This window comes from Nelumbo nucifera, chromosome 6, assembly GCF_055504915.1.
Source record: "Nelumbo nucifera cultivar China Antique chromosome 6, China Antique-T2T, whole genome shotgun sequence".
NCBI classification, from domain to species: Eukaryota; Viridiplantae; Streptophyta; class Magnoliopsida; order Proteales; family Nelumbonaceae; genus Nelumbo; species Nelumbo nucifera.
Window position 1 is genome coordinate 23,152,733 of NC_142654.1, and position 141,412 is coordinate 23,294,144.

General features: G+C 37.6%; 5 protein-coding genes across 14 annotated transcripts; 1 reads left to right on the forward strand and 4 right to left on the reverse strand.

Annotated features, from left to right (window-relative positions):
* Positions 1-2,082: 2,082 nt before the first annotated feature.
* NPQ6 (YCF20-like protein (DUF565)) lies at positions 2,083-5,186 on the reverse strand. The gene is made up of 2 exons (XM_010280204.3): positions 4,878-5,186; positions 2,083-2,715 (listed from the first exon to the last, which is right to left on the reverse strand). The coding sequence occupies exon 2, from the start codon at positions 2,683-2,685 to the stop codon at positions 2,221-2,223; it is 465 nt and encodes a 154-aa protein (XP_010278506.1). The 5' UTR covers positions 2,686-2,715; positions 4,878-5,186; the 3' UTR covers positions 2,083-2,220.
* Positions 5,187-9,256: 4,070 nt separating this feature from the next.
* On the reverse strand, positions 9,257-25,362 carry LOC104612684 (uncharacterized). Of its 3 annotated transcripts, none has more exons than XM_019200325.2 (14): positions 24,926-25,356; positions 24,698-24,796; positions 24,455-24,585; positions 23,784-23,822; positions 23,286-23,378; positions 23,064-23,180; positions 19,198-19,293; positions 15,465-15,578; positions 11,644-11,697; positions 11,332-11,379; positions 10,905-11,055; positions 10,411-10,576; positions 9,834-9,903; positions 9,257-9,748 (listed from the first exon to the last, which is right to left on the reverse strand). In XM_019200325.2, exons 1-14 carry the CDS (start codon positions 25,062-25,064, stop codon positions 9,563-9,565), a joined length of 1,503 nt encoding a protein of 500 aa, XP_019055870.1. In that variant the 5' UTR covers positions 25,065-25,356; the 3' UTR covers positions 9,257-9,562. The 3 variants fall into 3 exon arrangements, 2 of the variants coding, with proteins under 2 accessions (XP_019055870.1, XP_088745386.1); XR_016077111.1 differs by having other exon boundaries at positions 9,680-9,748; positions 10,411-10,506; positions 24,926-25,362; XM_088889260.1 differs by lacking the exon at positions 23,784-23,822.
* A 12,428-nt stretch (positions 25,363-37,790) lies between these two features.
* On the reverse strand, positions 37,791-107,990 carry NRPD1A (nuclear RNA polymerase D1A). 6 transcript variants are annotated; one of them, XM_019200346.2, is made up of 20 exons: positions 107,934-107,990; positions 107,679-107,770; positions 98,148-98,274; positions 95,677-95,797; positions 95,454-95,578; positions 85,994-86,059; positions 85,678-85,914; positions 82,008-82,163; positions 81,774-81,869; positions 79,773-81,683; positions 68,846-69,015; positions 68,593-68,659; positions 68,333-68,511; positions 63,516-63,658; positions 59,318-59,577; positions 59,031-59,204; positions 58,773-58,910; positions 55,944-56,206; positions 39,532-39,661; positions 37,791-38,515 (listed from the first exon to the last, which is right to left on the reverse strand). In XM_019200346.2, exons 3-20 carry the CDS (start codon positions 98,232-98,234, stop codon positions 38,354-38,356), a joined length of 4,485 nt encoding a protein of 1,494 aa, XP_019055891.1. In that variant the 5' UTR covers positions 98,235-98,274; positions 107,679-107,770; positions 107,934-107,990; the 3' UTR covers positions 37,791-38,353. The 6 variants fall into 6 exon arrangements, with proteins under 6 accessions (XP_019055891.1, XP_088746230.1, XP_019055892.1 ...); XM_088890104.1 differs by having other exon boundaries at positions 98,148-98,287; positions 107,934-107,968; XM_019200347.2 differs by lacking the exon at positions 107,934-107,990 and having other exon boundaries at positions 85,678-85,911; positions 107,679-107,927.
* LOC148790662 (uncharacterized) lies at positions 102,619-103,197 on the reverse strand. The gene has a single exon (XM_088890327.1). The coding sequence runs from the start codon at positions 103,195-103,197 to the stop codon at positions 102,619-102,621; it is 579 nt and encodes a 192-aa protein (XP_088746453.1).
* A 23,410-nt stretch (positions 107,991-131,400) lies between the features above and the next one.
* LOC104612686 (calcium-dependent protein kinase 26) lies at positions 131,401-135,653 on the forward strand. 3 transcript variants are annotated; one of them, XM_010280207.3, is made up of 6 exons: positions 131,420-131,539; positions 131,636-131,673; positions 132,125-133,010; positions 133,113-133,409; positions 134,288-134,704; positions 135,086-135,653. In XM_010280207.3, exons 3-6 carry the CDS (start codon positions 132,422-132,424, stop codon positions 135,355-135,357), a joined length of 1,575 nt encoding a protein of 524 aa, XP_010278509.1. In that variant the 5' UTR covers positions 131,420-131,539; positions 131,636-131,673; positions 132,125-132,421; the 3' UTR covers positions 135,358-135,653. The 3 variants fall into 3 exon arrangements, with proteins under 3 accessions (XP_010278510.1, XP_010278509.1, XP_088746666.1); XM_010280208.3 differs by lacking the exon at positions 131,636-131,673 and having other exon boundaries at positions 131,401-131,539; XM_088890540.1 differs by lacking the exon at positions 131,420-131,539 and having other exon boundaries at positions 131,631-133,010.
* Positions 135,654-141,412: the final 5,759 nt, after the last annotated feature.

A 141,412-nucleotide genomic window follows, 5' to 3' on the forward strand; every position in this document is an offset into this window, starting at 1 on the left:
TGATGGCTATTTAGGGGTGGATTCGAGCCGAGCTGAGCTGAAATACTTGGCTATTTGAGCTCGGCTTGTTGAAACTGTGTTAGGCTCGAACTTGACTACAAGCCAAGTTTTTTTTAATAAAAAATATACATATAAAAATATATATATTTTATTTTACATACAAAAAATTAAGAATTATAAAAATTATTCACCATCATACATAAAAAATACAAATATTATTTATATAATAAAAATTATTTATTATATATATTTATATGTATATGTATGTATATAACAAAAAATTATTTATTTATTATACTAAACTAGCCGAGCTCGAATAGCTCGGGAGAAGCTTGACTGGTGGCCATCCCTATGACTGTTCAGTGAACTGTGTTACCAATGGGTTTCACGCCAATAATAAAATACATAGGGCCCACACCTTTCACTGTTCAACTAAACCGAATTTGTCTAATTAAGGAAAATCTTGACATTTAAAAAAGTTGACAGAATGACATCAACATTTTCTCCTATCATTTTGTAGATGCCACTAATACAGTATGTAGCGGAGTTGACTGCTATTAGCAAAGTTTAAGGTATTTCAACAACTGTCATATAAACTTTAAGGGAGGTTTCAGCAATATACCCTTACATGAATAATACAATCAATGCTCACATATCATGGTGAACCATCAACGAACAGCCTTTTGCATTGTAGGGTTAAAAAAAAATGTCAATTTTATTGTGATGGCAGCTATATGGTGTTTCTCACACACCAATATGGCTCCAACCATAATGTCTCAATTTGATAATGACTGTATGATGAAAAGTAAATAGTGAAAGTATGCACAAAAATCATGGTTCAGAGCAAAACCTCTTTTGCATTGTATGGTTAAAAAATGTCAAAGAGAGATTGATATGGTTCTGGAACCATATAAGAACCACGAATCAAACACCACCTAAGATTACATGCATTCAAATTCAAATTAAAAAATAAATCCAGTCGTTCTGATTCCACCAAAACAAGCCCTAATAAAAGGAAGGAAGAGAAAAGAAAAAAAAGGAACACACACATAGAAGAATTCTTTTTTTTTTTTTTTGGGAAAATGTTTATATTAGAACGAGAAAGAGATGTACATGAGGGGATATACGCATACATGAAAGAGTTTTTGATATACACATACATGCAACGGATAGATGAGGAGAATCCCTTCTTGCCTTATGATATTGGGGAAGGTGAGTTGCACTACTGTCAATATCTTCTGCCATAGCTGCATTAGCCTGTCAACTTTTGGCCTTGTAGGCCAGGCCAATTCGATCTGTTATCAGATCCCTCCTTTGCTCTTCCTTGGATCTTGTTTATAATTTAAGCAAGAAGAAGAAAAGTAACCTAAATTTTATTTGTTTGGTGGATTATTCAATCCACTCATCTCAGAACTTAGAGGAAAAACTCCACATCTTACCTAAGTTGTCGTTCCTTGGCTAGAAGTGTGCAGAAAAGAAAAAAAAATGAAACAAAAGAATATAACTTGCATTAAATTTCCTTATGCAGGACTTTTAAATATAATCACCATGAAGAAGGAGCTGTGGGAGACTGCAACAGTATCTGGGATTACATAGTAACTACTGTATCGCTTTTGCACTGAAAATAATCGACTGCAACAGGAAATGTTTCCTACTATTATTCCATTTTCAGATGGTCAATGGTCCAGTCCTAAGCCCCTGGATAGAAAACCAACAAAGAAGATTCTTGGCTTGAAAACAAGATGACCAGAACAATTTAAGATTGATGCTCCAATATCATATTTTGTGAGACCCACCTTAGTTCTTATGTCAACATGAAAAGTACATGTATCAGGCAAAACAGGGAACATGTTACTTATGAAGGGAAGAAAATTCTTTGTACCAACAGATGAGAGAGAACTTGAAATCTCTCATTTGGATTCAATTACACTGACAAATTTGTCAAAATCCCTCAATTAACGTCTTGAGAAACCATGTGCTAGATGTTTTGGACCATGTACACAACAAGACACAGTTCAGGTTAAAGTACCAATTAGACAGAGATTGTATAAAGGGCAGAAGATTGAATGGACATAAATCAAAAACCGAAAATAGACCAAAGTGAAATGACATTGCATAGAACGTACCAGAAACAGATATATAAGGTTGAAAAACGTCTAACTGATGATGTTGATATATAAGAAAAGCCACTAGAACAATTTGTTAAGCACATTTTCTAGTTCAGCTGGCTAGCTTAAAAGCATCTATGAACAGGCCATAAGTGAAACCCATTTTAAAATTGTTTAGGAGTGCAAGGGGGAAGGTTACCTTGGGCCTGCTGTAATAGAACCTAGTTACATACTCTGTGAGAAGAACACAAAGCACAGATGCAATTACATCATTCACACCAAGGGCCCCAAATGAGAGAGAGATAGTCTGTGCTACATAAAACCCACTCAGTAAGGATATGCCACCAAATAATGCCCTTCGAGAAGGGCTTCTAAAGTAGTTCCTAGAGAGCTCTGGCACAAACCGGATGATGTCAACAAGCCTCCGAGGCCCCTCATTTTCTTGTACAGCTTGGATACTAGGATACATAAATGAAGATTTTGAAGTGAATACTCTGCATCTCCGAGGTGAGACCTTTGTTCCATAGGCTACGCAATTAATGATGCTTGGAGAGGTTAAAGTGGTGATGCATGCCATCAAGGATTCTTAGCTGGTGGGAGATCTTGTCTGGCAACAAAACATGGACGACGTAATGTAACCCTCCTAATGTATCCAGATAAATGCACAGATACACAAACACACAACAAAGAGAAAGACAACTAAAACAAAATATATTTTTAGCCAATGGCAGGAACCAGGAATGATACAAGATATTGATTCCACAGCTATTAGGAATTATTAATTAAGCTGTCTGTAAAAATTAACAGTTGGACTACAAACAGGTCGGAATTACTACTTGGAAGTGCATAGCTGGAGTAAAAATAAATTCAGAATTTTTATTTGTTTTCTGTTTTTCCTGGTGCTTCCTAAAAGTTTCCACATGACATCTCTTGCCCCTAAGAAGAAAATGAAAATTTGATAGGGTGGGGGGGGGGGGGAGCAGAATCAAGATCACAACTCAAGAACAAAGAGATGTTGGTAAAGAATTACTAGTAATCCAATTAATGAGCATTGTATCTAACATTCTTAATTATTAGGGAATTATGCAGAGAATCCAAATAATTAGATCTCTAAAATTGGATTTGAGAAATATCCAATCAACTGTCTGTGCCAAATTTTTGTAGGCCAGCACTAGTCATTCAAGGATTGACAAGCTGTTTGACAAGAAAATAATTAGGTGGAATAACTGAGGATTTTGAACCTCCAAATCATATACCCATCATATATGCTTAAGTGTTATTGTAGCTCTTTACCCTTAAAGTGCAGAAAACAATTCAATAGGACAAAAAAACATTATATAAATAGATTGCCTAAATCACGTGTCCTTGCAAAGAAGGCTAAACTTTCACTTTTCACCATAGGAAAGAGCGTCTAGCCTTGCATGTATAAGTAAACAATGTTCGGAGGGTCAAGGGTGTCAGAAAAATCAACTTTGAACAAACTACAATGACCCCAATTTATTCTTCTGAGCACTTATCAAAAAAAAAAAAAAAACTTCTGAGCCAACATTAGTAGACTTCTCAGCTATTTTGATTTTTGACACAACAGCATGTTCAAAATGAAATGAAATCTTTCCATTCTAGTTTGACATAATGGCAAGATAAGCATATAAACAACATAGGAAAGAGTTATAAAGTGACTTTGGGAGCTTAATTCCTGTTTTTCTTTTATGTTTAGGCTGTTTTTGGATTGGGGTACAAACAGAGACGGGTGGATGGAAAATGATTATATGATTCATGAACACTTTTTCTTAGTTTAGATTCATTTAGGCTATGTTTGGTTTGAAGGAAAAGGTAGGGAAAGGAAGGTAAAGACAGGAAAACCAATACAAGGTTTGTATAGGTTTCCCTACCTTTCCCTACATTTTCCTTCAAACCAAACATAGCCTTAGAAAAGGATGGAAGAGGAAATTTGTGTTTCTGTTCCAATTTTTAAGCGAGGAAGCCTGAAGAAAACATGAAAGACCTGAACAAAGAAGCTCTCTCCCTCTTTATCTCTACCCCCCCCCCCCCCCCCCCCCATGGCAGGAACATCTCTAGTTTATCTGTCCATGAGAATGGAAATGACGCAGTCATCTACAAGTCCAGGGAAACAGAGAAATGAGAACATCTGTGAGTCTGCCTCCTCTAACATTCGTGAGATTCTCTAGGCTTTTCATTTTAGATTTCTTTTCATAAAATTTACCAAAGCCCTTTCTACATAGATGCTCTTTTCTTAAAGGATTGAAGAAATCTTTTTCTCTGTAGTTTTACAAGTGAATGGCATATTTTGAGTTTGGAATTCTAGAGAAATTTTGATTGTTGAACATTACCATGGTCCATGGCTGACTGGTTTTTGACACAAAATGTATTTGAAACTTACAATTTCTTTAATGACACTGGCTATTTAGTCTCTACATAATGTAACAAGCAATGCCAAAATGGGACTATCGCCAGCACATATCAATTGAAGAAGCATTCAAGCAGAGGGTTTTTAGGCACTTTAGCTCTTTACGAGAACTGATCAGGAGTTTATCCCACATTTATGTTCATCCATGCATCTATATTTCTGTATCCTTTTGCTCAAAAATGGAGCTTAATTTATGCAAAAAACTTGAATTCCGATAACCGGTACTTCATCATATAACCTTTGATTCCTGATAATTTAACTTTTTCGGTTACGCTAGAGAAAATGCATAGCGAAAAAGAGAGGTTCATTATTGATAAAAAAAAAGAGAGGTTCAGTCTTACCTTCAGTTTAGAAACTAGATTGCATCTTCAAGAGAGGAAAATATCAATCTTAGTAGCAGAACACAAAGCATAAGAACTAAATCACGTTTAGAATAAGCGGCTCCACCATGAAATCATCAAAATCTTAGCTCATAAAACCTCACCGAGCATCAGCTCAACAGGAAGACATTTTTAAATCAACTGAGACACCAATTAGCATTCCGCCCAACCATTTCTTGACGATCAAAAAATGCAGATAGAACTCAACTCTGGACTCCTGATAGGATGCGATCGATTGCTAAACGGGCAAATCTATCTATCTACGGTTTCACGCAATCACGCTCTCCTCGATCAAATTTTTTGTTTCCAATAATTACCCAATTACCCCTGTCAATTCATTAATACCTTACGCTGCGTTTGGTTGCAATGCAAATAAAGTTGCACTGATGCAAAACCATGACAGTGCAAATGATTTGAGTGTAAATTCTGACTTATTTTTGTTTCAAATTTTAATTTATTTTGTTTGATTGCAGTACAAATGAAGTAAATTAAGACATGAAATGAGGATAAAGTAAAATCTAAAACAAAATTAAACAAGAATTTGCATTTTTTACATTTGTACTTCCATGCATTTGTACCAGTGCAAATAAATTTGCACTATAACCAAACACAGCCTTATTTGCAAAATTTTGAATAGGGGGGCAAGCCGTGCAATCGAGTCGACTTGGTTCGACTAAAATTGGTTTACGAGAATAGGGGTCTTGAATCGGAATTGGAATGCGATTCCAACTGTTTGGTTAAGTGGAATCAGAATCTTATTCCCGTTCCTACTGGAATGGCATTCCCCCATTTGAGGGAATGGCTATTCCCCACCCCTCCCTTGGGAACGAATCTCATTCCTGCTGATTCTAATTTCTATTCTTATTCCTATTTGAACCAAGCAGACCATGGGAATAGATCATTCTGATTCCAACTCTGGCTATGAACCAAATGGACCCTTAATGAATTTAGTTCCATTTCAAATTATATATATATATATATGTATGTATGTATGTATGTATGTATGTATGTATGTATGTATGTTAATCGGGCTTAGCTCACAATCTTTTGAATCAAACTTGTTACTGATCAAGCTCAAATTTGAATAATTAATTGAACTTGCCTTGAGATTTGAATTCAATTCGAACTCGAGTTTTAACTATTCGATTATAGCACGATTCTATTGCAACGCTATTTGAAAGTGTGGTGCTCCTATGTTTTTCCCACTTCCTTTCCTTCATTCCCATATGCTGTGCTCTTCACTCAAACCCTTAATCGGGAGATGTTCCCAATGTGTGGTTGCAATGTGCTACATAATTGGTTTGGGGAGAACACTATAGGGAATAGATCCAGACTCTCACTCTATGAGCACTATTACACATGGATTATTTGCATCCACACATCATAGAGTCCGGATTGGCTCTCCACAGAAGCATCCCTAGCACATCCCATAGAATGCATCTCGTATGTGCCCCCACAACATGTGCCCTATACCTACAACATTCTTTGTAAGCAAAAACTTTGTACACACTATGAAAATATGAGAATCCTACCATACATTGGGAACAACTCCCCATGAATTAAACATAAATGTACAAAGATATTCTCAATGAGCCTAGATCTTTAGTAAACAAAACTCTGTGGACCTATCATCCAACTGCACATTGTGCACCTATACTTGTAGAATGTGTTCCCAATGTTTGGCATGATGAGATTTTGCTTGCAAAGAATCCCATTGTGTCTCCAAATTAGTTGAGGCTTGTAAAACCCTATCACTTTGGAACCAATGTTTTAAAAATAAACCTTGAATCGAAACCGTTTTGGCCATCGATTTTTGGGCCAATACTTTGATCATTCAATCCAAATAAATGATCCATTGCAATTTAAAAAATAAATAAAAAATAGCCAAAAACCATTATTCAAGTCAATAATTCAACTAATGATTTTTTACAAAGGAATGGTTCAGGAGTGAAATAACCAGCTGGATAGCCTCTGAGCCGAATAGTCCAACGGTCCAATTTACATTTGAAAACAATGTCTAGAATTGTAAACGAATTGAGAATATTCCATATACAGGGATTCACCGGTCTATTGGTTTAAATCCAACAAAAACCCACATCGATTCTTCACAAATAACCATACTCATTTGTGAATCACCATAAAAAATATAAAAATAAATATTAATTAATGGGGGCTGATACATTTATTAGGCATGCGAATACAAGTTTGTTCCGAAAACTAGTGGGCTTGGCAGCTTCAAACGAGGCCGGGTCTTGATGGCAATTTTCAGTTTAAACTAAGAGCTATTTGAGGCTTCAAATGGATGACAATTTACCCTACTCTGGGTATCCACCCTATCCAACCCGATAGGGCAGTTTTTTTTTTTTTTCGCTTAAAGGACAGGTTTTAGGGTGGGGATGAATTTTGGGATTCTACAATCCGTACAAGTATGATCCTTCTTGACCGGGTTGACCCACATATTGTTAGACAACATATAAACTTTATTATTATGTGTTGAATTTAATAATCTTTTGATTTTTATGTGAAGAATAATTGATAGTATATGCTTTTTATATGTCTTAATCAAATAATTTAAAATTTTGTTATTTGTGTTATTTTACTTATTTGTTGCTTATATATAGCAGAAAACAATACAGAATTAGATGCCAGTTCTAAACCCAACCCACCCCTATCTTTGAATGCGGGGATGATAGGGTCAGGGAGCATTTTCATGTCCAGGGAGGGTTTGGATTTTCAAAATCTAACCCACTACAGGTTTTGGGACGGGTATGAGTTGAGACATTCAAGAGGTGGATAGGGTTTAGAATTTACAAAACCCTCCCTGAACCCGCCCGTTATCATCCCTATTCAAACAAGGCCAGAACATATAACCCCTCCAAAAGACCTAGATAAAGAGAACTTGTAATGGCCTTTTTGATTGATAACTACCAATGGAATCAATCTTTACAATATAATGCCGATACTTGCCTATTATAGCATCTTTCTCTACAATCTACATCAAGGTTTTAAATTGGGTTTCTAGCATATAAGGGTAACTTTTGGGGTTTAATATCAATAAAAGTAATATATTTAAAAAAATTTCAAAAATAGGTTAACTTTTTAAAAATAATATCAATAAAGGGCAAAAACACTGTTCATTTTCTTCTTCCCATTTGTTCACCAGAGCCTCCGCCCACCTCCGCCTCTACCTTCAGCAACGTTGCCGGAGATGGGCGGAGGCAGAGGTGGCGGTGGCAATGGGCAAAGGAATGACCACCAATGCCGCCACCGCCACCTCTGCCTCCGGCCACCTTTGGCAACGTTGCCGAAGGCAGAGGCGGAGGTGGGCGGAGACGGCAACGGGCGGTAGCGGATGGCGGCTCTAGTGAACAAATGGGAAGAAGAAGAAGATGAACAGTGTTTTTGCCCTTTATTGATATTATTTTTAAAAAGTTAACCTATTTTTGAAATTTTTTTAAATATATTATTTTTATTGATATTAAACCCCAAAAGTTGCCCTTATATGCTATTACCCCTTTTAAATTTCATAACGTATCGTTTCGGAAGAGTTCTGATACACAAAACATGTATAATTACATGGTTCCGTATCCAATACGAATCCATATCGGCCTTGTATCAGACCGTTTTGGGTGTGTATCGACCGATACAACCCGAAACGCGTTTACATACCCAAAACGGGCCGATACACATCACTAAATGCTAATATAATTTAATTAAATGTTTATTTAAGTTACCTTTGATTAGAGCATTTAATATGTCATTAAATGTTATTTAAGTGAAATAATTTGTTAAAAATCACAAACCAAAGGTAACAAGTTTAGAACCCAAGTCACTTGCTTATAACAATAATTAATTAACCACTATGCCAACCTTAATTACTTATTAGAATGACGTGTTTTTTATACTTAAAGTAATCTTTCTTGCCTTCGCGGATGTTTCCCAACAAATGCTATAAATTTGATTATTAATATTTATATAATAATAAGATGAATACAAGTTATATTTATTTATTAAAAATTAAGATATATATTAATGTGTATACATAATAAATATTATCTAAATCTATATATAATAAATATTAACTAATAAATGATTTCAAATAAATATTAGTATATATACACACATTTTAGTTCTTCTATTATTTTTCAATGGTTACTAATTATATACCAATACTTTATATAAATCATTAAAGGATGGTTTTTATGTTTAAATAAATTAGTTATACACATAAAACTCATTTTTGTTATTGTTCATATTTTTAAGATTTTTTTTTTTGGATTTTCTAATGTATCCATGCGTATCTTGATTTTTCGTCCCTATCTATACATTTCCAAAGCATATCTTGATAATATCTCTTAAAATTACCTTTTTGATACATCTTACGTTTCTAAGAAACACTTTGAACCTTGATCTACATCTCTCTCACCCTGTTCCTATACAAAGAAAGTTTCTGATGGACAGCCAAAATCAAGGGTGAATAAGTGATATACTTTCAAGGCTAAATCACGGAAAGCAAATTGAAAACACGAAGCAGAACAAGAAAAAAAAAATTGAAATTTATACACAACGAACCCTGTAGTTTATACATTGTGGTTCGTGGAACCTAGTAATTTATCTTCCTGCCTTGGTGTGCCACTCATGGAGAACTACATGCCCAACTTCATCTTATTCCACTCATTCTCTACACGGAAAAAAACCCACTGAAAGCGTCGAAGAATCTCCAAGGCCGTGATTGTGAAAACTGTCAGATAATTGTGGCGAAGATGGGAAGATAGTTTATACGTCCAAGTACAACGAAGGATAAGGTTGCTTCCAATTGCCCAAAAATAAACCTGCCATTATATAATTTTGTTCATAGATATAATTTTGCTCCTGCAGAAACATGACAATGACATAGATAGAAGTCTAGAACCTTACCCACTTCCGTCCATATAGCATGTTTGAGCATATGCGTGGCCTGTTGAACCTGAAAATCGGAGAGAAGATACTGCCCCCACCCCCCCAAACAGAAAAAAAGTTAGTTTGCAGACCATGGAAAAATTGTATCATATTAATCTGTAGTTACTTTACACTAATTTATGACTTGGACATTAATACATGCAAACGGCGTCTATCATTTGTCCAACACATAATATCTTTGGAACCAGCGACAAGCAATGCTGCCTTGATACATAGCATGGCTACTATGTATCCAGGTGCTTATGAGTGTTGGGCCCGTCAACCTAAGAAATTATTACAAGTAGATAAAAATTTTAAGAAACTTTAAAAATAAATTAAAGAAAAAATTGGAAACTTTTCTTTTCTGGATGTCTCCTTTCTACCATGTCCAAGAATATTGAGATTCTACCTTCTAACTTTAGCTTGGATCATCATCAATCTGTGATATTAAATATTTATATACCAAACCAAGTGTCAAGTGTTGGGTCTGGTTTTAAGCTGGCTGGGTAACAATCTAACATTTTCCATATGCTAACACGTAAGAAAGATTGCATACCTTAAGTCCCAGTCTTGGATCACATCCCAGTAAAATGAATAAAGTGAGTTTATAACACTTGAGAGAAGCCAAAGGGGGCGATAAATTTTTGTCCACCTATCAGGGAAGACATGATACTTCAGGGCTGACAGAAAAATCACTGGGACTGCCGTAAAATATTTTAAAGCTGAAAACCACATGCAAATAATGTCAAAACAGAAACATTGAGATGGAAAATCTATGTAATACAATTATAGGAAACACCAAGAGCTATCACAACACAACCAATTAACAAATAGTTGGGAATGTATGAGCAAATTCTACCTATTATGCAAAAGGAATTAATAATCTCCAAGTGTTGAAAAGAAAAATATTCCCTTATTAAAAATAAATTTTGAATTTAAATTTCCTAAATGAAAGGTGGTATATTTACCCTTTTTTTTCTGTTAGGAAGTGGGAATGGGGGATAATTATAAATAAAGCGGAATAAGAAAAAAGTCCACAAATGTTCTTACCATTCAATAGGGTGGTCTCTTCTTTAGTATCTTTGTATTGTCGTAGACATTGGAATAAACGACATATATATGGCAAAACTAGCACCAAGGGGATGGCAATTGAGTGACTACCACATACAGAATCAGCTTCAAACCACGCAATTGTAGCAACCTGCATATAAAATGGCTGTCTTAGCGGAAAATAAATTATAAATCATTACAAACAAGAAATCACCCATATAGAGGTCAAACAGAAGTGAATTGGAGGATCCACTTGTAAGGAGCATATAAATTAATCAAAGCTTCAAAGAGAAAAAGTTATGACAAATTAAAGGGGAAAAGGGTGGGCTAGGCCATACAACATAGGAATAAACAGAGGATCACAAAAAACTTTATTTTATTTAGATTTATCTTTAAGCATACAGACAGACTTGATAAAAATGCTAACCTGTTGATGTACCATGTGGCAAACAGAACGCTCCAAATCCGAAAGAACCTGCATACGATTAACAATTGCATGATCCCCCTAAAAAAGAATAGAAACCACTAATAATTTGGAACCAGAATTTTAGTGCCACAACTAATTCTTTACAACGTTCTGATTGACAACTAGGACAAATCCCAGCAAGCAAACATTTAACAAGGGAGTGATATTAGCAATCTTTGTGCCAAAAGAGCTAAGATCTATATCAGAGTTTGAGAATATATAAAAGTAATTAAGCTATGTACTATAATACAAGATATGGTGCAAGATGTATACCTTTGCCATGGAAGTCAGGATATCCGCCACAAAAAAGTCAGAAAATGTTATTGCCTGTGTTCACCAGACATCCATTAAATTAAGTTATAAACACATGGCCCAAATAATCCTGAAGAGTTTCCTTTTCTTCCCCTTAGTTCTTATGGTACAAAAGTACTGTATTATGCCGGATTTACTTCTCAGAAAGGGTGATTCGACAGATCATATCTATCTATCTATCTATCTATCAAGAGAATTTATTAAAATCAGAAATAAACAAAGTATAAATACAGATTATTTGCATATTCACAGGAGTTTAGGACTTTTTAAAATTCCCTACATGTTTCCAACACAAGGTTTTAAAAGGCTAAAGGTGGAGGCGAGGCAGTTGGGTGCTAAAGAGGCGAGGCGTAAGCCTCGAGGCGGTTTGAGGTGTAAGCCTCAAACCAAAAACTTAAAAATTATAGAAACATAGAAAGAAATAAATAAGTAAAGCTTTATATAATTATTTGTGATTTATTTAATGTATCAATGGTCCAATAATCATTGATTGTGTGTTCAAATCTTTTCAAGATTACGTTAAGTCTAAAAAACACTAAAAATTCAGTTGTGATACAAGAGTCTATAATTAATTAATCATTAATCAAAATATAATTTGATTAGAAGTCTCAGGCTGGCCATTGAATTATCTAGGGTTGCCATTAGGAGATAACCCCAAGAGAGAGAGTTTCTGGAACCCAATGGTGGAAAGATTTGAAAAGAGACTTGTCTCTTGGAAAAAGAATTACCTTTCTCTTGGTGGAAGGACTACACTGATTAAGGCCACTCTAGCAAACTTACCCATTTATTTCCTGTCAGTGTTCAAAATCCCAGTAAAGGTTTCTAATAGATAGGAGAAGATGATGAGAGATTTCCTTTGGGAGCCGGGAGAGGAGAAGAGGGATCATAGAGTAAGCTGGGAGGTGGTGACCAGGAGTAAAAACTGTGGTGGTTTGGGCCTTGGGAACATTAGAAAAAGGAATATAGCCCTTCTGGGGAAGTGGTTGTGGAGGTTCCCACTGGAGTAGGAGAAACTATGGGCTAAAATAGTGGCAAGCATACATGGGCTGGAGCAAACTGGATGGGATGTTGAAATTCGAGCTAGGACTACAAGCGCTTCACCTTGGAAAGCCATTCATGATTTGTTGCCAGTCTTCTCCCCTCTTATCAGGTACAATTTGAATCCAGGTAACTCCATAAAATTTTATGCCCCCCTAAATGACCAGTTTCCTTCTTTGTATGCCCTATCTAATTTTAAAAATGAGCCAGTTTCTTCTTTCATTACCCCTTCCTCTTCCATTTCTGGGTTTGAGTGCAACTTGGGTTTAAGAAGGGCTATGAAAGACTCAGACCTTGACAGTATTTCGAGTCTCCTTGAACTTCTTGATAATATTTTCTTAGACCCTACTAAGGTGGACTCTAGAATCTGGATCCCCACCCCCACTAGCTCATTCTCCTATGCCTCTTTCTTCAGAGTTTTAAGCCAGTCCACCAGTCCTGTAGCCCTCCCTTTCCCTGTTAATGAGGTTTGGTGCAGAACAATTCCTCCTAGGGTTGGTAGTTTTTGCTAGGAAGCCTATTTGGAAAGATTCAACACTAGTGATCTGCTCCAAAAGAAGAGACCCAATACTTGTTTGTCACCTCACTGGTGTGTTCTCTGCAAAGCTGATGGGGAGACTGGTTTTCATCTACTAGTGTCTTGCCAATTTGCAAAGTCAATTTGGGAGTGGGCTTTCTCCCTCTTTGAGTGTAGTTGGAACCCTCCATCAAACGTGCAAAGTCTCTTCTCCCCTTCTTTTTTCAGGTGGCGTATGAAAAGGGGAAGGACTATGTGGAGAGGACCGAGGGCTGTGATATGCTGGTCTTTATAGGAAGAAAGAAACTCTAGGATTTTCTCAGAAGTAGAGAGAGGTGCTGAAGAACTAAGGGCTCTAATCCCTAGAGCTATTCACAAATTACACTGTGGATGACATGTCGAGGAAGTGGGGTGAGATTGCTAACTGTACCCAGACCAAAACAGTAATGAGTGTGTCTTGGACCCCCCCCCCCCACCTGCTGGATTCCTAAAACTAAACTTTGATGGGAGTAGTAGAGGGAATTCCGGACACTCAGGGATTGGTGGTGTTTTTAGGGATGAGAATGGGGTTGTTTCTACCTTGTTATCAGGCCCAATTGGAGTGAGTGACCACCTCAGAGCTGAGATCTATGCAGTTATGGAAGGAGTCCAGAAAGCTAGGGAGATGAATATCAGAAAACTCATAATTGAAGGGGACTCGGAGGTGGTGGTAAGGTGGTTGAATAAAGACAACAGTGGCTTATGGAATTACAACAATGTGAGGAGGAAATTCAAGTGGCTGGTTCGAGAGATGGAAGTTAAGATTAGTTGGATTAAAAGATCAGCTAATTCTTTTGCTGATGGGTTAGCTAAACAAGGGGTGGAGAGGGAATCAATGTTTTGGGCTCAGATGTAATTTATTTTTTCTCTTTTTTTCTTTTCTTTTCTTGGGGGCTCAAGTTGTAATTGGAAGATAAGAAAGTTTGTCTTCCTCTTTGTAATTATTCTTATGATTAATTAATGAATTTGTTATTGATCAAAAAAATTAATCAAAATATAATTTTCCTAAGGAAGATCACAATAAAAATTGCATCAAGCTGACATTGAGCCACTAACATGGAGGCAATTATGTGGATTTCATAGCCAAGCACCCAAGAGCTCAGGTGATGACTCAAGCTTGCTCAATAAACAGAAAATAACATTACAAATTCTTGCTTTTTATTTGCTTTCTAATCTAGTAAGTAATAACTAAGTTTCAGTCTAGTGTAACTCATAAGCACACAAAAATTTAATGACATTCTAATTTAACCAACTGGGATAGTTGGTGTCAAATGTCAACAAACTGGAGATTGGATAATGGCCATAATATCTAAAGCACAATTTGGAATCCTTTTCCTTGGTATGAGGTTAGGGAACCAAGTATACTATGCATCAGAAATTGGCATCTAACAAAATGCCATGTGTCCCATCTCCAGTCTCCAGCTTATAAACCAGCTCAATGATTGAAGGGGGAAGGACGACTGACCTGTACGGATCTGATTTTGTTCCTTCCTCTTGATTCTTGAATCTTCAATGTTTTGCTCGAAGAAGCTAAACCACCACAGTGTTGAGAACTGAGAACACCCCTGAGTTCGGTCTTTCGATAATGGAGATTTGAGTTCGAAGAAGCCCTAAACTTTGGGACTTTTTGTGTTTTTTCACTTTTCTTTAATCGTTTTCCAATTTTACCCTCTATCAACTAAATTTTTCCCCACCCAAAAGTTTGTCAACTTGTGGCCCCCGCCTCACAAAAAATGAGGCGAAAGGATAAAGGCGTATGCCTCAGTCAAATTGAGGCCTACACCCTCTGTTTTGCAACAAAGGCTACTGTGGCCAGGCAAAATCTATTTGCCATGCCTTGAGGCATACACCTCTCACCTCGCCTTTTAAAACCATGTTCCAGAAGATGCCTTATGACAAAAGTAAACAATGCCAAATAAGGAATCATAGTATCTGTAACACTAGAACAGAAAAAAATAGAACCAAAATCATGGCAGGAAAAAATGAATATTTCCCAATCAATCTTTAAGTAAAGATTCAAAAAGAACCTAGCACAACTTGGCTATCTGGTAATACTCACATAAAGCAACCAGCGTATATATTTGTCTCTTATTTTTTGTTTTTTTGTCAAACATTGAAAACCAATGTCTATAAGGTAATTGAAGGTAACAAGGAAAATTTAACAAATCTCTACCAAAGTATGACTTACCTGTAATGGAAGTAGTATCCGACCAAGTGTCCTTAATAAGTAGTAGCGAGATGATAAATAAAATTTATCAAAAGGAAATATAAGAACCATTGTAACAGCAGCATACAAAAGTACCTGAAATAATTAGCATTAAAAGCTTTAATATGATTCATGCAACAAAACCAATGGAAGGACCACAAATTAGAATGCTCATGTAGCTTATTGCACAGTTTCTTAAAGCACAAGAATAAGAGTGGCAAAGTCATGGAAAATCTGGTTGCAGCATATAATGTACCTAAAGATTTTTTTTAGACTTGAGTTAAAATACATATCATGCTAATACATTTATATCGAACTTCTATGCTAAGTACATGGAATGGAGCCATAAGCAATCAAGTGAAATACAATCCACAAAATGATTTGATCTACAGATAGTATCATTGTAGTGAAAGTCATAATGCCGGAGAAACCATTAGCACAGAACCTAGGGGGAGGCCATAAGCATCTATACCGTAACATCAATTTATCAATATCTCTTGTTCAATGCCTTTTAACCACATATTAGCATCTAACATGTATGCTTACAAGAGTACTCAAAAAAAAAGGAAAAAAAATCAAAGAAAAAGTAACGCAGGTTTACCTTTGATAAAGGTTTGTTTGAAATAATGGCCTTTATATGCTTTAGTTCAATGATGTCAGAAATGCGGATGACAAGGAAGGAAAAGAATGGAAAAGTAATGCCAAGTGGCCCACAGGCTTAACTACATATTTCTGCAGAACAAGACCAAGAAGTGTTCAGGTGAAACTTAAGGCCTATTAGCTTAGGCCAATCCAGCTGAAAAATGCTATGGCCTAGCTGTGCAATTCATATGGCCCCCAAATAATATTTTGAAAAGATGTTCCAATGATATCCTTACAAGATACTTGCATAATCAAAATTTGTTTATGCCAGATTTACAGGGTTTGTTGCTTCATAATTTTGAACTTTGTGTTAATTTAGTTTCAAAATTAATTTAGGAATGAAAATATTTGATAGATCCCAAAAGATAATGTATCTTCAATCAAACCTTCACATAATATTCTTTTACTATAAATCGCACTGAACCGAACTGTGAACAGCCCCCACTCTTGGCTAAGAAACCCACCATTTTATTAATACATTCTAATGTACTAAAAAGAAATGTTCCAACCTTCCACAGGTTCCCTAATATGATACTTAGGCATGCCCCAATTGGATCATCTCATACTTCAGCCTGAATAAGTCACTTTCCACCATTAATATCTAACCCAAGGACTAATATTTAAAAAAATAACTTTAACTTTCTTGTAGTCCATGACCAAAAATTTAACTATAACTTTAAGATTGATGCACATGCACCCTTTAAGTAACTTCTAATTGGGATCATCCATAGTTGACAAGGCTTCACCTAGGTGTGTCTCGCCTGAACGCCTTGACTTATAGCAACGAGGCATCTACCTAGGCGATATAGGTTTTGCAATTAAAATTTAAAACATACAAGGGTTTTTGAGAAGAGAAAAGAAAGAGAAGGATAATGACGTTTCTTTTTTTCTAAAACAGCAGTTCCACCCCTGTTCTTTTCCTCTTTTACTCTATCTTAAATTTTTATCATATAAAATTATAGCCTTGTTTAGTTGCTAATTTGATATGAAATTGCTCTATTAAATACATAATATTAGTATTATTTTTGAAAATATTGAAATTAATATATTTAGAATACTATCATTTTTTATATATGATGATTTGCCATATTTTGAAAGGACACATAGCCCCTTTTTGGGAGCACTTATTTTAAGTGTTAGGATAACACAAAAAGCCCAAAATAAGCACTTATTTGAGAAATAAATGCTTAAAAAATAAGCCCAAATTTCAAGTTTTTTTACCTTAACTTAGGCCCCTTTGGGCCCACATCTTAACCCAATTTCAAGCATCGATTCTTTTTTACTGTCCCCTTCTACCCCTTTTAAATGAAACTTCATTTTTAGTTCTTCTGAATTTCACCTGGGCCCACTTGTCCCTTCCTCTCCCGTGACAACAATTACTTCTTTACCCTTTACCTTACACATTGGTTCGATTCCCCATTCTCCCTTGACCCTTCATCTCTCCCACTCCCTCTTACCTGTTACGTCTGTTTGTCTTCTCCGCTTCCCTTTTCCCCTGATTATGGCCTGCAACTCCCATCTCCCTCGTTGATCTGACCCCAAATATTGGGTCTTCTCCCTATGACAATTCTAATCTCAAACACTTCTCTTCCAAATAACAAATCAAAACACAAAGGAACAGACTGAGCATCCTCTGATTCCACCAAAACTTGTGCAAACTACAACTCATCCCATCTTCTATTTCAAAAACTGCATGGCCTTAACTTACCACATGCATCACCTATTGCTCTAAATGTCTGAGTACACTATGCATGAAGAGGAATCCCGAACACATTGATCCAATCATCCAAATGAAGCACTTTCCAGACATGTTCCTCACCTGTCCAACAAATGGAGACCATCTACCTAATCTCAGTTTTGGATAACGAGCTAGCACTTCTGCTTCACTCTTTGAAGCTTCCTTCTTAAACATAAGCAAAAATAATCATGTGCTCGATCTTCTAACTTTCCCAAAACCTTTATATCTCCATATATTCGAGGCTTACTTGTAGACACCACTCACGTCAAAATCTGAATCCAGGAATCTTCCAACTAAACATGATTTTAACGCTCCAATCTCTCTGCTACTTAACCGCAATCCTTCATTACAACATCTGAAAACTTCATATTGAAGAGCTAAACTGATGCACCATTTTCTTTTTTTTTTCCTACTACTCTTCTCTAAGATACAAGTATTACCCTAGAGTGATCAAAACTCTCTAGAGTTACAACCAGCCAACATAAAGAGAAAGAAAGGAGAGAACCATTTACCAGAGACTGTCCTGTTGTAACAATCCTCTTCCAGAGACTGTCTTGTTGTTCATTGAACCTCCAAAACCATTTACCCAGCAATAGCAACATTTACTTCACCTTTCTAATCCCCAAACCTCCATTCCTCTTAGGAACATACACATTCCTCCAATTCACTAGATGAAAATTTCCCTCATCTTTCCACAAACAGCTCTCATTTTCTTTTTAGTTGCATCTGCTTTGTCATTAATGATGGGATGGAGAAGAGAGACAGGAGGTACAGGGGAAAGGAGAAAAGAGCAGCCTTCACCAGTGTTAGTTTGCCTCCTATAATGTGCTTATACATTTTTTTCAGGAAGTAATGTCTTCTATGATCTACTGCAGATCTTATCCAGCATGACTAGCAGAACCAGATGAAGCTAAACTATCAGCATCACAGAAACATTTCCAAGAGTTCAACAGGACCTCATAACTCAGTTTCTGTAGCCTTATGTCTTTCCTTCTGACAGCACAAGTGCTGGACATGGGAGGAGCTTGCATGAAGGAGAACATATATGATATATGACAATCAAGCAGCTGGAATTGGTAATTATGGAGTCAGATTAGCTATTGGACCTTTTCATGTCTCCTAAAAGCTTACCTAACAACCAGCAAAGACATCTTCGGCAGTAGCCAGAGTGTGTATCAAGTTTCAAGTTGACTGCAGCATACTAGAACAAGGACAAATAAATCATGTTGAAACTTTACTATGAATATGATATTAACACTAAGGAGTTAACAGTCTAAGATTAAAAAAATAGTGACAAAAAGGAATTATTGGTAAGAGAGATGGCAGATATTACACTGGTTGTGATGCAGCCAATGACTCTTTTCCATTAGAGTAAAGGCAAAGGTATGCGGTCATGCTAGTCGGGACAATGATCGTCATCCATGTTGCACACTGCAAATATCAAAATGAACCATGGAAGTTAGGTTGATGATATGTTCTGTAAAAGTTGATTAAGTATTAAACTATCGGTATCTACAATAGGTCTGCATATTTACCAAGCAATAAAATGGCTTTTTGTCTTGGGGGTAGGTGGTAAATGTCTTCTGTAAGGTGTTTTACACCCCTTATGGCTTTTCCTTTTTACTGTTATAGGTCATAAGGTAATTTTACGTAGTGAGCACTTCAACAGGAAAAGCAGGCCATAATTTAGTTCCTTGAAACACCTTTTCATACTCAATTTCACACAAAAATATCAGACTGTTACATTTTTCTAAAAAGAGTTGGAAATGTGGTAATAGGAGATTGCTTTGAAAATGTTAATCTACACATCCTGGACGCTAAGGCCAGGACTTTCATCAAGTTACAATCCTTCTGCACCTTCTACAGGACAATATTTGTTTTTTTTGAAGGGCCCCAAAACCAGATTATTTCATCAGAACCAGATTACAGAATACAAGGGGCCCCAAAACCATAAAACCTGGGGCCAAGAAGCCAGAAAAATTACAGATAAAGGCTGCCAGCAATCAGCTGAGCTCCTAAAACCCTTGGATGAACCCCTAAGGCTACAGCATTCCAAGAGATTAGTTTTCCAACAATACAGGGCAACAGTTGATCCACAGTGTTGTGCTTATCCTGGAAAATTATTTTGTTTCTTTCAGCCCAAATGGTGCTAATCACTGCCCCAGGAATTGAGAGCCAGACACTTTTTCCTGACTTAGATAAGCCTCTCTGATCCCAGCACCATAAGAGATCCAGAACAGATGCAGGCATGGCCCAAGATAGCTGCCTAGAGGAGAAGAAGTGGTTCCAGATTTTGCTGGAGATAGGACAATGCAGAAATAGGTGGCTGCTGTCCTCCTCCCCTTGGTTGCATAACACACAAGAATAATCCTGCAACTGCATACCTCTCCTCTGCAGATTCTTCTTGGTAAGGCACTTGTCCAGAGCCACAGCCCAGATCAAAGCATTAAGCTTTGAAGGGACAGTCTGGTTCTGGACTTTATCAGCACCTTGATCAGTTGAAAGGATCCTGGCAAACGAAGAAACAGAAAACAGCCCATCTTTACCCCAAGACCATATCCAAGAATCTTCTTCTGATAAATCCAGAGATTGAGTAGATAACATCTCCAACAGCCCTGAGACTTGATCTAGTTCCCAGTCCTGGAAATTCCTTCTGAATGAGGGGCCCCAAAGACAAGTGTTGTTTCTAATCTCGTAGCAGTCAGCAACCAAGGCTTTTTGGTTTTCTGCCATTTGGAATAGCTGAGGGAACACCTCGGCAAGGGGTCTATTAGAGCACCACATATCCTTCCAGAACCTAATTCTCCAGCCATTCTCTAGCTTCACCAAAAGGCCATTACTCAATAATGGGAAGAATTCCATTACTTTCTTCCAAATCGAGCACCCAAAAGAGATCAAGGAATTGGTAGTAGCCCAGTCCCCGTTGTCTGAATTATACTTGGCTGCAATTAATCTCTTCCACCAGCTTCCTCTTTCTCTACCAAATCTCCAAATCTATTTCCCCAAAAGAGCCTTGTTGAAGACCTTCATTTTTCTGATCCCAAGTCCACCTTTGTCTTTTGGAGTACAAACTTGATCCCAGCTAACTAGGTGAATTTTCTTCTCTTCTTCCCACCCTTTCCATAAAAGGTCTTTCTACGTGCTCGTCTTCAGGTTTTTCGTTTACACAATACCAAATGAGCTTCCCGCAGATTGAAAGACATGCCAAAAAGATGTGCCAAACACCGCCTAAGCAACCAGACTTCCTATCTTTTTTTACAAGTAATGATAAACTTTATTAAATAAGCTAAGGTACCAGGTTTTACAAAGAGACTTCCCAAAAGAGAGGTGCAAGATGCAGCCTTAATTACAACAGTGGATAACAACTGAGCCCAAAAAAGATGATCCCTATGCACCCCTTGCTTAGCTTAGTTTGCTATCCCATTAGCCAATCTCCTTTCCCAAAGAAGTCTTACAGTCATATTTGTGGTGAGCCATTTAAATCTTTTCACCACTTCCCTGTAGGTCCAGATTACAGTGTCCAGATTCTTGGGCCACCCCACTATCAATTTAGAGTCCCCTTCAACTATGAATCTGTTGAAGTTCATCTCTCTAGCAATCTGTTGTTATATGTTTTTTTGGTACATAGAATTATATGGGTTTTTTTTTTAATGGGAAACATATGGTTTATTTTTATTCTAAAAAGTAACTTAGAAAATACTTAATTTAGTTCTAGAATCGATTTACCTCTTAAAAGTCTAACAGAACTTGCAAAGATGCCGAAAGTCCTTAGATTAGGGGAAAGGATCAGGAGGCTAAATCCATGGCAGCCAAAGGGGGCAACTCATTCTATTGGATTAAGAGATTTGCTGATAAGATGGCCAACTCTTTGGTCAGGAACAGAGTAGGTAATGGATGACTTCTATTGGGGTTTGGCCCTTCAAGGTCATATTTCTGAATACTTTGGAGTTGGCAGGGACAGGCCAATGGTGTTGAGTCTTTTAATTCTTTCTTGCTTGATCTAGTGTATCTTCTTTTTTTCTTATCTGTTTGTATTTATCTAATCAACATCCTTGGTCTGGTTATTATAAAAAAAGGTAACTGAGAATTTATTATGAATGTAAAAAAATGAAGGAATCCTCTTGCCTAAGGACAAAATATACAAAATACAAAGGCCTCACAAAGGGTCAAAAATCATCATATCCAGGAAGAAGGAACCCAAACCATCTGCTATCAAGTTAGCCTTTTTTTTAACCTGTAACTGAGATAACTTACGTTAAACCAAAACAAATTGCATACACCAGGCTTAAGATATACAATATCAAAGCCACTTTAAATGGAACATTTTGAAACCTTATTGTACATGAATTTCTACATAACAAATTAGAAAGTTGCTTTATCTGTTTGTTTGAATGGCAAAGGTGTATCTCTAGGCTATAAACAACACAAGGAAAGTTGGAGATCAAGCTATAATTCTCTACAGCCAGACAATCCAAAGGTTCAAAATTGAAATCTCGGTTAATTCCGATTCTTCAAGATGAACCAAACAGGCAAATGGCATCAATTGGAATCCGATTCCAATTCCTATTTGAACCAAACAGGTGGAGGAATAGGCCATTCCGAATCCGATTCTGACCACAAACGAAACAGACCCTCAGATCCAACCCTTGCATCCAATCATCAACCATCTAAAGCTCAACTATCAGCATAGATGGAACCTCAAAATTCTTCAGAATAACATGAAGCGTCAGCATTTGTTCCACAGAAGCACCAATTTAAATGAATGTGTTGTCTACATATAGAAAAAGGGGAAATGACCATGTCTGCATCTCCAAACTTGAATCCCTAGATTATCAAAGTCAACCTCTCTTTTCAACAAATTACATAGTTTTTTCTTTTATTTTCTTTTGGGATCATTTACCAGACCTAGGTCTGGTAAATGATGAAAATAGTTTTCTATACTATCATTTGTTTTACACTTGCACAAGAATAGAGTATTTTCACTGCATCTAGAAAATGGGAAAGGACAAAAGAAATTTGAAAAACAAAACAAAATGGGCAAAAATAGATCCTAAATTTACCCAATATTGAAAAACAAAAATCTTAAACAATCACAAGCAAGGAAGTTTCAAAGTTTTTTTTTTTATTTATAATTATCAGTAACCATAAGTACCTTAATATCCAAAGTGAGTGTAATAGTTTCAAAGTTTCACAGTCAATACCTTCCATATTTCTTTATGTGTTAGATGATTTTGATCCAAACCAAATATCTTTGTATGATTGACTCCAACCTGAGCAAAAGCCCATAGATTAATCCCCCACAGCCAAACCATCATAGTCTGCCACATTAAAAAGCCATAAGTAAGCTATGCAGTAAAAGACAATGAGAGATAAAGGTGAAAACTGCATATGTCCTTAAACTGTAAGAAGCCCACAGTACTTACCACAAGAAGGAGGGGATTGTAATATAAAAAAGCTTCATATAAGAATAGATGCTGCAAGTCCACACTCATTCTCATGACAGATTTCCAGCCAATCTGCAATTTTAGAAAAATGTACTCAACCAAAACTGCATTCATGATGACCAGTTCAAAGATCCCCCCACCCCAAAAAAAGAACCAGAGTATAAAGACTCTTCAAACATATAGAATCTGTATGATAACAGATGAAGTTGCTGAACTGAATGGCTTATTGATTGATCTTTTGCTGGATACAGTCATATAATGAAATACTTAGGGGTAATAGTAATCACCCCAACATGCCATTCACACATTTAAGGAGCACTAACAAGTAACAACCTACTTGATGACATATTCACTAAAAGACAAAGCAGTAAGTCATTCAGTTCAGTCACTTTAATTGTTGTCAAACAGCTCTAAATGTCAAGAACTGCTTGAATACCAATACCATATTACTTACAGGGAAAAGGAACTATAGCTGACCTTGCAACAAGTGAAACCCCAGATGAGAAATAGTAAAACCTGGAAGTTCAGTCTCAGTTAGGCCCAACAATACATGCATGCCTTTAAACAACTGAATATCCATACAAAATATGATTCACTTATAGATCCGATATGACTCTGCAAGTAAAGCAGATAAACTTAGGAGGCTTTATTGGAAGGATAGGGCAAAACGAGAAAACCACAATTAAAGGGGCAACGACATTAGTTCCTTTACATAAGAAGATAAAGGATTCATTATATATCGAGAGAAGAAAGCTTCTAGTCTTATTAGTTAGGTACTGCATGGTCATGGCAAGTGAAGTAGCACTGAATTATAACAAAACCTCCTAACAAGAGGATGTTTCAGTAAGGTATTTCCATGGAATTTCAAAAATGTAGGTAGAAAATGAATGAAGCATATGAACAGTCAAAAGAGTGAAGATTGCTTAGCTGCTAACATTAATGTTAATGTTAGCCTCTTGAGATAATTAGATCAAAGGAAATCAACTAACAATGTTAATGCCTTCTGCTCAGGTGCATTGTGCCTCACAAAAATACCAGTCGTTTATTGGACCTTAATATATTCAAGTGAACACCTCCTGATAGAAAAATGATAACAAAAAATCCAAACAGAGTTCTCAGCATATACCGTAGGAACTGAGGAACCAAACCTTGAATCTCCATAAAAAAATTGGTGGTGGCATCATTGCATCAGTGTGCATTGAAGAACTTGTATTCTTTTCAGATGATTCTATGGAATTCAAAGAGCCTTCTTCCACGTTATATCCATTGTCACTAGGACCTAAATCAAGCTCCACCACATTAGGGAAGCAAATGAAATGTTCACAAAATGCAATAGAAAGAGATACATCCGTTTGACGTTCATAGATGATAGAACCAAAAGCCTTCATTACCAAGGTCAGAGAAAACCGGACTGCTACCGGAACGTCGTAGAAGAGGACTACTATTAGAAGGGATCGTTATGGGTCTCCCGAACATGGTACTACGTCTCCCTATGAACCATTTACCATTATAACTTGCATGAATGATCTCAAAACCAACGAGAGACGAAAATCCCAGATAACGGGAAAACATAATACAAATCCAAATGAACTTGCAGAAATTATCAAGAGCTTAATTACCGGGTTTGTCAGACAAGCGTCGCATTGTCTGTACTTGGACTTCCCTGGTTGGCCGGCTCCCGTAAGAAGTCGCATGAGTTCGTCGGATATCAGGGGAGCACCAGGGCAGAGTGTGGGAACAGAGAGAGATCAAAAGCATGGTTGGAATGTTGGATCAGTGAATAGGGTTCTTAGAATCCAGGAGTTTACTTAAGTTCAAGCATTCCACACACAACACATGACATTGCCCGCCAAAAAGGCGAAAGCGAGGACCAGTAATGCAACTTGCGAGTCTTCTTCTTACGTCGAGGTCGGGACGACGAGGAAAGGTCGCTTGGTTCAAATCCAATGGCTCTGCTCGGCGGCCGCCAAGGTCACTGACTCACTGGGTAGGAATGGCAACGGGGCGGGGTTTGAAATGCCCCGTCCCCGACTCCGACTCCGAACATTCAAACGTGTAACTGCAGTATTTAAACTTATTAAATTGATATAAAACGTGAAATATCATGTAAAAAATAAATAAAAATATCTTTCACTTATTATCTAATTTTCTTATAATTGATATCCAATCTCTAACCAGTATTTATATTAATACAAAAATGATAAAATAATTTTTTATTGGCAACAATGCTCATTCGCTGAAGATAGAAATATCGGCCAACTAAACAAAGGATTTTTCTAGCTCATTCAAACGAAGAAAAATGTTAGATCTCAATTGCAAAGCTTAATGAGTTTTAATTAAGGGGAGAAATTTTCAATATCATGCAAATCGAATGGAAAAAATAAATATTCCAAGTCATCAGCATTTGCATTTTGACGATCAATTCAGTTAGTTCTCGGAAAAAGAAAATGACTCAAACCCAGTATTTCCTTAATTCTAACCATGATAAAATATTAAAATGTAAAAGATGAGGCATGCTACTGATGAAAATTGCTTTTAATACTAAAAATAAATAGGTACAGAGTTCTTCCTATTATCCCCCAAAAGCAAACAAATAAACATATCACAAACTTATGTTGAATTCATTGAAGAAATACAAAGAATTAAACACAAGGCAGAAGGGAAATGTGATTGTATGAAGAGTACCAATTTGAAGCATCATGTACATAGATCATATTGCAGAACTTCATCTACCTGAAAAGGAGATTATGGCCCTCGTCTCCTCTTGAGCATTGATATTGAATTATACTAGGGTATGGAAGTTCATTCTGCCAAGTCTTCTGTCGTATTTGAAGTAAAGTCAAGACAAATGAAGGGAAGTAGGAAAAGTGGCTGAGTTGATGATGTCCCACTAAACAAAGGAATTTATTTATTTATTCAGTTGATTTTGATTTATTTTTAATTTACAGCTTTAATTGATAGGTTTTTCTTCTTGAATGATCTTGTAATAATTTAGGGCCCATGAAAGAATTGAGAAAGATCCTATCAAAACGGTATTAGAGGTTTGTGGAATTCTTTGATGTTAGAGATGCAACTAGAGCTCTCATAAATGAACAAAGGGAAATCGATGACAAGAATATAATAATTGAACTTAGTTGTCCTGATGGTCATGGAAGAAGGTTATTGAATGTTGTTGCTACCAATGCCACTAGTAATGTTAGCAAAAACCATCACTAAGCACCTCAACTGGTTCAATCTCAGAGAGAAAACAATGAACAATGTCTTCTTTTGAAGAATAATTTTGATATTTTTAAAAACTTTAAGTTGCACATGTCATCACATGATCAGATAAACTAACGGTCAGTTAACGACAAGAACCAACTTAACACTTTTTGAAAGTTTGGGTACTGCAGTGACACTTTTATAAGTTTTAAATATTAACTTGACACTATCTCCAAAGTTCATCAGGATACTAATTAAAGTGAAATTTTCCAAATATTTATAGAGATTTTTATTGTTCAACCCACTCATTAAAACTTTAGTACAAGTGAAAGTTGGAACACTATTAAATGGGGAATGCATGAATTTGTGCAAAACGTACAAAATTCCTCTGGCCCACTCATTAAAACTTTAATTCTTCTTCAAAGAGGCGCAAGAGGGCTAGTGGTTATTTGGAAGCAGGATATTGAGATATGCTTTCGTAGGAATTAATTCCTTATCTGATACTGGATCTTGGCTTATTGGTTTCATTTATGGCCCTTCTATAAAAACTCATAGAAATATAGAAATAGATTTTTTATCAACTTAAAAAACTAGCTTAAGACGATTAATTTGCATTATGTTTGTATAGAAGATTTTAATGGAACTGGTGTTATTGAAATCCTTGATCCTAACTCATCTAATGCAGTCATCCAGAATACTTCTAGGGAGTATAAAAACCTTGTGTTAGAACTAAGGGTGTCAATGGATCGGTTTTGGATTGGACCCCGTCTTATCCAAAATTAATTTGGATGGATTGGACGGACCAACAAGATATGTTGGATTGGACCAATCCAGTCCAAAATATTTATCAGATTGGATTGGACTTGGTCCATTCGTAACAAATTTATATTGAATTGGGTTGGATTAAGCCAATATCTAGTCCATTGATGGACCGAATTTGGGTTGAAACCAATCTAAATCAAAATGAATTTGAACAGATTTAACGGTACAAATATTGAATTGGACCAATCCAAATTGATCCAAAACATTCATTGGATTGGATTAGACCTGGTCCATTTATAATAGATTCACATTAGACTGAACCAAATCCAGTCCAATTGACACCCCTAATTAGAACTTAATTTAATTGAAATTGGAATTAGGGGAGGCGGGCGGTCTTTCGTGGTCAAATAAAAGAAAGGCAGGGCCTTGTATGAATTAAAGGCTAAACTAGGTAATCTTCGGTGGGGTTCTGACCATCACCTATTGTTATGGAATATCCCAAATTTTTCAATTTTTTTGAGATGTGGATGCAACATCAGGAGTGCAAAAATATCAAATCTGAAGTCTATGTGTTTAAGGTTACGCGACTTCCATGATATCCCTGAAATTGGATAGAATAAAAAAAAAAAAAAATCTCCAACAACAGAATAAAGCGGTGTTTAGAGATCCTCAAATTAAATTAAGGGAAGTATAAGACCAAATAATATTATTAGAACAATCAAATCCAATAGACAATGCCCAACTCAATCCCCCTTACAAACGGTTTGAGGATCTTTCCAGTGAGTTTACATCTGCGCCCCGCAACAATGCCCTACAGAACATCCCGGCCTTGTATTAGAAATACCTTTCAATGATGTCTCATCATTTTCTGTATTTGTCATCAGGAGATATTTCCAATACAAGGCTGGGATGTGCTGTGGGGTGCCCCCTTGAGGTGAAGAGGTGAAGTCCTTTCTAGTTAAGTTGAAAGTTTTTTGATAAAAAATCCTGACAACTATGGCGGTGTTTGGTATCGATGCCGTTGCTCCAGAAAACGGTGACACGTCAGCACCACTTTGGAAAAATTGGTTTTCTAAAAAACGGTAACATGTTTGGAACCATTTTTCCATAAAAACGGTGTTCCAAACCACACCTTAGAAATCAAAAAGGTATGGTTTGGGGAAATGCTGAATTCGACATTTTCTTAGTTTGGAGCTCGTTGCTATCAACGAGGACATGATGTGGACTTCCTATAATGGGTATCAGTGCTGAAAATAGATATGGAGCATACCAAACATAAGTTGTTGTTGTTGCCCCAATAAACGTACTACCTGACAGCAACGTTTCCAAAAAAAAAAGACATCATTTTCTCAAAAAACAGTGTTGTATATGCAGCATTGATGCCAAACCTATACATACTATAATTGCATCTAGGGCTTGGTTTAGAAAGAATACAAATACAAATATGTAGAGTGCAAAACATTACATTTTATATTATTTTATATGTATTTGTATGATATATATATATATATATATATATATATATATATATATATATATATATATATATATATATTTTTCATTTGTACTCTTTCCAAACTGAGCTTAGGGAACAAAAATACAATTACTTTTACGAGAGTATATACTATTTTGTCAGAAGATATATACTATTGATGGTATAAAAACTGACCAATATAATTGAGTTACTAAACAAATAGGACAAACTTTTGTGGATTACTTCTTTAATCTTTTCTCCTCTCAGGATGATGTAGGTGTTTCTTCTGTTAGCCAGTTATCCAACTCTGTCTTAACCGATGAAGATAATAACATACTCCTAGCCATTCCCTCAAAGGAAGAGACCAGTTAAGAAAGCTCTTTTCACTATATAGTCTTAAAGCTCCTAGTCATAATCACATGCCTACTATAGTCTATAAAGAATGTTGGAATGTTATGGGCAAAAAACTCGATGCAGTTTACTCAATAGTAGGGGTGGCCACGAGCCGAGTTTTTCATGAGCTATTCAAGCTCGACTTAGTTTCAACCAAGCTTTGAGCTGAGCTTGAGCCTAATAAAGTTCGTCTCGTGAGCCGAGCTCAAATAGCTACATAATAATAATAATAATAATAATAATAATAATAATAATAATAATAATAATAATAATAATAATAATAGAAAATAATATATAATAAATATTTTTATTTTTTATATATAATAATAACTAATTATTATAATTCTTAATTTTTAAATATCAAATAAAAAAATTATATATAATTTTTTTTATTTTTATAAAACATTTTTTCTCAAGTCGAGCTCGAATCGAGCCAAGCTCAAGCCTCGTACAACCTTGGCAAGCCGAGCTCGAATAACTAACTATTCGACTCAGCTCGGCTCAAATCCACCCCTACTCAATAGTTCTTTTTGAACAAATGAATTATACGTTCATTTGTCTCATTCCCCAAAAAGTGGAATGCTCCAAAGTTCATGACTACAGACTTTTTAGCCTCTGGCAATGTCTTTTATAAACTCCTGGTCAAGATTATTGCCTCTAGACTCCGTAGCCTCTTAGAGAAGTGTATAGCCCCTACTCAGGCTGCTTTTGTCTCAAGCAAACGGATGATGGACAATGTTAATGACACATAAGCTTGTTCATTATCTGAAGAGTCATATGAGAGGATGTGGTTTTTGTGGGTCTAAAACTAGCTAGATATGTCAAAAGGCTAAGATATGATAGAATGGCCCTATCTTATAGCTGTCCTAAAGGTGTTAGGATTTTCTCCTGGATGTTGTCAACTAGTCCTTGAATGTCTTTTCACAATCTCCTTTTCTGTGCTAATTAATGACACTCCTTAAGGGCCACTTCTCCCTATCCAGAGGTTTGAGGCGGTAAGGGAATCCCATGTCTCCTTATTTATTTATCCTAGTTATGTAAGGGCTGTCAAGGACCTTGTTGAAGGTTGAATAGGAGGACAAATCAAAGGAATCCAAGTTCCACACTCAGCTCCCTCAATTTCTCGCCTTTTCTTCACCGGTAATATCATGCTGTTCCTTTAAGCCCATAGGGAAGTTTTGGAGTTTGGACAATCTTGAAAACATGTTGCAAAGCTTCCAAGTGATGTCTGGTCATGTTATAAGCTTTGAAAAATCAGCAATTCTCTTTAATAAACGCATTCATCCAAGGCATCAGAGAATGATCAGTAGACAACTTCAGATCCCGAACTTGGATCCTAGGGAAAAATGTATAGGTGTTCCCATATGGGGAGCACAATATGCTAAGTTTTACCATGGGCAACCTGAAAGCAAAACTCAATAAATGGAAAGCTTCAACCATCAACAAAGCGAGAAAGCATGTGTTGATTCAATCTATCCTCCGGGCGGTCCAGTTCCATTGTATGAATGTATCATTCTATACCCAAAAAAAATAATTGACCAAATAACCAGTGACTTTTGGTGGACCAGAAGAGATTCTAACCCCTATCCTTTTCGTTGGTGCAGCTGATAATCACTAAACCAAATGTGAAGCTGGGAGGTTCTTAAATGAACAACAAAAGCTTAAGGCTCAAATGTGAAAAGCCAAATATGTAGGCAATACTTGCCTTTTTTTCCTTACAAGATTAATTGAGAGAAATGCCTCCCCTTTTTGGAAATCCATTTGCCGTGAATTGACAAATATTTCTTAAGGAAGTAGTCTTATGGTGTGTCCCCAATCTGGGTATCCAATAAGAAGTGCCCCTTGGATTCAATCCAAAGGGAACTTTTTCATGATACCGCAGTCGATTCCCAACAATCTTAGACAAGCGATCATTTGGGGTTTTACTATTCAGTCCACTCTTAAAAATCTTAGCTTTACCGTACAGGTGGAGGGCTACAAATAGACTAGGAGGGAGCTGTAATTTCAGATTTCTCCCCTTCAGATTTCATAGATAACAGTCAATGGGATCAAGGGCGGCTATTTTGACCCTAACAACATTCATAGGATTATTCAAACTCTTATTCTCCTTGAAATTGCTTCCGCTGAATGGATCTGGTTTAGTCATCAATCAATCAAATCTTTTGTTAAGTCTCAATTTGAAAGGAGTATAAATACAAATATGTAGAGTACAAATACATACAAAATACAAGGTTTTGCACTCTACGTATTTGTATTTGTACTCCTTCCAAGTAGAGCCTTAACTCAACAACATTCATGGTGTGAGTCGTGTGACACATGTGATGCAAGGGCTTTGTTAAGGAACTATATTTTCAATTGGGATACAAATGATTTTTTTTATTATTTTTAATACTTATTAATAACATTTTATTAATTTTAAATGGGGTATAAATGGAATTTAATTTATACAAATATTTTATTTTTATTAATTATTGATAGTACATTTTTAGGGTTCGACTAGGATATATTCCAAAAAGACATGCTATCAGAAAAAAAAAGTTGTAATCAATCAATTAGTATCATAAAAGGAGCAACCAATCAGTTGTTTTTTTAATCAAATTCATATGGGATTTTGATTGGTCAAAACCAGTGTTTAGAAAACTGGACCGGACTAGCCCAACCGGTTGAATTGGTTGAACTATGACCCGGGACCCCGATCGGCTCGGTCATACCCCAATAGCCGGACTTACTCAAAACTCGCTAAAAATCGGCTACCCAACTGGTTGAACAAAAAAACTAGTGAACCGGTACTAGTTTCATGAAACTTCCCGGGTCCATACATAAGTGGAATTTTAAAATGTTGTTAACAAGATTTGAACTCAAGACCTCTTATTTTCACAAATTATTTAATTACTACTAGTCCACCTCTTTACTTATGCTAATTAATGCTATTTATTATACACATTACATTATTATGCATGTATTTTAAACAAAATGTAAGTCAAAAGGCTTGAACCCTAATAATTTGTTTTAAAAATTAAGAAGCTTACCATGCATCCAACATATTTAAGTACATTAAAAGTTTATATAATATTTGTATGACCGTAGTATATATATATATATATATATATATATATATATATATATATATTTAAATTAAGAATCTTACTATATATATATTTCATCATGGTTCGACCCCAGTCGAACTCTGACCTGTGAACCTCTCCCTTCTTCGGTTCTATGACCAGCTCAGTTCTCTAAACATTGGTCAAAACCCTTCTAGTATTTTTCCCACATTTTATTAGCCATTATTATTTTTGAATGGAATTTAAAATAATTAAATTAACCCTATAATAAATGCATTTATGATCTGTTTAATTATTATTATTATTTTTCATTAATAATATATTAATTTATTATTAAACTTAAGCAAGAATAACATTGCTGACAAGGACCATGTAAGCATATACATGGTAGGTCTCATGCTGCAACTAGACCCGTTTATGGGTCAGGTAGCCTAATAAGCTGGCCTAATCCGACGAGTTCTATATTAGGCTGGGACAAAGTTTTAATCTCACAAGCTTGGGCTTGAGTTCTAAACACTGGGGCCTAACTATTATATTATAAAAATGTAATATATAATAATAAAATTAGTAACAAAAAAGTATTATATATATTATAATATATAGAATATATATTATAAAATATCTGTTTAGATCAAACTTCGGACTTGGGCCTAGTAATTTTCTATTTATAAAGAAGCAAAGCCTGCTTGTGAATAGGTATAGCTAAAACATGTTTTAACTTAACTCTTCAATTCAAACTAGTGAATAGGTATAGCTAAAACATGTTTTCCAATGGTTCTGTTATAAGGCAAAACTTGTCCCATTGACGCGATGTGACAATGTATCTACTAGTGAGTAGTGACTAAATCTATCCATTGGTTGGGGTACATTGGGTTTGGGTTGGGCTTTGCCTCTTTATTAACAAAATAAGTTCAGGTTTGAACTCCAACCTAACCCTCCTATAAGGCCTAAAGCCTAGCCTTTAAATTGGGATTTTTTTTTTGTTTTTTACTCAATAAAAAACTGATTTATTTATATCAAATGACCTTAAAACCAAAAAGTGTTGAAATATTTTACTATGGTTAGGAAAAGATAAGAGGAACAAAAAAATATATATATTATATATATTATATAAAATATGTTTTTATTATATAAAAAATTATTGGGCTAGGCTTGGGCAAGCTTTTTAAGAAAGCCTGGGAGCCCAAGTCCGTGGGCTTGAATTAATGTTCAAGTTTGACAAAGAATGGCCTGGGCCAGGCCGACAAAAAACAGTCCTACTCATAAAAAATTATACTATTGAAGTACAATGCATGCATTCATAGATACCAATAGACCTTTAGAAGTACCTTTTATATCCTTGTAAACAGCAAAGTGGAGGTGAAAATGGACCGCATCATGATTTGATCCGATCCAAATCTAATTATAGTTTTCTTAGATTCAGATAGCCTTGGATTTTCGGATTGGATTGGATAATCTGATCCTACCAATATATATATATATATAATATTTACTTATAAAAATGTATATATATATATGATGAAAATAGTTGAAAAAATAGTTATATTTTTTGTTTTTTTTTTTTGTATAAACTTTTATGTTTTTTAATAATTTATAAAATTTTTCATAATTCAAATGGAATCGGATCAAATTCAGATATCCAACAACCTTAACGAATTTAGACCTCAATTATCATTTGTGAGATCTGTTTGGATCAAATCTCAAATATGTGCTATTGGATCGGGTTTAGATATATCCTGATCAATCTGATTCGTTTGCATCCTTAATGCTCAGTTTGGAAGGAGTACAAATACGAATATGTACAATGCAAATACATATAAAATAATACAAAATACAAGGTTTTGCATTCTATTTATTTTTAGTTTTACTCCTTCCGAACTGAGCCTAAAGCAAAGATATCTATGCTAATTGTCAGATACACCAGCCATAATTAGAGTCTAACGACTGATTAATGCGCACTGGAGGAAAAGTACGGAGAGGCCCAATGAAGATTTCTGAATTCCACTGCAGACCTATAAACATTCAAAATGTCAAATACCCCCACTCTATACATCAATGTCCCCTCGTAAATTGGTATCAATTCCGAGTTGACACCTACCCAAACTGTACTTTAGGCCTAAAAATTCTGACCCTAGGCTGAACCGTCATTCTCCCTTAAATTACTCTTTAAATAACGAGTTCTCCATAACCCGGTCCAATTAAACTGTCTTATCAACCTGTTTACCTGCTTAGAAGCTCCGCTTGACACAACGACCACAATAATGAATAAGACGTGATAGACGAATTTTTTTTTAAGAAAGACGTGATAGATGATTACTAACATTTAAATCGACCCTTCCCATAAATAAAATCAAGATTGAGAGGTTATCAAGATGAAAAATAGAGTTGAGAAACTAATCTCACCAGGGCCGCTACATCCCTATTTAATATCCAAAATAAAATGAAGCACGTTATCCTCGTAGGTTTGGAAGAATACCTAGGAGACTTTCTTCTCGGTCTTGAAAGAAATGAACGCAATTGGCCTATATTCCGTTGGCTCCGTTTGGGAAGAGTGCAAATAAAATGCACATGCAAATATGTAGAGTGCATTTCAGTTCATAGAAAAGCAAAATTGGTTTAGTTTTGTATTGATAAATTTTTCTTGTCAAATGATTTTTAGTTGTAATGGATGCATTGCTGAATCCTGAGGTTGAATTATACCTTTTCAACATTTGATCAACTTTGAGTCCTTGAGTGCAAATGTATATTTTTTTATATAAATTTCTCTCTCATTTTGGGTGAAACATGCCTTAGAAACTATGCTTTCTGTCATTGTCAATATGCAAATTTATTCTTGCCAAACACTAGCAAAACTGAACCAGAATGTATATATGCACTGAATTGGCATTTTCACTTTTCCCAAATTGAGCCTTTGCAACATGTTTGATGTCTCATCTTCGAAAAAATAATTGATTTCATCCAAGAAATGGAGATTTTTTTGACAAGAAGTCCAAGAATAGGAGAATGGAGATAGAAACGTGCTGCAGTGCTGGAAGGAAATTATATTTCCTCCCAAGCTGCAGTGTGAAAAATTTTGTAAAAAATGGAAAAAAAATTCAAAATAAAATGAACAGATTATGGAATTGAGATCTGCTCCTCACAGAGCGCTTCTCACACCCAACCTCACAACCACATCCCACCATCTATTGAGAACATCTCCCCATGAATAATAAATACAAATATGGGAGATGTTCCCGATGTGCGGCCAAAATATGCTGTGAGAAGCGTTTTGTGAGGAGCATATCTAGACTCCAGTTTAGGAATCAAGCCATGTGACATGGCTCATAATTGTTTAAGACTCACCATGACTTTTTCAGTATTTCTCTTAAACTCACCATAACTTTTCAAAATGTCTAAAAACTCACAATGTCAATGAGTTTTTGTTTTCCAAAACTCACCCTCTGTCAAAGTATCGTTAATATTCACTAACATAAGTTGTCCACACCAGCATAAATACAATTCGCATGATCAAATTGCCCCTGACTAGTGAATTAGAGAAAAAAAACTCATTTAGGGTCTCTCTCATTCTCTCATTTTGCCGATCTTCACTCTTCCTCTGTTGCTTAGAACTTCCAGCACTCAACTCTCTCTCTCTTTCTCTCTCTCTCCCCGCTCTGATCTCCAGATGTCACACTGCCGCTCACTATCTCGCTCTCTTTGCTCAAGTCTCCAAATCTCCAAGGTAGACATTGCACCATCGTCTCTCGCTCAGATTTATAATAGATGGGCACCGCACTGCCCTCTCTTTGATTAGATCTCTGAGATGCTACACCACCCACCCTCACTTAGATTTGTAGTATGTGGGAACCGCTACGTGGGCACTACACCACACCACCGTCTCTCAGATCTACTGTTTGAATGCCACCTCCACACCACCACTCATATTTTTGGTTTTAAGATGTAGAGGAATGAATACAATGATAAAAAATTTCGGAGATTTCTAGTGTTTTGAAATATTTTAATGTATTGTAAATTTTTGCAACTTGAATCTAGAATGTAAATCTCCATCAATGACTTCATAAATGTATGCAAAAATATTTTCGTAAATTCTTATTTGTTTGTCTTAAATATTTTTTGAAAATTTATTACAATATTCCTTGGATGCCATGTCTAATTTTTGTTTGATTCTGCCGAAAATTTTTATCATTTTATTAGTTTGTTTGCATTTATTATATATAAATGAGCATTTCTTTTTTCTTTTGAAATTTCTGCTTTTTAGTTCATATATATATAAATAAAATTTTTATCACTTTATGTATTTTTGTAATTGATTTTTTTTTGAAAAATTTATCATGTTCTTGTTTTCTAAAATTTATTACTTTTTTCTATATAATTGTTATCATTTTGTGTATATTTGCAATTTCTGTTTTTTATGCAATCTTTATATTTTTTTGAGTTTTTGTCTTTTTCAGTTTTCAATTTTCTCTTTTTTGCATTTTTAGTGTTTTGTTATAATTTACAATGTTTTTTTATAATTTCTGTTTATTTTTACATTTTTTATTTTCTACAATCTATAAATTTTCTTGTATTTTTTGTTATTTATTTACAGTTTCTGTGTTTTTCAGTTTTTCTATAATTTTTTATGTTTTTTCTACGATTTTTATTTTCTGATTTTGCTTTTCGATTTCTACAGTTTCTATAATTTAAAAATATGTTTTTTCTTTTTTTCATGTCTTTTTAGTTTAAAACTTAAAATACTAAAATATATATGCATATATTTTATATTTTTCTATAAAGGGTAAAATGGTAATATATTAACAACCATTAGTTTGTTTAGCGTCAAGTTAGTGACATGGTGAGGTTCAGACATTTTGAAAAATTATGGTGAATTTAAAAGAAATACTGAAAACTCATGATGAGTTTTAGACAATTTCCCTTTTTATTAATATACAGTAATAAATAGTTGCAGGAATCCAATCTAAACAGTGGAATGCAACTATTGCTCCCTCACGTATGAATAAGTTCCAAACTTCCAACTATCATGGGATGTGAAATTAGTGGTCCTTGGAAAAACTCACAACCAATTAATTGGTATCATAAAAGAACATGACCTTTTATCATCACTATGAAAAATTATTCTTGAGATTGTGAAACTGGGTTATTTTCCTATTAGAAAGGATGTGGTCATATGTAAGGTGAAGATGATGTTGGCATACGAACTCCGCCCAATTGAACTGATTAAGAATAATTAGGATTAGCTGAACGCGATGGCTGTTCAGCCGGCTGGTAATGCTTGATTATAAATTCTGGAAGCCGTTTATTTTCGATGCCAGAAGACCACCTAAGACCATAACAATATTTTCCTTTCTACTTCTCTTTTGTTAACTTTGTTTTTGTACTTATCATGTAGCAGGTTCTAACAATTGGTTCCTCAAATAAAACATTGGTGTCTGACAAAAAATAATTAAAGAAAGAAAAACACTGGATGGATTTTCACTGTACCCATAAAATGTTCCAAGCAGAAAGCCTGAAATTCAAGAGATGAAGACATGCTGGAACTCTGTCTAAAATTATGTGAACAAGAGAAACTCAGAAATAATTACGAGAATGTGAAAAAAAATCATTGCAAGATGAATTTGATATGTTCATAATGGGCATTAATTGCGAATGCCATATGTAACATATTCAGTGTACAAGCCAAGTTCGGTTTGTATTCTTTCTTCTTTGCTGCATATGTTTACAATCCTTGTGGAGAAATCACATATCAATCAATATTCAAAAGACTTATGACTGCTAATTTTACTGATGGACAATACTTGACTGAACATACCCAACTAAACAATGCTGATTACATAAATCCTCTTTTGCCATTTCTATCACGATCCATATCCATGGTTAAATGCCGAACCCTTGAATCATTTCTTACTACTTAAACCCGGGTATTTTTTGGCCTGCTCCAGCTCTCCAACTTGCATTGGATCACCTTTACTAGCTCTTGCTTTCCTTTCACATGTACAACTTGAATATTACATAATCTAAGTATGGTGACCAACATTCTGACCATCCAAAAGTCTAATCAGAAAATGATATTTTCAAACTCTACCTACAGACAAGGGTATTTACATGGCCTTAACATTCTGTCACCTGAGGGCTGTAGCTAAATATGCACTTTATCAGGACTGCCATCCCTTTAATTGAAATCTGCTTGCTATTTGAGGACAAATTTTCTCCAAAGCACCAAGTATACACTTTCTGTATGAGAAGTCTTCAATGGTTCCATCTGTTCTTACCAACATAAAACAGCGGGATTGCTGATGTTCCGAGTGATAGCCAACCTGCCAATAGCATTGGAAAACAAACAATGCATCAAGATGGATTTTCATGTATGGAAATGCAATTGTACATACACTGAGAACTGGTAGTGAAATAACATTTGAATGCTATGCATACAAATTTGTTCACCTTCAGCATTTACCATAATAACTCCCTAGAAGAGAAACAACTGCATTTGGATAATTTTTGCCACATGGGCAAAATCAGCATAGTGAGAATATGCAATCTCGACTACATGAACAAGTAGCAGTCTAGCAGAAAACAGATTTAAAAAAAAAAAAAATAGAAATGACAACTTGGCATCATAGGTCTATGATTTAATCATGTTCAATTCAGCCCAAACAAGGGATACAACTTGGGTTGGCACAACACAAAATTTTAAATGGGCTGGGTTTGGATTTTCGGTCCTCAGGTTGGGCTGGGCCCAAAACCTTGGTTTTTAATTTTTCAGGCTGGACCTGGGCCTAGACCTTTGGTAGCCTGAGGCCAGTCCAACCTTAACCCGTTCGAACCATGCATGCGTACATAGAAAGGAAATATACAATAGTCCTATCTAATGACTTAAATTGCTGATATTAAATAGGTTTAGTGCCATTTTTAATACATGAGCTCAGTAGGCCAATCTGAGCCTCATCTGAGCCCAAGTCCAACCCTAGTGTAGCCAAAATTTAATTTGGGCAGATCAGATGACCTCAGGCTTGGTCCGTGCTTGGGCCTTAGGGCCAAGTCTTAGGGTTGGGCCTGGGTAGACCTTAAACCTGGCCTAGCCCACCCGAGTTGCACCCCTATCCCAAACACTGAATACAACTCCAAATATTATCTACTTCTGCTAATTAACATTAGGTCTAGATAACAGGGACTGACATTTTCAATAACATGAAGAGATGGTAAATATCATATAGAGACTTCACGGTTGTTACCAATTAGACAAACTTCTCATTTTTTTTCATAACAAGAACTAAAGAAGAAAACATATTTTCCCTTGATGAAGAAGTTTTGGACAAGACAATGTCCCCACCCTTATTCTTGGAAGTACCTTGATGTCCTTTGGTCCAGTTCCCATCTTCTGGTTTCTTTTAGGATGAAAATATAAAGCCCTCAACAAGATGGATTTATCCACTTCACTTAAGTAATCATTAATTGGGTACCTACAATCAAAAAATAATTTTATGCATCATCAGAACTTTATAGGGACTTTATGCTAATGTAGATATGTTATTTGTACATGGAACCCATGTACATTGTACCATATAGTACTCACCAGTTGCATATACCATGAAGATGAAATACCAGCCCAAACAATTCATTCATGAAAAATATTGAACATTAAACATGCACCAATATCGTCACAAATGGAATCTATAAATCAGTAAACTACAAATCATATTTATTCTTTCTGACACAAGCATGGAACTGTAAATGAAGCTTCAGCCTTAGCTGTCCAAAATCTAAATCATATTGTGACACATTTCTCATTTTCTTAAACCCCTTAACTCTGTCATGAACACAGAAAACAAACTAAATCATATGCAACAACTATGTGCAGAAAATATGCAAGATATTCAATGGGTGCATCAACTTGATTATGGAGAGACATCAAAACTTCTAAAATGATAAAAAGTTTTCTAAATCATATTGTGACACATTTCTCATTTTCTTAAACCCCTTAACTCTGTCATGAACACAGAAAACAAACTAAATCATATGCAACAACTATGTGCAGAAAATATGTAAGATATTTAATGGGTGCATCAACTTGATTGCGGAGACATCAAAACTTGTAAAATGATCAAAAGTTTTCTAAATCATATTGTGACACATTTCTCATTTTCTTAAACCCCTTAACTCTGTCATGAACACAGAAAACAAACTAAATCATATGCAACAACTATGTGCAGAAAATATGTAAGATATTTAATGGGTGCATCAACTTGATTGCGGAGACATCAAAACTTGTAAAATGATCAAAAGTTTTCTAAATCATATTGTGACACATTTCTCATTTTCTTAAACCCCTTAACTCTGTCATGAACACAGAAAACAAACTAAATCATATGCAACAACTATGTGCAGAAAATATGTAAGATATTTAATGGGTGCATCAACTTGATTGCGGAGACATCAAAACTTGTAAAATGATCAAAAGTTTTCTAAATCATATTGTGACACGTTTCTCATTTTCTTAAACCCCTTAACTCTGTCATGAACACAGAAAACAAACTAAATCATATGCAACAACTATGTGCAGAAAATATGTAAGATATTTAATGGGTGCATCAACTTGATTACGGAGAGACATCAAAACTTGTAAAATGATCAAAAGTTTTCTAAATCATATTGTGACACCTTTCTCATTTTCTTAAACCCCTTAACTCTGTCATGAACACAGAAAACAAACTAAATCATATGCAACAACTATGTGCAGAAAATATGTAAGATATTTAATGGGTGCATCAACTTGATTACGGAGAGATATCAAAACTTGTAAAATGATCAAAAGTTTTCAGTTCCCCATTGCTGCATCAACTTGATTCCTGAGGGGATATTTTTGGAGTTGGAATTAGAAATGTGCCAGAAACAACAATCCTAATTAATGTTTTATTTGCAGTAAGCTTGTAACTTGACAAGAGAAAAATGTAATTTTTTTTAATTGAGCATTACCATGAATTTTGAACTTAAAGAAGAGAAAACATTATCAAGTAAATTGTTTCCTCCTCACTTTTTTCATTAATTTTACCATTTTGAACTTATAGAACAAACATTAAAGGTCTTTGGCCCTGATTACCTATCTCTTGGATGCCATTCTTACATAAGAATGAATACTGCCTTGTCTAAATTAGCTACTCATTATCGCACATTTACATCCTAGCAGATTGAACCCAGAAGATTCTGTGAAGTAAAAAAATCTATCCCCATCCCTGATGTCAGATAGCCTTGTTTGACTAAGTCCCTCAAAAAGATAATAAAGGAAAATAGAGGCTTGGGAAAATAAAATAGATAAAGGAGTCACAGCTCTCTTCCCAAGTCAAGTATGGAATCACAGCAAACTTGATGCAAGTATTTCAATGAAATCAGATCAAAGGAAAAATTTTAAAACATCTCACCAGAAAGGTTAGGGCAAAACCTTTTTTCGAATCTTGTCAACTTCTTTTATGACAACAATATAGACTTCATGTAGATTTTCTACTAGTCTAAAGATTCTTAAATACTTTGGGTTCATACCCATAGACGAAATAGGTTTTTTTGGCCCATAAACAGTTTGACATAATGGCAGTAGCTTTACACATTAAAACATGAAAGAAAAACAGTGAAGAAAATAGGTGTCTAAGAATTAGGTGAGCAAATCTAAATGGAGACAAACTAGTACAATTTAAAGCCAATTTAATAGTGGAAGGAAAATATAATTTAGATGGAGCAACTAACAATTTGTTGCTTGTGAAAGTTAATGGTATAAAATGTGGTCATGAAATAGGTTTAAGGAGAGTCAAAAGGAAAATAGCAAAGCGTTTCAATAAAAAGTACGAAAACATGCAAGGTGCCAACCAGCTGGTTGGTAAGGTACTTGCGTTGGAAGGGGGGGTTATGGGTCAGGGGATGGGCTACCCCTGCTGTGTAGCCCTTCAAAAGATATAAAAAATAAGGTACGAAAATACAAAAATATCAAAAACTAGGCACTAACGTGGAAGAAAATTGAATTTATATGATCAAAGTCGAGGATAGATGGAAAAGTAATTTTGTAGAGATTTAGATGATGTTAGGTGCATCAAAGAGGAAGGTCAAAGAGTCTTAATAAAAGATAAGGAAATCAAGGATAGATGGAAAAGTAATTTTGTAGAAAAAACTAAACAAAGAACATATAGAGGAAGTTCATAGCAGAGGGATTAATAACTCTAATTTACTTCGGTCAATAGATGCCTTCATAAAACTAGAATTTCGAAAGTAAGAGGGTAAAATAAGATGAAGTTAAAGCCGTTAGGATATGAAGATATCCTAATAGAAGCCTGGAAAGGTATGGAAGAGTAAGTCTATTATGGCTAATTAACTATTTAAGAAGATAATGAAAACAAAGAAAATGCCAAATGAATAGAGAAAGACCATTATGGTTTCTATATTTAAAAACAAAAGCGACATACAAAGTTGTAATAAACTATAATTATCATGGGATTAAACTCATGAGACATAATAATTGAGAGGCTACAATATAAAACAGTTATAGCAAAAAACTAAGTTGGTTTTATGCAAGGGATATCAACCATCCAAGCAATCATTTATTGATGCAATTGTGATAAAAGTTTAAAAAGGAAGAGATCCTCATATGCATAAATTGATCTAGAGAAAGCATATGCTAGAGTCCCTAGAGAGATAATATGGTGGGTTTTGGAAAAGAAAGCAATGCCAAATAGTTATGTGGACTTAAATTAGGGACATGTATAAGGGGGCAACAACCAATAACACAATGCCTGTGGAAGGGACATCAAGTTTCATTAATGAGAAAGAACATATAAAATAGTCCTCTCAGTTACAACTGGCCCAAAAAATAGTCTCTCTCCCCCACCCCTTGTTTGGCAAATGCATCAGCTAAAGAATTAGCTGTTCCACGTCTCTTTTTAACCATCTGAATTTCTTCTTTTTGTTGTTGTACAACCATAACTAGACTTGTTCATGGGTTGAGTAGTCCAATGGGCTGGGGCTGGCCTAGCCTGTTCTAAGTCGGGCTTGGACATGACTTTAGGCCCACGGGTTCGGGCTTTCTCAAAAAAAGCCCGGCCTGAGACCAAGCCTGACTTGACAATATATTACATATTATATATATATATATATATATATATATATATATATATGTATATATAAAATATGTTTTTCTTTGTTCCTATTCTCTTTTTCAAGTAATAGTGAGATCTTTCATTATTTTTGGGTTTTGAGGTCTTTTAATATAAATAAAACAGTTTTTTATTGAATAAAAAAGAAAAATCTTTTTTCAAATTTCTGGCCAGGCTTAGGCTCGGGCATGAATGCATCCTGTTAATACAGAGACAAAGCCCGACCCAAAATCGGCGCAACCTGGACCGTGAACAGGTCTATCCATAATTTCATCTCCTCACTTCGTATCCAATTTACTACCAGTTTTCAATCACCCTCAACAATAAGTTTTCTAATGCTCAGTGTTTTCGCCCTTTTTATGCCTTCCATCAATGCCAGTACTACTCTATGAGAATCTCCCTCCCCAGACAGTCCTCAGTATAGAGCAATTATCTTGTCCCCCTCATTTCAAAGTACACCTCCAATACCTGAAATTCCTGGGTTCCCATGCTATTACCATCAAAATTAAGTTTGATGAACCCACTTTCCCGGTGGAGATCATTGGTGATTAATGACGATTTTATTTGAACAAGAGTCAGCCACTTCTAGTTACAATGGAACTTCACCAAGGTTTAACACTCAACCCTTATTTATTTGCACTTGGCATGCATGAATTGACTAAACCTATTTAGGCGAAGGTTTCATGGAGCATGCCATTTGCTAATAACATGGTTTTAATCGATTAAACTGAAAACAGATTACCGTCAGTTGGACTTTCAGTGGACCGGTTGGAATAGCTTCTTCAACAAAGGCTGAAGTCATGGCAGCTTTAACCAGCATCAGGATTGCAAGAGACCTGAGTTTATTAAATCTCACCATCAAAGGAGGTTCTGCCAATACCATTAATTGGCTAAATAATCCTGATAATGGGCCTTGGGTCTTAGCTCACTACTTGGATGAAGTGAGGGGCATTCTCTCCTCCTTGAATGCACACTTGGGCTGGGTTCTGAGGGAGGTAAACTCTGAAGCCGACAGTCTGGCTAAATCTGGTGCTCACAGGGATTATTACTTATTCAGTGATAGTTTTCTGCATGTATAACTCTTTAAGTGTTTGATCTCTGTGTACATCTCCTCATGTACCTCTCTTTTTTATGAATAAAGTTGACTTTTTTTTTTCAAAAAAAAAACTAAAAACAGATTAAATGCAAAATTAGATTTATGTATAAATACCTAAAAAATAAGATATTATAAAATAAATAGGACTAAAACAAAACATATGAAATGTAAATTCAACAATAGTGAGTGGACGTAAGGGTATACTTAGGATTAGAGACCAAGAGATACCGCAATGTGATCTCTTGATGCAGGAGTAGAAGAGTCAAAATTGGGATTTTCTGAAATTTTATGTATTTCTGTGTTTTTTTTGGATAGTAAGGGCATTTCATCTTTTTGACCAGTCTAATGTGCACTTGCCACCTGGCCCATGATATCTTGTTCTTCTAGTTTAGTAGGGTTTACCTTTTATTTTCAGTTTAACTGAATTCATAGGTGGAAAATTATTGTATTTCTTGGTGCACACAACAAGGAGTGACATTTTGGCCCCGTTTGCTTTTTGGTAAATGGGGAGGGGAAAAGTTGGTTAGTTGGAAAGTGGTTCCCATAGAGCAACTTTCCAGTGTTCACTTTTTGGTAAGTTGTAGGCCCCATGGTAAATAACTTTTCCCTTGATGTCGCTTACCCCCACCTCCCAGGTGGGTAAATAACTTTCCCACCTTGGGGAAAAGTTGACAAGACATCAAGGGGCAAAACTGCCCCTTATAATAATTGCACTCTATGGGTAAAAATGGTCAAAAGAACACAAATAAATGCATTTACCCAGGTATAGTTTTTCCCAGGGTAAGTACATTTATCTAGGTAAAGGGCTTACCAAAAACGAACGGGGTCTTAGGTAATTATGATGAACAGTATTCCGGGTCATGCAAGTCACTCTCTATAAATAGATGTATTCTCTTCCTTTTGAAGCTTGTGAAGATTTATTTAGAGCTCTTTCGCAAGTTTTCTGTATGGAGTGATTCCTACAAACCCTAGAGTGAATCTAGGTCCCTTGGAGTGCTACCTTGGGGTCTTTCTCTCTACCCTTTCTCCTCTCTTTATACTCTTTCTCAGATTGCTACTAATTTCGTAGGAGCCTACCAAGCTCTATCTATTGATATTGAGGGCTAGAACAGGGGTGATTTCTAGCTTATTAGCTTATTCTAGCCTCTCTATGAGAGAAATAGAATGATTGGAAATAAAAGAGAAGGCAAATAATATAGAAGAGACACAGTTTTTAGGCAATCTAAGTGGTCAGGCAACACCCATGTTGTCATATATTAGATTATTAGGGTGTCGTAACATAGAGTAAAATGACTTAATATGTCCTCATAAACATGAAACACCACTTAACAACAGTTATAAGATCTCTTTGCAATTTTAGCAAGTCTTTCTGATCCTAGTCATATACATAAAACACCACTTGACAACTTCACACCTCCCTTGGTGTCTCAAACTCCATATTTATCATATTTAGAGACCTCAAAGTGTGCCAAATTTCTAAACTTAGAGAGCTTCATGTCTGAAGCAACTTAGGCTACCAATAGACCTTAACTTTGAGACCAGATTACTAAAGACATAGGGAGCACTGTCATCTGAATTAATGGGCATAGAATTCGAAGGAGTAAAAAGCTTGCTGAATTAAAAAATATGAAATAAAGGAGTTTCTTGAAGAAAGAAGGGAGAAGGAGAAGAAGAGAAGAAGAGAAGTTGAAAAGAAAGGAATGCAATAATCTGGCAGCCCCTTTCACTTATTATTTATATTAAAAATAATAGAGCAGTACAAAGACAACTATGCCTTTATAGGGCGGCAAGACATAAAACAGCATATATAAGACACAAAAACATAATAAAATTTGGAATCACATAACTACTGTGGTCCCCACCTCCTATCTAACAACTAACATAAAACATCTACTCATAAAAAACATCATAAAACTGATTAATCTTCAACACTCCCCCTCAAGTTGGGAGTAAATGTCACACATTCCCAACTTGCATAGATCATGTTCAAGCTTGTTCTTTGCCACCCCTTTAGTGAGAATATCAGCCAGCTGCAACTCTAAAGAGACATAAGGCAAACAAACTTCTTCGGTCGTTATCCTTTCTCTTATAAAGTGTCTATCAACTTCAATGTGTTTTGTCCTATCATGCTGAATTGGATTGTGGGCAATATTGATTGCATCCTGATTGTCACAGTACAACATCATAGGTTCCTCTACTTTCGCCCCAATCTCACTCAAAAGATATCTAACCCAAAGAAGTTTTGAGACACCATGAGCCATGGATCTATACTCAGCCTTTGCACTTGACCTTGCCACAACCACTTGCTTCTTACTCTTTCAAGAGATCAAGTTTTCACCTACAAAGGTACACACTCTTGAAGTAGACCTCCTGTCATCTAAGCATCCTGCCCAGTCTGCATTTGTATAGGACTCTAGCTTCAGATTCTCATGATTTGAGAAAAGAATGCCTCTGCCAGGGTGCTTTTTCAGATATGCGAGTATCCTCTCAAATAGCTTCCCAGTGCTGAACCCGAGGTGCATGCATGTACTGACTCACAACACTGACAGCATAAGAAATAGTTGGTCGTGTCATATACAAATACAGCAGTCGGCCCACCATTCTTTGATATCTCCCCACATCCTTTACCAACTCACCATCCACACCATTAACTCTGTGATTTGGATCAATAGAAGTGTATGCTGGATCTTGCAACTTCAAATACAGTGTTTGCTGGATCAATAGGAGTGTCTAGTGGATCCTGCAATAGGTCAAGTACATACTTCCTTTGTGAAATAAAGATCCCATGCTTGGATCTTGCAACTTCAATCCCCAAGAAGTATTTGAGCTCACCAAGATCTTTGATCTCAAATTCTTGCTGCAATGATTTTTTGAGACCATCAATCTCCTCAAGATCGTTTACTGTCACCACAATATTATCCACGTACACAATCAGAATTGACACCAGAACATCTCTCCTCTTCACAAAGAGAGTGTGATCAGACTATGTCTGTGTGTATCCAAAACGGATGAGTGCCCTTCTGAACCTGTCAAACCAAGCCCTAGCTGACTGTTTCAGTCCATACAGAGATTTTCAGAGTCTGCACATCTTTCCCTTACCAACATTCTCATAAAAGCCTGCTAGAATGTCCATATATACCTCCTCCTGTAAATCACCATTGAGGAAGACATTTTTGACATCAAGCTGGAACAAAGGCCATGAATAGGTGGCTGCTAGAGATAAAAGGATGAAAAATGAACTCATCTTAGCTACTGGTGCAAAGGTTTCCAGATAATCAACATCATAGGTTTGAGTATACCCTTTTGCTACCAACCTTGCCTTGTACCTCTCTATCTTGCCATCAGCCTTATATTTCACTGTGAATACCCATCTACATCCAACTGTCTCCTTGTTTGAGGGGAGATCAACAATTTCCCAAACCAAAGCATCCATCTCATCTTGTATGGCTGTTTTTCCACTCAGGTTTGGAGAGAGCCTCAATAACATTCCTGGGTATAGACACAGAATCTAGGGAAGAAAGAAAAGCACAGTAGGAGGGTGATAAGGCACTGTAGGAAAGATGGTGTGAAATGCAATGGGCTGTTCACTTTCGCTTCCCCTTACGAAGTGCAATGGGAATATCAAGGTCAGTGGGATCAGCTGCAACAATGGTGTTAGAGACAGGAACATTATCATCAGAAAACATAACGGGCTCAGGCTCAAGAGGGATACTTGGAACTGTATCTGCCGAACTTGGAGTTTCAGAAGGACTGATAGAGAGTGGTGTGGGTTGAGGATGTGTGGAGTCAACCATCATCTGCCGGCGCTGATATTTCTGTGAGGCTGCCCGTAGTGGCTCGGGTAATGAAACTGGAGGTGTAGGTGTTGGCTGAACTGGTGGAAGTGCAGGTGCTGGCTGAACTGATGGAGGTGCTAGCTGAACTGAGGAAGGCACCAAAGAAACAGGAAGAAGAATTGATTGTGAGTTCTCCTCCCTGAAACTCTCCCCCTAAGGAAAACCACTCATGAAGAAGAAGGTGGATTCAAAGAAGGTAACATCCATTGTGACAAATCTGCTCCTCGACACTGGGTCATAACAACAATACCCCTTTTAGTTCTGAGCATACACAAGAAAAACACATTTCTTGGCCTTAGGATCCAATTTCTTGCGACGAGGGCCAAGAATGTGGACAAAGGAAACACACCCAAAAACCCTCATAGGTATATGAAATATCTCCCCATCTGGAAAAAACAGACTAAATGGCACCTTAAACCCCAAAGTCCGTGAAGGAACACGGTTAATCAAATGCACGGCTGTAAGAACTGCATTTCCCCGGAACTGCACAAGAACTGAAGCACACACCATGAGACTCCTTAACACCTCTACAATGTGTCTGTTTTTTCTCTCAGCAACTTCATTCTGTTGTGGTGTATATGCACAACTGCTCTGATGAATTATTCCATGTTCTAGGAAATACATGGTCATGTCCTTCTCAAAATACTCTCTGGCATCATCTGATCTAAAAACCTTAGTTCTCACTCCAAATTGTGTGAGAACCATCTAGTGGAACTATCGTACGAAGTTAGGAACCTTATCACGTGATCTCTTCAAATATATCCAAGAATATCATGTATAATCATCCACAAACAAGAGAAAGTAATGGAATCCTCCCATGGAAGGGATATGATATGGCCCACATACATCAGTGTGAACAACATTAAAAGCAAAAGTGCTTCTTTTATTACTTGGTTTAAAAGACTATCTACAATGCTTTCCTAATTGACAACTCTCACACTCCAAAGTAGATAACTGAACAGACTCAAACAACTTTGGGAAAAGACATTTCAAAGAACTAAAGGAAAGGTGTCCCAAGCGATTGTGCTAGAGCATAATCTGGTTCACTGACTCTGACCCACTACTACTGCTGCTAACACGATGGCCCTGATGTCTCGGAATCTCATCCAGAAGGTTGACTTCATTCACCTCACGACCACTTCCAATCATCTTCTTTGACTCCAGATCCTGCAAAATACAATTACCAGGAAGAAAGGTCATGGAACAATTCAAATTCCTTGTCAAAGAACTAACAGACAGTAGGTTGGTATGAAGTCTAGGGCCATGCAAAACAGAAGACAAAGTTATATCATTGGTCACTCTAATTGTTCCTTTCCCAGCAATGGGAATATGTGAACCATCTGCTGTAGAGACTCTGTCTCTACCAGAACACAACTGATAGGAACTGAAAAGGGTAGGGGCATTAGTCATGTGCTTAGATGCTCTTGAGCCTATAATCCAGGGAGGTCCCTCCTTACCTGAAGTGGATGCAAGATTTGCAGTTGCATATGAACTACCTGTATGTGCAAAGGAAGAGGTGTAGCTGGCTCCTGCATTCTGTTGTCCATCTGGAAGGCTAGTGCTAGGTGAATCTTTCTTACTCATAAGCTGTCCAAACCTCTCCAATTTTGTCCTCACTGTTGCTACTGCAATGGATTCTCAATCATAGTTGTTAAGGCAACGCCTAGGCGACAAGGCGCCCTTTGAGGCTCGCCTCGCCCAATCGCCTAACAGTTTTCTACTTCCTATTATAAAATACTTTTTTATTCATTCTTTTTTGAGATTATAATTATAAAATAGACATTATTAAACTAAAATAATCATTTTGTGTGTTTATATACTAATTTCTTTTTATTATTTTCTTATTTATTAGGGTTTAATCAGCACAAACATTGCTAAATGCTGTATTGAACCCTCAAAGACTTGAAAACCTGAACCAATAAGGAAGAACTAAAAATTTTATATAATCAGCACATTTTCCTCTTCCATATTCTTCTTCTTCTTCTTCTTCTTCTTCTACCACCACCACCACCACCCACCACCACCACCACCACCACTACCACTACTACCACCACCACCACTACCACTACTACCATCACCACCACCACCACTACCACTACCACTACCACTACTACTACTACTACTACCAATACTTTTTATTTTCCTCTTTTCCTATAACAAAAATAAGGGTTCAGCCCCTATTATTTTTTGAATTTTATTTTCCTTCTTCCTTTGCTTCTCATGAATATGTTGATTTTCTATACTTTAATATGAAATTTATACTTTTCTTATGAAAGCCATGAATAATTATTAAACAAATATGGTTATGGTACCTAGGGAACTGCCCTAGTATCTATTTTTTAACATAAAAAAATCCATCACCTAGGTGATGCCTAGGCGCACGCCTAGGCAACTAAGCGACTAGGGGCGCCTAGTCGCCTAGCCTCGCCTTGGTGCCTTGAAAACTATGTTCCCAATCTGTTTGGGAAAGAGGGGACCGAAGAGTCTCCTATAGTGGCTACATTTGCATTTCCCTTCTTGTTCCTTATCCGGGCAGGCATAAGATTTTGATGAAGCTTCTAGCAAGTGTCCCTGGTATGCTTAGGCTTCTTGCAATAATCACACACAAGTCCTTATCTTCCCTTCTAGTCTCACTACTCCCCCTGTCTCCATTCGACTTAAGTTTTGTTGTACCAACCATAGCCGACTGGTCAATCCCAGGCCGTTTCAGCATTACATTCCTCCTACTCTCCTCTCCAAAGACAAATGCATAGGCTTGAGAGAGTGGCACACCCTCCCCAGAAAGAATATGCTGCCTAGCAATGTTGAATTCAGGGTTCAGCCCTGCCAAGAACTCAAAAACCCTATTCCTCTCTACCAATCTGTGATAGGTTGCTGCATCATTTACACTTTCCCATACCACAGTTTCTAAGTGATCTATTTCCTGCCATAGGGCTTTCAGCATGGAGAAATACACAGCAAGAGGTTTTTCTCCCCGTTTCATACTTATCACCTGATTCCTTAACTGATAGGCTCTTGCTTCATTTTGTTTCCGAGAGTAGGTTTCAGTCACTCCATCCCAAATCTCCTTCGCAGTATTAGCGCATAGGAAGTTTTTTGCAATATGAGGTAACATAGAATTACACAGCTAGGACATTACCATGTAATTCTCCTACACCCATCGGGAAGAGTCTGTATCAAGTTTCTTCTCCTCCCCAGTGAGATACCCTAATTTTTCACGGGCACCAATAGCCATCTTAGCTGATTGTGCCCACTCCAAATAATTTGTACCATCAAGTTTTACTATAGTAATGATCCCAGACCCAAAAATATCACTACTACCTCCAACACCCAGTCCCACAGTACCGGTAGATTTCATCTCGGTATTCCAACTCTCCTTACTTTAAACAGTTCAACAGTAAGAAAAAATAGATTGGAAGAACAAAACCCTAGCTTGAGAGAAATCTCTCTCCTCCCCACGCCTCCCAACAGAGAGAAGAGTGAATCGATCACTCCAGGAGGCTCAGAAAAATCCAAAAACCAAACCGCACTCTTCAAAAAATCAAAAGATAGCTAACAATACCTGGCCGCCCAAGATCAGATAAAAAACAAAGAGTCCAACTTTTCCGGGACTCTTCCCCGTACTCTAGTTCTTCCTGATTTTGATGCCGAACAGTAGATCACCTTCCTAATGACTAGATCCCACCAAAAAATCCAAGAACTGGGCAATCTACAGCCGATCGATCAGCCCTTTATTACTTCATGCAGTCGGTTGATCTAGGGCTGCATGAGAATGCTTCTAGAAACCCTAGCCGCTACTCTAATACCAAGTAGAAAGCTTGTTGAATTAAAAAATATGAAATAAAAGGAGTTTCTTGAAGAAAGAAGGAAGAGAGAAGAAGAAGAGAAGAAGAGAAGTTGAAAAGAAAGGAGAGCAATAATCTAGCCGCCCCCTTCACTTATTATCTATATTAAAAATAATAGAGCAGTACAAAGACAACTATGCCCTTATAGGGCGACACATAAAACAACATATATAAGACACAAAAACATAATAAAATTTGGACTCACATAACTACTGTGGTCCCCACCTCCTATCCAACAACTAACATAAAACATCTACTCATAAAAAACATCATAAAACTGATTAATCTTCAACATAAGGGGAAAAACTAGTAGGATGTATATGGATGTTCACTGTCAAACAAAGTTGATGGTTCAGTTAGACATACAATCCTTGCCTTGTAACAAAAGAAGATATCGAAACTTATGGCATTGATAACATCAAGACTGTTTCTCTTGTAGCAAAGATGAATTCAATATGTATTCTCTTCACTACGGTAGTATTTACTCATGGCCATTGTCTCAGTTTGACACAAAAAATGCTTTCCTACATGATCTATAAGAAGTGTACATGTTGCCTGTACTAGGGTTTATAGCTTATGATTAGTGAGGGGAGGATTATGGGTTGAAATAATCTCCTCAAGCTATAGAGAAGAAGCATAGTCAGGCTGATAATACACTATTTGTTAAATAAGAAGTGCAGTCTACTATAACAATCATTATCTATATAGATGACATTGTTCTAACAAGTAATTATTTTTCTTAAATCATGTGACTCAAACAACTCTTAGCATCTGAATTTAAAGTTAGGGATTTGGGAATAATCAAGTACTTCTTGGGAATTTAAGTTGCTAGATCAAGAAAAGGTAATTTTATCTCACAACAAAAGTATGTATTACACTTACTACAAGAGATAGGAAAACTAGGGGCCAAATCAGCTGATTCCCCAATAGGTCTAAATCAGAGATTAAATGCTATGGAAGGCAAGCTATTTGAAGACATAGGAAAATTTGACAGACTAGTTGGCCAGATGATATATCTCTGTTTGACTAGAACCAACATATCTTATACTGTTAGAGTCATTAGTATATGCACACTCCATGGTAGACATTTTCAAACCACAAAAAGAATGTTATGTTGCTTGATAGCTACTCTTGGAAAGTGATTAATATTTGCCAAGCGTGATCATTTCAAGTAGAAGCTTAGGCTAATTGGGCAACTTACGTGGATGACAAGAAGGTCAACTACAAGATACTAAATTTGTTGGGGGAAATCTAATTACTTTGAGAAGAAGCAATTTTTATTAGGTAGGTCCAGTGCTGAAAATAAGTCTAGAGCAATGACTCATGGCAATTCAAAGTTACTACAGGTAAAGCATGCTCTCATTGATCTAGGGGTAAGCATTGGCAACTTATGATATTATATTGTGACAGCAATGCTGATTTGTCACTAATGAAAAAAGATCTATTTTGATTTAAATAAAAATAATTCAAAAAACAAGAAGACAGTAAGAAGTTATGAGAAGAATAAGGAATGAGAACAGAATGAGTTGAGAAGAACAATAATGGGTGCGCAGCCCTTTCAATTGCTATAACTAAACTACCCCTGCTGCTGGTACAGCAATAAAAAGTATGACCAATAATGGATGTCAACAAGCTGCAAACAACATTGCTTACAATCTGGTTCAACATGACCGCACCAAGCATATTGAAGAGAACCAGAATTTCAATAGAGAGAAGGTTGATGTTTAAAAAATTTGCCTACTCTTAATAAAATACAAATAATCAATTGACTGGGTTCCTTACTTAAGACATTGTACAATCAAAGTTGACATTTTTTACTAGTTGAGCATGATAGATATCCATCCATACTCCACTTGAAGGAGATTGTATGAACTATGGAATAGACTTTAAAGGTATTTAGGTATTTTTGTCTAAGGGCATTGATTATATTTTGTCTTTATTTTCTCATAGGGATTATTATGGTCCTTTTATAAATCATAATTAGATTATAAATATCAGTAGAAGGGGATGCCCCCCTCTTTCTTTTTTATTTTTTTATATACGATCTATGACAAAAGACAACCTGATTCCCTTTCTTATTTATTATAGTGACTGAGGCCCTTAGTGTGTGATGGTGCTAGATAGAGGGCTTTAGTTTGTGAAAATAGCCCCTCCATCCCCTCCATAGTTCTTTACAGTATGCTGATAATTTTCATTATTTTTACTACATCATGGCAAGAAGATATGTTTTTCAGTTCAGCTTCTGATTCATCTATTTTGAAGCTGCATAGGGGTTGAAGATTAATCTCCATAAGGTGTAGCTTGTGACAATTGGTGAGGTGACAAATATTGGGGAGTTAGCTACCACCCTTGGTTATAGACAAGGCAAGCTGCTGTCCAAGTTCTTGGGTGGTAAGTTAACTCTAATTCAAAAGAGCTATTTCAAATCCCACTATCTATTTATTCATGTCAACGTTTGCAATCCCTGCCTTGGTGTCTGTGGCATGGCAAACACTTTGAAAAGGCTTAGACAGGACTACTTATGGGATGGATGGGTGATGAAAGAAAATTCCATCTAGTGGCTTGGTCTCTGGTTTGTACACCAAAACAAAGGGTGGTATTCACAGTTAAGGAACATGAACAATGCTCTCCAAGTGGTCTGGAAATATGCAGTGGAAAAAGAGAACCTAAGGCAAAAGACAATGTCTAGTAAATACAGGCAGAACCCCATGGGTTGAGAATTGATGACTATCCCGTGCACCTATGGATCAGGCATTTGAAGGGGCTAGATCTGATAAGAATTCAATCAGAATATCACTTAAGAAGCGAGCATAGGTGAACACATTCAGTTCTGAAGGGATACTTGGATTGGAGAGAGGCCTTTGTGATATATACCAACCTGTTTAACATAGCCAAAATCACTTACAAGTTAGTAGCTGGAAACATTGTATGGGTAGGCAGAATCTTTGATTAATCTGTTGGATACACTGAAAAAGGCCCCCATCCATCTGGTGTCATCTAATCCCATACTTTGGAAAGCTGACTTCAGAGATAACTTCTCTTTCAGTTTATTCCATGTGATGTTGGTGGGATCAGACAATTTTCTCCCTTAGAAATGGCTGTGGAGGTCAAATTGGACGTCAAAAGCCAACTTCTTCATGTGGATAGTTATCTTGCACAGAATATTTACCATTGATCCCCTAATCATTGATACTGTGTGCAACTTATTGGTCAAGAGGATAAATCCATAAAGCATATTACTTGTATATTCAGGGTTGGCATATAAGTTTTTTTTTTTTTGATGGGTAGGTTGACATATAAGGTTTAATCCCATATTCTGAAGCACTTCAATGAGAATATTTGAAGGAAAACATTCTACTATGAGGGCTATCATTGGCAAAGTTGAGGGTGCATTAAGTGGCTAATCTGAAGGCTCTTGAGGGTGTTACACAATAACATATTGGGAGGCAATGAGACTTTAATTTTTTGTCCATCTTTTGTGGTATTGCTAAGGACCCAGAGGCCCTTGTGCTCTAGTCCTTAATGCTGTTTAGTCTATTGTTATTGGACTTGAATCCTGCTGTTCAGAGAATCTCAACCTCTTTTTTAGTAAGATACAATATTTATCAAAAAAGGCCATTATTCTTCCATGAACAATAATTTGAATATTATTTTGATAGGGAAACTTGTTTACCATCCATTCAGTAAAAAAAAACATTGTGCCAAATACAGTCATTTCAAAATATAGGATAATATTAAAGATAAAAGATTAAACTTTGAAGGACATGGTACTTCATTAGCCTCAAATCATATAATGCTACAAGAAGGGGAAAAACAATGGAATGTTTACATACTTGTGCAATATGTGCTTCAATGAACTATTCAACTTCAGAACATCTTCTCTAGAATAGATACTTCTCAAAACTGAACTTGGCAAGTTTTCTGAACTATCTCCCTTAGGTAAAGGATCTTTAGATGCATAGAAGGATTGTTTCTCCCATTTGCAGCACACTTTTCTGCAAGCATCTGTTAAACCCGTTTCTACATTCTCCCCATGAGATTTAGATTCGTGACATAGTGCACTGTAGATATTTGTAGGTTTAGCAGGTGTAAACCCCTGAAGATGTTTAGAATGAGTAACACAATAAGAAGATTATCAAAGACCTTCCAAAAATATATTTTCTAAGAAATGAAGAAACTACACAATTCTACGTCAATATAAATAGAGCCATTTTACAATGTTGGTCCTAACTATCCTGGGTCTTGGGGAGGATGGACTGGATATGGACCTAAACTTTGGCATTTTTGTACCAAAAATGTCTGCTCTCAGACTTGAAACTGCATTCTTACACTTGTCAGCCTATGATTTTATTATTGCACCAAGCAATGGTCCCTAATTCTATACCAATATATGAGCATTTGAAAGATACAGCTAGGGACAAATATCAAAAGGAAAGCCACCTACTATTATTGAATATAAGATTGTAGTCTTATTATAAAAAGTTACATGCTTCAACACGAAAAAAAATCATATAGAATAGATACAAAACTAAAAGAAAAAGTTGACTATGGCTATAGATGTTCATGTCCAAATGAGACATATCTTGCATGTGAACCATAGGCAGTTTCATTATGCACATTTACTCTGATGCCACATGTGAGAGCTATTTATCAAATACCCAATTGGTAGCTGGGAATGTGTCAATCTGCAGTAATGCAGGCTATGGCGCATGGGATAACTAAGCTCTTGTGAGTGAAAACTCTTATATATAAATTGGGAAGATAGTTTTAGGGCCATGTAGTGCTATATCTTTACACTCAGGAAATAATTAATATATGTCATATTATATTTCAAAATGAGTGAATGGAACATATAGAATTGTGTTTTATAAATGTCATGTATTCCAAGAAGTGTACTATATGATTGTTGAGATCCTTTGTATTTGGATGTCCAAGTGAGGGCCTTCTTGTAATTTTCCCTAAAAATATAAAATTATAAGTATCACATTTGAGTAACACACATTTCTCATTCGACAGTCTCTCTACAAACCCTATACTGACTTCTATGATATATGATAGGAATATGCCAAGCACCACAAAATTAGGTCTAGCCCTTGCTAGGCCGAGCTTAGGGTGCACATGAATTGATCTTTTCACGAGCTATTCGAGTTTGGCTCATGAAAGTTCAATTCAGATCAATTTAAACCAAGCTTTGAGTTGAGCTCGAGCCCAATGAAGCTTGGACTGAGAGCCTAATTGAGCTTGCACTCTCTCTCTCTCTCTCTCTCTATATATATATATATACATACATTTTGATAATATGTATACATTAGATTATTAGATGTACAATAATAAATAAATTTTATATATAATTTTTTTATTTTTTTATAGGAACCTTGGTTCACAGACGAGCTCGAGCTGAGCCAAGCTCAAAATATGAGCTTTTGTGTTGATCCGAATTTGAGCTCAAGTCTCTATCTCGAATTAAGCTCCAGCTCAAACTTGAGCCTCATGTTCTTTTGGCAAGCCAAGCTTGAACAGCCAGATATTTGGCTCAGCTCGGCTCAAATCCACCACTAAGTTCAGTTAACACCTTGTCTTGCTATTGCTAATGCACCTGCAATGCTGTTAGCACATGGTGCAGCAAATCTATAGCTTATCCTCATCATTGTAGTCTGCAGGGGCAGAGCCAGGGGTGGTAGGGGGCCCATGCCCCCCCCTGCCTTGAAAATCCCCACAATACCCATTTCAACCTCAGTTATATTTTGGTCCCCCCTACCCAAGTTTACTAACTTTTGGCCCCCTATCCATGTTTACTACTTTTTGCACCCCCCCCCCCTCAAGAGAAAATCCTAGCTCCACCCCTGGTAGCCTGTTGTGCAATCTCTCTCATTAGTTGTAACGGTGCACAAGGGAGAAATTAGGCCACACAATCAATGTTTTCAGACTCAGATTAGATAGAAAAGTAGAAAGGTGATTGAGTCATGGTTTTACCAGTTAACTAGGCAGTTGGATCAGCCAACCAGTGAAAATCATCAGATAACTGAGACATGGAAAGCTCACCAGTTCATTGGTTCAACCATCCATTCCGGTCAAAGTAAGAAAATACTGCACACAATTGTCCATACAAGGGTGTTTTGCGTACTTTTTAATCATCCATATGTGTGTATTTTCTACTGGGATCAAATTAGGCTTTAGAGGAGAAAACTCCAAAGGCAGAGACTAGCAAGAGAAAGCAGTCAAATATTGGGGTCAAACTAGGAATTCAAGAATCAAATTAATACCAATCTTTCTTCTTTGTATCCAGCATAAAGCAGGCACTAGATAATAGTTTTACACATAATATTAGCATTTCATTTAGTGCCTTTTTGGGAGGACTGAGCTGAACAGTCAGCAAAACACTGGTTCAGCTGCTTGAGGCACTCAAGATAAGCTATCTAAAAAGTCTGAAGAAGACAACCCAAAAAATGACTGATTGATAGACGATTTAGGCACTCCAGATATTTTAACCAACACAAGACATAGCTTAAAGGCTGTCCGTGTAGGGAACACCTCAAAAAGCCAGAAGCCAATGTGATTCATCCCTCCCAAACTAGTACTTGTAGTAAGTGTTGAAACTAAGATCAATAAGGTATATTTGTTTTGATAAATAACATGATTCCTATGCTAGTGATACTGCATACCTTTCCAGAATATAGAATATCAAAGTGTCCCCCAGTGCCAATTGGGACCTTCTTTCCCCAGGACACTGAATCAAGAATACCCTGAAGATCATCAACAGCCCCCTCTTTAGCAGCTTTGATGAAGCAAGCACCAGGATTCTACAAGTTCCAAATCACGAACAGATTTATTGGGCCAGAAACAAACTACTCCTATATGAGCTATCTATAAGATAACAAAAAAGAACATAAAAAAAAAGGAGATGGAGAAAAGAAACTAACAGAAAAGCATGCTTGCATGAAGGGAGATGAGACAGATGCTTGATCCATTTGTCTTTTTATTCCTTTAGCACTTAAGCCAAGAAACTCCCCTGTAAATGAAAGAGAATTTGCAACTAGAAGCAAGTGCTCGAGCAGTACAGTCTTTCCAATATCAGATAGTGCAAACTTCAAACTCTGCAATGCAAATATCAGATTAAAAAACTTACAAAATTGTTGCTGGATAGCCAAACAAAAGAAGCTAGAATAAGCACAAACAATATCATAAATATTATCCTTAAAAAACTTACCCTCAAAAAATATTTCCATCCAGCATCTATTCCATAAGCACAAACAATATTATAAATATTATCTGGATAGCTGCGTTCCCAATCAATAAGATCCATAACTGGAAGACATGCATTTTGAAGAGAACTCCAGAATTTTGTTCTTTCACAATCTTCTGACATAAAAACCTTCAGATAAAGTTCACCAGAAGAAAACATATGGGATTTTGAAGACTGGGGTAGATCATTCCACAAAATATCAACACTCTTGAACTCCAAGAATCCTGAAAAATATTTTACTATCTGTCACTGAATTGATAAATATATGCATATGTATGTACTCATGGAGGCAGGCAGGCATTCATATATTTATGTATATCATCAATCCTATCTACATCTGTTATCAGAAATATATCTTTGGAGAGCTGATTGGAGGACATTTTAGTAAATCCACCTGATTTATCCTGTAGCTGAGTCTGACATTTGAAAAGCCAGACATGTCAACTCGTGGACACAAGTCCCTTCAAAGGTGGGATGTCCATGCAACATTGCTGAATACAGGCCTAAACTTCAACCTTTTTTGTACAAAGAGATCACTTTCAGATTCAAAGTTGTGTTCTCATGCTTGTCAGCCCATGATTTTACCACTGCACCAAAAAATGGCCCCTACGATCCCCATACAACTTCACAACTCAAGATCACTCTAGCATGTTTAGCAAAGTTCATGATGCAGAAAACATCCCATCCTTTATTTAATCTTGAAATTCCAAAATAAATGCAGAGTATGGTAAGGTAAGAAGTTTTATAATTTCATCCTACTCCTTAAAACCAGTGCAGCCTAGTTATATGGAAAAGTTGCAAGTAACGAAGTGTCAAGATGGGGAGACAACCATGTAAAAACATTTTAAAACTATAACCATAATTAAAATAGTAAGAAAACAAATTCTTATTATTATCTGTTTTCATTGTTATTAGCTATTTCTTATTTCATATAGTAAGATAGTGTATATTTTAAAAAAAATCAGTAATAGTCTGGAATTGGAGACCAAGAGACAAAGAGATAACTCAAATAGGAGTGTAGCTCCTATTTTGTGCTAATAGGAGTGCAAATCAGCGCTTGGCCCTTATCTATTTGCACTGATCATAGATGAATTGACTAAACATATTCAGGAGGAAGTTCCATAGTGCACATTGTTTTCTGATGACTTGTCAGCCCATGATTTTACCACTGGACTTTTATGTGATAGGCAAATACAACTTAAACTATAAGGAAAATTCTAAAAACAGTTGTAAGGCCAGCTATGACCTATGAAGCAGAGTGTTGGGCAGTCAAAAAACATGTCCAGAAAATGAGTGGCAGAAATGTGAATGCTAAGTCATCTGGAGGAACTTAGGAGTAGCCCCTAAAGATGATAAAATGAGAGAAAGTAGACTAAGATGGTTTGGTTATGTGCATAGAAGACCATCAACAGCACCAGTGAGAAGAAGTGATTTGTTACAAGTTGAAGAGGCTAGAAGGGCTAGAGGTAGACCAAGAAGGACATGGGTAGTAGTAAGAAATGATTTAAGCACTAATAACAGTGGATATGACTTTACATAGAATGGATTGGTGAAACAGGATTCATGTAGCTGATCCTATATCTCAAGGTATGGATGATGACGATGAATCTTAAATTCAATATAGTATAGGTGAGAGGGAAAGATGTGAATGTAACCACACCCTATTTGCACCATAAACATCAAAGTTTAATCCAATGTTTTTTGATCAGCAAATGAAAAGTACTTATCAATTTAAAAGTTACTGATTTAGTACAAACAATCCATCATAGTTTAATCCAATGTTTCTTTTGTTGAATTGCATTTTGATATTTTGTACAGATCCCCTAATTCATGATGCAACCTTCAATTTTGATAACAAATGTTATGTAGACAACTCCTATTTCGGCCCTTTAAAATGGTTAAATTCTAGGTATTGACATGTCGAAAACATGGAAAATTACATTCCCTTATAACTATTAGTGTTTTATTCATCAAGGGGTGATCAACCTTGGCCCAGCTCGCAAATTTCCAGGTTCAGGCCCATGCATTTCTTTTCATGTTTTATACATCATATAATTTAAAATTTTATAAATAATTAAAATTCATTTCTTGAGACCATAGGCCAAAAGCCGAACTTATATTTTAGGCTTGGGGTCTGAGCTGGGCCGGCCCAGGTTATGTGCTAAGCCCAACTCAGGCCCAACCAAGCCTGGTTCATGATCTCCCCTAGCCTTATCCCAATTATATGGGGTTGGCTTCATGAATCCTGTTTTGCAATTGCATTCTGTTTAATGCCATATCTATTGTTAAATTATGGGCACTTAAATCATTTCTATCTACTTTGACCATGTCCTTTTTGGTCCACCCCTAGCCCTTCTAGCCCCTTCAACTTGCAACATATTGATTCTTCCTAAAAGTGCTGTCGGTGGTCTTCTATGCATGTGACCAAACCATCTTAGCCTACTTTCTCTCATTTTATCACCCGTTGGAGCTACTCCTAGGTTCCTTCAAATAACTTTGTTTATGGCTTTATCCTTTCTAGTTTTTCCACTCATACCTTTTAGTCTAAGAGGTATTCGCCTATTACAAAAGACTCTGGATGCACCCCTCCATTTTGTCCATCACACTCTAACTCTATGGGCAACATCCTCAATCTCTCCCTTGTTATGAACTATTGAACCAAGGTACAAAAGGAGGTCACATTGAGTTATCTATCGGTCTCTAATCTTATGTGTACCCTGATTTAGTCTTTATTTTAGAAACTCTTGTTTCTAAGATATTTGTCCATTAATTTCATTTTGCATTTAATCCTTCAATAGTTTCATCAGTTAAGGCAATGACATCAACAAACAACATACACCATGAGACCTCTTCGTGAATATGCTTTGGTCAACTCATCAAACTATGGTATTTTATTATTAAGGTAATTTAATTTTTTTAATAATAAGAGACCCATAAGCATTATGGGCGGCTTTTAACTATCCACTGATAAAAGGTGGCAACAATCTCCATTTTTTCTATTCCACATCCATTCTCTCTATTGATTCCATCTGCTCTCAAGTCTCAATCTTTTCTTTTATAGTACTATGAATTTGAATATCCATTTATGTGAGGGTTTGGGGATTCTCATTCCCTTTCTGGATTTCATTCAAGTTTTGAGGAGAGTTTTGATGAATCAAATGTCAATTGAAAACCTGGAAATTTCATGTTATTTTTTTATTGGAACGGTAACTTCATTAAATAACTTTAAAATAACTTTCCAGATTTAAGTACAGCTGTCAATCCCTAAGTAGGTGTTGAGCCCCCAGTTATCTTTCTTACAAAACTGCACAGAACATACTCTCCCTCACAGTCCCTTGTTTAGCCAACGTGTCAGCTAAACCATTAGCTGATCTCCTTGTCCATTTGAAGCATGCACCGATCTCCCTTGTTATATTGTGGATTTCCCTTATGGGCTGTCTATAAATCCAGGCTCCCAACTTACCAGATTGCAGCCACTCAATCAACAATTTAGAGTCTCCCTCAATCTCAATTTGGTGTAACCCCAACTGTTTTGCATATCTTACACCTTGAAGCAAGGCCATCACCTCCGCTCTCAATGAGTCCCCCACTCCTATTGGTCCTGAAAACAAAGCCACAATTCTGCCATTTTCATCTCTGAAAACTCCTCCTATACCTGAAGGGCCCGGGTTACCTCTTGAACTCCCATCAAAGTTCAATTTCACTCTTTGTTGTGTTGGTGGGGACCACAATTCCTGCACAGTAGGTTTCATGGAAATTGTAGAAGCTACCACTTCCCAATTCCTGTAAATGTCTACAGCTGAGAAGTCTTTAAACAAATCCAAAGTTTTCAACCAAAGTTTCATGGAAATTTCATGTTATTACAGTTTGAGGTTTATAATTTCAAGTCTTAGAACAGTTTTGCACCACTGCAAAGAGTGCCAAGTACCCATGCTAATTTTGAACATCAACATGGCAAGTACACTCAGGGGCTCAAACAAGCCTCTCACCCTTATCATTAATATGACCATATGAGGCCTTTTAAGAAGAAGAAATCAACAGCAGTTGATAAATTGATCATAGAAAAAAGGAAGCCAATAGGGCCACAAGTATATGAAGTTACTAGAAATATCATCTTAGTAGATTGAAAGTCAAAAGGAGAGTAACCTATATGAGAAAAAACCTTTGATTACAGTTCTTGAGAGGAATGGAACAACCAAGTCCCGAACAGTATCCAATTGTTTAGAAGAATCCTTGGTAATCTCAACTATGACTACTATGCAAAAAGTCCTACCATTTTCCCTCTGGTCAATGAAGGTGCAGTCCCTGCCACAAAATAAGCAAGTCAAAAACAAAATGTTATGGTTCAAGATGAGAATAAATAATGGATTCATATCATGGTACGATGAAACTGAAATTGCAATTAATTCTTTCTTGTCATTACCAAGAAAGGTTTTAAACTTTGATTTTGGTGTAAAACTCCATTTAGAAGTGGAATTAATTGATAGAGGTTTATAGAAATTCACAAAAAGATTGTAAAATTATGAATATACTATGACTCAATATACAACTGAAATAATTTTAACAACGGAAACGTAGAATGTTAAAGATATTGCACAACTTGTAATTCATCAGGGATGGATAAATTGACCTCTCTCCCATCTTCTTTAATCTTCTTCTCTTCTGTTTTTCTTTTCTTTATTTCAGATTATTGCAGGTGGGATCTACAACTTAAGTATTGAGCTTTAACTATTGTAGGCTTGATAATCCAAAGGGCTGGGGCTAGACCAAAAAGGACATGCATTGAAGTAGTGAAAAATGGATTTAAGTGCAATTTAACAATGGATATGGCATTTAAACAGAATGGAACGGCAAAACAGGATTTATGATGCCACCCTGTTGGGGATGGGGTTGGGATTTCTAGCCCCAGTGGGTTTCGGGACGGGGACAGGGCGGGGGATTTGAGTTCAGGGTCAGGGATGGGGCGTGCAAAACTCAGCCTCGCCCCGATGCCATTTCTCGTGGTCCAGCTGCTTTGAGGTGCTCCAGATAAGCTAACTAAAGAGGCTAAGGCAGACAGCCCTAAAGATGATTGACCAATAGCCAATTTAGGCTCTTGGATTTTTCACCAGGCATAGATTAAAGACTCTTTGTGTAGGGCCTACCTCGAAAAGAAGAAGCACATTCATTCAATTGCCTCTCATTAAATGGGATTAAAAATGTGGGCATTACCTCACATGATTTCCAAATTCTTCATTGGCAGATTCCCTTGCTCATGAAGGAGTAGAAGTGGGGACAATACCTTGTTGAGTTAATATTTCCTATGTAGGGTGCTCTCAATGAAGCATGGGTTGTGAAATGTAAAAGTCCATTTTCTTTGTTTGCTCTATACATAACTAGAAAATATCATGTACATAAGTTAATACTTACTTATTATAAATAAAATCTTAGATATTAGGGTAAAAGACTTGAACCTCCCTTACATTTCTCCTAAATACTAAAACCTCCCATCTCATTTTAGAAGTTACTAAGACCTCCCCTTTTGGATACATTAGCTGTAATCAAGGTTTAAAATATCAATACAGGCCAATACGTCGGTAGGGGCATATAGGCCTGTATCGAAGCTCACCCACCCCTTTTTTTCTTTGAAACTGGTTCAGAGGAGCACCTTTTGCTCCAGGTCAATGTTTTTTTGATTAATAGTATATATTTCCGTGCAAAAATATTTTTATTTGTTGAATATCATCGATAGTAGTGTTGTTAGCTGTAAGGGTATATTGGGCACATCAGGTGTATCATATCGTATCGTTGGCTTAACGATACGCCCCTACAGGGGTCGTATCAGGGTGTGACCTGGTTCAGAGGGTTCGGTCTAAGGCTGGTCTACCCCCTGAACCAGGTCACACCCTGATACGACCCCTGTAGGGGCGTATCGTTAAGCCAATGATACGATATGATACACCCGATGTGCCCAATATACCCTTACAGCTAACAACACTACTAGCGATGATATTCAATAAATAAAAATATTTTTGCACAGAAAATATATACTATTAATCAAAAAAACATTGACCTGGAGCAAAAGGTGCTCCTCCGTAGCCACAAACTAGGATTTCACAATACCCTACAGCCCAGGAGAAAGAGACAAGATTCAACCTCTCCTACCAAAGATTCCAGAAACTCTACCAACCAAAGTCAATCCAAATAGGTCAAAAACTCCCTTTTAAGCCCCAAGCGCTAGCTTCAAACTGTCTCTAGATCCATTAATCCAATTTCTCCAGTTGATTAGGGTTTTCAGGAAAATCTCCAAGAACCTGTCTTGGGCATCAATATAAATGTGTAATCCTCTCCAGAAAACTCCCCCAACTAGGCAACATCAACCTCTAGTCTATCAACAATTTAATTCTCCATGCACACTGTGTATGGGCCTAAGAGAAGAAAACGCAAGATGTGGTAACCAGCACTGATACCAAGTTGCAATAGAAACCAGCAATAATTCTAAGTTAAGAAATAGAAGTAGGAAGAAGAAAGGAGAAGTTCAGGAGGAAGAGGAAGAAAAGGGAGGAGGAAGAGAGCTTGGTCGTATCTTTCTCTAGTCCTTAATCAACTTTTATTAGATTTTTATTCTAATTAAGTAAATAATTACAACAGTACTCCAGGTAGGGTGGCTGAACTAATAACAGTAAAAGTGTAAAACAAAGAAAATAGGCCCACAACTAAGGCCCATTAAATAAAAAATAAAAGAAAACACTGAGGTCCAATCAGCCCATCAACTCTATAGTTGTAACTTGTAAGAGTTGGTAGGTGATTTCTGGAGTTGATTTGAACTCCCATGACTTGGACCAGCAATTGCACCCTTTCCTTTGGGTCCCCCTATCATTGTTAGTTTGGAACCTAGTAAACCGTTGGCACAATAGGCTCTCTACTTCAGTTGCTAACTGTACCCTTTCCTTTATCTAGCAAATTGTGTATGTTTTGTCATTGACCCATCATGCACTAGCGTATGATCTGCATGGTTTTGAAAACTGGACCAGACCGAATGGTCGGACCAATTGACCCTGAAAGCGATGGTCAAAGCGGTTCCATTTCCGGGTTGGTTTTTAAAACCATGATGATCCGAATGACTTGTTGAGCACCTCCGCTGCACACTTTTTCACATTTTATATAATTCATTGGCTTAGTCCCAAACTCGCTTGACTCCTTGGATAAGCAATTAGTACTGTTGCAACAAAATTCCTACAAAATTTAGAAGAAGGATTTGATTTCAAAATCCAACCAGGCCTGCATTTTCTCCCTTCCAACATGAAGTCTATCCATTGGAACTTGCCACCATGAAGATGCATATTCCTTTTAAGTGAACAGCTACTAGCTTGAATTCAGTTATTGGGAAGATCTAAACATTTTCAGGAAAGTGAATACTCATTCGAACTCACTAGTGCCTAAACCAAAATCAATGAAACTTCAATAGAAAGTATTAGACCCTCAAGCAAGTCACATAGTGCGGTTCATTGGTCAAACATTAATTGACCTTGACCAAAGAGAATATGCCAACAGTCCATAAAAATCCAGCAATTTCTTTGTGTCTTGATGAAGGCCAGCTCCAGATCCAGCAACTTCACAAGTTCTGCACAGAAATGGACCATTTATGTGAACAGTCTTATCTTTTTAACTTTTAATTTTCTTCCTCTGGGACTTAGTTAAAGATTGCTGAATAAATGCAACAAGTAAAACTACCCAACTTTTGTGATTAACAATTCTGCTTTATCCAGTAGATCTTCGTCTTCCATAAACCCCCTCCTCTTTTCTATGCACACTGCCATGTGTCTCACCTACAGTTTTTTGATTGCCACTCCTCTTACCATGCCCCATCTATCCATTGATTCCTCTTACCATGTGTCTCACCTCCTCTTTTCTATGATTTGATTCCTCTCAGATTTTCCTGAAAGTCCTAGCAGCAATGCTAACAACAGCCATAATCCTATTCATGGTGATGCAACTTCAATCAAAAATAAATATAACAAACATTTAATTTATGCATATTTGAGATTTTCAAAAAGTAACATTTTTCCTCTTCTATTTTAGAAAAATATCCTTCCTTTTTCTATTATGTCTTTTAGTGATTTACTTGACAAGCGACCATGTTTTGACCAAAATCATATTCTTTTTATGATATAGGTATAATATTTTATTTGACCAAAGAAAAACTATTGAAATTTGACAAACGTTATGCAAGTTTGACCTAAATTTCAGCCAAAGAAAGTCTCACTTCAGCTACTGTGGAATTACTTTCGCTTTGATGGATATAAAGCTATGTTACCATTACTAATATATAAAATTTAAGCTATGTTACCATTACCAATATATAAAATTCTAAAGGTGCCATGCACAGAAAAAGCCTTACGAATTGACAAGAGCTAATTAGCTAAAAAGATTAAAAGAAAACTGTAGGCATCTTATTTTTTCAACACAAAATGCAGAAGGAAAATCATAAGCCTATCTCAACACCAAGAACTCCTTGATGAATATAAACCTAAAATTAGGCTTTACCAAACCATATGGTTTTTGTCTTCACTAGCAGCAGGCCATCGCAGCCCTACTGATGCCATCAAGTAGCGTGATAATGTCAGCAGGGTTTGTCTTTTCTCTACACAGAACAAAGAGGTATATGATTGGGAGTATTCTGGCACCAACTTGGAATCAAGAAGAAGAAAGGAGAATGTTCATCTATCAAAAAAATGGAGAATGTTCAGTTGAGAGAAAGAATCATATGTTGGACAGCCACCCACTTCTCATTATATTTATATCTACGACAAAAATAACAACTTTACATGAATATCCCCACTAATACTCCAAAATACTATAACAACCATTTGCACAAGCACCATTTGCTTTTCTTCTTTTTCTAGTGTGTCTACTAACTTATGTCTGTTAAAGCAAAAAAGAAATCCCCTTGTGTAACATAATGAGTAAAGACATCTGCCTAGGATAGAGGTAGCTTACCTGCTTAAGATCATCAAATTAGGAAGTTTGATTTTTACTTGCTTTCCACTTAACTTGTATTTCTTTCTAAGTTCATTCAATATATTCCGCAGATTTATTTTTGCTTGTTCTCCAGTGGAGTTCCTTTGAAGAGCATCTATAATAGACTGGATATTTAGTCCTCTCCGTTCCATCATTTCCTGAAAAAGAAACAAATTTACAACTGCAAATGTATATATATATATATATATCAAAAAACAATATCTTGTGGATTCTACTACCTTGCATACATGAAAGTGGCAAACCCAAGGACTGGCAGACATCTGACTGTGCCTCTGTGGAGAAAAGCTAACAAGGAATATAAAAGAAAAGACATTACATTCTGCATTTCAAAAAGTCCAAACATATTTTTATATTAAATAGAAAACTTATCAATGGAAAAAGTATATGACAAGAACAAACTCAGGTGAAAATTTATTAAAGGCACCTTGCTTCCCCACCAAATAGCCAAAGACAAGTTAGTAAAAAACTCACATAACCATGACAGTAGAAACAACATCCGAAAAGAATACTCTCTCCAGATGATTCTTGACTTCAGTAGCACCATATTCAAAGCCACAAATCCATCTTCCAAGTTTCTTGGACAAAAACAGAGATGCAGTTTGATCAGCAGAAGCATTTTTCTGACCACATTCCAACACCTTCTGTGCAATTGAATTGGTACATCATAAAAATTATATATTATCAGGTACTTGCAGACATTAGAGAAACTTTACTATCTGCCATGGTAAATTCAACTACTGCATGTTGAACAGATCAAATGATTACTACTTGGTTGCAATTCAGCCATTTAGGAGCAGAATTGATGAAGAGTGAGGTCTTGTAGATTATAGATGCAAGAAGAATAAACCATTATAATGCTATAAAGTGCCTGTTTGGGAGGGCTGAGAAGAACATTTAGATAAGCTGTTTCAGCTGCTTTGAGGCACACCAGATAAAGCCATCTAAAGAGGCCAAAGTGACAGTCCTAAAAATGACTTATTGCATCCAATTTGGGCTCCCCAGATTTTCACCAAACATAGCTTAAAGGCTATTTGGGTAGGGCCCACCTTGAAAAAGTAGAAGCCACTGTGCTTCAGCCCTCCCAAATGGGCACTCAGAATGAACAAAATCAAGAAAAGAAAAGAATGATTCCTGCAAAAAAGAAGGTAATTCTGTTGTGCCATGTCATGATGAAAGAGGCATGAAGATTACAAAGAAGTTAATAACCTTCTAGAATGGCTTATCAAAAAAGAAAAGAAAAGAAAAGAAAGCCCTTTTAGAATGGTCTTGAACATTGAAAGACTATGTTTGCTTATCATTTGGATTCATAGTTGTCAAGACAACGCCTAGGCGGGTAGGCGCTTTTTGGGGATCGCCTCACCCAAACGCCTAGGCGGGTAGGCGCTTTTTGTCAATGCCCCATCTAGCTTCACATTAGTCACTACCCCACAAAGATTCTCTACAGACCCCTGACTACATCCAAAGTCTGTAGGATATTTTGTCTCACCTCCAGTATGCTCCATTGATCAGACGGAGGCAAACGAAAATAAAAATAAGATACTACTAATAAAAAAACACTAACCTGAGCTTTTTTTGCAACAAAAAACTAGGGTTTCACAGCACCCCAACAAAATGGGAGAAATGGGTGAAAAAGAGAACTAATGGCCGCTCCTACCACAGACTCCAGAAACCTCTCCAAACTGTCTCTAAACCCCTTAGTACGATTTCTCCAGTCAGCTAGGGTTTCTGGGTGTTAGTGGTGTTAGTGAAGGGGTATTTCGGTCCTTTGTACTTGTTGAGAATGTTGATGTGTACTGTTATGTTAGTTTGAGTGCCTCTTACTTAAAGAAGGGCACTTAAGTCTTTTCCAATAAGTTAATAATATAATAACACGTCTGGCCGAATCTAGGGATATCTTTTTCTCTAATTCGAACCAGCCTTTCTCTCTTTCCTCTCTTTTCTCTCTTCTTCTTTCCTCTCCTACTTCTTGCTGTTTACTTTACAGTCAACGAACAAGACAGAATTCTAGGGCAGGTCAAACTTCAACATGGTATCAGAACCAGGTTCAACAAATCAGACTTGCTAGAATTCTGTCTTTTGCGCATTCGAATTAGGATTTCTCTTGGGTTCTCAGCTGTGAGTTGGAGACTGGGAAAAGGGCTGAAAAGGAGTGATCGCCCTCTTCCCTAGGAGGTTCCTATGCCTCCGATTGTGTCGTTGGTGATTGGTTGTTGTGGTTTCTAAGCCCTAGTTAGGGCTGGTACGTGTGGTGCAGTGGTGTCTCAGCCCTTCGTGTGGTTGGCCTTCAGGCGATGAGTGTGCAGATTTCGATGAAGTGTCTGTGTGTAGTGTGCAGTGTGTAGTGATCATAAGTCAGTGCTCAGAATTCAGTGATAAGGGAGTTCGGCAATGGCAGATAACAGTGATAGTAAACCTAGTGTCATGATATCTACTGACTACCTGAATGTCCAAATGACCTCCATTAAACTGAATGGAGAGAATTATGTCCCTTGGGCCAAGTCTGTAGAGGTTTTTCTGAAGGCGAAGAAGAAAGTGAAGCATATAAGAGAGGAGAAACCCCCGCTAATTCTCAGGAGTATGAAGACTGGGAACATGAAGATGCACAGATCATTACATGGTTGTGGAACAGTATGGAACCCAAAATCAGTGTGAACTTCATGTTTCTTGACACAGCCAAAGAGGTGGGGATCATGCTAAGAAACTGTATTCAGGTCAGGATAATACCACTAGGGTATATCAACTGTATCAGGAATACTTCAATCTGCAACAGGGAAATCAGAGCCTTGAGGAGTACTATGCCAATGTGAGGAATATCCGTAATGAGTTAAATGTCTATCATCCTCTCACTTCTGATGTCAAAGTTCAACAGCGACAGCGAGAGCAGCTTGATGTGACACGGTTTCTGGTGGGGCTGAAGTCTGAGTATGAACCAGTACGAGCCCATACACTAGGGGGATCTGCTCTTCCATCTTTAGAGGAGGTGTTTGCTCGTCTTCGGAGGGCTTCCAATGGATCTATGGATTCTAATGTCTCCGATAAATCAGCATTTGCAGTGTCAAGAGGTCGAGGTGGCAGAAGTGGGGCTCGAGGAGCCCAGCCTGGCAAGAGTGGTAGTGGTGGATCTACACATATCCGTGGTGGTGGTCGTACTGGAGGCAGAGATTCAGGGGGAGCTCGTGGTAGAGGACGTGGCTCGGGTCCACGGAAGTGTACTCATTGTGGTTTGGATGGACATACCATTAACTATTGCTATGACTTACATGGTCCTCCCTCGACGTGGGCCAACCATGCCATGACTAGTGACACCAGTTTCAGCCCTAGACAGGAGAACCGATCAGCTAACCCGATGCCTTCTACTTCCTCAGATGGTCCAGGCAAGGAGATGGTGAGTGTTCCTCGGGATGAGTATGAGAGGTATGTTCAATCCAAGTCGCAACAGAACACAGCTTCCTTTGCACACTCAGGTATTGCTTGTTTGGCATCCACACCCAACCCCTGGATTATTGACTCTGGAGCCTCCGATCACATGACGGGAACTCCAGGTGTGTTTTCATCTCTCACTCATTGCTCAACATCACAATCTGTTACCCTTGCTAATGGCTCCACATCATCTATCTGTGGTGTTGGTAATGTTGACCTAGACCCTGTATCCCTATCCTCTGTTTTATATGTACCTAAGCTTCCATTTAATCTTATGTCTGTTAGTAAGCTGACCAAGTCCCTTAAGTGCTCCATCACATTTTACCCTTCTATGTGTGTTTTTCAGGATCTCAAGACGGGGATGAAGATTGGTGGAGTGCATGAAGCCGGTGGACTGTATTATCTTGATGGTGGTGGACGAACGTCAACGGCCCTTCAGTCATCCATTTCTCATCTCCAGTGGCATTGTAGATTTGGTCATCCTTCGCTGAAAGTGTTGCAGTCCTTAGTCCCTTCATTGAGTCAACTTTCTGTTTTAGATTGTGAGTCATGTCAATTTGGGAAACACCATCGTGTTCCCTTTCGTTCTAGGGTCAATAAAGTGATGTCATATAATGGATACCGATATTTTGTTATTTTTGTTGATGACTGTTCAAGAATGACGTGGCTCTATTTAATGAAAGAAAGAAGTGAATTGTTTGCCATCTTCCAGAAGTTTTATGCTGAGATCCGCAATCAATTTGGCGTTCACATCAAAATTTTCCGTTCTGATAATGGTCGTGAATACTTGTCTTCATCTTTTCAAGAATACTTGGACCAACATGGCATTATACACCAAACTTCATGTACCTACACTCCGCAACAAAATGGGGTTGCTGAGAGCAAGAACCGCCATCTTGTAGAAACGGCACGCTCCCTCATGCACCACATGAATGTTCCCAAAATCTTTTGGAGCGATGCAATGCTCCCCTCTTGTTTCTTAATTAATCGGATGCCCACGTCTATCCTTGATGGTCGTTCTCCTTTTAGTGTCTTATTCCCCAACATGTCTCCGTTTCCGCTTTCTCCTCGGGTATTTGGGTGTGTCTACTTCGTTCATAATCTGGGCCCCGGGACTGACAAGTTAGATGCACGTTCCCTGAAGTGTATCTTCCTTGGCTATTCCCGAACTCAGAAAGGGTACAAGTGTTATCATCCCAGTTCTCGTCGTTCATTGGTATGTGCTGATGTTACATTCTTCGAGTCTACTCCGTTCTTCATGGGGTCCGGTGCTGCTGCTTCCTCCACATCACCACCTCCTCTTCCTCTTCCTGCGGCTGATCCACCTCCTCTGGTTCTAGTCATGCCTACGTCCTCGCCTCCGGTGCCACTGTCGGTTGACCGTCCACTCATCCGTCACGTGTATACACATCGCCCGCGTGTACCGGCTGCAGCTCCTCCAGCTTCATCACCGTTGACAGATCCAGCTCCAGCTCCGACACTAGCCTCCGACCTAGATCTTCCTATTGCCTTCCGAAAAGGTAAACGTACTTGCACCCTTCACCCTATTTCCAATTTTGTTTCACTTACCCACCTCTCCGCCTCCCATTGCCAGTTCATCTCTTTGTTATCCTCCGTGGTTGTTCCTAAGGATGTCCAGGAAGCCCTTACCTCTCCAGAGTGGTGCCGTGCTATGGAAGAAGAGCTCTCTGCTCTGCATCATAATCACACTTGGGATCTCACCGCTCTTCCTCCTGGGAAACAGGTTGTCGGTTGTAAGTGGGTGTATAGTGTTAAGTACTTGCCAGATGGTCGTGTTGAGCGCCTGAAGGCACGGCTGGTTGCCAAAGGGTACTCCCAAACCTATGGCATTGACTACACAGAGACATTCTCCCTGGTTGCTAAGATAGGGTCAGTTCGTGTCGTCATCTCCCTTGCAGCTATGTATGATTGGCCTCTCCATCAGCTAGATATCAAAAATGCCTTTTTGCATGGTGATTTGCTCGAGGAGGTCTACATGGAGCAACCACCAGGGTTTGTTGCTCAGGGGGAGGATGGTAAGGTATGCAGACTTAAGAAGGCTATTTATGGACTTAAACAGTCCCCTCGAGCATGGTTTGGTAGGTTCAGTGAGGTGGTCAAGAAGTTTGGTATGAAACAGTGCCAAGTTTATCACTCTGTTTTCAGTTTTGACTCGTCGGCAAGCAAAATAATATTGGTGGTGTATGTGGATGATATCGTTGTGACTGGGAATGATAAAATGGGCATTGACAGATTGAAGGCATTCCTACAGGAACACTTTCAGACAAAGGACCTTGGCAAGTTGAAATACTTTTTGGGCATAGAGGTAGCAAGATCTAAGCATGGCATTAATTTGTGTCAGAGGAAATATGTGCTTGATTTACTGGAAGAAACAGGGTTGTTGGGTACTAAATCGGCTGAGACACCTATGGAAACAAATACGAGCCTGAGCAGTGATATAGGTGAAGTATTTGAAGACCCTGGCAGATACCGACGACTTGTAGGCAAACTAAACTATCTAACCATTACTCGGCCAGATATTTCATTTGCGGTTAGTGTGGTGAGTCAGTTCATGCAGAAACCTTTGGTCCCACATTGGAATGCAGTGCTAAGGATTGTGAGGTATCTGAAAGGAGCTCCTGGTCATGGTTTGCTGTACAGGAGTGGTGGAAAACTAGTAGTAGAAGGATACACCGATGCTGATTGGGCAGGTTCTATGTCTGATAGACGATCTACCACAGGCTATTGCACCTTTCTAGGGGGTAACCTGGTAATGTGGAAAAGTAAGAAGCAAACAGTTGTGGCAAGAAGCAGTGCAGAAGCAGAATATAGGGCCATGGCACATACTGCTTGCTTAATAACAGGTCTAGCCGAATCTAGGGATATCTTTTTCTCTAATTCGAACCAGCCTTTCTCTCTTTCCTCTCTTTTCTCTCTTCTTCTTTCCTCTCCTACTTCTTGCTGTTTACTTTACAGTCAACGAACAAGACAGAATTCTAGGAAAGGTCAAACTTCAACACTGGGAAAAATCTCCAAGAACCTGCCTTGGGCCTCAATCTAAGTGATAAAACTTCTCTAGAAATCTCCCCTGACTGGGCCGCATCAATCTTCAATTGATCAACGGCTTACTTCTCCATACACATTGTGTATGGGCCTAACCGCCTAAGAGAAGAAAAGCAAGAAGTGGGAACCTGCACTGATACCAAGAAGAAAACCAGTCCAACAATTTCTTACTTGTATAAGAAAGAAAAAATAATTGAACCAAATAACATAAGAAATAAATGTGTTAAGGGCCCATAGAGACAGTCCATTGCAGCAGAAATAAAAAACAATAAATAATTGAACCAAACAAAGGCCCACTCGGCCGAATCTCTTTACAGTAAGATTTCTGATAGATGAATATTTGAAGATGGAAACAAGTTCAAGAGATATCCTCGTCAGGGTTCCAAGTGATACATCTTCTACGTCTTTGAAGAAGCAAGGGAAATCAACAAATCGTAGAATGGTAGAAGGTATGCTCTTAATAGGGGCTCCACCCCTTCTTTTTCTTTTCGGGAACAAAAACAGGGGATCTTCCCCTCCTCCTCCACTTCTTTTTCTTACAATTGTCTAAAACCTCCCTTGTCGTTAATTTTCCATCACTCCGTTCACATGTGACATCACATGAGTGGTAATTATTTTATAATTCCTAAAATACCCTTAATGTTCACCGTTGCTATTGGAAGTTGCAGCAGTGGTAGTGATTTTGATTTCTGGTATCGTCGTTGCAGGCGACGGTGACCACTGCAACTTCTGAACGGCAAATTGCACTGCCGATGCCAGTGCTTTGGGGAAGCTTTACGATCCCATCCTCCACTAGTTTTGGTCTCATCCCTCACCCCCCACTGTGATCAGCTCAACATCCCTTGCATCGTCTTCTCTACTTCCGAAGACCGTTTATCACAATCGACGGGGATTTTAGCATTTAGCGGTGCTGGATGCAATTACTGGACCACTTGGGTCTCCTAAAAAACCTGAGATTTCTCAGGCTACAAGGGATTTCAAGAATCACAAAGCTGCCAGACTCAATCCAAGAGTTGACGGAATTGATGGTCTTGGATCTCAGAGCATGTCATAATCTGGAGGAACTGCCAGCGGGGATCACCTCTCTAAAGAAGCTGACCCACTGAGATGTGTCCTGCTACCTACTGGAATACATGCCCAAAGGTCTCAGATCCCTTTCAGATCTTCAGTTCCTGGGTGGATTTGTAGTAAGCAGTTTAAGAGGGAAAGAAGCCTGCAAACCCAGCAATCTGTCGAAACTAGTGAAACTTCGGAAACTCAGCCTAAGCTTAGCTGCAGAAAAAAAAAAAAAAAAAAAAAAAAAAAAAAAAAAAAAAAAAAAACTGGAGATAATCTGTCACAAGGCTCTCACAATAACCTGGAGAGCAGCTTCCTACCTGGCGGAAAAAAATGGCAGACAATACCTGAAGAATTATTCCATGGCCGCCATATTTGTGAAAAGATTAGCAGCACAACGAACAAGGAAGTCTACGACATCCAAACAATAATCTGTCACAAGGCTCCTCAAATCTCTCACAATAATATGGAGGAACCGACTCGTCAGAATCTCCGTCGGAATCTCACCAGAGAAATTAATGTAGCTTCATCTTCGTTGCTGCTAAACCGGTCAACAACCGTGCTTGGGAAAATGGAGAGAGAGGGGTCAGATGAGGAATGGGGTGCCGGTGCTCGTGACGGCATCTTTCGTCATCGTTTTGTCCCGTACGGCTGTACTCCACCAGTAGCACCAGATCTCACCTCCTCCACACCAGAACCTAACCTCAGAGCAAGGCCTATTTTAGCACCGATGTTTTATACAACCCAGCTGGGAACATAGTAAACGTCATTCCAGAGTCAACCACCATTCTGCCATATTTGCATTTGGAAAAAATTGGAAACCAGGGGTTTTTCATCAATTGGGTTTTATTTTGAAATTTTGATGAATAGTGAAGGGCAAATTCGATATTTCATTTTTCCATTAGTGTTTACCAGCATGTCAATTGTCAAAAAACTTAGGGTATTTTAAAGACAATATGTAAACAGTAAGGGTACAGTTTGTCAATTTCGTGAACAGTAGGGGTAGTTTAAGAGATTTACCCTTTTCTTTTTTTCAAACAAAAAACAAGGGATCCTCTTCTTGGAACAAAAAAACAAGGGTCTACCCCTTCTTTTTCTTTTTCTGGAAGAAAATTTCTTCATCATTTTTTTGAACTAAAACAAGGGCTTTGCCTTTACTTCCATTTCAATGGCAAAAATAGAGGTTCATCCACATTTTGTTCTATTTTTTTAGACATTAAGCAATGCCTAGGTAACCAGGCAACTAAGCGCTCCCCTATTTCCTAATCGCCTTGGCACCTTGAAAACTATGTTTGGATTGGGTTCATTTCTGCATGCTGGTTGTCAAATGGTGCACATCCTTTTACTCTCAAAGTGGTGTGGAGTTCGGGATTTGCCAATCTGCTTATGGGTGTTGACACAATTGGATAGCTTGTTATGGGCCTTACTGTTGCTTAATTAGCACAGTTTATATGCTTTTTTTATCAATAACTTCCAAATTTTATTAAGATAAGACCACAAGATGTACATATATACATGATCCCATTTGGAGATAATATGGCCGTTTGGCAAGTCTTTCTGGGTTGTCTTTAAGCTTTTGAATGATCAAAAGACAATTTCTTTTGTCTTTTCCAGATTGATAACAAACAGCCAAAAGACAATTTCTTTTGTCTTTTCCAGATTGATAACAAACAGCCTAGCAGATAGAAAGACCTTATAAAAAAGCTAATAGGACCCAGTTTTTTGGCTGTTACCAAATGGAAAAAGACCAAGAATTGTTCTTTCAATCTTTCAAAATAGGAAACTTCAAATGAAGCTTCCAACCAATATTTGTATGGATGATCTATGTCCTACCAAATGCTCTTTGTCTTCAAAAACCAACTCTCAAAAGCCCCATAGGTCTTTCAATCTGGCTGAGCTTTTTTATTACCAAACACAACCACGCTTCCAACCAAAATCTGTATGGAAGATCAATGCATTACCAAATGGTCTTCGTATTCAAAGACCAGCTCGATCTCCTTCCCTCTCTCTCTCTCTCTCTCTCTCTATTTGCACTCAGAACATTTGATCTCTCCTCACCCTTTGTTTTACTAGACAATGAGCCATACAATTAGCTTCCCTTTGTACCCATTGAAATCATACTTCCATGTCCTGAGCCATTTGAATGTTGTCATTTTGTTAGAGTCAATTATACAGGGATAGTTTTGTCTTTTCGGTATATATTATTAGTGTGATGTAATATCTATTATGTTCAAGTTTAAGTTATATATCCCATACTTAATTAGGGGCATAAGAGTCCTTATGTACTTAATTAAAAACATATAAATACAACCTGGCCCACTAGAGAAAATTCTCCTCTAGATCGAACCAGTTTTCTTCTCCTCCTCTTCTTTATCTCTTCTCTCTCTTTCTTTTGTCTTTATTCTCTGCTAATCTAGGGCTGAAACCAGTACAGATTTGTTATGTAACACATTTCATTCCTGTAAATCCAAAGAGCTTTTTCTTTGTTCTGCAACCACAAAATTACCAGTTGTGAGTCCCTTTCAATCACATGGTCTAAATGCAGTTTTTCTTTCTTATTATTAGGTTTCTTTTTTTTCTTGTCATTGGGATGTGGGCCTACTTTTCTTCACTGTTCAGGACTGCTTTCTACTATATTTCCTCTATCTTTCTCCTCCTCAATATTGCATATTAAAGATGGCTCATGTTCAGGAATCAAGGTTACGAGTGTCACATTCATCCCCACATCAATAATACCCCTAGAACTCTCCCAATGACAATATGAGACCATAGTTAAAAATCACCCAAAGCTCCTGGAAGAATACCAATGAGAAACCAAAGTACTAAGGCTTTGTTATTGCCCATTTCAAAAACTGCCTTTCTAATCTCCTCTTGCGCAACTTTTAATAGATCCCTTGTTATTAATTTGGCCAGTGGCTTTTTTTGCACATCTAAATCATTTCAGTGTACTACTTATTGGAGCTACTCCTAGCTTCCCTGTAAATGCACCAATTTATATTTCAATTATCTGTAGTGAAACCACACACCAATCTCAACATCCTCATCTATGCTACACTAATTCATAATCCATACAACCTTACTAGCATCATAGTTCTCTTACAAAATGTCGGTGTTCAAGACTGCTATCAGTCTTGATCACTAAGAAACTTCAGGTTCGAAGAGAAGAGAAAGTGAAGGAGGAGAAAGAGTGGTGAGAGAGCAGTAGAACACAGGCTTTGAGGAGAAGAACAGAATCTCAAATATTCTGCCGCCACCACTTCAATTTAATATTTATATGTTATGCTAGTTACATGAAAGGACACATCTGCCCTTGGTGTTTACATCATAACACATAACAATATAAAACTGAAAAGTAAATAACAACTAGAATAACAGAATAGTAAATTGACCATCAGCTATGACTAGATATATTCTACCCTACGGACAGAGTGGGACCACAGCTGTGGGGCCCACATCAATGTTCTCTACACAAAATATTCATGTCCCCTCATTACATCTTCTGCACTAACACCAACTCTACTTCAGGTGAATATCCATATGCAATGAAGACATTAAAAACATCCTCTCAATTCTCCTTTATTTATAACACAGAATAGGAGAATATTCATTTCATTTTTCCTTTTGCTATTATATATATCCAGGAAATACAGGAAATCTTCTTTACATATAAACAAAATGCTGTGTAATATGCTGTATGTTGCACAGCAGAACATAAACACCCCCATAAGAATATTTTACATGGCAAACAGAAAAGTAAAAGCAAGCAAGTCAATAGAACAAAAACACTAGAAACTGCTAATAAAAACAATAAAGTGTTACAACAAAGAAACTAAATCAAATAACTGGTTTAAAAGATGACCTTTAGGTTCAGCAGTGGAGAAATTTCAAGTTTACTTATTGGCTGATCCAGGGCACTGTATGCAGCTTCAGAAATAGAGCAAGCAGATAATGAACCAACAGGTTGACCACCAACTCCATCATAAGCATTTGGACTCCCACCAAATAACCCACAAGGATCTTGAACAGAATCACCCTTGAAGCAACCATAAGAAAATTGAACAAGTTGATTTCCATAAGCAGTTCTCACTGTTCCATCATAAGCGATATAGAGATCACGCATATAAAACATAAGCTTTCTGGTCAAAGTGCCAGGAAGATCAGCATTCTCACCAAAAGAATTATCACGAGTTGACACTGAGTGAACAAAACATTCAAGTGGGTTTAACCCATCAAGAAAAGAATTTTCAACAACAGCATAGGGTATGTTAGATATACTACATGCAGGAATATCATGAGACTTTTGGTAATTCCAAGAAGCGCAGGAAAGTTTGCATGGAATCTGGAAAGATAATGGAACTGAAGCATGTTGCAAACCAAGACAAAGGCCTTGCTGAACTATTTTCAGCAAATTACCCTTGCTCCCAGCCTTTAACATAGCCAACAATGAGTTGTCATTACTGGCATATTGATGGATTAGGCTCTGAATATCATGAAAGGCTTCACGAAAAGAACTAACGGAAACTTGACATAGGACAACCGACTCCTGATTTGAGGGGCATTCTTGATCCACTCTATAGCCATTGGTTTTTGTATTCTCTCCATCATATCTCAGAAGGTGCACCATCTCAGGATCCACCATCAACTGCTTGATATATATTTTCTTCTTTATTTCTTGCAAACCACATCTTACTTCATCAAGCATATTTTTCCGGGAATGTGAATCAGAAGCAATGTAAATATCAGATAAAGAAACACTAAAACCCCCCATTGATATCCACTCACAGAAAACATCCTGAGCAGCAAAAAGGAAGTCAATGGCTCTATTCTGGTAATGATCGACAAGAACAGAGAAAATGCTGCCTGCTCTGCTACGCAACCAAGAAGATTCGCCAAAAGAACATAAAAGCTCCCCATTACTGATTTTGACACCACTTGATGGAAAAACATAATCAAAAGACTGAGGAAGTAGCATGTCAAATAATTGCTTGCCAGTCCAAAGAGGAGCTTCAAGCAATGGTGCTTTTAGAATAACTGGAATCTGCAATTGGTGCGGACACAGCATTTTCAACTGCTGCATTTGGAACATATCCAAGAAAACCCCATTCTGTGTAACCAAATGTGCAGCAGATAAACTATCATGACTCAGTGAGAGCAAGTTTTGACCATTTTGTCCATTAACTAACTGTTTGCTTAAGGCAACAAGCTCCCTGAGCTCCACTCTACAGTCAATAGCTTGAGCAATAAACCCATGAAGGCAATCACCATCAAAATCCCCAGATAAAGGAGAACAACAAAGTGGGTTTATAGAAACAACTGAGTTTATTGGTAGGACCTTCACAGACAAAGCCATGAGAGAATGCTGATGCACTGAAGGAGGCCTGTTTATTAAAACAATATCACCATCGTCGAGGTGTCTGTATACAATGTCTCCTAATTTCAGTTCACTTGTATCACATAATTGAACCAGTTTACCTTTTCTCCTGATAAAGAAACGTCCCTTTTCAATGAGATGAAACTTTAAATGGTTAATCAGTTTTTCCCAATTATGTACATTAAGATACTCAGGAATTTGTAAATTCTCTGCAACCATTCGTGGTACACCAATTTCACACAAGCTAATTTTCGGGTCTCCAATTACAGTCATACGGAATGCATAATCCGTTCGCTTGCCAAGCATAATTTCTTTGATCCATTTCAAACCACACATACTTGAAACAGAATCATTCTTACCCAAGACAGTGTCCTTTTTAAGTGACTTGTCTGTATGCAGCTGCAACATTAACAGCACAATCATAAAATATAAATTTGTAATTTAAAACTAACAATGGCTAAAAGAACAGAGAAATGAAATTTGACTTGCCTTGGAGACACTTAGACAATTACGAACATGTAAACTGAGCTCATTCGCATGCCTCTTAGAATCAATTAGCTTCTTCATAGCCTTGGTGCGTTCATCCTATAGACCAACAATTAAATGAATACCCAAAAGATAACAACACAATGAAAAGATCACAAATAAAGGACAAGTTGCCATCAGTTCCACAAGAAAAACGAGAACACAAACATTGTTCTAAAATGAAAAAGGAATACTTACAAAAGCTAATTGGTGGCCATTAGAGGATAAATGTGTCAACTCCATGATACGGTGACAGTTTGGTGTTACAGGAAAGCAAGAAAGGAAAATTGCTTCTGGTCTTAAAACAAATTTCTTTAGGAACCTTAGATCAACACTTTTTAGTAAACAATAAACCTACCAAAAGAAAGAAAGAAGAAATCATATACATGCACAAAGAAAAATGAACTAGGAAGAGATGTCATGATACCTGGACACTGTGCATGCCTAGAATACCAGTGTTGGACACAATACATGCCTAATACAACACCAGGTGCAGAATGGACCTTCTAGAGTACATAGCATTAACATTTTCTTAAATATGTAAGTCGGTACCATTTAACAAATCATACCATAATCTCCATATATTAAAAATTTAAGTAAATTTGATGATATATAAGCATAAAGAAATGGCACATGGCCATGAACCTCCAAAAAGAGAGCTATAGAAGCATCATAAAGGGATATTTCCCAATTTTGGTTCCAGCTACTTGGAGTCATGGAAGGGGGGTGGACTAGATATGAACCTAACCTTATTTTTTGAACAAAGTGGCCCCTGTCAGAACTGAACCATGTTCTTAAGCAGATATAAGCATATTTTAAATGGGATATCTATACCCATAACCATGTACAGGATCTTAGGAAATGGATCATTGTATCTTCATTCCCCACATTCATGTGTTTCAGCATCACATGCATGCATTATAGCAGGAGGGATGGGGTTCAAGAGAGGAATTCAACTGCCACCTAATAGGAAATTAAAAAGAATGTAAATTCAATGGAAAGTATAGAAAGATGTCAAATAGCAATAAAAATTCAAAATTCCATAGGCCTAGCCTTAATGAAGATAAAGGACATACAAATAAGTTAAAACCACTATTCATAAATCACATTTTCAATGTATTTTTGGGTACAATGATGGACATGCAACAGCACACAAAATGGGAACACCCAGTCCAGCTAACCTTGACCATAGGCCACATCCAGGACCATGCAAAAGCTCATGCCAGCATGCAGACCCAAGGCCACATCCAAAAACCACTTTAAGTTTCAACCTAAGGGTATTAAAAAAAATCATGTTATCCAAAAGCACATCTATGTCTCTACCAAGTATTTTTCTATAAAAAAATATCCAACCTCAACCTAAAGGTTTAGAACATATAAAAGAGATAGGCATCTATTTCTACAAAGACTTCAGACCGATTAGTTTGATAAGCAGCCCCTATAAAACTATTGGCTGAAGTGCTGGCAGGAAGGCTGAGAAAAGTAATTCAGGAGGTGATAGGGGAAACTCAGATGGCTTTTGTAGAGGGGAAGCAGATTTTAGACAGAGTGCTGGTGGCCAGTGAATGTATAGATTCAAGATTAAGAAGTGGAAGGCCAGGTTTAGTGTGCAAATTAGACATAGAAAAGGCTTACGACCATGTTGAATGGGGTTTCTTGGAGGAAATGCAAAGATTGATGGGGTTCAGAGAGGTTTGGAGAGGGTGGATATACGGGTGCATCTCATCAGCCTCTTTCTCATTGTTAATCAATGGGGTGTTATCAGAATTTTTCCAAGCTGCTGTTTGTAATAGTTATGGAAGCTCTAAATTTGATTATGAAGAAAGGGGGAGGATGGTTAGAAGGCTTCAAAGTTGGAAATGAAGGTCCATGTATATCTCACCTACAATATGCTGATGATACACTAATATTCCTAGATGCTTCAGAAAATCAAGTGCTGAAGGTGAACATCTCAAAGTTGGCTAAAATAGCCATAAGATTTTGGGAAGATGAATGGCTCGAGGTGGGAAAATTGTGTGAGGTGTGTCCTAGACTTTACGAGCTGACAGATGAAGTGTCCATTGAGCAGTGCTATGAGTGGAGAGGGGATCAAGTGATTTGGAAACCAAAGTTCAGAAACCTTTGTTGGACCAGGTAAAAGGAGTGTGGGGTAATCCAGTACCCCCAAGGGTGGAAGCTTTTGCTTGGCTGGTGGCACATGACAGTATCTAAACCCATGATCACTTGAAATCCGGATGCCTGCAGTTAGCAAATTGCTGTTTTATATGTAATCAGGAGGAAGAAACAATCATCCATTTATTCTTCTCTTGCAGTGTGGCAAATTTCATGTGGAATTTTTTCTCCTTTTCGTTTGGAGAGAATGTCTTTCACCCATTGGTTCCATCTGAGATATTTTCTAAATGGCTGAAAATCAGAGGTAGTAAGAAAGCCAAAATTTTGTGGAGTTGTATTCCTTTCACTGTACGTTGGCTCATTTGGAAAGAGAGAAGCAGAAGGTTCATTGAGGACAAGACAAAGAATGTCAAATACTTGTTAGCAGGGATGTGCAACTCGATTGTAGCCTGGGTTCTCAGTCTTCCAGAGTTTGACCAAGTGAACAAGTCTGATCTGATAGAGAATTTCTGGAGTACTCTAGAGTTGAATCCTTGTCATTTTGAGTCTTTTTCACTGAAATTTGTTCAATTTTGGCGTGTCAACTAGACAACCATTTCTCTGAGATGAGATGCTTTTTTCAGTTTTAATGAATTTTCCTTTTTATCCTTCAAAAAAAATGTATTTCACCAAGTTGAGTATTTAAATAAACCCAAAATATTCAATGATAATGTAGAGTGCATTTCATTATTTGTGATGACATAAAGATACCTTCTAATTATATAAGATGTAAGTGTAGGAAAGAGAAATCCAAATGTAGAGGATCATGGGCTGGGTTTAGCGCCAATGATAAGGGCTTTAACCTAGGCCTAGGCCCAAGCTGGCCAAACGGGCTTTCAAGCCTAATGAGTAATGACTTTGGGCCCATGACATCAAATAAATAAAAATTTTATTATTTTAATTTTTTAAATAAATAACATGTAATACATGCAAAGAAATATTACACAGGCCAAAGTTAAATTAGGCTTGACTAGGCATTAAGCCTATGGCACAAAAAATAAGGCATTGACCTCATTTAATTGCTAGGCTTGATTTGGCTTGGCTTACCATCCTTTTATAGATGAAGGCAAGGCCTTCATTCCTCTTCTTGAGAAATGTGGTACTTGGAACAACACTAAATAGTGCAACCATTGAGTGTATTCCCAAGTCCCACATTGCTCAAGAATGGGAATGAAGGCAAGACCTTCATATATATAAGCCCTTGCTTAGGAGGACAATTCTAATTCTAGAATTGACTCAAGTGTTGACACATTTGTTTGACATTTGTCAACTCATAAATATTTATTTATATGTTAAAACAAAACTTAAAAACTTGTATATTTAAAAATATATTCTATTATTTTGTGGGCCGGGACAGGCCCGGGCTGGGCTTGAAGTGTTGGCCCCAGCCTGGCCCGGAATCTTCCAGGCTTGATGTAGGCCTGGGTTGGGCCCGCACACAAAAACCTAGGCCCGGGCCCGACAATTTGTCGGCTGGGCTGGGCCAAAAATGATCACCCCTATCCACAGAAAAATAAAGTCATTCCCAAACAAATTGCTCCAAGCTGTCAGCCCAACTTTTCATACAATAGTACTTTATAAAGAAAGAAACTACAGGTTCCATAAGTTTCACGAAAAAAAATTTCACATGGATAACACAAATATAAATGTAATTTCCAATTTGATAGAAAGAACAACACACAACTAAAGTAAACTAAGTAGCAAAAGGCAATGTTACCTGGAAAGGTGATAGACTTCTTCGATTCGGTTTCAAGAAACTCTCTTCCTGTTCTGGATCTTTCTGAATACAATCCCAATAATCTGTAGGCAATACCTCACCTAGATTTTTATTTGCAAACTTCTTTGGCAACTTTTCATTCACTTCTACTATAACCGAAGAAGTATTCTTCTTTGACAAATCTTTCGAGGCAACCTTAAATTTCATCGTTGGATACCATTCTTTTGAACTTCCCTGCTTCTTGGACAAATCAACTTTCTGAGAATTAATAAAACAGCTAAGACAAGCGTGCATAACAAAAGTAAGCTAAACTTACAGCACAATACTTGCAATCCTTATATTGGTGACTGTCCATTGTCAATGACTTCAATGTATCTGTGTCCTAGTAAATGCAAAACAGACTAACATCAGCACCAAGAAAATATCACCTAATCATGTAATGTAATTGAAAATGAAATTCAAAAAGGTATAATGATACTAATGGACCATTCTTAATATGATTAGGGCATTACTAAAAGCGTATTACAATATATATATATATATATATAAATGAAATCATCAAATACAATAATAGTAGCTTTCTTTTCTCAAATAATAAATCAGAGAAATCATAGGTAATGCATAACAACTTCATTAAATCAAACACTATGATGCAAGTGGTTACAAGAAGGTTCTCAGCAAGTCTCAAAGAAAGAAATCTGAGAGAAGGGGCCTGGTAGCAGACCTGCAGAATGCATCATCAACAAGAAAGGAAATGACTCTTTGACCAGTCAAATCTTGGTCAACTTGGCTGAAATTTGGTGGTATTAAAGTGCACATACTACAACAATCTTGTAGATTTTCAGCTCAATCTAGAACATGAAAGTGCCCCAGCTATAGGTCTTTTTTGAAGAGTAAAGGAAAATTTTATTAAAAAGAAAAGGAGACACAATCTGAGAGGTGACAACTGAGGACTAGAAAACAGAAACTTATCAATATTACAAGTCTGAATTTCAAGAACATTCAAAAAATCTGAGAGGTGACAAGGTGGCACCCACCAATACAACACAACTGAGGACTAGAAAACAGAAACTTATCAATATTACAAGTCTGAATTTCAAGAACATTCAAAAAATCACCCCCAAATCTGAACTACTAATATGAACAAATTCAGGAAGTACCAGAACCCAAACCAACACAAGTTTCCCCACCAGGGCCATAAGCAATTCAATATTTTTGGATTTGTCTTTGAACAATCTTCTGTTTCCTTCATTCCAGATAACCCCTGATACAGGAAATGGGATACAGCTCCAAACTATCCTTGCTTTCCTGCTACCATTGAGACTTGGACAGGAAGAGAACAACCCTGCTGATGACCTTGGCTATTATCATTGACTCCAGCTCCTCCCTTCCATCTAGCCAACCTTTTCACCTGTCTTTCTTAAGACCCCTGGATCCCACAATATGACTACTTCACCTAAGGACCCCTCAGCATCCAACTCCAACCATTCCCCACTATTCCTCATGCAAATCTCCTCTTTCAAGCCCATGTTAAAAGATTCCAATTTAGATTCCTGTAACAGTACCACCCCTGGTCTGAGCCTAATTAAATTTCTCACCACTGTCATCCTCTTTCTCTCCCTCAAACACCTTACATTCCAACTCAACCTCCCCCCCCGGTCCCTTAACAGTACCACATTTGGCTCGAAGATGTTTGACAGCACCACGCATACCTTAGAACATGGTAATGCACTCAATGGTTCCATTCCAGTAGATGAAAACAATCTTATGGAAAACATTGGACTCAATAACACTACTGATATGGGGAAAATCTCCAGCTATAATACCCAAATTGTTAGAGCTGGTGGTTAGTAGTGAAATACACATTCTCAAAGTTGTAGAAGACAAGGAGAGTTCCAAGACTAGGCTGAGCAAAGTGTGTCTACCCCTTCCTACCATTTGCAAGTGTACAGAATGGGTTGGGCAGGTTTCAAAAAGAATATCGGTTCAACTTAGAAAGGGATGCGTGGAGATATCACCATAGGGGTAGGGAAGAGGAGCCCAAATTGATGGCTTCCGTGTTGTGGGATTATAAGTTAAGAGTGAGATGATGAACAGGTTCTTCCACTACCAATGAAGAAGAAAGAGCAAGGCAGAAATTGAAGAAAGAAACATCATGAATCCCAAGGTGATAGATTGAGACATGTCAACATGGTAGCCTTAGAAGAAACTATGCCTATAACTAGGGCTGTCAATGGACTGAGTTCGGATTGGACTCCGCCCGAACCTTATCTAATTGAATCAGTATGGACGGTCCGAAATTTGAACTCAGATTGGACTGGTCCGAAATTTGACCATCCAGTTTTTTAATGAGCCGAAATGGATATTGTCCAAGTCCATTCAATCGTCCGTTCAATAATAGATCGCAGAGAAATTTAATGTATTCTACAGTTTCACTCCAAATTTTCTTAAGCTCCATTAAGGACTCAGAGAGTAGGGGTGCTCACAGTTCGGTTAACCAACTGTGGGGCATTTTTTGGAACCAAACCAGTAATACCGGTAACCGGAACCGAACCGAAACCAGTCGGTTAACCGGTTGACCGGTTCGGTTTGTCGGTTTTTTAATTTTTACAATATATATTATAAATATATATATATAATATTATATTTTAAATAATATATAATATATTATAAATATATTTTTACATAGTGCATATTTGTTAATTTTTAAAATATATATAATATAGAAATATATGTATACCGGTCGGTTCGGTTAATCGATGGTTTTCTATATTGGTTAACCAAAATCAAACCGTTTCTAGCTACATCGCCAAGTTGCTAAGTATATTAGCAGTGTCAATCAAGGTTTTTAAAACTAGATTGGATAGGGAACCATTTTGGGGACCGGTTCCTGAATCGAACAATCTGACTATCCGGTCCAAACAAACAGCCCACTCTAACAAAAAAATGGCCAAAACATTGTCCAGGTCAACAGTTCAACTGCCCCATGTCAACGGTTCGTTGACCAAATCAATGGTTTTTTTGCCAAAAAGTGGTTTTAGGGTGAAATTGAACCAATCAAGTGATCGATTCTTGGTTTTTCCAGTCCAACCACCCGATCCGTTCCGATTTTGAAAACACTGGTGTCAATGGATTTGTTTTGGATTGGATCCAATCCGATCCAAACCTTATCAAATCGGATTTGGGTGGTCCATTATAATTATTGGATTGGGTCAATCCAAAATAAATTGGCCCATATTCTTATCAATCTACATCGGACCTAAACCAAATTCTCGATCAATGTTTTCTAACCGCTATTGACGCAAATTGGTTACGTTTTACCCCAGACCCAGTCCTTGGCCAAAAACCATTGAATTGGTCAAATGACCTGTTGACCCGGGTGGTCAAATCGTCGACCCATTTGACTGCTTTTTATTTTAATTAATTTTTTTGTTAAAATGGGTCGTCTATTTGAACCGGACGATCAAACCATCGACCCGTAAACCAGTAGCTAGAATAGTTCTAATTCCAAGTCAATTTTTAAAACACTATTCCTAATAATCCAATCATGAGGTCAAACCCTTGTCCAATTTGAAACTGATCAAAACTGAACCGGTATAAAGAAACACTTTTGTGAAAGTGTGCTTTTATGAAAGTACTTTTACATGAAAGCACTACAGTAAAAGTACTTTTACGAAATCACTTTTATAGAAGTACTTTTACGAGAGTGCTTCAATGAAAGCACTTCTATAAAATCATTTTTACGAAAGTACTTTTATAAAAGCACTTTTATAGAAGTACTTTTATAAAAGCATTTTTACAAAAGTACTTTTATGAAAGCACTTTTACAAAAGTGCTTTTATTCATTCACTTTGGATTGCATTAGACACAATCCAATCCGTTTGCATTTTAATTGGACTAAATTGGATTGCATTAGGTGTTGTAGTTTTTTATATATTTTCTAGATTTCTCATGTTACTTTGGTGTTTGATTGAATTTGGATTGGATTAGACCCAATCCCATCCATTTGCACTTTATTTGGACTGGATTGGATTGGGTTTGTATGGATTTGGACTGCATTTGGTCCAATCCATTTATAAATGGACCAACATTGGATTGGACCGAATCGGACCAAATCCAGTCCAATTGACAGCCCTACCTCTAACATATATTCCTCTTGTTGTGATTGGGCATAGGAAAGATAGAGCGTAAATTCAAACTGTGCATGTGATGACTTTATAAGGTTTGTGGGTCAAAATCAACTAAGCTAGTTGTAGCGGAGACTTGGGATCAAATGCCATTGCCACCAGGGTCAGAGATTATGGGTATGGGGGTTGGGCTACCCCCTGTTGTGTAGTCCCATTAAGCAAAAATAAAATAAAATAAAATAAAATAACTTAAATTCATACAGGCCATCAATTATTTAAAGCCCTTCAGACCATGGATTCAAATTTGAAAGCTCTTAAGAGTAAAACCATTCGAAGGGACTTTGAAGGGCATCATGTTGAAGGTGTATAGAAGGCAACTGAACCAAAAGGCTGTTTTCTCCCTTCTAGCTATGCTTTTAGGGCTAATGCTTGGTGATCGCATAGATGAAAGGTATAAAGCTCATAAAAGATCATTGATCAGGTCTGAAATTTGATATGGAAATGCAACAGAAGCTTAGCCATGTAAAAGGGTCAACAATGACAATCTTCATTCATCAAAAAACCCACTATTAACTCGATCACTCCTAAGCAAGCTTCATCATCGTCATCAAAGAATTGTCCCAACTATATGGAGCCGGCTACATGAAACCTGTTTTGCCAATCCATTCTGTTCATTGCCATATCCACCATTAAATTAAGGACACTTAAATCATTTCTTATTACTTCCACCTAATTCATTTTCAGTCTGCCCCTAGTTCTTCTAGACCCTTCAATAGTTCAACTTGTAACAGATCACTTAACTCCTGAGAAAGCTTTTTTTTGGTACTAAATGATAAAGAAAACTTTTATTGAAGAAAAGGAGGGAGAGAGAGAGAGAGAGAGAGAACAAAGAGGTGACAAGATATCACCCCCCCAAGCTAACACCCAAGGCCCACCAAAATACAACCCCTCATCCCTTTTTAATTAGATTTTATCACCAAAATACAACCCTTCATTCCCATTACATTTGCTGTTCTCCTTATCCAACTAATAGAATATGTGATCCTTCTTGCAAGGAAGTCTATTTCCCTGAAAGCATGTCTATAGAGCCAAGAAGCAGAATTGACTACGGGCATATCGTTGACTTAACGATACGCCCCTACAGGGGTCGTATCGGGGTGTGACCTGGTTCAGGGGGTAGACCAGCCTTAGACCAACCCCTCTAAACCAGTTTCAAAGAAAAAAAGGTGGGTGAGCTTCGATACAGGACGATATGCCCCTACCATATCGAAATTTTAAACCTTGCTCAACACCCGCTTTGCAAAAGACACACACATGAGATAGCCACATATTAGGCATTTTTTTCTATAGCCTCTCACAGGTATTAATCTTTCCTAGGAACACTTCCCAACACACACCTTGAACTTTAGGAGGGATAGGTTTATGCCAAATCTCTTTCACTAGGAAATTTATGAAGGGATGAGAGATCCATCATATGGATAGCCGAACCCTACAGGTAGGTAGGGCGAAATTTAAAAAATTTCTCTCTCTCCCATATGGGAATCACATTCCCTGTTTTAAAAAACTGCATTTTCAAGGATCAATCTTGAACCTAAACTGGACCAAATCTGAAACCAAAAGGTAGGAGAGGGATGTACCTGATACGGAGTAACAGTAACTCCCAACGAAGGTTTTCACACCCAAGGAAAACGCCAAAGACTGCTCCCACTGAAGATGACACAGCGTAGGGTGGAGCAGAATCAGCAGGTGGTTCTTCAGCAAGAACCGAACTCTTCAGCAAGAATTCGATGGAGGGTGTGTGAGCACGACTTCATATCAGCTTTTCACCAAAAACTGATATCCAGAACCTTTCTTGATCGCTCCTACAGGTGGAGATCGAACTGGCAATGGCGGCAGCAATAGGAGGAGGCAAGAGCAGAAGATGACATCAGTCTAACTAGAGTTGTCTTCTCTCTTGAATCTGTAATCTGATTGGGTAAAGTAGTTCGCCCTCCTCCTCTACTTATAGCCTTAAAGAGAGATTCTCCTTATCCCATTAGGAGTTTCCTAATCCAAATCTTGTATTTGGATCTGGACTCTCTTTAAGAGATAAGGATAAACCCTTATCTTATCTGCAGATAAAGATCGGCCCTCCTAATCTAGTTAGAAGTTTCCTGATCCAAATCTCTATTTGGATCTGGACTCTCTGAGTGGATAGGGATAATCCCTTATCCTATCTGCTGATCTAAATACCAAAACCGCCCCTCTTTAATTAATCATATTAAACCAGTTCGAATTGGGCTTTAGGCCCATTAATTCAGGGTGCTCACTTATCCTCCAAACGGCTGCCAGTTGGGTATCCTTGTATGGAATGGGACCCAAACATTGATCTACACATCAGCCCCATGGGTTCAGCCCAGCCTCTTTTACAAGGCCTGGCCGAATTCACTGTAGAAGACAGTGAACCCCTGAGTCCATCACCATGGGCTCTTAATGGGCCCAACATTTACACTAAATGGTCCCTGGGTCAAGCCACCTTATAAAAACCCAAGGACTGTGGGCAGATGCAAGATTAGCCCATCAGGTATTACCCTCAATGGTCTTACACTTAACCTCTCAGCCCATAATGATCAAACACTGCCCGACAAGAGAGGACCTCTCCCTCGGCTGCAAGGAACAGTGTTGCATTCTCTACTCACATGGATCCTGGGAATTAAAACCTTTTGCAAACATTTTGAAACCATAATATATACATGTATATCTCTATATAAATATATTATGCAAAACAAATTTCAACGATTGAAATCGGCTGTCGGCAGCTTTGCTTTCCATCAAAGAGAGTGCATCCCTGATCATTCACTTTGTCCGACAAAGGGGCTGATCCTGTCACTATGATCACCCACTCAGATGAATTCTCGAACTATCCCAACATACCCAAGTTTTGACCCCCTCTAAGGATCTCACTGATTGGCATATCAAATACAGCCCAATCCGACACCTAGTGTAGTATCATAATCGAGTCTAGGGGTCAGGTGTAACATTTCAGTTTTGCCCATCTATCTCCAAGGTCCAGGGCAATGCTGGAATTCTGGTCCGGTTCAGGGTTTCAAAAAAACCCACACTGCATGTACCTCAGGTCTCACCCTGGCAGCTGAGACAACCTACCCCAACCAACTTGGCGGAACATCAGTGTCAGCCTTGGCAGGACAAATCTCCCCAGATCTATCCAACGGCTATGAAGATTCTAAACTAACACGAGTCTCATATGTGTCTAGTTTAAGGGTATTACACAGAAACACACCAAAATAACATGAATCAAATATGTACTTTATTCATTTACATTAAATGTCATAAGGTGCATCATTCTGATTGGAGCTAAGGGCATACACTGTCTAACAATTTAACCCCCTAAAACCGAATGAACAAGCATGCCAAAAAAGGAGGCACATGAGACCATGCCCTCAGTGGAAGGAGACCAAACTCTCGCATTAGAAACATTTAGGAGGGATAGGTTTACGAAAAATCTCTTTCACTAGGAAATTTAACCCCTTGAATCTGAATGAACAAGCAAGTTGAAAAAGGAGACACACAAGACCATGTCCAAAAAACATTTTCTAATTTTGATAGTAAAAGAATTAGGGAATTACATTCATTATCCCTCAAGCCCATTATGAAACCAAAATCCCAATTTAACCCAAAATCAGTGATTACACCAAACTTAGCAACAAGTTCCAATTTGTAAGTAAAAAGGGATAGAGCTCAGGGAATTGTAACTTAAGGGGCATCTCATCAATCCAAAGATCTTCCCAAAACAATACTTTATTTCCGCTACTCATATCAAAGAAAATAAAATTTAAAAAGGAAGGTAGTACCTCAATGATTGCTTTCCAAGGGGAGCTTGAAGAAGTGTGAGCCGCCAATTTTGCATCCCAGCCATTTTCCGTCACACCACAAATGCTTTTAATTACTCTCTGCCAAAGCCTGTCACTCTATAGAGGAAACCTCCATAGCCACTTTCCTAGCAGAGTTGTGTTGCACTTGATAGGAATACATATGTCATCAAAATACTATGCAAACCCCTTTCACAAATTAGATATTTGACCCCATCATACGCTTGCACTTCCTTCAGGGAAACACACCAACTTCTTCCTTCCTCACTCAAAAAAAAATCAAAAAAGAGTGATGAAGTTACCTTTGCCATTTCGTCTTCTTTCCACCTCAAATCTTTTTCCTTCAACTTCTTTAGAACATTTCCAAACCCCTCTCTTATCCAAACACATCTCTTCAACTACAAAGTTCTGAAACCACATACTGTCTCCTTACCTATCAACACTCCCATGCTTTCTCAACTTCCCAAATGTTTAGTAAGACCTTCCCTCTGACTATGATCTCTTCAAACACAAGCCTTTTTTCTTCAATCTTCACCCAACCCTTCCACATCCCACTTCAAATAGCAATATTCTTGCCCCACTTTTGTGACACCATCTCCACAGTGAAGAGGTCTTAAAATTGTAATATCCTAAGCAAGCTTACAAGACATTTTCCACTAACTCTAACAAAGGACCGGAGGGAACTGCAATCAATTTGGATATCATTGACATTTCCACCAAGGTATCAATAAGGGCAGATGAAGAAGGACCTAAAGTCCAGATGGATGAAGTTTACATACTAAGAAATTTCCTTTGAACAAGTGGTTGATTGGGAGGTCCAAGTTGGCAAAGCAATGGTGATTTTCTTCATTAGAGGAGAAGAGTTTGTGAAAAATGCATTCAAACAACTGGAACATTACTTGGAATGAACAAGAGAGGTTAGGGGTAGAGGATAAAAGAAAAAAAGTAAGGAGGCCTATAAGGGGCTTGATCTCCCAGCTACATCTTTGAAGGTTGAAAAGTGTCGAGGGAAGAGGGAGGAACTGGAAACAGACTGCATAAGGAAAAAAAGGTTTTGAAGCACAGAAAAAGTCAAAGGTGGGGTAATAACTTAGTTAAGGAGGACATTATGATCATTAAAGTATAGATGTGGACCTTTCTTTGTGGCCGTTGTAACTTGTATACTTTATGGGCTCCTTTTTTAAAAGAGGGGTTGAGGGGACTTGCCAGTCCACCTTGAGAATTAAGAGGAAGACAATCCTAACCTCCTTCAAGACCACCAATCCATAAACAGATTTGTATAATGCTTCTTCAATACACATAAGGCCCACCTGTTTGTGAATCTGAATTTCATCTTTTTCTTTTCTCTTTTTGGATAGGGAAAAAACAAATTTGATAATAATAATTATAAAGGGACTGACACAAAGAGGAACCCAAATAGACCTATTTCATATGAAAAGAAGTACATGTGTCACAAAAAAAAAATCAGAGAAACAAATACAAAACACAGCAGAACAACTAATTTCTTACTAGCTCCCCATACTTGGAATCAAAATCAATCCTAGTCATGTCAGAAATTTATGTTTTATTAGGGATTTTTTATTTTTCTTTGCCCCAACCCTTTTGTACAATCTATGTATCACTTTTATTTCAACCATACATAATGCATACAGTAAAAGAAATTACATCTGACATACTCAAATCAATTAAGCCTTACCCAGGTATTTTAGATTAGCACATGATAGAATTCTAACCTTAATTGCAACATCAAAAGATTCAGCAAAGGAGTCAGGTACCTGACCTTGATCTTCAGATCGTGCCTAACGGACCTACATCCAGGACAAATCGAATTGAGAATTTGTACGGTTTCTGAAATAAAGAAAGGATTCAAAACATTCACTGCAAATTTGATGATCCCAATGTGTCCTGCAAGTACATTAACAAAATTGAGAGCAACATTCAATAAGATGTTAAAATACATGATTTCAGATTGAAAGAACTCTTCAAGCGCATCTAATTCTTACCATCACAATTTTTTAAATTTTTGCCACCACATGTGGAACACTGAGACAATGGATTTGGGAACCCCAGCCTAGGGTCAGTCACTTCATTAGCTGCATCTATTGCTGTAACAGAACATTTCTCCTGAAATGGTTTTACATGATTATAATTTTTCTCACCAGAGGAAAAAAGGTAATCATTCACAGAGAAAAAACTCAACTAGCACAACAAGAAATACTGCATAAATAAAAGACAATACTTTCTCCTGAGTCCTGAATGCAAAACAACAGAAGCTTGTCTTACAGGTCTCAATGTCTAATACAGATATGGAAGGGAAGAATCAATTAAGGAAGAAATCAATGTTTGGGTCAGGGTTGAAAAAATATGAACCTGATTATTTAACTTTGGGAATGGGTTAGGGTTGAAGCCTTGGGCAACATGACCGAACGCAACCGCAATACGTCTTTTATATTCATAACAAGTAAAATTTTATTTGTAATGGAAGAAATATAGAAAACTATGTACAATATGGTCTTACATTACACATCTATGACAAGCTTTAATGGTAATACCTCATTATTTAGGGTTGTCAATAGTTTGGGGTAGACCCAATAAACTTGAACCAACTGACCCAATTATAAAAGGTCTAGGTCTGCATTATGTGTCCAGACTACAATTGGGTCAGGAACGATTTCTATTGTTCCTAACAATCAACTTGAAATATTATCGCATTATTTTTTTTGGAAGTAAAATAAAATTTTATTAAAAGGAAAATGAAAGTACAAGAGAGATGATAACAAGAAGTCACCCGGGAGGAGTATAGTTATTATATTATGATGTCCAAATGTGTTGATTAAACAAATAAGTATTGTTATGAAGCCAAAACAATAAATAATTATTGTCAAATACTAGAATTACAGGCTAAAAGTATAGCTGTCAATTACAATCAGGCCTTATCGGGTCAGACCTGATAATCCCAATTACAGACATAATAAGGTATGGTTCGGAAATGGTTCTGCACATTTACTTGGGTCAGGACCAGGTCTACCCTGACCCAACCCATTGACAGCACTGCCATTGTTGCTCCCCCACTTTTCCCAAATAACCCAATTAAACAAAAAATTTAATTCAAAGGATATTCACCCCACTTCAGGCACTCTCTGCTTACAAAACTGAGGGACCCAGAAAAATTCAGCCTACAATCCCTTAGCCAGGTATCTTGCCTCTCTAAGTCTATCTTATGTCTGAACCTCAAAGGATGCACAAACAGAGTTGGTAGATTAAGGAAACCAGCTTGGGCATCTGTATATAATTGTCTATGTACCATGTACATTCTAAGTAGTATAGTGCATGCACCACTAATTCTAAGTTAAAGGCTCAGGACTATTTTAATTTAACATAAATACTCCTAAAGCACCACAACTTTGTCCCCAATAATATAGGAAGTGGGAACGCAAACCTGGTTTGGTTTTCCATTGATGAATTTTGTATTGGAGACAAACCTGTGTTTGGTATGAGTGCAAAAAGCATATCATTGATGTAAATGCAAATTTGGTCAAAAAGTGGGAACGCAAACCTGGTTTGGTTTTGCATTGATAAATTTTGTCTTGTATTTGGCTATTATGGGTACAAACATGAATTTCAAGATTGGCATCTACCTTTTTTACAATAACTAACTATGAGTGCTGTTAGAGAATAAAAACTTATTCAGGGGCCTCACCTGACAGCTTAAGCTTTTAGGTTGAGCAGGGGTCCTTGAGATGGTTTCAGAGCCTATTTGACCAAGTGGTCTAGTGTTTGATTCTAGTTGACCCATTATATTTAATTAAATTTCAGCACAAGGTATGGGTGGGCCTGTGCCTGTCCACGCTTCAAGTTTTGCATGAGGGGGTGTGTTAGAGAATAAAAACCTATTCAGGGACCTCACCTGACAGCTTAAGCCTTTAGGATAAACAGTCCTTCAGAAGTGCAAATGTTTGATTTATTTTTAAGAAGAAAACTTTGCTCCCATTTTGCATGCAAAAATGTCAGGAAAAAAAAAAAACAAATTTACTGTTATTTTCAGTACAAAGATGTATTATTACCAACAACTGCAAAACCAAACCAAAGTACAAATTCACCTTGGTTCTGTGTTTGCACTTTACCAACACAACCTAAAGAAAAATGAAGTTAAGCGGTGCCAACCCGACCCAATGCCACCTTTTGATTGGGAAGGGTTACGATTGAACAATTCTAGATTGGGCTGGGCCAAGGTTAGCTACAATAGGTTGAAGGTTAAATTAGGTTACAATTAGGGAGTCAACACTTGAGGATGGGCTAGGGTTGACATCAACCCAACCTTGCCTGGCCAACAAAAATAATAGCCAGTATATCTATATTAACAAGTACAAAAGCATGAGAACATAAAATTTGAAGAATTCTTCCTATATAATTCCAATTCCTGATTTAAAAACATGACACAATTCCAACAATCTACAAAATATTTAATACTTACTATGTCCTCTTCAGTCAAAACATTAAATTGTATTCCTTTCAGGAAACCTGATGGCACTTGCTGCTCTATAAACACATCATCATCCATTCTAATTGTGCCACCTTATTCCGCCAACAAATTCCACAACCTATACAGTAGAACTAAGATGAATCACATCAGAATATAGAAAAGTGACCAACATTTAATACATAAAAAATACAAATGATAAGAAATTAGTCTAATGGAAACTACTATGCTCCAAACAATGTAATTCCAAAAAAGGTATCATTCCTTTATTTATTAGTTTATTTTGGAGGGGGGTTACCTGCAGGCAACAATATAAAAGCATATTTAGAAGCTTTTCCATGTGACCCTTATACTTTCAGTATTATATATAACAGTGTTAACTGAAAACCCAAGCCAAACCCATATATTTGCAATTAAGTCTGAGTTGAGTTAAATTATGTAAGGGTAACTTTGTAGGACCAAATCAAAAAATGGGACTGAATTAAATTAAATTTGACATTGGCGAAATTTCAAAATTATTCTTGAGAAGACAGAAGCATTCTGCCAACAGAACAAAGGCTAGGTCCTACTTGGAGAGGCTAAGCAATCTCAATAACAATTTCTTAAACGTTTAAGGAGACGCAATTTCCATGTATTTTGTTCTAATCTTTTTTGTTGTATTGGTCCATGCTGGCCTCCTTTAGGTATCTTTCTGTTTTTTACATGAACCCTGAGCTTGCGGCTTGACTATCATTTTCAATTTGCTTGATATAAACAGAAGAAAAGAAGAGCAGAAAAAAACTTTTAAGGACTGGTTAAGATTTAGTAGCAGAAAAGAGAAGAAAAATAATTCAAATCAGAAAGAGAGAAGAAAATAGAGGAAGAAAGGTTTGGGGGAAGAAGAATCGTGGCTGTCTCTATCCCCACAAATCGTGTTTTATTAGTTCTAGTCATAATTAACAGAGTAATTACAAGTGCACCCTTGTTGTGAAGATAAACACAAAAAAAAAAAAAAAGCTTTAGGCTTTAGAAACATTACAGCATAGGCTCAAGCCCATAAACATAAAATAAAAGAAAAGACAAATAATGATCCTCGCAGCCCATCATCTCAGCACTCTCCCTCAAGTTGAACTTTAATGTCAATCACGCCCAACTTGCTTACATAGTGCCGTAATTTAGATTTAAGCACACCCTTACTGAAAATATCAGCACATTATTCCTCCAAGTCAATAAAAGGTAGACAAACTACTCCACATGCAACTGTCTCCTATATAAAATGTCTACCAACCTCAATGTGTTTTGTCCAGTCATGCTGAATAGGAATATAGGATTATAAGCCATGTTGATAGCCATCTGATTATCACAATACAACATCATTGGCTTATAAGAGCAGAAAAAAATCATAAGGACTGATTAAGATTGTTAGTGTAGGGGTATTTCTGTCTTTATACTTATGTTGAAGTTGCTGATCTGTAATATTATATTAGAACTAGTGTCCCTCACTTAAATAAGGGCACATGTGTCTTTACCATTATATTAATAATATAAAAACATGTCTGGCCGAATGGGAGAGTAATTTTTCCCTAATTCGAACCAGACTTTTCTTCTCTCCTTTTCTCCTCCTTTCTCTCTCTCTTTCTTCCTTCTTTCTTCCTCTTTCTTCTTGGATGTTATCAGACTAACAGAACTCAAAGGCAGGCCGAATTATAACAAAGATTTTAATGGTAGAACAGAGAAGAAAATAGTTGAGATCAGAAAGAGAAGAAAAGAGAGGAAGGATTTGAAGGGAGAAGAATCATGGGCTCATGGCCATCTCCATCCCCCCAAATCGTGTTTTATTAATTTAATCATAATTAACAGTGTAATTACAAGCATGCCCTTGTAGGGTGGGTATGAAGATAAATGCATAAAGAGAGCTCTAGGCTTTAGGCCCATTACAACATAAGCCCAGGTCTGTAAACATAAAATAAAAGAAAATACAAGGAATGATTTTCATGGCCCATCATCTCAACATAAACAAATGCCTCTAAACAATTAGGCATTACCCATCAAGAGAAAGGAACATTATGCATTTCTTGGCTTGGTAACTGTAGAGATAGTGGGCCGAATGGGCCATAATGTCTTATTTCATTATTGGATCTATTAGTTACTTTATTTATTAGCAAATGGACTTTAGCAGTGGGTTGTGGGCCTTTTCTTTGTTTATTTACTGTTATTAGTTCAGCCACCCAACCAGGGGCACCCTTGTAGTTATGCATTAAAGTGAAATAAATCAAAATAAAAGATGATTAAGGGACTGGAGAGAGATACAATCAAGCTCTCTTTTCCTCCCTTTTCTTTTCTTTTCTTTTCTTCCTCTTTCTCCTGAACTTCTTCTTCTTTCTTTTCCTTTTCTTTTTTCTTCCTTCTTCTCTAAATTCAGGTTTATTTCTGGTTTATATTTCTTCCTAGTATCAGAACAAGTCACCACTTCCTACTTTTCTCTTTTTAGGCCCATACATAGTGTGTGTGTGTGTATAGAGAATTCAGTTGCTGATCAATTGAAGATTGGTGCTGCCTAGTTTTTTTATCAGTAGAAAAGTGATTTTATTAAAATTTGGAATGAAGAAATGATTAGTACAACTTTTTAATCAGAGTGTCAATCCCACTTTACTATTCCAAGTTACATGGATGCCCAAAGCAGATATTGCCTAATAGCCCCTTGTTTAGCTAGGGAGTCAGCTAAACCATTTGCACACCTTCTAACCCATTTAAATTCAACCACTATTTCTTTTGCAATCATTTCCACTTCCCTTAGTACAGATTGAAGGGAATACACCTATTGGATTTAGCCCAGGATATGCCTACTTGTGAGTCTCCTACCACCTCAATCATATCATCCTAAATCCCAACTGCTTAGCTAACCTAAGGCCTTACAATAAAACCAACAGCTCAGCCTCCAAAGAATTTCCAAAGCCAATTGATCCAAAGAAGATGACCAATATCCTCCTCTTTGAGTTTCAAATAACCCCTCCTACTCCAGCCACACCCGGGTTATCAAGAGAGTTCCCATCAAAGTTCAATTTTACATTGCTGCCTTCTAGGGGTTTCCAATCCATCCTAATTCAATCCTTTGCTCTTGATGATTGTGTGATTTCAGTCCATGCCCTGAAAAAATCAATTACTGAGAATGTTTTGAAAATATCCAAAGTATTTACCCAAAATGCAACCTTTATTTTTATACTATCTAACACCTCTTCCAGATTCTAGCCCTTTTCCAATAAAATTCTGCTATTCCTCTCTTCCCACACCACCCAGAAAATCGCTGCCTTAGTGGTCCTCCAAAGCACTTACCCCTTTTTTTGGTTGCCTCAAGAAGTTAGGATTGAAGAGATACTCCACATCTTGGGGTAGGACCCACTTGCAACCAAAAAGAGAACAAAAAATCTCCCAAATTCTAAGCACAGAAGGGCAGGAAAATAGTAAATGAGATAATGCCCCAACGTTACCCCTATAAAGGAAGCACATGTGAGGAGAGAAGCATACAAAGGGCATTCTTTTCCACAACATGTCACAAGTATTTACCTTACCAAGAAAAATATCCTAACAAAAAGCTTGAATTTTGAGTGGGGGAGTTTTCTAGAGAAGATTAAGCATATAGATTGAGGCCCAAGATAAGTTCTTGGAGATTTTTCCCAAAAGACCTAGTTGAGTGGAGAAATCAGATTAAGGGGTCTAGAGACAATTTGAAGCTGGTGCTTGGGGATTAAAAGGGAGTTTGTTGACCTATTTGGAGACCAACTCTGGTTGGAAATGTTTCTAGAGTCTCTAGTAGGAGTGGTTATAAATTCTCTTTCTCCCAAGTTATTGAGTATTGTTAAACCCTAGTTTTGTTTTGCTATAGAGAAGCAACTTTGGCTTTAGGTCAATGTTATTTGACTAGTAGTACCTTATTTTTATTTTTGTTTGTTTCCATTTAATCAATGGAGCAAACAAGAGTTGAAAAAAACAGCCTATAAACTTTGGGTTTAGCCAAGGGATCTGTGGACACTATGTTGGAGGCAGTGACTACTGTGAAGTTAGATGGAACTAACTATTTGACATGGTTTCAATCAATAAAAATCTATGCCTATAGTAGAGGAAAATGGGGGTACATCGCTAGGAGTAAGGCAAAACCCAAGGAAGATGATCCTACCTATGAGAGGTGACTGGTGAATGCTATGCAACCTCATATCAATCAACACTACCTATGGGTGGACACTGCTAAGGAGGTAAGGGATATTGTTAAAGAAACCTAATCACAGAAGTTGAATGTTTTTTTTTATCAGTAAACGTGTATTTTATTAAAATTCAGATCGTAAACAGTTTATACAACTTGGTGATGGGACTATTGATACCCCTTAATCACTCTATCCTGTCCCACATTACAGTGCAGCCCAAAATAATTATTGTCTTAATGCCCCTGTTTTGCTAAACCATCAGCTAGCCCATTTGCACTTCTTCGGACCTATTTAAATTCAGCCTCAACCTCCTTTGCAATCTTCTCCACTTCCCCAATCACATGTTTAAACATCCATGGGGTATGGCTGCTGTTTGCTGCCCATGAAATTACTACTTTTGAATCCCCTTCCACTTCAACATGTCTGTATCCTAGCTGTTTGGCTAGCTTTAACCCTTGTAGTAATGCCAATAGTTCAGCCTTCAGTGAGTTTCCGGTGCCAATCGATCCTGAGAACATACCCAATATCCTCCTTTCAGAATTTCTTAATACTCCTATTCCTAAGATGCCCAGATTTCCAAAGGAGCTCCCGTCAAAATTCAGTTTTACTTTATTGCCTTCTGGTGGTTTCCACTCCAACCTTACCTTATCTCTTACTCTCGAAGAGTGTGCTACTTTGGACCATGTTCTTAGAATGTCTGTGACTGAGAAGACTTGAAAGCTATCCAAGGGTTTTACCCAATGGGCTACTTTCACCTTGATACTATCAATCACTTCCTCTATTGTTCTACTTTTTTCCAAGAAAATTCTGTTGTTCCCCTCTTCCCATATTACCCAGCAAATTGCTGTCTTTGTTGCTTTCCACATTATCATCCCTCTTTTTTTTCGTTGTCTCAAGAATTCATGGTTGAAGAGTCCTACCACATCTTGAGGGGGAACCCACCTACAGCCAAAGAGAGTACAAAAGAATTCCCAAATTTGAGTCACAAAAGAACAGGATATCATTAAATGAGAAAGGGTCTCACCACTTTCTTTACACAACAAGCACACATGAGGAGAAAGGCAAATGTATCACCTTCTTTTCTGCAGCATATCGCAAGTGTTTACCTTACTAAGGAATATTTCCCATCAGAAGGCTTGAAGGTTGGGGGAAGCAAGTACTTTGAAGAAAGAGGAGCATGAAAAGAGGTCGTCTGAAGAGCGAAGGGTCCAAGTGGATTTGCCCTAGGAGGTCCAACAATCAGATTAAAGACTCACACTCATTTTCCCTTAGTCCCCTTCTAAAGCCCAAATTCCAGTTCACATCGTTTGGACATGGTGTTCCCAACATGGATATAGCTTCTAAAGCCCAAACCACAGAAGTTGAATGTTGCTAGGGTCTAGGGCTTATAAATTAAAGAATTATGTGAATAATTTAAGATAGGGGGAGAAGCCTTAGTTTTGTAGTTCTCAATGTTGAAGTCTCTCTAGCAAGAAATTGATTTGATGGAGACAGTTCAATGGGAGTGCACAAAAGATGTTGAAACTCATAGGAAATCAGTGGAGAGGAATTGGGTTTTGGGTTCCTTACCAGACTCAACCCTGAATATGATATAGCTATACACTTATACAGAATGTTTTAGCTAAAGATGGCATGACCCTTTCTCAGGCTTATGCTTTGGTCAGTAATGAGGAAAGTAAAAGCCAAGTTTAGATTGTGGAAGGGTGATTTGGTGTCCAAAATTCAGAAGGCCCTTGTTGGGTTGGGAGTTTGGGGGAATGTATGGATTTCCCCTCAAAATTACAATCAATTGAGGTGCAAGTGAATAGGAGGGATTCAAGATGGTGAAAGGAATCCAACAATGGCATCTTTTCTATTAAATTCTTTTACAAGGTTAAGGAATCAAGTGGAGAGATCTAAAGTGAAATGAGTTTGGGGAAATCCTATTCCACCAATAGTGGAAGCATTTGATTGGGTCATGGACTTGAACAATATTTTGAAAATGGATCACATTCAAAGCAGGTTAACTAGTTGTTTGATCCTTCTATGTTTATTTGGCCAAAAAAGAGGGGAAGAATAGGTGACGAGGTGTGTTAAAGCAGCCCTGGTTTGGACCATTTGGGAAGAGAGGAATGTGAGAGTCTTCTCTGATAAGGAAAGAAGCAACGAAGAGATAAAGGATTGTGTGATAGTTAGAGTGATCCATTGTATCAAATCTTTGGACCTGTTTTCTCAAATTTTTCCTAACGACTTATGGAGGAATTGGGAAGGTGTTGCAAGAAGCTCTTCTAGAAAGGGAAGAATAACTGTTGCATGGCACCCCCCCCCCCCACCTCAGGACTATGTAAAACTGAATTTTGATGGGAGTAGTAGGGGGTTGTGAGATACATGGAAAGCAAATTAATAGCCTTGATTTCTGGTCCACCGGGTATGGAGATTCTCTCAAGGCAGAATTGCTTGCAGCCTTACAAGGAGCACAAATTGCAAATGAGCTGAACATAACCAATTTGGTGATTGAAGGGGACTCAAAATTGGTGGTGGGTTGGTTAAAGGATCCAGAATCTGTGATATGGTGCTATAGGGATGAAATAAAAGGTTTTTATGGATCACCAAGAATATGAATTTAAGGATACAATGGGTGAGGAGATCGGCAAACAGATTGGATGATACTCTAGCCAAGCAAAGGGGTGAATAGATAATCTTTGTTTTGGCCTCACTTGTAATTTTCTGTTTTGTTTATAGAGAGGTAGCATCATGTGCCTCCCTGAGGGATGCTTGTAATGATTATAGTTTCAGAATTAATAAAATCTAACTTCACTTATCAAAAAAAAAGCAGGGGCATCTAATTGGCAAGATAGTCCTACTTGTGTGAAACTACTAAGGAGAACATTCTACATTTGTGTTATGGATGTCCCTTCTCAAAGTTTATTTTGGGGTTTTTCTTTGGGCTTTTCAGAACTAATATGACGGAGCCATGGACACCCAGAACATCTTTGCTCACTAGTCTACAATGAGAGGAAATATCAAGGCAAAGTTAGTGTGGAACTGCAATACCTTTTGTTATTTATTGGGGAGAATGGAAAGAAAATAACAGAAGGATTTTCGACAACAAGGCTCAAGGAAGAGATCAAATCACTCTATTATGTGGGAAAAGGATAATGCACTGGGTTCTTATACTTCCAGCATTTGAAGGAATCTCAAAGGAAGATATTTTGCTGGTTTTTGGTCCCTTCTTGAGTTGAAATCAAGCAGTTAGCTTTGTTTTGCTTTTTCTTCTTAACTGTACTTACTTTTTTGTTGTATGTAGAGTTGACTTTTGGTGATTCCTCATCAACCTCAATGATGTGCTCTTTTTCTTTTATTAATAAAATCTTCTTTTTTATTTATTACCAAAAAAAGCTAGGCAGCATATACGTTCTAACCTCTCGAACTTAGGAATTATGTCCTCTTTAAAGTGAAGCTGTGTATAGGATAGGTAGAGGTTCAAGATTTCATTCTTTGGAAATTCCACCATGCAGAAATGGGATGGTTTTCTAGGAAACTCCACAACGTTTGGGAAAAATAAGGAATTTTGGGAAAGATTTAAGATATATTAGGAAGAACATGGGATTCATCATAGAGCTTAATTGTTTGTTGAAGTATATCATATAACGGGTAAGAAAAGATTAAGGGACTCACATAGGCATAGGAAATAGGAATTTTCTTCATTACATCCAAGTTTCCCCACTATAACGAGTATATGCAGTGAATATTATTGTACTCATTATTTAGAAAATTAATATGACAAATATAAGTAGTTGTATATAACAAGCAAGGGAACACTAAGAGAACTTACAGAAGCATGGAAAATAAACATTTGATTCAATGCCATCCAGGTTGGGTTTCCCAAACATGCATTTTGGAGAAACGATCACCATGTTCAGAATATCAAGAGACTCAATTGCTCATTTGGTAAAACTTTCTGAACATTATTATATTAGTTGGCTATTCTTAAATTATTCATTTAAGTATGATCTTCAAAACAAAATCCAAATCTAGTTGTTTGTCAAACACCTAGAGTCAACAGTTTCAAGTTTTTTTTTTTCTGCAAGGGTGCACTTAAGACATTTTCCAATATCTCATGATGATTTCCAATAAATGCTTATCCAATGCTTTGCTAAAACTTGGAAAATTTGCACATGGCAAATTGAAAACTTCATGATATATCAATTTTTTTTAATGTAATAAAGAAATGTCGTGATAAATTTAGAATTTTATATACAAGGAGGTTTTTGTTTCCCCCTTGAAGAAACAAGTAAATCTTGACATGTTTTACAGAATTTGTGGACCATGTACCTCATAAATGCAGTAAGCCAAATGATTAAGAAATTCTACATACAATTAAGGAAATCCAAACATATAAAACTCGTTATGTAAAAGAGATATGCCTTTTCATGTATAATATCTCAATAGGAAAATATGGGCTTAACAATATATGATTTAGGGATGATGACACGAACAAAATAATGACAACTAATTCACACTGATGGCTTACCATAAAATTGTCCCCACTTACTGACCTGAGAAGAAACTGAATAAGTAGAATAACTTTTGAGATTGAAGTAGAACTGGACAATTGTGAGTGAACCATCAGGAAATGACGTTTAAGAAACCAAGGGGGAATCCATTTATTCAATTACAAAGAAACACTAAACAGAATAACTCACGTTGAAAGTGAAAAAGGCAGTGATAGTTGGACCAGCAGCAGAGGACATAAAAGTAGCCGCTGGAGAATCCTATGATGGATTATTGTGGATTTTAGCGTTAGTATAATGCACCATTGTTGTTTGTCATTACTTGATCATATAAAAGAAGGATCATGGTTTATTTCATCAGTAAATGCGTCCTCAACAATTTTCTCGCTGCCCTGAGTCTGACCAAGAAAACACGTTCTAGAAAAACAATAAGGAAGGCCATTGAAGAAACCAAGAAAACACAAAAGTTCTGAACACACTGTCCATCCTTCTATTCTGAACACATTATTTTAAAATGAATAAATCATGATGTCATGATCCGAAACTCCTCAATAATGACCTTTTTATACAAAACAAAAAGTAAGTAAATACAGAGTAACACGATGAAACAAGCTTGAATCAAAGAACAGACATTAGACAAAACCTACAGAATACAACAGAGACACATCAACGGATGGACATGCAAGACAGAAAGCAGCTTCAAACGCAATAATCCATGAAGAAGAAGCAACGGACATGCATATTAATACAATGCAACCAAAACGAGTACTGAAAAAGCATTTAACTGCACATATGTAAATCAAAATAAGAACAAGACAACAAGAAATTCTCGTATTGTATGTGACGAAGAACACCTCTATGAAGCAGTTCTTTGGGAGCTTTGGCCTTGAGTAGGTTCTCTATCACAGTGGTGTCTGAAGCAACAGAGCAAACAACAACAGAGGTGCTATTTCGAGGCTCCGATGAATATGAAAATGAGAGTTTTATTAAAGAGCAAAAAAATAATTGTCAATGATAAAATGCCTCGAGACAGAAAACAAAAGGGAACGAGAAAATAGTGAATATTGGATTCGGCATATCGGTGCCGTCGTCGGTTTGTTTCAACTTACAAAAGACACGCTCAACTCAGTGCAAGAGGGAAGGAGACCACTGTCGCGACTCGCGAGAAAAGGCGAGAAGAAGTATGAACGGTGTCAGAAATATATACCCTCGTCTTTTATGCATAATTACAGAATTATCCTACTTTTATTATAACTTCTATTTTTTTCGGTAAAACTGCAATAGGTTGCAAGAGACAGTTGGGACGGGATCTGCCTCTTGCAAATGAGCACGAACTTGCCCTGACCGAAGCGAAGCGGGATCTGCTCCTCACAAGCGCTTCACATGCATATCCACCGTGCATTGGAATCATCTCCCGTGAAAAATAACTAATAAGTACGGGAGATGTTTCGAATGCATGATAGAAAATGCGTGTGTAAGGCATCTGTGAAGCGCCAGTTGTGAGGAGTAAATCCGGTCTCAACGGAACTCAATTTCTTTTCTTTGATAGAATTTGGACTTTGGACGCAGGAAAATTACCAAAATGACACAGTTCATGTAAACACGGAAATAATCAATGTAACAAGTTGATGTGTCATGTTAATGGAGAGAACCAGTAGTCACTGTACAACTTGTATATTACCTTTTTAGTAAAAAACAACCATGATTAGGGGGCGGATTGGGTTGGATTTGATTTGGATTGAGTTTTAATCCAATTCATCTAATCTGTTAATTCATTAATAATCCAGTTATATAAAATTAAATGGATTGGGTTCAACCTAAACTCATTTTAACCCAATTCAATCCGCCCAAATTCATTAATCTTATATTTATGAACTTAAAAAAAACAATTAATTATCTATTAATAAATAAGTTGGTCATAGTTTGATGGTAATAGTACTTACTATTTACACAAGTGGTGAAGGTTCAAGTCACATTACATGCTTGTTATTTTTATACAAGCGACGAAGTTATTTGACTATTCGGATTTCGGGTTTGACCGAACTACTTAAGTTCAAACCGACTAGACCAACTTGAACTATCTAATTGGACTATCTTCGAGCTAATCACATCGAGGTGGTTAAACCGTTTAGATCTGGATCAGTCTGGTCGAACCGGTTCAGTCAATGGTGGATTGACTTTGATCGGCCATATCAAGTTGTGCACGAGTTTGGGACCAAACCGACTAACCCAAAGTGGGTCAACGTAAGTAAGTCGGGTCAGTCCGGATTCAGGTCAAGCTGTGTGGATATTGGTTGGACTAGACAATCAAGGCTGTGCAAAGCATACTAACGTCGGACCATCCCACCTGGAACCGTTTCAAATTCAAGTTGACTCAGATCGGCTTGTATTGGATCAGGTCAGGCTATGTGAATGTTGGTTGGACCACATGACCCAAACTAGGTAAAGCAAGCAGTATTGAACCATCCCGCCCATGGTCTATTTCAGATTCGGGTCGACCCATAATAGTATGTGCTGAATCGGGTCAAACCGCATTGAACTAGTCTGGATTCTAGTAGGCTCGAGCTCGTCTCATTTCATAAACGAGCTAGTGAATTGGGTTTGAACTCGAGCTTGAGCTCTATTGAAACCAAACCGAACCAAACTCGAACAACTCGTGAAAAACTCGGCTCGTTGCCACCCTCATGGGAAAATTCACCGTATATGTCATTTTGTTTTATTATTTTATTTGATAATTGTAATACATTTGAGAATTATATATAATAGAGAATGACCACCCATACTATGTATCAGGGCTAGTATTTAATTTTTTTGTTTATATTTTCTAAAAATTTTGACACCCGTTTTCTATGTTCTAAATTTAGGTTAGTATATTATTTGATTTTGTATGTATAGATTTTAATTTAATTTAAGATATTAAATAAAGTTTTATTTATAAATAATACCCTACTTTACGATCCTACATCAGTTGAAATGATACGGGGAAATTGGTTCTTTTGTTTTTCAACACTCGATCTTATCCGAAAGCAAAGATATTTGACAATTCAGTTTATAAAAGTCACTCTTCATATGTAAAATTTCTTAAGAATACTATTTATATGTAAACATATTTATTGCGAAGAATTTGACAATTTGTCCCAATTTTAATAAATGGTGTCATACTAAATATAGCCCATGGGATTACCATTAAGAGAAGGCTTTGTATTGGTAATCTGTATAAAATGGAATGCACAACATTTAAATTGAGTATTTTCTTTTTCAGTTAGGAAGTTGGATTAGCAAGGTATGTTATGGGTTCTATGTTATTTGAATTTGAAAATTTTTCATAAATAGCCACATTTTTTAAGGTAACAATTTCTTTGGAAGGTTTAATTAGAAAGATTAATTATGGGCTCCACTTTATTTGAATTGAAATTTTGTTTGATGGATAATTATGTATAGAAATGTGCAATTTCTTTGGAAAGTGGAGTTTTGTATTTTCATTTTTTATGAGTGGGAATAACCACTTTTGAGATTATATATATATATGTGTGTGTGTGCGAAGTCTAAAAATTGATACATAATGTAGGATACGGTGCAAAACGTATAGATACTTTGAATATGTTTAAAATGTAAGAATGGTACATATGTGTATCCAAAACATTTTGTAAATGTCATTGAATCTCCTTTATAACAAGAAGTATGTCCTAATTCAGTCATAAAGGGTTGATCATTTATTTAGTGCAATAATTCAAGAGAAAACAGTAAAAACTTCCTACTTAGGTATATAAGTATATTTTCAGCCTATTTTGTAACAAGGGAAGTATAAAATAAAGTTCTCAAATGTTGCAACTATAATAACATTACATTATAAAAATAAGTAAATAAATAATTATAACATCATATTGTACTTAACAAACAATAACAAGGGTAAATTGCTGAAATCTCATCTAAAGTTTCTGACAGTAGCTGAAACCTCCTCTCCTCTGAAGTTTAGTAATTGTATTTATCTTTCCTGAACTTTTTGATACAGTTGCCAGTAAGCCCCTTATGGTAGAATCTACTAAAAAAGACATGAAAATTCCGAAACTACCCATATAATTGCTACTAAGCCTGATTTTTACTGAAAAAGAAAAGAATAAAATAATACAAACTTTATGAATAATAAAATCAAAGAGAATTTAAAGTTGCAACTTTAATTTTGAGTGATTGATATGAAGATAAAATTCGGGAAATAAATCAATTTCAGAAAAGAGATTGAAAGGGTTTGGATAGTGATTCATATGAAGATAAATTTTGAAAAGCAAACATTTTTGTTGGATGTAGCTACATGGGCATTTTAGACATTTTAATGCCTCTTTCTAGAAGGGGTCTACTTGGTGGGGGTCCTTGGTCCCCTCAAACTTATTGTTAAAACTATCATTTGTATGGCTAAGTAAGTGGAGGATGGGTTAAAAATGTAGTAACTTCCTCCCCTCCCCCCCACCACAAAAAAAAAAAAAAAGAATTGAAATGTCGAGGATCAATTTGTAATGCTCCTCCAACTCCAAAAATAAAAGAAAAATGTTTTTTTTTTTTTTAATCTGTAATAGACCCTAACCTCCCTCAACTCCATTTCTCTTGAAACCCTACCTCTTCTACTCCCTATTTCATTTTCTTGTTTAACTTAACCCCTCCAAAAGAAAATTTCTGACTCCACCACTACTTACAACCATGCCCAAAATTAAGAAAAACGATTGCAATTATCAAATTTAAGGGGATATTCCAACAACAACCATAAACTTAATGGGAAGTTTCAGCACTTTACACTACTAACAATAATGGCATCATTGTTGTCTGCCCAATAAAATATAGACCAACGGGGATCCTATGCCTATTTTATTGGGCGACGAAGAATTTGAACAAAGATGGTAGCATATACGAGCTCGCATTCATTACACATTAATTTAGTTATTTAAGAACCCCTTGACAGAGTTCATGCCTTACCTTGGAAAATTGCGCATTTTAAAACATAGTTTTGGGACTGTGACTGGGTTTAACAGTTCCACCATCCAGTCGTAGTCAGGACTGGGTTTAACAACATTGAATAGGGCTTTTGTCAGGGTATTAAATTTGGGACGTGATGATACGTTAATACACATACCCGACTAATATAATAGGGTTTTTGTCAGGGTATTAATATCGGATCTCAAGGTGGTGCAAAGTAATGACTCTTTATTACTATTTACTAGCACTTGAATTACAAAATTATAGATATTTGTACTTTGTCAAACAGGTAGGGTTGATCATTTTTGCCTGGGCCCACATTGCCCAGCCCACTCATTTCTTGAAATTTTCATGTCGAGGTCCAGGCGTAGGTCAAGTGTCAGATAATGTTGGTTGGACCTGGGCAAGACAAATGTTAAAACCTGATTAATATACTTAAAACCTTAGTGCTAAACATGTTACTTTATTAATCAATGCAAGCAAGCCCAGATGTTGATTTCGGATTTTTTCCTTGTGGATCGGTTTCACATTAAGGTAACGTTTGATAAATCTGAAATTCAAATATGAAAAATTAAAAAAGATATTAAATGTGTTTAAAATCTAAAAAGAGGTATATTTGTTTTTCTCCTTTTTAGAGGATCTGAATCCATAAGTTTGTTTGTATTGGATCAACCATTTACTATCTGAAATTTACTTAAATGTGTTGCGTTAAGAACTGACCCAAGGTCTATGATTTTTAAATCTGAAAATCAGTTTCATACCCAGTTTAAGAGGTACAACCAAACAATGGGTGAGGTCTGAAAGGTAGCATTTTCAGATTCAGACCTCTAAAAAGTGCAATCAAACGGCACCTAACCTTACAGTGATTTCAAACATATATTGGGGACATCTTCCCTTAAGAGACTATATATAACAAGGTTGGTGTGAGGCATGTTCTATGAGGAGTAAATTTATTCATGGCTCGGGTTTGGGCTTAGTTATTGTCAAAATTTAAATGAGGCCTGGCTTAAAGTCCAAACTCGATACAATATAAGTCAGGCCCAAAGTCCGGCCCATGAACATATCTAATGCAAATCAGATTTCCCATGTCTGACCCAATTGGACAGTCCTAAATGCAGTTACCCTTTTGTAAATACGGCTGTAAATAGATTGGATTCGGTGAAGGATATATCTAATCCAATTTGATAAGAAATCCAACCCATCCGAATCTGATAAGAATCTGTTGAACTTTCAAGACTTTGATTCAAATTCGAATATCTTATCAGAAATCCGATTCGAATTGGATTGTAATAAAAAAAACTTGATAATATAATATAAAATATATATAATGAAATGACTTTTATAATATTTTATAATTAATATTAATGAAATGACTTTTCCTATTCGATCCGATTTAAGGAGGTATCTAAATCTGGCTCTTACTGTATTGAATTTGAACTCAAATTGGATTTGACCCAATTTATTTACAGCCCTACTTGTTAAAACATGGCTAGGGCTCAACCATGGCCCTTCGTACAAATAGGACTAGCTTATACCAACACAAGGCGGAGCATGCCCACGAAAAGCATTGAGAAGACTCCAACACTAAGAAGGGAAGTAGGAAGAGTTAGCTCCCTCAGATCACTACCAAAATATTTGCAGTATAATGCCGATACATCCTTTACACAATTCCAAAATTTATTCCATTCCTCTCGCCACCTCAGTCCTCATGCACATCCCACCAGACTTAGGGATTTATTAGGGGTGACCATTTCCAGTAAGGTTCAGATAAGTTCAGTTTTTGAAAATAAAGAAAAGTTATTAAGCTCATATGATGCAAAGTTAGTCTAAAAGTTAATGAATCTGGTCAAATAGTATCCAAATATACATCATTTGGGTTAATAATCTAAGTATAAAGTGAGAAATTATCACTTGACCCTATATCTTATGATAACGGGTGTTTACATTAAATGTCAAATTAATCAAATCGGCTCGACCCAACTCGAGTTAGTCGATTTTACAAAACCAATGGTTGGTTTTGGTTTGTGTGAGAAAATAAACAATAACTCGGTTCAGTTTCGGTTTTCATGTATAGAAACTGAAGCTGAACCGAATTGATTCTATATGTTTAAATAATTATTAACTAGTCCCTACCCCATATGTTAAATGTTGATATGTTTTATTTGTGTTTTGTTTGAACTTTGAAAAAATGGCTTATTTATGATAAAAAACAAAAAATGTAAAACTGATACAAATATAATATAATGGTATAATATATAGTTCAATTTTGTATAAATTTAAATATATATATATATATATAGAGAGAGAGAGAGAGAGAGAGAGAGAGAGAGACTAAAAATCATTTTTGCATAAAAGACTAATCGGTTTAAATATATATTTTTGGTTTTGCATAAAAACTAAAATGGAATAAACTTAAATATAAATAAATATTTCAGTTTAATCGATCCAAACCGACCCTTCATGTTTTGGTTGGTTTTGTTTTAGGGTTGGTCAATTTCAGTTTAGTCAATAAGTAAACCGACTAGGTCAAGTTGGTTGAAGAAAATGACTCAAACTGACCCAACCCTGAACACCCCTACTATGGTTCAAAACTTCTCAGTTTCTAAAAACCAAAAAAAGTGGTCAAATCCATATGGAGCCAAATTAGAAAAAAAAATTAATCACTTTAACCATTAGTGTCAAAGTATGCATCATAAGGATTTTATATTATTATATTCATTTGCCTACATACCTACTACATATATACATACATACATACATATATATATATATGTGTGTGTATTATATAAAAATTTTACATTTTATGAAGTATAATATATAATTAATATACTATATTATGTATAATATAGAGTGAAAGTCCATTGCCTACCACATACACACAACGTGTCAATTAAGGGTGTGATAAATGGACTGAGCTCTGATCACGTGTGAGAGACGTTTGGTTCTTTGATGAAACCCCTCTCCTATAAATATGTGCGTCCCCCATTCATTTGGACAACTTAACATGGTAGTACACTACTATGAACAAGGCACGCTGGACACCTCGGCACATGGAGCTCTCAAGCTCTCCCTACGAGTTCTTCAGCTCATCATGTGGAGCTCACCAACTCTTCCTACAAGCTCTCCAGCTCCCCCTACGTGCTTTCCAACTCATCACGTGGAGCTCATTAGCTCTCCCTACGAGTTCTTCAACTCATTGTGTATAGCTCTTTAGTTCTCCTTACAAGTTCTCTAGCTCTCCTCATGAACCCTCTAGCTCTCACCTCAACTCACCAAGCAATCTAATTCACTTTATTTCCCTTGGAGATTACTAACTTAACCATTGGAGTTCAAGTCCCTACGATCACCCGAGGTCTCTGACATTTCTTATAGTTGTAGGTCTCTCCTAATAGCTAAGGTACTGAACCGAGGTGACACTCCGGGATGAGATGGCACCCTACTCCAACAACTTTCCATCCTTGCCCTTGTGGTTAATTTTGATCCTCATCAGTTTCAATTCATGTGTGCTCCAAGGCAAGAGCATCTCGTTGAAGTGCTATGTGTTTCTTTGCTAAACTAGAACGAAGTGTTCATTTCCCTTCCTCTAGCGATGTCATCCTCTATGGCTATTTTGACTTCATTAGGCATTATATTCTGTTATGCAGCCATCTAATCCTAATGAATTGAAGACAAAATTGTACACACTGCACTCGTAATAAATAGCCCAACCCGATATGCATGATTTTATCTCCAGCCAATCCGAGCTCCCAGCGATCAATGTGCCATGGCCAATGCTATTGGGCTTCAATAATTCATACTTCAAGGTCTTCATCTTCGATTGTCATAATCCATATGGAGTTAAGCTGCAATGCACTTTGCCATTAACCTCGTAATTTATTAAGTTACCTGATGGTGTCATAAGTCATAACTCACCTCGGTTGAACCATCACATGGATTGATAACTCGGAAAGACAACTGGTCGAGCAATCACAAGCCTAGAGCTCGATTAACGGTGATGTGGCACACTGCCACTACACTACGGAGATGGGCGTTAGTGCACACCGGGGACACATGGTGAACATCAAAAAGAGCTCAATGCCTCGCACTAGTGCCACCTCTCGCGTGGCACACCACCCAAGGTACTTCTTTCTTACACTCTCCTACAGTCCTACTTCTTATCTCCCTTGCACTTATACCTTTTTTTGCCGTCTAACTTGCCGGTCTCTCTAGCTCATCTAAACCAGCTTGATGTAGCCGACCACCCAAATTTGGTTATTAATTTGAGCATCAAAGTCCTTCTCCCTCAAAAACCACCTAGGGCATCCGACCTTCGTGCATAAGTTGTTAGATCTAGCTCAATTCATGCAGCTCGTTAAGACATTTCATCTGCTATTATTCTACTTTGGTTCGGACAACATCATCACCAAATATGACATTGATTGTGACTTTATAAACACATTCAAAGCAAGGCGATACAACTTTGTTGTGTGTCTAAAAAATCCCAACCAACCGACTTGTTAATCAAAGCTTTTGGTGTTGATCATTTTAATTCTTTCATCCCTATGTTAAGCATTACTTCATTGTGCAAGTAAAGAAAGATTTGAATTGATTTTGGATTGCAATCGTATAATGAGTAGTATGAATAAATTAAACTAAAGTCATTAAAATTTTAATAGTATTAATAAAATGAACTAAAAAAATTACTTTGATACATTCAATGAATAAAAGAATTAATTAAAATTACTTATATTTAACTTCAACCTATGGAAATTTAATAAAAAGGCAACATTATGAATAAATTACAATAAAAATTTATATATGCTAATATGTGTGTATGTGCTTTGCACATGGCAATTCTATATGATGATAATTATAGTAATAATATATCCAAAATTTTCTATAAACTTTATGTATTTTTTTTTAATTTTAATCAAATGCAAATAAATTTAAATCTGATTACATAAACACCTTCCAAATATGTGATAATTGGATTGAATTGTGAAGTTTCAAGTACCATTAATAGGACTACCTGCTTGGCTAGACTCTTTTTTTTGTAGTATTTTATCTTTTTTTGTTCATTTATAAAAAAAATAATATTTAAATATAAAGGAAATTGAATGAGATGAAAACTACTAGTTCAATTTACAATTTAAACTAAATTCAAAAATGAGTATTTTAGTCAGTTTTAAAAATCGTACTACACTAGATGGTCGAACTATTTGGCCCGAGAACTATTAGGTCACCGGTTCTGTTTTGGCACTGAACCACTATTTTACCAAAAACCATTGAAATGGTCAAAAAACTATTGACCCAGACGGTTTAACCGTTAAAATGTTCGACTCGATTAAAAATTCTCGGGTCACTTTCAAACTAATTCCAATTTTTTATTTATTTTAAAATAAATAAAAATTTGAAAAAAGAAATTTTAATATTTCATAATCTTATTTGATTATTCATAATGGCCAGAATTAGTTAGGGTTTTTAGTTTTTCCATTTTGATTTTGAGTTTTCTAATTTTTGTGATTCTTTTTAAATTATATTAAAAAATTGCAACTCTAATGAAGAAATTGAAAAATCGATGCAAAGGATGAGATATTAAACACCGATCTAATATTAAAATCTGAGATACAACAATGGAGCAAACGAGTTGGGATTTAAGAGAGATGAGAGAGATATAAGAAGATGACAAATGGTGCTATAGCAGTGGTGATGATAAACATGGAGATAATCGTCGACAACAATTCCTTTTTATTATCTATTTATTTAAAGTTTAACACATTTAACCCAAAAGTTGAACTATTTATTATTAATTTTTATATTTCATTTTTGGTCAGTTCCAAATTATGTATTTCATTTTCATTATCAATAAAAATAATTATTTTTTTAAACTGATTAATAAAAATATCATAGATGTGCCTAATTTTTTATAAATTTCTCTCTCTCTCTCTCTCTCTACATTTAAATTGAATCCAACTAGGTGACAATGAATTCATAATTAATTATATTATAAATGGATCAAATTCGAATAGCCGGATATGAATTCAAAATCAAATTTTTTACTTTTTGCGAATTCAAACAATTGAATACCATTTACAGCCCTATTTTATGATGGATATATGACAAGGCACCACCTCATTGTTTTTTTTTTATGGTGAATTTTTTCGAATAAGATGGACCAAGTTAGGAAATTACAGTATGAAAAATTTTAAGACCAAGCCAAGCTGTTTCAGTATAAAAAATAAACTAGACCAAACCATTTATTACACTGAACATAAACTATAATTGAAATTTAAAATTTAATATTATTGCAAACTGGACAACACCATTTCTAAGTCTAAATTAGACCAACTTGCCAATTTCTTTTTAATTCGGTTCAATTTTGGCGATCTAGAGGATATAATGAAAACCCATAATTTTAATATCCGTGGTGAAAAATTGATTGACCTAAACTAAAGTTCTCTCCATCGTTGACCTTGATGAATGATGTTGTGATGACTGAACTGTTGACCAATGTTCATATAACACACAGTAGTTGATTTGAGCCTTCGTCAGTTTGAAACAACCGAGAGCAATGACCTAATTGTAGTCGACACTTCAGAGATCATATTAAAACCCCAAACCCAGGATCAATCCCATTTATAGTTGGGACGTAGAACGTAGAATTAGGTTGGCGTAGGCGAGGAAATCACTTCATTATTATCCTCACGAGGGTTTTTCATTTTAAAGAGTACCTTGTAGAATCAGGTCGTCAGTTCACAAATATGAGACGGTGGGCCATTTGTGGATTGTTGTTGCTTCGTTGACCCATGCTCAACAAGAGACCAGATCTGTTCCTCACACATTGCGTCTCATCTGTTCTCAATACACGATAATACACGATGAGATGTGTCTGTGAGGACCCATCTCGCTCGACAAAGCGTTTTCCTTTAAAAACTCCCAAATTGCAACATGGATTTAATTAAATTGACGCAACAACATAAAGGATGGCACCCAATCCATAAGATCACATCTGCGCCAAATAGAGAGCGCCCCACAAATGCCCCACATGCACGTCGCAGCGTACATTGGGAGCATTCCCTCCCCTCCAGATATAACAAATAAATAACCCCACACATCAATCACGAATGGTGGGCTCGGATGATGTTCAGCTTGAAGCATCCACTTTTACTCAATTACTCATTAACCATGGGTCCCACTTCCACCTTTATTTAACCATTTCTTCGTAACACTATACAATAGCATTTGTAAAATTCCATGCCCAAAGGAATGCCATGGGACAGGGATTCTTCACCAGAAATAAATAAAAGTTTAGAAGGCCTACCACCTTTGTACCACGGTATGGGCTGCTAGCCGGTTAACACATGGGCCCATTTCCCGTGCCCAACAGTCTCAGTTCAAAGTTGAAATTTTTAACAAATTCAGGGTTTATTTGTTTGATCGGAATTGATTGGAATTGGATTTGTTTTTTTTTTTGTAGAAAACAAGATACACGAAACAACAAAACCGAAACACAACAAACCAACAACCTAAAAGCTAACCATCAGGCAAAGAAACAGGGGAGGCCTGATCATCAACAGCCTCTAAATCTTGGAGAAGCCAACTGGGAGGGGATCTCCACTCAGCTACCAAACCTGTCTTACCTTTAGCAGCCAAAGCATGAGCTGCATTAACTCTGCTACGCTCAACATGCACAAACATGACATTTGAGTTTTGACCCTGCAAAGTTGTAAATATCATGCAACATAGGCCACGTTTCGGGAGCAAAACGAAAAGACTTAACAGAAAGATTTCTAATTCTGACTACATTCACGGCATCACATTCGAATTTAATAAGCACAGGTCCAGTCTTTTTGCTGCTAAACAACATTCTCTGATTGCAAAAACCTCTGAAAATTCAGCTGATATAGCCTTACACGAACCACAAGAAGCTAATAAAAAAGAACCAGAACTGGACTTTAGCACAAAGCCAAAACCTCTTGAATTCTCAGAGAAACTGTCATCCGTAGTTGCCACAAAAGTCAGAGTAATTTAACTTCATCAGGCAGGAGTCATGTCTTAAAAGAGAGTCAGTTGGGGAACAGTTTGTTGATTCTCGAGGATTAGGATTTTCATCATTAAACACGAAATTATTTTTTGCTTTTTTAATGAAGTAGATTAGGTAAATATTAGGAATAATCCTATATTTTCCTTGTGTAAATCAAAAGGACCATAACCACAAATATCAAGCATGTAGTAATGAACAATAACAAAATACAAAGCAAGCAACATTAGTAGATACCAAGATTTACGTGGAAAATTCCTTAATGTAAAGGTAAAAATCACATGACCGAAATTTAAATCATCCATTATCAGAAATAGTAATGAGATACAATGTTTTTTTATCTATTTACAACTAAATGATGAATATAAAAAAAGTTATTGAATTCCAATAATATAAAACATCATTAAAATAGATAGCAAATAAAAAATCTCTCACCAAGAGTAGAAACATAACAAAGAGGCAAGAAGAGATGCTAAAAATGGATTTGTCCTCTTCGTTTCAGTCTTGTAAATTTTCTTATTCTTCTCAAAAGCTTTTTCTCAAAGCCCATTTTTTTCTTTTCTCTAATATTTTGTAGAGAATTGTTAGAATTGAAAGAGTGGAGAGTGATATTTTTTCAATTCATTGGTGAGCCAAAGACGTATTGACTTGCCTTGCAAGCCAATGCAAAGAGCCGCTTGACTTTCCATTCTTTTCCTTGTTTTGTCGTTTTTTTTTCTCTGTCTTTATTACTGGGTCCCACCTCATAAGAAGAAAACCCCCCACACTAAATTGAAAATTCAATAGCTTGCAGTCCAACGTCTCCTAAGGGAAGATTTTGGGAAAGCGACAAAGACCACCAATCAGCAAAAGAGTTCCAAACATTCCCATCCAAAGCTAAGAGATTAAAATTACAACCAAACTAGGAAGCTCTGGTGTGATCACAAAAGAGTAAACCATGAATAATAGTCTAAGAACTATTTCCACAAACTGGGCGCGTATTATTCTCCCCTATTCCTCTCCTCAGAAGAGCCTCCACAAGAAGAGTTTCAGTTTTGGAGGGATCTTTAACCTCCAAGTTATTTTCCAAAGTTTTGGAGACAAAGGCCCTTGAGCATCCTCGGAATCTGATGAGAACATCAAATTTCTAGCTAGATGATAAGCATATTTGACTGAAAATTGGCCCGTAGGATCAGACACCCATATCAATTTATTTTCATAAATGATAAGCATATTTGACTGAAAATTGGCCCTTAGGATCAGACAGCCATATCAATTTATTTGCACCACCTGATCTAGGTAAGTTTAATGAGCAAACGAGAGAAGTTATTTTTGAGTCAAAGAGCTCAGAGGCTTTGGATTCATCCCATTTGCGAGTCTAAGGATCGATCAGATCACTTACCCGATTTACCTAGTTTGGATTTATCCTAGGCCCCATTGGTCTATATCCGGGATGGTTCAGAATCCAATGGTCATCCCATATATTAATGTTAACCCCATCACCAACACTCCAACAAGCTCTGACTTTTAACACATTCCTCCCATCTAAAAGTCTCCAAAAACCCCAAGAATAGTTTGTTGGAGGCTTAACTACCTAAAAGTTTTTCCTTTTCACATATCTTCCTTGAATTAATTGGTTCCACAAACTCTCATTGTTGGGATAGAATCTCCAATCCAGCTTTGCAAGAAGAGCCAAATTAAAGGCTTAGGGATCTGTGACTTTCCTCCAACTTACTTCCTTGAAACTTACTTCCGTAGACTATCCTCCAACTTACCCAATTAACTTTCTCCCGAGAAGCATTCCCACCCTAGAAAAAAAAAACTTCTCTAAAATTTAGCCAAATTTTGATAAACTCCTTCAGGGATGAGAAAGCAGGACATTGAATATGCCGGAATGGAATTTAAAACTGATTTAATCGTCACTTCCTTCTCGGCATGAGAAAGAAAGGAAGCTTTCCAACTGTTTGCTTTTGTTTTCAACCTTTCATTCAGAAAGCTAAACAGACCTACTTTTGACCTTCCCATATTTGTTGGAAGTCTTAGATAGTTTGAAGGTTTGTTGGTCTTTTTGATGGTCATTACCTTAGAGATGATTTTCTAGAACTTTAGATGCAATTTTGGACAAAATAAAATTTCAAACTTTATTAGATATTCACCTTATGTCCAGAAGCTTCCTCATATTTCTTCAATGTTTCCATGATCAAACCTCCCTATACAATACTGGCATTTCCCATTTAAGGGAATGGTCGTTTTAGCCTCTCCACCTGGGAATGAAAATCTGATTTTAGTTGGTCAAAAAATGATAAATAACTTCAAAACCCTTCAAATATCCTTCTTCCTCTTATTCGACGCTAACCTTCATTGGGAATCATGCTTATCTTATAAAATCCTATCCCAGTTCTCATATTAACTAAATCGATAGAGGGATAAGTGGTTCTAGTTTTGATTTCAGGGGATTTTAATTCAACTTCATCCTTAACCTTGGATTTTACTTGTAGTGTTATAAAGTATAATAGATCACAAGCTCGCATGTGGCCCATATATGGCACTCCTATGATGGTAGCATTCAAGGAAGAGTTACATATTAAAGGCATACTCAATTTCTCACTGCTCAAATGATCCATTTCTTTATAAGGCTTAATTTGGAAAGAGTACAAATACAAATATAAAATATGTACAATGCACATACATAGAAAATAATACAAAATACAAGATTTTGTACTCTACATATTTGTATTTGTAGTTTGTACCCCTACTAAACTGAGCCTGAGACAGTGTTTGGTTGTAGTGCAATTTGATTTGCACTAGTACAAATATATGAGAGTGCAAGTGAAAAGAATGCAAATTCTGGTTTAATTTTGCTTTGATTTTACTTTGTTCTGCTTCAAATCTTATTTTATTTCATTTGTATTGCAATCAAACAAAATAAAGTAAATTTTAAACTTAAAACAAATCATAATTTACACTGAAATCATTTTCACTAACATAGTTCTGCATTAGTGCAAATAAATTTGCACTGCAACCAAACACAACCTAATGGGAAAAAATACTTTTCACATTGGTTCTATCATCTATGATTTATGCTTGGAGATTGACCATTAATGCAAAGCTAATCCGCAAAAAGTTAGACTATGGTTTTGTTAGAAGCCTTCCATTTTATTATTTCTCTTCATTTGGATAAGGTTCAGATTGAGGGAGATGCTTCAAAAGCTATCAAGTTCTCTGTTGAAAAATACTTCTTAGCGTATCAAGTAGCAAGGTGGTGCACATCCTGGCTCGTCATGGCTGTAATTTCGATCATGTGCCTGCCTGGGCCTCTCCCCCTTCATTTATTGTGGAGGCCGTTGAGTCTCGTTATACTACCTTCTGGCAAAGCCAAAGAAAAGGTCCAGTAACTCATTCCTCTATGAGCTTATTTATGAAACAAAAATACAATGATAAAAGTCATCTCTCCCTCTTTCACTTTATTGTTTGATGGCCGTGATTATTTATTTTATTTTATTAAATTAAATATATTATTTATAAATTTTTATTTTATTTTAAATACACCTTTTTTAATAATTTTTTATTAAAAATTTTACCTAACGCAGGCCCCACTAGTTTATTTTATTTTAAACAAACAGTCAAAAACAAAAACATGGGCGTGAATTGATATACATGCCCAGCCTACCTAAAAACTCTCTTAACAAAGACGAAACGGGATTGGTCTTCACACATGGGCGCCTCACATGCACATCCACCGTGCATTGAGAACATCTCCCGTAAATAGGGAAATCCCAATGTGAGGTCGGTGTGAGGCGCCCTGTGTGAGGAGCCTATCTGGTCTCAACAAAGACATAGGCTGTTCCGGGTTCGGATTCGGTCAAAGCGTGATGGATTTATGAGAGGATGACAAACGTCCATAAGCGCATGTGCATTCCTCATTCAAAGTATTTTTGTGAAAAACTTTTCATTCTCTTCTTTCCAGCTTCTCTCCATTCTCCATCCAAACTGATGCTGCTCAATTCGAGGTGGTGCACGAACTGAGGAGAGCAACAAGATAGTCCTTACTGACAGGGCGAGACCGAGCTACATGGACGAGGCTGCGCTTCAAGACTTGTGATTAAGAAAGAAGTCTGAGGCTCGATGAGTTATCCTCGGGTAAGTACTCCGATGCTAAAGTTAGTAAGAGGTGGTGGGTAGCAGTATTGGTCTCAGAAATTGGATCCCTTACCTCGAGCATGGAGTGCCTTTTTATAGACGAATATCCGTGTCCTTGTTGGATTAGGCTTCCGGGGTTGTTAAGATGAGGTTAGATGTCGAGGTACTCGGGATAGAGTCCCATTCCTCAGCGGAGTTGTCTTTCCCTACTCCTCCATATCCATAGTTGTGTTCATCCACATGACGTGTAGTTGACGTGGCTGGAAGGATAAGACAGAGGGCTATAGTAATAGTATATCTTGGCCGAGCTAGGCCGACATGGTCGAGTTAGGGTGATGTGGTAGGGTAATAGCTGGGCGGCCACGTGTTTCACAGGACCAGCTCAGCCATGACCCGAACACCACTCCCCCAGTTCTGAAGTCAAGGGATGAAGTAGTCCAATTCGTTCTTCATTGAAGAACTTCAAGTTGATGTCCGGATGGGCGTCTAACCCTCTTGCTGTTCCTCAGTGATTGTCACAATCTTGAGAACTGGGCAATATGGGGAATGACCGAGGAATCTTCCCATTATCGGTTGCAGAACTCTAAAAGCTTTGACTTCGGAATCCAAACCACTCCCCCCGTCCTACAACTGAGGATAGGGAATGCCTGGCCCGAAGTGTTGCGTGGTTGCGTAGCTTGGCAGAGAGCCAAGGTGTCGAACTAAGCTTTCGAGTCTATCTTGGTGGGGTCGAGGAACGACTCTGATTCCAAGTGGAAGTCGAGCTTTGGTGCCATGGTGATGCTCGGCCATGGTGCATCGAGCTTTGGAGTTGGGTCTGTATTTCGGAATTGGGGTTTGTGTCATGCTCACCTTTGATGTGCCGAGCTTCCGAAATCGAGGAGGTTGGATCGGTACTACGGGTCTCCGCGTCGAAGGTTGGACTGGTACAATAGTCAAACCGACACAATTAATGGGCGTAACCGATGCCTGTAGAGGAGCGCTTCGATCTCCGAGGCTTCCCGTCGTACGTTATTGGTCGCGTCGATTGGTCTTCCGAGGTGCTTCATCTGCACCGTTGATCTCTCCTCGGCCTATGCCCCTGATGGTTATAAACGGGAAGACGGGGGGGGGGGGGACCCTTATCCTCATTATTACTTGCAAGAAGGTGTTTGGCACTCACTGCTTGGCAGGTTGTTCGGCAAATAGCACGGTGGATAGCTCAGCGGCCTTCGCTCCTCGGTTCTTGTAAATTGCTCGGTATGTCCTTTTCATCTCGTCGGTCCTCTTCCTCTTCTAGGTCCTCCAGTAGTTCCGGTTCCAGCTCTTCTCATAGCTCGAACTACGAGCCCGAACTGAGAGACTTTGTGGTTGCCGAAGTTGAGGAGGCTGAGGCTGCTCCCTCCGGGATGGAGGCAGAGCTTCCTCTACGATGAGGTCACCGGTTTGACACCATGCCCTGAGTCTTGGCACCTGAGGATATGGCTCGGATCCGAGTTACGTACGCCATTCCCGCGGAATACCAAATGAGGTGTCCGCTTCCTGGGGAGATGGCCACTGATGCTCAGCCCGGTGAACTATGCATTTATGAACATAGCTTGGAGGTTGTGCTGAGGTTCCCGTTGAGCGAGGGGTTCACCGAGGTGCTAAACTGGTACAGGGTGTTGCCAGTGCAGCTGATGCCGAACTCCTTTAGATTCTTGCTCAGCCTTATGTCCTACTATGCCGTCTGCGATATTGAACTGACCCTGGAGATGGTGAACTTTATGCTCCAGTTGAAACACCACCAGCAGGGGTTCTATTACTTCTCCACTCGGTGGAATATTCAGTCGTTGGTCGAGCTGCGGGAGTCATTATTCTTCATACGCATTCTCGGGGGTTCCCCTTTTCCTATCGAGCTGCGGGAGTTGATGACGACTTTGTCGTAGCCCCAATGGTCGGCGCTCACTTGGGAGGAGAGGTCGGCCCTGAGCATGATCCATGAATTCAGAGGTGCAAGGAGTTATCCTCGGGTAAGTACTCTGATGCTCAAGTCAGTAAGAGGTGGTGGGTGGTCGAGCTGAGCTATGAGGATGCCGGTCCGAGGTAAGTAGCAATACTAGTTTCAAAAGTTAGATCCCTTACCTTGAGCATGGAGTGCCTTTTTATAGCCGAAGATTCGTGTCCAGGTCGGATTGGGCTTCCGGGGTTGTCGGGGTGAGGTTAGATGCCGAGGTACTCGGGATAGAGTCTCATTCTCCAGCGGAGTCGTCTTTCCTTACTCCTCCTTATTTGTAGTTGTGCTCATCCGCATGATGTGTAGTTGACGTGGCTAGAAGGATAAGACGGGGGGCCATAGTAATAGTACAGGTCGGCCGATCTAAGCCGATGTGGCCAAGCTTAGGTGACATGGCAAGGCGATAGCTAGGCGGGCACGTGTCTCGCAGGACCAGCTCAGCCATGAACCGAACACAAACCTTTCGTTCTGCTATCCTCTCCAACCGGCTAAGTCAAGCTTCTTCCGACGACCGGCGGTAGAGGTTTAGTGTTTCTCTCCTTGTAGTGGTTCGTCTGCAACTAAACCCCAAAAGGCAAAGGCATCACCGGCAAAGACAAGCTTCTTCCAACAATCTGCGACAGAGGTTTAGTGCTTTTCTCCCTACAGCGGTTCATCTGCAACTGAAACCCCAAAACGCAAAAAGCATCAACAACTTAATCTGCAACTTTGTGCTTTTTCGGCTTCATCTACAACGGCTTTCATCTGCGGTGGTTTTAAGGCATCAACGGCTAGTGAAATACATAGACTCCAAAAACTACCAAGTTCCACAAGGCAAAGCTGCAGTTGAGATTGTTTCGAGAGCTTCAGCTGGGATACAAACAGCAACAGAGCTCAATAAGGGTACGGCCTATAACTTGGAATTTGTACTTGGAGATGCAAACGACTCTTATGTGGGAGATTTCATTGTGAAGGCGCAAGCAGGATCTACGTCAATGAACATCACGATGCAGACCAACGGAACCGGCTTGGCCCAAAGCTTCCTCATGACTTTCAAGGCAGATTCAACTCTAACAAACATCAGCTTCGTTAGCATAACCACGAGTCAGACAAGAGATTTTGTGTTTTGTGGTCCTGTGATCGACAACGTGGTACTTCGTGCTTCATTTGGGCTCAAACCACAAATGCAGAATTGGATGTTGTTTTTATGCTTGGTTTTCCTCGTAGATGTTGTATAGATTATTGAGAAGTAGAGCCAAATCTGAATCTGTTTTACCACTTATTATTATATATTACTGTTATTTTTTTTTACAAGTTCCTTGTAAGTTGTAACTGAATAATTTGATTTTGAGAACTTGGGTAAAGCATAGCTGGCCTGATTCCTTCGCCTGTAGAGATTGATTGGATCTCATAGGTCCAAAAACTTTTTATAAATTGCACTCCTTCGAAGGTTCTAATGGATTGATTGAAAGAGAATGATTGGTTTAGCAGTTGGCTGATGGACATTATTCAATAGTTCTGGGTTTTGGACAAAACAAGTGTCTGGATAATGCGTTAATGTGGACCAACGAGATCCCCACTAAAGGGGTGGAATCGCAGGGTATTAGATATAAATGAGTAGTTCTATACATTGAGACCCTGTTTGGGTACCAGTAAGGAAAATTGTAATGTTCTTCAGTTTCAAACAAATCTAAAATCTGAACTAATTTCATCGCACGGTTCTGTTACCAATCATCAGAGGATCCGTCTTCGATAGTGAATCTATGGTATAGGAATAAGAATCATTTCGTTTCATGTAGCGCCTTAACTCTAAACAACGTTTGCTTTGAATTACTGAAAATATGGAGACACTCTAAACAACGTGTGCTGAAAGCCTGAAATAGGGTGATTATCTTCCGTTTCAGAATTTTAGGGACCATGAATATTAGAGAAAAAATAAGGGGAGACCTGAATCCCCGAAACTAAGAGGGAGAGAGAGGACCGTTGGGACTTTGGAGAGTTTATGACGATGATGATTGATGAGAGAGAATCCGAAGGGTGACAGCGATAGCGACGATGACAGCAACGACGGTCGATGGTCTGCGAAACAACAACAAAGACGAAGTCTCTTCCTCAGTTCCCTGGCCTCTCCTCTATTCAATGTCCGACGGGTGAGTGGGCAGTGGCAACAGTCAGCAACGGCAGTTAGTGGTCGGCGGTTGGCGAATCAGCAACGAAGACGAAGCTAGGGTTTACTAGTTTTGTGGTTCAGTCGCCTCTCTTGAGTCTTCTTTGTCGAACACAAAAGAATGAAGACCGGTAACTGGTTTAGTCGAGGGTTAAGGGTTTTCCAACTTTTTAAGTTTTCTTGATTTCTTCGAATTATGTTTTATACTTTTAGTTTTTACTGTTTTATAAATAAATTAATAATTATTATACTTATATAGTATATAATATTATATTATATATATAATATTATATTATATATATATATATATATAATATTAATCGGGGATGGGTCGGGGCGGGGATTGCATTCCCTGTTCCCGTCCTCGTCCCCATCCCCGATTAGGGATTCATGGGTAGCCCCATCCTCGACCCCGACCCTGCCAAGGTACCTCCATCTTCGACCCGATGGGGTTGGGGAGCCTGGGTACCCGTCGGGGATGGGGAAAATTGTCACCCCTATAAATAAGAGGTAACTACCCCTTAAAAGGGGTTGGAACAGAGTAACTCCAACATTACTCACTCATTTAGTTCTTGCACCTACATTATCTACCTAACATTAATTCAGGGAGATCTGGTGCAACCGAGGACTCTCTCCAGGAGCACTTTTGCACTCTCCCCTACTTCACACCTCTTACTAACTTGAGCATTGGTGCCTCCGCCTTGGGTATCCACCCCGTGGTCTCTGACACTTCCTGTATTGCAGCATCTCAGATCATTGGGGACCCTGCCTCAACTAGCAGTCCTCGGCTACCATAGTCCTCGGAAGGAGTACTTCGCTTCGACTTGCTGCCCTCGATTTCAGTCAACCTCTTCCGAGGCCTCGAGGTCCTCGGCTAATGCTCAGAGCTTGAAGGGTGAATTTACCTTGTTGCCCTCGGCCAACCCGCGCAACAACACTTGGCATATGGCTGTCAACCAGAGCCAAAGTTACTATTTGGCACATCGTAACACATTGGTTGATAAATGGCAAATTAAGCAGTAAGCAATATGCGAATTAAGCAATAAGCAATAAGCATTAAGCACTAATAAAACCACAAACAAATTAAGTAATTCAACAAACCCAAATGATTTTACATAAGAGCAAAAAATAATAATTAACCTAGAAATGATTTTACATGAGAGAAAAAAAATAACCCAAAAACAAATTAACACAGAAATGATTTTATAAGAGAAAAAAAAACCCAGAAAAGATTTTAAATAAGAGAAGAAAAAAAACCAAGAAATGGTTTTACATATGAGAAAAAAATAACCCAGAAATGATTTTATTATTGTTCTGTTCTAAAATATACCAAAGTAGAATGTAGTCGTTGTAGATGAAGCCATTGATGCCTTTAAACCATCACAGATGAAAGCCGTTGTAGATGAAGCCATTGATGCCTTTTGCCTTTTGGGGTTTCAGTTGTAGATGAACCACCGCAGGGAGAAAAGCACTAAACCTCTGTTGTCGGTCGCCGGAAGAAGTTTGCCTTCGCTGGTGATGCCTTTGCCTTTTGAGGTTTCAGTTGCAAACGAATCACTGTAGGGAGAGAAACACCAAACCTCTGTCGCCAGTCGCTGGAAGAAGCTTGCCTTCGCCGATGATGCCTTTTGCCTTCACCGGTTGGAGAGGATAGTAGAACGAAAGGTTTGGATGGATAATGGAGAGACACGGGAAAGAAGAGAATGAAAGGTTTTCACAAAAATACTTTAAATGAGAGATGGCTAATGGCATTCATGTTAAACGCCCGTTTACCATCCCCGCATGAATGAGGAATGTACACAAACTTATAGACGCGTGTCATCCTCTCATAATGTTCGAATGGTTTCACGTAGACCTGTTCATGGGCCGGGTGGCCTGACGGGCCGGCCCGGTCCCCGGATGGGCTTGAACAGGTATATAGGTCCGAGGGCTTAACCTCGGGCCAAAAAGCCCGGCCCGCAATAAATTCGAGCCGAGCTCGGGATTTTCCAAAATAGCCCGGCCCGAGCCCGGCCCGACCCGACCTATAAATAAACCTAGAAAAACTAGTTGAATACCCCTCTTTTTTCACCTCTTTCCCTTCTTTTTCCAACCAAATTCTTCTTCTCCACATCCTCTTTCCCTTCTTTATATATATTTTTTAATATAAATAAATTTTGAATTTATATATATTTTTAATGTAAATAAATTCTGATTTATATTGATTATTGAATAGGGAAAATTTCTAATTTTTTTATTAGGTCAAGCTTCGGGCTCAGGCTCGGGCTTCGGGCTTTTTATTAGGGCCGGGCTCGGGCCCAAGTTGTAGGCCTGTTGGTCGGGCCGAGCTCGGGCTCGGGCCTAACATATTTCTGTTAATGAATAGTAAAAGCCCAGCCCGGCCCGAGCCCATGAACATGTCTAGTTTCACGCTATGACTGAAGCCGAACCGGACTGTTCCACCAACAGCCAAAGTAATTCCCGTCCGGTGGGAGAATTTATTAGACAGACTAGAGATCAGTGAACAGCGAGGATTGCGGATGTGAAGTTAAAAGTGATAATTGATAAAAAAGAATAAACAAAAAAAAGCAAAGGATACCAATCCAACGAAAATCCGAGTACGGGCTGAGCGTACTCCCCATCAAGATTCGAACACGCTGCCCATCTCAATACCATAAAAAAATGTACGTACACGTACAGCTAAGTAGAACCAGATTGACAGCTGGGCACCACCCACCAACTTGTGTCCCACTGTAAATAATACAAAACCAGGTACCCAACGACTCAATCCCCAGACAATTATACCTCAAGAATCAAGAATCTCAAGACTGATAACTGATCCCAAACATCCCATGAGTGTTGAGTCCTGATCACCATTGCCATCTGGCAAAAACTACACCTATGCATGAAACGGGATCTGCTCCTCACAGAAGGGCGCTTTACACGCACATTCACCGTATATTGAGAATATCTCTCGTAAATAAAAATTTATAAGTAGAAAATGTTTTGTCAATGCATGGTAGAATGTGCGTGTAAAATCAGTGTGAAGCGCCCTGTGTGAAGCAGATCCGGTCTCCCTATGCACATATTTCACATTTGTTGGGATGCGAACTGCAATTTGATGAGGGAAAACTCACATGAGGATGAGTTTTTTCAAAAAATTGTCAATCCCCATGAGTCAATGAAGTTCCCTCAAATTTGCCAAAATAATGCTTGAATTTTAACTTATTAATTGTGTTAAGCCCCGAGGTCATAAAAAAAAAAGCCAATAGCAGATAGCTGTGAAGTGGTATATAATATTGATATAGACAAACTCACCATTAAAAAAAGCGTAATTAAAACTGGATTTCGCGTCCGAATTCCGAAAGGGAATTATTTTATTTTAACAAACCATCACAAAAATTTAGTGCTTTGCAGCACCGGAAAATTGTAAAAACCCATAGATGGTCGGTCCGTCGGTCGGGCTTGGTCAGAGTTCCAATGGACTCTTTTGTAGTGGTTCTCTCTCCAGGTCAGTCCCCGCTCTCTCTCTCTCTCTCTCACTGGGCATTTCTAAATGTGGGTTTTTTAATTAATAGTCGTTGATATGTTTCATGGTTTTATATAGTTTACAGAAGCATTGGATCTGCTGTGTTTACTGGCAAGGTTTGTTTGAATTTGTATTTGATAATTTTTTGTTTCTCTTTATGAAGTGTCAGATGTTAAGTGTTTTCTAGTTATGTATAGCTGATCTAGGGTTTATTGTTGCTTTTATTTTTGGTGGTGTTTTCACGCGGTTTTCGAATAATAAGGTTTCTCAATTTGAGTCTCAAGTGGGATTTAGCTAAAATGGTTGAGCTATTTTGGGCTATTTGGAGATATATTTGTTGGGCTTGAATTCTATTGTGGGATTGAAGTGAGTCTAGCTCAGGAAGTTTAAATAATGTTGTACATTTTTTAGAAGGAAGAACGAGGAAAATCCATTATTATGAGGAAAGCTTCTGAAACGATCTCCTGTTTTCTTTCTTTTTCTTCCTTTAATTTTTCCATAATTTGGTCAGTGAAAAAAGAACAAGGAAACTGAAATTGGATTTTTTTTTTGGAATTCCAAAAACAGGTGACTTAGCAACGATTGAAGAAAACTTCTGCTGTGTTAGAGTTTTGAGCTTTGACCATTCAAGAGCTGTATCTTCTAGAATCCTCCTGTCACCATAAGAATCGTTTTCAAACTTCAACTACTACATGGGGAACTTCTTTCATTTTTTCTTGACCCTGTTTATACGTTTTGAAAATTGGAAAAATTGATACATAGATTTGACAATATGGTTTCCCCATTTCTGAGGAACGGGGAAGAGGAGGAACACTAGAACACAGTTTGGTATTTTGGATACAAAGAGGATTTTGAGAGTTTGGTATGGCTGTTGCCAAGAGCAACAGCAGCAACTCTTCATCGACACAACCGTGCAACTGCTACAAAGTTGCAAGCCTGACTGAAACAATCTTGGACACAAACAAGACCTCAAAGTTGGAAGATAGATATGTTTTGGGAGAGCAATTGGGTTGGGGACAGTTTGGAGTCATCAGGGCATGTTCAGATAAGTCAACCGGAGAGGTGTTGGCATGCAAGTCCATCGCTAAGGAGAGATTAGTCACACTGGATGATGTCCGCAGTATCAAGCTTGAGATTGAAATAATGAGTCGGTTATCTGGGCATCCAAATGTTGTGTATCTCAAGGCGGTTTATGAGGAGGAGGATTATGTGCATTTGGTGATGGAGCTTTGTGCTGGTGGAGAGCTTTTCCACCGGTTAGAGAAACATGGGAGGTTCTCCGAGTCTGAGGCCCGGGTGCTTTTCAGTCATCTGATGCAAGTTGTGATGTATTGTCATGACAACGGCATTGTTCATAGAGATTTAAAGCCAGAGAACATTCTCTTGGCTACAAGGTCATCTTCCTCTCCAATTAAATTGGCAGATTTTGGTCTTGCAACCTACATCAAACCAGGTAAGCTTTTGGTCTTCGCTTATTTGTTAGATTATCGAGCTTCTATTATTTTAATAGAAGTTATGTTCTTTGTTATAAGCATTTAGATATTTGTTGCAACAGGGCAGAGTCTGTTTGGTACAGTAGGAAGCCCATTTTATATAGCACCTGAGGTACTGGCAGGGGGCTACAACCAGGCTGCTGATGTGTGGAGTGCAGGGGTTATCCTTTATATTCTCCTTAGTGGCATGCCACCATTTTGGGGGAAAACTAAGTCAAGGATCTTTGATGCTGTTAGGGCAGCTGATCTTCGGTTCCCATCTGAACCTTGGGATAGAATATCTACTTCTGCCAAGGACTTGGTCCATGGGATGCTTTGTACGGATCCTGCAAAAAGGCTCACTGCTGCTCAGGTTCTAGGTATGTTGATTACGTTGTAGTTTATTGAATTGCAAAGTAAATAATTGATATTGCAACAATGTGGTTCTGATACCTACTTTGGACTTAGAAGTGTGAATTGTTGTTAAAGTGAGGGTAATGGTTCTGTTTCCTACTTTGGGCTTTAAATGGGGAACTGTATTATAGGGGTTCTCTTTTTAAACTGGAGAATTGGGTGCAACTTTCCTGCATTTGCAATAATTATTAAACTAAAATTCTAGCCAAGAGATTTAGGAATCATAATGACATGTTAGTGGCATTATGTTGCAGCCTATGGCTCTTTTGTTGCTGTAAATGATTGCGATCATGTAGGCTATGAAGTTTAGGCACATCTCCAAAAGTGATGTAGCTGTTGTGATGCTTATTAAATACCAGACCACAAATTGATTTTGTTTTTGCTGCTATTCGTGCTCTGGTTATTCTCATATATCTTTAACGCATTATTGACTTAATTTTTATTTGTTACTGTATCTTTTGATGCTCTGTCTTTTAGAACTAAATTACTAAATAATTATAGGTCTCCTTTTCCTACTGGGTTAATATGAGATGGAATAATCACCCCTCTTTTTAGGAGTTTGAATGGTATTGGAGCAAGGAGTGAAGAATTGGTTTCATTGAATGACTGAGCTACCAGAAAACTGATGCCTTCTTGGTACTGATTAGGTCAGTTGTTTGTGATACATTGAAGCTAATATGACTAAGTTTCCAATATTGGTATCCCAAAATCCATGTCGAGTGATTTATTTATAATTTAATCAAACTTCAGTTTGTGTGAAATCAAAAGATCTATTCTAGGAAGCTCCTTAATGCATTCACCATTTTAAGCTTTATTTCCAATGTTGGTTGCTCATGTTTTGCAGATCACTCTTGGATAAAAGATTGTGGACAAACAGAAGAAGAACAAAATGAATGTGACGGCCTAAGTTGTCTGCAATTGGACTTGGGTAGTGGATCTTTCTCTACCACACTAATTGCCAGGAATCAGGACTTCAGCTTTAGTTCCCCTATTTCTGGTGATTCTGAAGTGGGTTGTTCTCCTGCATTTACATGTAGATCATCATTTTCTTCTTTCTTGATTGATCCCGCCACACCTCTCTTGGTTTCTGGTGGATTTTCTTTTCACGGTCGTTGTGAATCAAATAGCCCAGTGTTCTCTTCTCCAATTTCCTCAATGCCAAGCTTTGCATTCTTTAGCCCCAGCCCTGCAGTTGAGCAAAGGAATAACAACTCACTGGGTTTCGTGGCCAATATATCAGGAGTTAATGCAGTCCAGAGAGGTATTTGATGATCTTAACTTGTTCTTTAGTAGGTTTGGCACACGTGTATAGCAGTGGTAATGAAGTAATATGTTTTCTATAAAATGGCAAAAGAAGAAAGAGATTGAAATTTGAAAAAAAGACAAGTTAAAAAGAATGTATAAGAAAATTTTATTGTTTCATTTCATTGGTTAGGATGTTAGAGCTTAGAAGTGGAATTTTATTGTTCCATCAGTTGGACTGTTGGACGGATATAAATGAAATTTTGTTTAATTGCAACAAAGGGTAATTGGAGGAAGAAGTTCGAGGAAGGGTGGACTGTTCTTTTTTTTTGTTCATTTATTTATTTAGGCTATAGTAATAGAAACACTGATCTAACCAGATATCTTGGTGGTTTTACAGAAACAAGCACTGGGGAACTCTTTTTATTGCCGGATTCTACGACTTGCTTTGGGCGAGAAGCAGGAGAAACGGCAAACAAGGCAGTAGATGCACGAAGAGGGGGAGTAACACCTGCATCTAGGGTATTTGGCATCCACAGCAAGAGAAACCGTACAATTGGGCTTGGGGAACTTGAACAGCTTGATCTCATGGAGACTGAGTCGGTTATCCGTTGGGCATCATGCACACACCTCCCGAGTGCTGCTTCTCTTCGGTCCTCCCTTGTTTGTTGATGAATAGAGCAATGTTTGGCAGAGGATGACCAGCGAACTGAACTTGGGGCGGGACTTGGATGCAGGAGTTGGTCTAGGCTTTGAAAAATTTGGTGGTGTTTCTTGGTAATTGAGTCTGAAGTGGCTGAGAAAGCTTGTGTTGGTGCCAGTTGTAGTTATAGGCTTGACGGGCAGGGGTCGTGTAATGAATGAGTGCTGGTGCTTTTGTAACTTGAGTAAACTGTTAGTTTGTTTATATTAGCATAGCTAAGTAATAATAGGTCACGGCTTAATATGTCGGAGCTTCAGACGTCCAACTTCCAAATTCAAATATCCATGTGTTATACAGAGAAATTTTCTTCCCCCTCTCTCACCACTTCACCAGTCAGCAGTTACCACCCCGCCGTCGCCCTGCCTCTCTCTCTTTCTGCTTTGAAGCTTCGAACAATTATGAGTCTACCCTTTCTGGGAGAATGAATTAGTTAGATTAGACAACTTATGACTCTAGCCTTTCTACCAATCGGCCGCATTCTTCTATTGGCGGAAGAAAGAGTGCGTCGAACAGTGTTTGAATTGACCCGAAATTGGTTGGCGATTTGCTTTGCCGAGAAAAATCTAGAACTGCAGTGTACTTCTCTGAATGTTGGGAGAATGAATGTTCAGCTCAGCGTAAGAAGTTTTAACCCTACGGTACAGGTGGGGTGGGTTGGTGTCAGTTTAGAATTGGTGTTAATACATGGGTGGGTATTGCCTTATTGGTATTTAGGATGAGGGTGTTTGATATTTTGAATTATTATCAATTTGCAGTGGTGTATTTTTTCAAATGTTTTTTAATTTTTTTGAAAGATAAAATATAAAACTATTATATTAAATAACATGTATATGCTTATATAGTCCTGAACCACCGGTCCACTGGTATTTTAGTGGAATAAGTATCAAAAGAAAGATTTTGCATCCTATGAACCCCCGTGGGTTACCTGCCAATACGTGTTGAACACATCACCACTAATGGCTTAGCAGGCAAGGTAATGGAAACTAACATTCTGTTGATGGCCGTTTCATTGGTTAGACCAGGCAGTAAAAGACCAAAAATAAGAAAGTCATATTCAAATAAATGAAAATCCCCTTCCTCTCTCTCATCTAAACCCTAGCTAGATCGGATCATTGGCGATGTGTAGGGCAATCAACATTTGACAATGTTATTCCAGCGAAAAATGAACTCCCCTTCTTCTTAGCAACGACACTAAAGAGAGGTGGATTTCCCTCCCCTCTCTCTCTCTTGTTATTTTTCCCTCTCTTTTTTTTCTCTTCCTGCCATCCCTTGTTTCCTCGAACGACATTACCAGTGCTGCAACTCCAACGATGGATCCCCTTGTCCATAGTCATGCCCTCCACTGTTGAACACTGGATTAGATCGGCCCCAGTTCTTTCTATTGCTTTTTCTTTCCCTATAAACTGAGCTATTATTATTATTATTATTATTATTATTATTATTATTATTGTTAATATTATCTTTTTCTTTTAACGATTTCAAAACTGGAGGTACCCTACCCCCTTCCTCTCTGAAACAATCGAAGCTTCAAATTGGAAGGAACCACTACTTTGAAATGACTAAAGCTTCAACTCAGCACCATTAGTCTCTTAATCAAGTTGAGAAAAGCAGATACCGAATGAAACCAGTTCTCATATAGACTGTCTGATTTTATATTTCCGGTGGCCATTGGACACGAAAGTTTACCAAATGAATGTTACTGCCGCTGGCCGCCTGTTCGTTTTTTGCGCGGACGTTGGTGATCCGGTTTTGTTAGATGATTTTCGTGGACTTCTTTTTTTGTCTTTTAGTGCCTACTGCCTAGTCCAACCAATGAAACGACCGTTGATAAGATAACTCGGTTAGTTCCCGTTAGCTTGCTTGTTAAGCATTACTATAACGTCTTCAACAAACGTATTGGTCGGTTCACAGGATGCGAACTCCAAAAGGAAGAAAGGGAGTTATGTGGGTGGCCCTTGGCCAAAGCCACTGCATGAGGAGCCCTAGTCATCATCAAAAGCCAATGGCAAGACCAAGGCAACACAAACTTCTCTTGTAATCATGGTTTTTAAAAACAAACCGGTGACCGAACTGGTCAGGGTTCGGTTATTGATTTGAATGGTCGAATTACATAACAATAAAACATTTTCAAGTTTAACAGAAAGAGCCCTAGTCTTCATCAAAAGCCAATGGCAAGACCAAGGCAACACAAACTTCTCTTGTAACCATGGTTTTTAAAAATGCGCCGGTGACCGAATTGGTCAGGGGTCCAGTTATCGGTTCGAATGGTCTGACCGTTTGACCCAAATGGCCGGTCCGTTCTGACAAAAAAAATTAAAAATTTGAAAAACGGTCAAAACAGTTCGAACGGTTAACCAGCCCGTTCAGCAGTTTGCTGACCAAAATCAATGATTTCGGGAGAAAAAACGGTTTTGGAGGAAAACGGAACCGATCAAATGACTGGTTCCCGGTTTTTCCGGTCCGACCACCCGGTCCAATCCGATTTTAAAAACAGTTCTTGTAACGCTCGCACCACCCTTTGCGAATTAGAACATGAAACCACACTCCCAGGATTCCATTGCTGTAGAAATTCAAAAGCCTACAGATAGCAAAGAGCTCAACTTGATCAATAGAATCTAAATTATCAGTCCTGCCACCATATATTCTCAAACACGATAGGTTCCTTGATAATAAGATGATCCCAAAAGAGAATAAGGTATAAGTAATCGACCCGACATCAGTGAATATGATAATATCTGTCGAGTGTTTAACTTGAAGCAAAAATTTTGGCAGAAAATATTGTCTACGACTTAGATCAGATTGTAACAATCTACAATTGAAATGCCTAGTTAATAATAATTATAAGATTCTGTGGCATAAATTGGTGGTTTCTAAAGCATTTCTCATTCCTACCAAATCAAATATAACAAATGGCAATTGCAATCCATCCTAAAACAACTGCTTATCTGACAGATAAATGAACAAAGCATTAATGTAGAGCACCCATGAACCTTGAAATAAACTGTTAAAATTAATATTCCATGGGGCCGCAAAGAAGATAGCTTGTGCAAAACTGTATTCTATAAACAACTGATTTAAAGATTCCACAAACCCATGGCATAACACACAATGTTTCTCTTGTTGATCCATACTGGAGCAAAATTACTAATTACCCTCCAAAAAAACAGCTGATAATGAGGGGAATAGGTAGTTTTCAAATCCATTTAAGACAAAATTGGAAATCAGGAGAAACAAAAGCCAGGAACTGCAGTTGAGGTTTTTTATAAACTTCTTCAGTGGTGAATTTGCCTGATTTACGAGGAATCAAGACCCAATGAATACAATTTCTAAGATTTGAAGGCACTTACTGCGACCCCATTGTAAAAACATTACCAGGTATCCACATTCTGAGGCCAACTCCCGAATTCTCGGAGCTACTGATTTCCAATAAAAAGATACTGACTTCTGAATGGTATGAGAAAAGAGACTGTTATTTTTTAAAGACTTTGACTTGCACAGTTGATCCCATAGCTTATGTTGTTCATTAATATACCTCTAACCCAATTTCTTTAAAAGAGCCAAATTTACCATTTTCAAAATTTTCAGTCCCAAGCCACCAAAAACTTTTGGTAAGATAATCTTCTGCCACGAACAGTTTGAAAGCAGTACAAATGCAAATATGTTCAACGTAAATATATACAAAATATAAGGTTTTGCACACTACATATTTGCATTTGTACTCCTTCCAACCTCAGTCTTAATTACTTTTTCCACACTATGTATAGTCTTTTGAGGGTAATGAATTGTACTCATTAAATATAGGGGAATGGATTGAAGAAAAGCTTGAATCAAAACTTTCTTACCTGCCTAACTAAGAGTTGATGTTTTCCACCTATTTAGTTTCAAGTTAAGATTGTCCAATACATAGTTCAAATTAGCATGCTTATTTTTGGACCAACAGAGGAAAAGCCCTAATATCTAGAGTTTGGATTAAGGGGACTGATATGAAATTTCCTTTTAATCATCTTTTGATGACGTAGATTGAAGGGATGAGAGATCCATCCCATGGACGCCCAAAGATTGCAAATTAAGGGGCGAATTTCAAAAATTTTTCTCTCCCTTCAACTGGGAATCACATTCCCTATTTAGAAAATCATATTTTCAAGGATCATCCTTGAACCTTAAACTGAATCAGATCTGAACTAAAAGGAGCAGGAGAGAATTATACTTGATACGGAGAAGTAGTATCTCCCAACGAAGGTGTTCACGCCCAAGGAAGGAACCAAAGACTGCTCCCACTGAAGATGGCGTAGTGCAGGTGGAGCAAAATCAGCAGTGTTCTTCTCCAAGAACTCTATCCTTCGCAAGGATCAACAAGGTGGTACGTGAGCACAGCTTCCTGTCAATCATTTCTCAAAGAACCGATGTCAAGATCCAATCTTGACTTCTCCCACAACTGGAGATCGAACTGGCAAACAGGGCAGCAAGAACAGGGAGGCGGCAAGAGAGTATTCGCAGGGAACAAAATTCTCTCTTCTTGATTTTTGCACTAGAGGAAATCTGTTGTCTGTGTATCTCTAAAAGCTGCCGCCCCCTTCTTCTTTTGTAATGTTAAAGGGATAAGCTCCTAATCAGATTAGGAGTTGCTAATCCAAATCATATTTGGGTTAGAAGTCCCTTTAAGTGATAAGGGATAATCCTTATTTTATCTGCAGATCAGATCAACCATCTCCTAATCTAATTAGGAGGTTTCCAGATCTAAATCTCATTTAGATCTTGGACTCTCTAAGTGGATAGGGTCTAAGCCCAATCCTATTAGCTGATCCACTTTAGAATTCGCCCCTTTATTAACTAAATAAACAACCCAGTTCGAAATGGGCTTTAGGCCCATTAAGCTTATGTGCTCACTTAACCTTCCTAACTGCTGCCTAGTTGGGCTTCCTTGTATGGCATGGGACCCAAGCATTGATCTACACATCAGCCACATGGGTTCGGCCCAGCCTTTGTTACAAGGTCTGGCCGAATACACTGTTAAAGACAGTGCACCCCCTAAAACCCATCGAATGGGCTCTATGCGCCCAACACTTACCCTAAGTGGTCCCTGGGCCAAGCCACCTTGTAACACCTAGGGACTGTGGGCAGATGCAAGATTAGCCCATCAAGTATTATCCTCAATGGTCTTACACTTAACCTCTCAGCTCATAATGATCATACACTGCCCGACAAGAGAGGACCTCTCCCTCGGCTACAAGGAACAGTGTTGCACTCTCCACTTATATGGATCCCGGGAATTAAAACCTTTTGCAAACATTTTGGAAACCATAATATATATATACTTTTATATCTCATATAAAATATACTTTGCAAAACAAATCTCAAAGGTTGAAATCAGCTACCGGCAGTCTTGGTTTCCATTAGTGAGAGTGCATCCCCGATCATTACCTTTGTCCGACAAAGGGGCTGATCCTGTCACTATGATCACCCACTCAGATGAATTCTCGGACTGTCCCAACATACCCAGGTTTTGACCCCCGCTAAGGATCTCACTGATTGGTACATCAAAGACAGCCCGATCCGACACCTAGTGCAGTATCATAATCGAGTCTAGGGGTTGGGTGTAACTTTCCAGTTTTGCCCATCAATCTCCAAGGTCCATGGCAATACTAGAAAACTGGTCCAGTTCAAAGATTCAAGTAATCCTACACTGTATGTGCCTAGGGTCTCACCCTGGCAGTTGAGACAGGCCACCCCAACCGACTTGGTAGCACCACAGTGTCAGCCTTGTCAGGATAGGTCTCCCCAGACCGACCCACTAGCTGTGAACATTCTAAACTAACACGAGTCTCATTAAGTGTCCAGTTTAAGGGTATTTCACAGAAATATACCAAGGGAACATGAATCAAATATGTATCTTTATTCATTTACAATAAACTCATAAAGTACATCATTATGATTGAACCTGAGGGCATACAAAACTGTCTAACATAGATGAGTGTTTTTACTGAAAAATATTCCTGATCTTTTTGAAATTAATCACTTGGCCAA

Coding starts and splice junctions, on each gene's coding strand:
- NPQ6 (XM_010280204.3), bottom strand. CDS start 2,685: ATGGCATGCATCACCACTTTAACCTCTCCAAGCATCATTAATTGCGTA.
- LOC104612684 (XM_019200325.2), bottom strand. CDS start 25,064: ATGCTTTTGATCTCTCTCTGTTCCCACACTCTGCCCTGGTGCTCCCCT. Junction 10,577..10,904: donor AGAGACCACCCTATTGAATG/GTAAGAACATTT, acceptor TGTGGTTTTCAG/CTTTAAAATATTTTACGGCA. Junction 9,749..9,833: donor TGCTATATGGACGGAAGTGG/GTAAGGTTCTAG, acceptor ATATAATGGCAG/GTTTATTTTTGGGCAATTGG.
- NRPD1A (XM_019200346.2), bottom strand. CDS start 98,234: ATGGATGATGATGTGTTTATAGAGCAGCAAGTGCCATCAGGTTTCCTG. Junction 86,060..95,453: donor GGCACGATCTGAAGATCAAG/GTCAGGTACCTG, acceptor TGCATTTACTAG/GACACAGATACATTGAAGTC. Junction 81,684..81,773: donor ATTGTCTAAGTGTCTCCAAG/GCAAGTCAAATT, acceptor TTAATGTTGCAG/CTGCATACAGACAAGTCACT.
- LOC148790662 (XM_088890327.1), bottom strand. CDS start 103,197: ATGTGGAAAGCAACAAAGACAGCAATTTGCTGGGTAATATGGGAAGAG.
- LOC104612686 (XM_010280208.3), top strand. CDS start 132,422: ATGGCTGTTGCCAAGAGCAACAGCAGCAACTCTTCATCGACACAACCG. Junction 133,410..134,287: donor CACTGCTGCTCAGGTTCTAG/GTATGTTGATTA, acceptor CATGTTTTGCAG/ATCACTCTTGGATAAAAGAT. Junction 134,705..135,085: donor AGTTAATGCAGTCCAGAGAG/GTATTTGATGAT, acceptor GTGGTTTTACAG/AAACAAGCACTGGGGAACTC.